The sequence below is a fragment of the Triticum urartu genome, chromosome 7A (genome assembly GCF_056163025.1).
Source record: "Triticum urartu cultivar PI428250 chromosome 7A, HENAU_Tu73, whole genome shotgun sequence".
Taxonomy (NCBI): Eukaryota; Viridiplantae; Streptophyta; class Magnoliopsida; order Poales; family Poaceae; genus Triticum; species Triticum urartu.
The window spans coordinates 201,881,028-202,025,206 of NC_141879.1; the positions used below are offsets into that span (position 1 = coordinate 201,881,028).

The 144,179-nt window shown below is 48.0% G+C and overlaps 4 protein-coding genes, 1 long non-coding RNA gene and 1 pseudogene across 7 annotated transcripts; 2 read left to right on the top strand and 4 right to left on the bottom strand.

The window, feature by feature from the left end:
- Positions 1-57,804: 57,804 nt before the first annotated feature.
- LOC147958992 (uncharacterized) lies at positions 57,805-59,232 on the bottom strand. The gene has a single exon (XM_087534757.1). The coding sequence runs from the start codon at positions 59,230-59,232 to the stop codon at positions 57,805-57,807; it is 1,428 nt and encodes a 475-aa protein (XP_087390883.1).
- A 19,332-nt stretch (positions 59,233-78,564) lies between these two features.
- On the bottom strand, positions 78,565-79,188 carry LOC147958993 (uncharacterized). The gene has a single exon (XM_087536400.1). The coding sequence runs from the start codon at positions 79,186-79,188 to the stop codon at positions 78,565-78,567; it is 624 nt and encodes a 207-aa protein (XP_087392526.1).
- A 308-nt stretch (positions 79,189-79,496) lies between these two features.
- Positions 79,497-82,226, top strand: LOC125553761 (uncharacterized). 3 transcript variants are annotated; one of them, XR_015611563.1, is made up of 7 exons: positions 79,497-79,879; positions 79,955-80,104; positions 80,198-80,289; positions 80,409-80,526; positions 81,012-81,087; positions 81,759-81,829; positions 81,948-82,226. It is a non-coding gene; the product is annotated as an uncharacterized LOC125553761 (long non-coding RNA). The 3 variants fall into 3 exon arrangements; XR_015611564.1 differs by having other exon boundaries at positions 79,498-79,879; positions 79,962-80,104; positions 80,424-80,526; XR_015611562.1 differs by having other exon boundaries at positions 79,499-79,879; positions 80,424-80,526.
- Positions 82,227-87,919: 5,693 nt separating this feature from the next.
- On the top strand, positions 87,920-89,595 carry LOC125529343 (UDP-glycosyltransferase CGT). Its single transcript, XM_048693756.2, has one exon. It carries the CDS (start codon positions 88,021-88,023, stop codon positions 89,443-89,445), a length of 1,425 nt encoding a protein of 474 aa, XP_048549713.2. The 5' UTR covers positions 87,920-88,020; the 3' UTR covers positions 89,446-89,595.
- A 2,926-nt stretch (positions 89,596-92,521) lies between these two features.
- On the bottom strand, positions 92,522-94,461 carry LOC147958994 (uncharacterized). Its single transcript, XM_087532404.1, has 3 exons — positions 93,695-94,461; positions 93,245-93,632; positions 92,522-93,193 (listed from the first exon to the last, which is right to left on the bottom strand). The coding sequence occupies exons 1-3, from the start codon at positions 94,459-94,461 to the stop codon at positions 92,522-92,524; spliced, it is 1,827 nt and encodes a 608-aa protein (XP_087388530.1).
- A 1,513-nt stretch (positions 94,462-95,974) lies between these two features.
- Positions 95,975-97,326, bottom strand: LOC147958995 (uncharacterized; annotated as a pseudogene).
- Between the last annotated feature and the right edge of the window lie 46,853 nt (positions 97,327-144,179).

Here is a 144,179-nt window from a genome sequence, read left to right on the forward strand (position 1 = left end):
GCAAATCTGCGAATGCTCCTGGAGAGCTCCGAATCCGGGTAAGTAATCGGTAATTTACTTTTACATGCTTGCTCTACATATAGAATGCCTTACCCGCCGTTATCTTCTTCATTGCGTCGATCTCCTGGAGGGCCTTTTGGGCTTCGGCCTTGGCACTTTTTGTGCCCTCGAGGGCCGCGGCAAGCTCAGACTCTCGCGTCTTCGAGTCAAGCTCCAATGCCTCGTGCTTCGTCACGAGAGACTGGAGCTCTTGCTGCACCTCGCCCACCTGAGCCTCTTGTTTTTCCCGCTCGGTGCGCTCCTTGGCCGCTTTATCTTTGGCCTTGGTTAGCGCTTGCTTCAGGGTCGCCACCTTGGTCGTGGCCCTGGCAAATATACGATGATCCCGTCATTTTGCAATCGCCTCTTCTTTTATATATACATATCTATAGACAGGGTATTACTTACCCTTGTTCTCCTCGAGCTGCCTCTTGGCAAGGCCGAGCTCTTTCTTGGACCCCTCGAGGTCCTGCTTCAGTACGGCAACCTCCGCAGTCAGTGCGGCGGACGCCAGCAGCGAGGCCTGCATACGCATATTGACATACTTATATTAGACTCCTGTGATATTATTTGATCCTCTGTTCGGCTTTTCCTTGTGAACACCGAACAAAGCATCAGGGGCTACTGTCTATGCGGTAATATTTTTCCTATATTTTAAAACACTTACCTCAAAGCCTGTTAGAAGGCTGGCACAGGCTTCAGTCAATCCGCTCTTGGTGGACTGAACCTTCTGGACTACCGCACTCATAATAGTACGGTGCTCCTCGTCGTTGGAAGCGCTGCGAAGCGCTTCCAGCAGATTGTCCGGCGCCTCTGGATGGACAGAGGTCACTGGCACAGGCGTCTTGCCCCTCTTAGAAGGAGGCCGCCTGCCTGAGCCCGGAACCACTGGAGGTTCCGGCGCGGTGTCCGGCTGAGGGCCGAACTCGGAGCTCTCAGGGGCCCCGTCCCCTCGGCTCCCGGAGTCCGGCCGGTCGCCTTGAGGCGCCTCCGGGACTGTCTCCCCTCGACTCGGTGCCTCTTGAGACAGCACCTCGGCGTCGTCAGCAGGATGAGGGGAGGTGGCAGTTGGAACTGGATCGCTATCCATGTCCGACGAGCCCAGGGAGCCGTCTGATGATACATCGATACTAGCTCGTGGCGGCCTGCATAATTATGTTCGGCGTTAGGGAAAGCAGTGCGACAAAGGAATGCTATGAGTTACTCTGGTATCCGAATACTTACGATCTCCCCAGGGGCTTGGCCCTGGGCAACCACTTGTCTTCGCCTTCATCGGCGGCGGTGGAATTGTCCGGAACGAGAGTCCTTCCCTTCTTGGACCCTTCAGCCCCCCCAGTTGGGGCGGCCTTCCTTTTCTTATCTCCCCCAGCTGGACGGGGAGCATCTTCTTCTTCTTCCTCCTCGTCTTCGGGGGAGGAGTGCGCCGCAGAGTCATCGGACGATGAGTCCGATGACGCCTGGCGTCGGGAACTCTTTCGGGTTCCATTGGCCTTCTTGGTCTTCTCCGGCACCGTATAAGGAGCCAGAGTCAGCATCTTCGCCAGAAGAGCGTCCGCTGGGCCTTCGGGCAAAGGAGCCGGACAGTCGATCTGTCTGGCCGTCACCTGCCAGTCCTGTCAAAGGTACGGGAGTTTAGATCCCGCATGGAGTCAATCTATAAAAAATAAGTATCCTGTGAAAGGTAAAGCAGCTTACCACACTGGCTTGGCGCTTCGCGCTGAATCCGCGATCCTCAGTAATGGGAGGGGGGACCTCGGCGCTTTTGAACAGCACCCTCCAGGCATCTTCATGAGTTGTGTCGAAGAGCCTGTTCAGAGTTCGGTGCTGCGCTGGGTCGAACTCCCACAAGTTGAAGTCCCGTAGTTGGCACGGGAGGATCCGGCGGCGGAGCATGACCTGGACCATGTTGACGAGTTTGAGCTTCTTGTTCACCATGTTTTGAATACATGTTTGGAGTCCGGTCAGCTCTCCCGAACTACCCCAGGACAGGCCCTTCTCTTTCCAGGAGGTGAGCCGCGTGGGGACGCCAGATCGGAACTCAGGGGCCGCTACCCATGCAGGGTCACGCGGCTCGGTGATGTAGAACCACCCCGATTGCCACCCCTTTATGGTTTCCACAAAGGAGCCCTCGAGCCATGTAACGTTGGGCATCTTGCCCACCATGGCGCCTTCGCACTCCGCCTGGCGGCCGCCCACAACCTTCGGCTTGACATTGAAGGTCTTCAACCATAAGCCGAAGTGGGGCTTGATGCGGAGGAAGGCCTCGCACACGACAATAAACGCCGAGATATTGAGGATGAAATTCGGGGCCAGATCATGGAAATCCAGGCCGTAGTAGAACATGAGCCCCTGGACGAATGGGTGGAGAGGGAATCCCAGTCCGCGGAGGAAATGGGTAAGGAACACTACCCTCTCATGGGGCCCGAGGGTGGGGATGAGCTGCCCCTCATCTCGGAGCCGGCGCGCGATGTCGTCGGGCAGGTATCCGGCTCTCCTCAGCTTCTTGATGTCTCCCTCCGTGACGGAGGAGACCATCCACCTGCCTCCCGCTCCGTACATGGTGGGGGAAGGTTGAGATGGGAAGTGCGGACTTGGGCGCTAGAGCTCGAGTGTGCGAAAATAGATGAGCAAAGGAGGAAGAAGGCGTGGATGAAAAGGTGAATCCTTATCCCTTTATATGGGCGGACGAAACTATGCGCCCCCACTAGCCTGGTAAAACTTGCTTATCCCCCAAGCGCTGTAATCGATGGCGCGGTTGGGTTACCCATGCCCGTATTGATGAGAATCCCGTAATAAGGGGACACGATCTCTGCTTTGACAAGACGTGTCAAAAAACTGCCTCGCATTATGTGTGGGGCTAGTTAAAGGAAACGGTTCGAATAATCACTGGGCCATGACATAACGTCATGCTGCCAGAACAAGTCAGCAAATTAGATTTGCGAAAATATTATTCTCTCTACGGTGGTATGTGGAACTTATTTTGCAGGGTCGGACACTATCCTTGTATTCAAATTCTTCTGTGGTGTATTCGGAGGAGGGACCCGCCTTGCAATGCCGAAGACAATACTGCGCGCTGGACTCATCGTCATTGAAGCCTAGTTCAGGGGCTACTGAGGGAGTCCTGGATTAGGGGGTCTCCGGACAGCCGGACTATATCCTTTGGCCGGACTGTTGGACTATGAAGATACAAGATTGAAGACTTCGTCTCGTGTCCGAATGGGACTCTACTTGGCGTGGAAGGCAAGCTAGGCAATACGGATATGTATATCTCCTCCTTTGTAACCAACCTTGTGTAACCCTAGCCCTTTCCGGTGTCTATATAAACCGGAGGGTTTTAGTCCGTAGAAAAACAACAATCATACCAAAGGCTAGCTTCTAGGGTTTAGCCTCTCTGATCTCGTTGTAGATCTACTCTTGTACTACCCATATCATCAATATTAATCAAGCAGGACGTAGGGTTTTACCTCCATCAAGAGGGCCCGAACCTGGGTAAAACATTGTGTCCCCTGCCTCCTGTTACCATCCGGCCTAGACGCACAGTTCGGGACCCCCTACCCGAGATCCGCCGGTTTTGACACCGACACCTAGCTTGCCTCCTACGCAAAGGAGAGTCCCATCCGGACATGAGAGGAAGTATTCTATCTTGTATCTTCATGGCCCAATAGTCCGGCCCATGTCACATAGGCCGGACGCCCAAGAACCCCTTAATCCAGGACTCCCTCATCCGCACGCTTAATGTTCAATGACGATCGGTATTATGAGTTTATGTTTTTTGATGTACCGAAGATAGTTCGGAGTCCCGGATGTGATCACCGACATGACGAGGAGTCTCGAAATGGTCGAGACATAAAGATTGATATATTGGAAGGCTATGTTTGGACACCGGAATGGTTCCGGATGAGTTCGGTCATTTTCCGGAGTACCGCGAGGTTACCGAAACCCTTCGGGGAGTCAATGGGCCTTAATGGGACCTACTGGAGAAAGAGGGCAGCAGGCAAGTGGTGGGGTGCGCCCCCTAGGCCCAAACCGAATTGGTTTAGGTTTTGGGGGCCGCCCCCCCCCCTTTCCTTCTCCTCTCCTCCTTCCTCTTTCTCCTAGTAGGAATAGGAAAGGGGGGGCAAACCTACTTGAAGTAGGATTGCCCCCCCTTAGGAACGCATCCTCCTAGGCCCACCCTATCCTCCTCCCCCTTTATATACGGGGGAGGGGGGCACCCCATAGACACACAAGTTGATTGTTTAGCCATGTCCGGTGCCCCCCTCCATAGATTTCCACCTCAGTCATATCGTTGTAGTGCTTAGGAGAAGCGCTGCGTCGGTAACTTCATCATCACCGTCATCACGCCATCGTGCTGACGAAACTCTCCCTCGGCCTCAAATGGATCAAGAGTACAAGGGATGTCATCGAGCTGAACGTGTGCAGATCGTGGAGGTGCCGTGAATTCGGTACTTGATCGGTTGGATCGCGAAGACGTTCGACTACATCAACCGTGTTTCAGAACGCTTCCACTTTCGGTCTACGAGGGTACGTAGACATACTCTTCCCCTCTTGTTTCTATGCATCACCTAGATGGATCTTGCGCGTGCGTAGGATTTTTTTGAAATTACTATGTTACCCAACAGTGGCATCCGAGCCAGGTCTATGCGTAGATGTTATATGCACGAGTAGAACACAAATGAGTTGTGGGCGTGGGTATATACATATTGCTTGCCGTCACTAGTTGATTCTTGATTCAACGGTATTGCTGGATGAAGCGGCTCAGACCGACATTACGCGTACGCTTATGCGAGTGATGACCACAAGTATAGGGGATCTATCGCAATCCTTTCGATAAGTAAGAGTGTCGAACCCAACAAGGAGCAGAAGGAAATGATAAGCGGTTTCCAGCAAGGTATTCTCTGCAAGTACTGAAATAAGTGGTAACAGATAGTTTTGTGATAAGATAATTTGTAACGAGCAACAAGTAACAAAAGTAAATAAGGTGCAGCAAGGTGGCCCAATCCTTTTTGTAGCAAAGGACAAGCCTGGACAAACTCTTATATGAAGTAAAGCGCTCCCGAGGACACATGGGAATATCGTCAAGCTAGTTTTCATCACGCTCATATGATTCGCGTTCGGTACTTTAATAATTTGGTATGTGGGTGGACCAGTGCTTGGGTGCTGCCCTTACTTAGACAAGCATCCCACTTATGATTAACCTCTATTGCAAGCATCCGCAAATACAACAAAAGTATTAAGGTAGACCTAACCATAGCATGAAACATATGGATCCAAATCAGCCCCTTACGAAGCAACGCATAAACTAGGGTTTAAGCTTCTGTCACTCTAGCAACCCATCATCTACTTATTACTTCCCAATGCCTTCCTCCAGGCCCAAATAATGGTGAAGTGTCATGTAGTCGACGTTCACATAACACCACTAGAGGAGAGACAACATACATCTCATCAAAATATCGAACGAATACCAAATTCACATGACTACTAATAGCAAGACTTCTCCCATGTCCTCAGGAACAAAAGTAACTACTCACAAAGCATAAACATGTTCATAATCAGAGGGGTATTAATGTGCATATAGGATCTGAACATATGATCTTCCACCAATTAAACCAACTAGCATCAACTAAAAGGAGTAATTAACACTACTAGCAACCTACTAGCACCAATCCCGGACTTCGAGAGAAGAATTGGATACAAGAGATGAACTAGGGTTTTGAGATGAGATGGTGCTGATGAAGATGTTGATGGAGATTGCCCTCTCCCGATGAGAGGAGAGTTGGTGATGACGATGGCGATGATTTCCCCCTCCGGGAGGGAAGTTTCCCAAGCAGAACAGCCCCGCCAGAACCCTAGATTGGCTCCGCCAAGGTTTCGCCTCGTGGCGGCGGAGTTTCGTCCGAGAAGATGGCTTATGATTTTTTTTCCCATCGAAAAAGTCCATATAGCAGAAGATGGTCACTGGAGGGCCACCAGGGGGCCCACGAGGTAGGGGGCGCACCCAGGGGGTAGGGCGCGCCCCCACCCTCGTGGGCAGGGTGTGGCCCCCCTGGTGAAGTTCTTGCCCTCAATGTTTTTTATATATTTGGAAAACATCATCCGTGAAGTTTCAGGACTTTTGGAGCTGTGCAGAATAGGTCTCTAATATTTGCTCCTTTTCCAGCCAAAATCCCAGCTGCCGACATTCTCCCTCTTTATGTAAACCTTGTAAAATAAGAGAGAATAGGCATAAGTATTGTGACATAATGTGTAATAACAGCCCATAATGCAATAAATATTGAGATAAAAGCATGATGCCAAATGGATGTATCAACTTCCCCAAGCTTAGACCTCGCTTGTCCTCAAGTGAAAAGCCGAAATCAAAAAATATGTCCACATGTTTAGAGATAAAGGTGTCGATAAAAATAAAATACGGACATGAGGGCATCATGATCATTCTTAGAGCAGCAACTTATATAATTCTTGTCATATGATATCTTATGCTAGAGTAATAATTCAATCACAATATCAAGTATGAATCGTAAACTTCATTGAAAACTAACAAACTATAATCTCAGTCATTGAGGCAATTGCAATTTATCATAACATAAGAAAGAGTCAATGTATAAGAGCTTTTCAGCAAGTCCACATACTCAACTATCATATAGTCTTTCACAATTGCTGACACTCACGCAATACTTATGGGTATGGAGTTTTAATCAGACACAGAGAAATATGGGGGCTTATAGTTTTGCCTCCCAACGTTTTACCTCAAGGGTAATGTCAACAGTAATAGTTCATGAAAACTCACATCCAATTACCATATATACCAGGACCTTTCCAACATATTATGCTTGCCAAAGGATAACATGTAAAAAGGAAGGGTGAGGATCACCATGACTCTTTTGCGGTGCAGGTGATAAAAGTAAAAGATAGGCCCTTCGCAGAGGGAAGCAGAGGTTGTCATGCGCTTTTATGGTTGGATGCACAAAATCCTAATGTGAAAGAACATCACTTTATATTGCCACTTGTGATATGGACCTTTATTATGCAGTCTGTCGCTTTTATTACTTCCATATCACACGATTGTATAAAGCTTATTTCTACCACACCAATCAATCATACATATATAGAGAGCAATATTTTTATTGCTTGCACAGATGATAACTTACTTGATGGATCTTACTCAATCCATAGGTAGGTATGGTGGACTCTCATGGCAAAACTGGTTTAAGGGTATTTGGAAGCACACGTAGTATCTCTACTTGGTGCAATGAATTTGGCTAGCATGAGGGAGAAAGGCAAGCTCAACATGTTGGAGGATCCAAGACAATATAATTTATCTCAGATGTAAGAAAACATAACCCATTATGCTGTCTTCCTTGTCCAATGTCAACTCTTTAGCATGTCATATTTTAATGAGTGCTCACAATCATAAAATATGTCCAAGATATTATATTTATATGTGAAGACCTCTCTTTCTTTATTACTTCCTATTAATTGCAACGATGACCAAAACTATGTTTATCAACCCTCAACAACTTTTATTTATCATACTCTTTCTATGTGAGCTCATTACTCTCCATAAGAGTCACATGATCTCTTTGTTTATTTTTATTTCTTTCTCTTTTCACTTAGGATCATGGCAAAATAATCAAGCCCTTGACTCAACACTAATCTTTATTATATAGCTCACGGTCTCGATTACATAGAAGGATAATAAAGCAAAACTCACGACTAGATCATACTAAGAACTTTTATTCTACTAGATCAAGATATTATCAAACGGACCGAACTAAGAAAAACGGTAAAGATAAAAGTGATGGTGATATGATACCGGGGCACTCCCCCAAGCTTGGCAGTTGCCAAGTGGAGTGCCCATACCTAGGTGATTATGTCTCTCTTGTTGGTGAAGAAGGTGGAGTTGTTGATGATGGATAGTCGCACATCGAGCGTGGGAGGTCTTCTAGCTTGCGGATAATGCCCTTGAGTGCGATGATATGCTCCTTCAACAAAATATTTTCACGTGTGAGATACTTATTTTGTATACGAGCCAACTCAATCATCTTGAAGGCTTTGACTTCTGTTGGGGTAAGAAGATTGTGATCCAGTCGAAGGGTGTCTTCTGTTGCTGGAACTTGGTCCTCCATGGCCCTCTTGATCCCTTCATCCTTGTTGATCTCCATAGGTTCTTCTCTCTTCAGCTCTATCTTCATTAGACAAGCATCGTTGCCCTCATGGTTGGAGGGGGAGGGAGACGACATAGTGCCTGGCCTTGACAACCCTGACAGAAAACAGCTCGAAACAAAATCAAGAGGATTTTGCGTGATACGGGAGTCAAAACCCCCGGGGGTTATATAATGAATTTTTACCGACCAAAATATGTGTCCTGTAAGAAAACAGAGTTCGGAGAGCACACGAGGTGCCCACGAGGTAGGGGGCGCGCCCAGGGGGGTAGGGCGCGCCCTCCACCCTTGTGGAGCCCTCGTGTCCTTTCGGGACTGCTGCTTATTCTTCTAAATATTCCAAAACGGAGAAATATTGCCTTAAAAACTGTTTTGGAGTCGGTTTACTTACCGTACCACATACATATTCCTTTTTGGAGACTGAAACGTTCCGAAAAGTGTCCCTTATTTATGGGATTACCTGAGATATAATGTTTGATTCTTTGACCATTTACCACCTTCGGATTTGTGCCTTCGAAGTTGTTGATTTTAATGGCACCGGAACGGTAGACCTCCTCGATAATGTAGGGACCTTCCCATTTAGAGAGAAGTTTTCCTGCAAAAAATCTTAAACGAGAGTTATATAGCAATACATAATCACCTACATTAAACTCACGCTTTTGCATCCTTTTATCGAGCCACCTTTTAACCTTTTCTTTAAACAACTTGGCATTTTCGTAGGCCTGGGTTCTCCATTCATCAAGTGAGTTAATATCAAATAACCTCTTCTCACCGGCAAGTTTAAAATCATAATTTAGTTCTTTAATAGCCCAATAAGCCTGGTGTTCTAGTTCGAGAGGTAAGTGACATGCTTTTCCATAGACCATTTTATACGGAGACATACCCATAGGATTTTTATATGCAGTTCTATAGGCCCATAATGCATCATCAAGTTTCTTGGACCAATTCTTACTGGACCTATTAACAGTCTTTTGCAAAATTAATTTGAGTTCTATATTACTCAATTCTACTTGACCACTAGACTGAGGGTGATAAGGGGATGCAATTCTATGATTAACATCATATTTAGCAAGCATTTTACGGAAAGCACCATGAATAAAATGTGAACCACCATCAGTCATTAAATATCTAGGGACTCCAAACCTTGGAAAAATAACTTCTTTAAGCATTTTAATAGAAGTGTTATGATCAGCACTACTAGTTGGAATAGCTTCTACCCACTTAGTAACGCAATCAACAACAACTAAAATATGTGTATAGCCATTAGAGGAAGGAAAAGGTCCCATATAGTCAAAGCCCCCAAACATCAAATGGTTCAATAACAAGTGAATAATTCATATGCATTTCTTGACGTCTACTAATATTAACAATTCTTTGACATTCATCATAAGATAAGACAAACTTACGGGCATCCTTGAAGAGAGTAGGCCAATAAAAACCAGATTGCGGTACCATATGTGCAGTTCTATCCCCAGCATGGTGCCCTCCATAAGCTTCGGAGTGACACTTGCGTAGGATTTGTTCCTGTTCATGCTCAGGTACACAAGTCTAATAACACCACCTACTCCTTCTTTATAAAGATGTGGGTCATCCCAAAAGTAATGCCTCAAATCATAGAAGAACTTTTTCTTTTGCTGGTATGTGAAACTAGGTGGTATAAACTTAGCAACAATGTAATTAGCATAATCAGCATACCATGGAGCAGTATGAGAAGCATTTATGACATTTAATTGCTCACCAGGAAAGCTATCATCAATAGGTAGTGGGTCATCAAGCACATTTTCTAACCTAGACAACTTGTCTGCAACGGGGTTCTCGGCTCCTTTTCTATCAACAATATGCAAATCAAATTCTTGAAGCAAGAGAACCCATCTAATAAGTCTAGGTTTAGCATCTTTCTTTTCCATAAGATATTTGATAGCAACATGATCAGTGTGAATAGTTACTTTAGAATCAACAATATAAGGTCTAAACTTATCACATGCAAATACAACTGCTAAGAATTCTTTTTCAGTAGTAGCATAATTTCTTTGAGCATTGTCTAGAGTTTTACTAGCATATTGAATAACATTTAATTTCTTATCAACTCTTTGTCCTAGAACAGCACCTACAACATAATCACTAGCATAACACATAATTTCAAAGGGTAAATTCCAATCAGGTGGTTGAACAATAGGTGCAGAGATCAATGCTTTCTTAAGTATTTCAAGTGCTTCTACACAATCATCATCAAAGACAAATGGTATATCCTTTTGTAATAAATTAGTCAGAGGCCGAGAGATTTTTGAGAAGTCCTTATTGAACCTCCTATAAAAACCGGCATGACCAAGGAAACTTCTTATACCTTTGATGTCCTTGGGACATGGCATCTTTTCAATAGCATCAACCTTGGCTTTATCAACTTCAATACCTCTTTCAAAAACTTTATGCCCCAAGACAATACCTTCATTAACCATAAAGTGGCACTTTTCCCAATTCAGGACAAGATTAGTTTCTTCACATCTCTGCAAAACTCGATCAAGGTTGCTCAAGCAATCATCAAAAGAAGATCCATAGACGGAAAAGTCATCCATGAAAACCTCACAAATCTTTTCACAAAAGTCAGAGAATATAGCCATCATGCATCTTTGAAAGGTAGCAGGTGCATTACATAAACCAAAAGGCATACGTCTATAAGCAATAGTACCAAAAGGGCATGTAAAAGTAGTCTTTGATTGATCTTTGGCTGACACAGGTATTTGAGAGAAACCATAATAACCATCTAGAAAGCAAAAATGTGTATGTTTGGATAATCTTTCTAGCATTTGATCAATAAAAGGTAAGGGGTAATGATCCTTTTTAGTAGCCTTATTTAATTTGCGGAAATCAATTACCATCCTATAACCAGTAATAATTCTTTGAGGAATTAATTCATCTTTGTCATTAGGAACAACAGTAATACCTCCCTTCTTAGGGACACAATGGACAGGGCTTACCACTGCCTATCAGCAACGGGGTAAATTATACCCGCCTCAAGGAGCTTTAGTATCTCCTTTCTTACCACTTTTTTCATTTTAGGATTCAGACGGTGTTGATGATAACAAACTGGTTTAGCATCTTCTTCCAAATTAATTTTATGTTGACATAGAGTGGGACTAATGCCCTTAAGATCATCAAGAGTATACCCAATAGAAGCATGGTGCTTCTTCAGAATTTTCAATAATCTCTCTTCTTCATGTTCTGAAAGGTTAGCACTAATAATAACATGATATATCTTTTTCTCATCAAAATAAGCATATTTAAGAGTATCCGGTAAAGGTTTAAGCTCAAACACGGGATCACACTTGGGTGGAGGAGGATCCCCTAGGATTTCAACAGGTAAATTGTGTTTTAGAATAGGTTCCTGTTTAAAGAATACTTCATCTAATTCCCTTCTTTCATTCATAAACATATCATTTTCATGGTCTAGCAAATATTGTTCTAAAGGATCACTAGGAGGTACGGCAATGGAAGCAAAACCAATAATTTCATCTTTACTAGGTAATTCTTCTTCACAGTGTTGTCTACTAAGTTTAGAAAAATTAAATTCATGAGTCATATCATCTAAACCGACAGTAACAACATCTCTTTTGCAATCTATGGTAGCATTAACAGTATTTAAGAAGGGTCTACCAAATATAATGGGACAGAAGCTATCTTGTGGGGAACCAAGAACAAGAAAATCAGCAGGATATTTAGTTTTCCCACACAAGACTTCAACATCTCTAACAATTCCCATTGGTGAAATAGTATCTCTATTAGCAAGTTTAATTGTGACATCAATATCTTCTAACTCAACAGGTGCAATGTCATGCATAATTTCTTTGTATAAGTCAATAGGTTATGCACTAGCACTAGCACCCATATCACATAAGCCATGATAACAATGATCTCCTATTTTAACAGAAATAACAGGCATACCCACCACAGGTCTAGGTTTATCTATATCACGGGGTTTAGCAATTCTAGCAGTTTCATCACAGAAATAAATAACATGCCCATCTATATTATCAGACAAGAGATCTTTAACAATAGCAATATTAGGTTCAACTTTAACTTGCTCGGGAGGTGTATATGTTTTAATATTGCTTTTACGAACCATAGTTGAAGCTTTAGCATGATCCTTTATCCTAACAGGGAAAGGTGGTTTCTCAACATAAGAAGTAGGAACAATAGGATCATTATAAGTAATGGTCTTTTCTTCAACTTTAATAGGTGCAGCTACTTTTACTTCTATGGGAGGATGATATTTAAACCACTTCTCCTTGGGGAGATCAACCTAAGCAGCAAAAGATTCACAGAAAGAAGCTACTATCTCAGAGTCAAGTCCATATTTAGTGCTAAATTTACGGAAAATATCGGTATCCATAAAAGATTTAACACAATCAAAACTAGGTGTAATACCTGACTTTTTACCATTGTCGAGGTCCCAATCTTCGGAGTTGCATTTAATTCTTTCCAATAAATCCCATTTGAATTCAATAGTCTTCATCATAAAAGAGCCAGCACAAGAAGTATCAAGCATGGTGTGATTGTTATCAGAAAGCCGAGCATAAAATTTTTGAATAATCATTTCTCTTGAGAGCTCATGATTGGGGCATGAATATAACATTGATTTAAGCCTCCCCCAAGCTTGAGCGATGCTTTCTCCTTCGCGAGGCCAAAAATTATATATATAATTGCGATCACGATGAACAAGGTGCATAGGATAAAACTTTTGATGAAATTCCAATTTAAATCGTTTGTAGTTCCAAGACTCCATATCATCACATAGCCTGTACCATGTCGATGCATCTCCCCTCAAAGATAAAGGGAAGATATTCTTCTTAACAACATCTCCGGGTACACCTGCAAGCTTAAATAATCCACAAACTTCATCCACATATATTAGATGCTCATCAGGATGTTTTGTTCCATCTCCTAAAAAACGATTAGCTAGCAGTTTTTCTACCATACCCAAAGGAATTTCAAAGCAAGCATTTTCATTTTCAGTAGGTTCAGTAGGTTGAGGAGCAACTCTTTGCTCTACTGGTCGGGGTGAAGATACCCCGAACATGGCCCTTAGAGGATTACTTTCCATAGTAACAAGTGACAGTAAATTTCAGCACACCATATAAAATTTTCCTTTCCAAATTCCACCTACCAAAGGCGTTTCACTCCCCGGCAATGGCACCAGAAAAGAGTCTTGATGACCCACAAGTATAGGGGGATCTATCGTAGTCCTTTCGATAGGTAAGAGTGTCGAACCCAACGAGGAGCAGAAGGAAATGATAAGTGGTTTCCAGCAAGGTATTCTCTGCAAGTACTGAAATAAGTGGTAACAGATAGTTTTGTGATAAGATAATTTGTAACGAGCAACAAGTAACGAAAGTAAATAAGGTGCAGCAAGGTGGCCCAATCCTTTTTGTAGCAAAGGACAATCCTGGACAAACTCTTATATGAAGTAAAGCGCTCCCGAGGACACATGGGAATATCGTCAAGCTAGTTTTCATCACGCTCATATGATTCGCGTTCGGTACTTTAATAATTTGGTATGTGGGTGGACCAGTGCTTGGGTGCTGCCCTTACTTGGACAAGCATCCCACTTATGATTAACCTCTATTGCAAGCATCCGCAAATACAACAAAAGTATTAAGGTAAACCTAACCATAGCATGAAACATATGGATCCAAATCAGCCCCTTACGAAGCAACGCATAAACTAGGGTTTAAGCTTCTGTCACTCTAGCAACCCATCATCTACTTATTACTTCCCAATGCCTTCCTCTAGGCCCAAATAATGGTGAAGTGTCATGTAGTCGACGTTCACATAACACCACTAGAGGAGAGACAACATACATCTCATCAAAATATCGAACGAATACCAAATTCACATGACTACTAATAGCAAGACTTCTCCCATGTCCTCAGGAACAAAAGTAACTACTCACAAAGCATAAACATGTTCATAATCAGAGGGGTATTAATGTGCATATAGGATCTGAACATATGATCTTCCACCAATTAAACCAACTAGCATCAACTACAAGGAGTAATTAACACTACTAGCAACCTACTAGCACCAATCCCGGACTTGGAGAGAAGAATTGGATACAAGAGATGAACTAGGGTTTTGAGATGAGATGGTGCTGATGAAGATGTTGATGGAGATTGCCCTCTCCTGATGAGAGGAGCGTTGGTGATAACGATGGCGATCATTTCCCCCTCCGGGAGGGAAGTTTCCCAGGCAGAACAGCCCCGCCAGAACCCTAGATTGGCTCCGCCAAGGTTCCGCCTTGTAGCGGCGGAGTTTCGTCCGAGAAGATGGCTTATGATTTTTTCCCATCGAAAGAGTCCATATAGCAGAAGATGGTCACCGGAGGGCCACCAGAGGGCCCACGAGGTAGGGGGCGCGCCCAGGGGGTAGGGCGTGCCCCCCACCCTCGTGGGCAGGGTGTGGCCCCCCTGGTGAAGTTCTTGCGCTCAATGTTTTTTATATATTTGGAAAACATCATCCGTGAAGTTTCAGGACTTTTGGAGCTGTGCAGAATAGGTCTATAATATTTGCTCCTTTTCCAGCCAGAATCCCAGCTGCCGGCATTCTCCCTCTTTATGTAAACCTTGTAAAATAAGAGAGAATAGGCATAAGTATTGTGACATAATGTGTAATAACAACCCATAATGCAATAAATATTGATATAAAAGCATGATGCAAAATGGACGTATCAGCGAGACTGGTTCCACCGAGTGCTTCGCACACAGGTGGCTAGTGGGTGTCTGTTTCTCCAACTTTAGTTGAATCGGATTCAATGAAAAGGGTTCTTTCTGAAGATCAAAAAGCAATCACTATACTACGTTCTGGTTTTTGATGCATAGGTAAGAACGGTTCTTGCTAAGCCCGTAGCAGCCACGTAAAACTTGCAACAACAAAGTAGAGGATGTCTAACTTGTTTTTGCAGGGCATGCTGTAATGTGATATGGTCAAGACGTGATGAGATACAAATTGTTGTATAAGATGATCATGTTCTGTTAAAGTTATCGGCAACTAGCGGGAGCCTTATGGTTGTCTCTTTATTGCATAAGATGCAAGTGCCATACAATTGCTTTACTTTATCGCTAAGCGATAGCAATAGTTGCAAAAGCAATAGTTGGCGAGACGACCATGTGACGACACATTGATAGAGATCAAGATGATGGAGATCATGGTGTCATGCCGGTGACGATGGAGATCATGACGGTACTTTGGAGATGGAGATCAAAGGCACAAGATGATGATGGCCATATCATGTCACATATTTTGATTACATGTGATGTTTATCTTTTATGCATCTTATTTTGCTTAGTATGGCGGTAGCATTATAAGATGACCCCTCAATAAATTTCAAGGTATAAGTGTTCTCCCTGAGTATGCACCATTGCGACAGTTCGTCGTGCCGAGACACCACGTGATGATCGGGTGTGATAAGCTCTACGTTCACATACAACGGGTGCAAGCCAATTTTGCACACGCGGAATACTTGGGTTAAACTTGACGAGCCTAGCATATGCAGATATGGCCTCGGAACATTGAGACCGAAAGGTCGAGCGTGAATCATATAGAAGATATGATCAACATAGTGATGTTCACCATTGAAAACTACTCCATCTCATGTGATGATCGGACATGGTTTAGTTGATATGGATCACGTGATCACTTAGATGAGTAGAGGGATGTCTATCTAAGTGGGAGTTCTTAAGTAATATGATTAATTGAACTTTAATTTATCATGAACTTAGTCCTGGTAGTTTTTGCATATCTATGTTGTAGATCAATAGCTCGCGTATAGCTCCCCTGTTTTATTTTTGATATGTTCCTAGAGAAAAATAAGTTGAAAGATGATAGTAGCAATGATGCGGACTGGGTCCGTGATGTAAGGATTATCCTCATTGCTACACAGGAGAATTATGTCCTTAATGCACCGCTAGGTGACGGACCTATTGCAGGAGCAGATGCAGACGTTATGAACGTTTGGCAAGCTCGGTATGATGACTACTTGATAGTTTAGTGCGCCATGCTTTACAGCTTAGAACCGGGACTTCAAAAACCGTTTTGAACACCACGTGGCATATAATATGTTCTAAGAGCTGAAATTGGTATTTCAGACTCATGCACGAGTCAAGAGGTATGAGACCTCTGACAAGTACTTTGCCTACAATATGAAGGATAATAGCTCAACCAGTGAGTATGTGCTCAGAATGTCTGAGTACTATAATCGCTTGAATCAAGTGGGAGTTAATCTTCCAGATAAGACAATGATTGACAGAGTTCTCTAGTCACTATCACCAAGTTATCGGAACTACGTGATGAACTATAATATGCATGGGATGACGAAAACAATTTCCGAGCTCTTCATGATGCTGAAATCAATGAAGGTAGAAATCAAGAAATGCATTAAATGTTGATGGTTGACAAGACCACTAGTTTCAAGTAAAAGGCCAAGGGAAAGAAAGGGAACTTCAAGAAGAATGGCAAGCAATTTGTCACTCCCATGAAGAAGCCCAAAGCTAGACCCAAGCCTGAAACTGAGTGCTTCTACTACAAAGGAAATGGTCACTAGAAGCGGAACTGCCCCAAATACTTGGCGGATAAGAAGGATGGCAAAGTGAACAAAGGTATATTTGATATACATGTTATTGATGTGTACTTTACTAGTGTTTATAGCAACCCCTCAGTATTTGATATTGGTTCAGTTGCTAAGAGTAGTAACTCGAAACGGGAGTTGCAAAATAAACAAAGACTAGTTAAGGGCGAGGTGATGATGTGAGTTGGAAATGATTCCAAGGTTGATAAGATCACCATCGCACACTCCCTTTACCTTCAGGAGTAGTGTTGAACCTAAAATAAATGTTATTCGGTGTTTGCGTTGAGCATAAATATGACTGGATCAAGTTCATTGCAATTCATTTAAGTCAAAGAATAATTGTTGTTCTATTTACATGAATAAAACCTTCTATGGTCATACGGTCAATATAAATGGTTTATTGAATCTCGATCGTAGTAATACACATATTCATAATATTGAAGCCAAAAGATGCAAAGTTAATAATGATAGTGCAACTTATATGTGGCACTGTCGTTTAGGTCATATTCGTGTAAACCGCATGAAGAAACTCCATGTTGTTGGACTTTTGGAATCACTTGATTATGAATCACTTGATGCTTGCAAACCATGCCTCATGGGCAAGATGACTAAGACTCCATTCTTCGGAACAATGGAGCGAGCAACTGACTTATTAGAAATAATACATACTGATGTATGCGATCTGATGAGTGTTGAGGCTCACGGTGGGTATCGTTATTTTCTTACCTTCACAGATGATTTGAGCAGATATGGGTATATCTACTTGATGAAACATAAGTCCGAAACATTTGAAAAGTTCAAAGAATTTCAGAGTGAAGTGGAAAATCATCGTAACAAGAAAATAAAGTTTCTACGATCTGATCGCGAAGACAAATATTTGAGTTACGAGTTTGGTCTTCATTTGAAACAATGTGGAATAGTTTCACAGCTCACACCACCTGGAAGACCACAGCATAATGGTGTGTCCCAACGTCATAAGCGTACTGTATTAGACATGGTGCGATCTATATGATGTCTCTTACCGATTTATCACTATCGTTTTTGGGTTTATGCATTAAAGAAAATTGCATTCACGTTAAATAGGGTACCATCTAAATCCGTTGAGATGACACCATATGAACTGTGGCTTGGCAAGAAACCTAAGTTGTCGTTTCTTAAAGTTTGGGGTTGCGATGCTTATGTGAAAAAGCTTCAACCTAATAAGCTCGAGCCCAAATCGGAGAAATGCGTCTTCATAGGAAACCCAAAGGAAACTGTTGGGTACACCTTCTATCACAGATCCAAAGGCAAGATATTCATTACTAAGAATGGATCCTTTCTAGAGAAGGAGTTTCTCTCGAAAGAAGTGAGTGGGAGGAAAGTAGAACTTGATGAGGTAATTGTACCTTCTCCCGAATTGGAAAGTAGTTCATCACAGAAATCAGTTCCAGTGATGCCTACACCAATTAGTGAAGAAGTTAATGATGATGATCATGAAACTTCAGATCAAGTTATTACCGAAACTCGTAGGTCAACCAGAGTACGTTCCGCACCAGAGTGGTACGGTAATCCTGTTCTGGAAGTCATGTTACTAGACCATGATGAACCTATGAACTATGAGGAAGCGATGATGAGCCCAGATTCTGCGAAATGGCTTGAGACCATGAAATCTGAGATGGGATCGATATATGAGAACAAAGTGTGGACTTTGGTTGACTTGCCCGATGATCGGCAAACCATAGAGAATAAATGGATCTTCAAGAGGAAGACGAACGCTAATAGTAGTGTTACTATCTACAAAGCTCGAATTGTCTCAAAAGGTTTTCGAAAAGTTCAAAGTGTTGACTTCGATGAGATTTTCTCACTCGTATCGATGCTTAAAAGTCTGTCCGAATCATGTTAGCAGTTGCCGTATTTTATGAAATCTGGCCAATGGATATAAAAACTACATTCCTTAATGGATTTATTAAAGAAGAGTTGTATATGATGCAACCAGAAGGATTTTGTCAATCCTAAAGATGCTGACAATGTGTGCAAGCTCCAGCGATCCATCTATGGACTGGTGCAAGCATCTCAGAGTTGGAATATACACTTTGATGAGTTGATCAAAGTATATAGTTTTATACAGACTTGCGGTGAAGCTTGTATTTACAGGAAAGTGAGTGGGAGCACTACAGCCTTTCTGATAAGTATATGTGAATGACATATTGTTGATAGTAAATGATGTAGAATTTTCTGGAAAGCATAAAGGAGTGTTTGAAAGGAGTTTTTCAAAGAAATACCTCGGTAAAGCTGCTTACATATTGAGCGTCAAGATCTATAGATATAGATCAAGACGCTTGATAAGTTTTTTCAATGAGTACATACCTTGACAAGATTTTGAAGGAGTTCAAAATGGATCAGTCAAAGTAAGAGTTCTTGCCTGTGTTGCAAGGTGTGAAGTTGAGTAAAGTCCCAAAACCCGACCATGGCAGAAAATAGAAAGAGAAGGAAAAGTCATTCCCTATGCCTTACTCATAGGTTCTATAAAGTATGATATGCTATGTACCATGCCTATTGTATACCTTAGCATGATTTTGGCACGGTAGTACAATAGTGATCTAGGAGTAGATCACTGGACAGCGGTCAAAATTATCCTTAGAGGACTACGAAATATTTCTCGGTTATGGAAGTGATAAAAGAGTTCGTCGTAAAGAGTTACGTCGATGCAAGCTTTTTACACTGATCTAGATGACTCTAAGTCTCGATCTAGATACATATTGAAAGTGGGAGCAATTAGCTAGAGTAGCTCCGTGCAGAGTATTGTAGACATAGAAATTTGCAAAATACATATGGATCTAAAACATGATCGCTCTTTGGGTGTTAATCACATAGCGATGTGAACTAGATTATTGACTCTAGTAAACCCTTTGGGTATTAGTCACATGAAGATGTGAACTAATCACATAAAGATGAGAACTATTGGTGTGAAACCACATGATGATGTGAACTAGATTATTGACTCTAGTGCAAGTGGGAGACTGAAGAAAATATGCCCTAGAGGCAATAATAAAGTTGTTATTTATATTTCCTTATATCATGATAAATGTTTATTATTCATGCTAGAATTGTATTAACCGGAAACTTAGTACATGTGTGAATACATAGACAAACAGAGTGTCCCTAGTATGCCTCTACTTGACTAGCTCGTTAATCAAAGATGATTAAGTTTCCTGACCATAGACATGTGTTGACATTTGATTAACGGGATCACATCATTAGAGAATGATGTGATGGACAATACCCATCCGTTAGCTTAGCACTATGATCGTTTAGTTTATACATGTTCCTATGAGTATGAGATTATGCAACTCCTGAATACCGGAGGAACACTTAGTGTGCTATCAAATGTCACAACGTAACTGGGTGACTATAAATATGATCTACAGGTGTCTTCGATGGTATTTTTTGAGTTGGCATAGATCAAGATTAGGATTTATCACTCCGTTTATCGGAGAGGTATCTCTGGGCCCTCTCGGTAATGCACATCACTATAAGCCTTGCAAGCAATGTATCTAATGAGTTAGTTGCGGGATGATGCATTACGGAACGAGTAAAGAGACTTGCCGGTAACGAGATTGAACTAGGTATTGAGATACCGACAATCGAATCTCGGGCAAGTAACAAACTGATGACAAAGGGAACAGCGTATGTTGTTATGCTGTTTGACCGATAAAGATCTTCATAGAATATGTAGGAACCAATATAAGCATCCAGGTTCCGCTATTCGTTATTGATCGGAGATGAGTCTCGGTCATGTCTACATAGTTCTCGAACCCGTAGGGTCCGCACGCTTAACGTTCGATGACGATCGGTATTATGAGTTTATGTGTTTTGATGTACCGAAGGTAGTTCAGAGTCCCGGATGTGATCACGGACATGACGAGGAGTCTCAAAATGGTTGATACATAAAGATTGATATATTGGAAGGCTATGTTTGGACACCAGAATGGTTCCGGATGAGTTCGGGCATTTACCGGAGTACCGGGAGGTTACCGGAACCCCCCGGGGAGTCAATGGGCCCTAGTGGAGAAAGAGGGCAGCAGGCAAGTGGTGGGGCGGGCCCCCTAGGCCCAAACCAAATTAGTTTAGGGTTCGGGGGTCCGCCCCTTTCCTTCTCCTCTCCTCCTCCTTCCTCCTTCTCCTAGTAGGAACAGGAAAGGGGGGGCAAACCTACTTGGAGAAGGATTGCCCCCCATTGGGCGCGCCTCCTCCTGGGCCGGCCCTCTCCTCCTCCCCCCTTTATATACGGGGGAGGGGGCACCCCATAGACACACAAGTTGATTGTTTAGCCATGTGCGGTGCCCCCCTCCACGTATTTCCACCTCGGTCATATCGTTGTAGTGCTTAGGCAAAGCCCTGCGTCAGTAACTTCATCATCACCGTCATCACGCCGTCGTGCTGACGAAACTCTCCCTCGGCCTCAACTGGATCAAGAGTATGAGGGACGTCACCGAGCTGAACATGTGCAGATCACGGAGGTGCCGTGCGTTCGGTACTTGATCAGTTGGATCGTGAAGACGTTCGACTACATCAACTGCGTTTCATAACGCTTCCACTTTCGGTCTATGAGGGTACGTAGACATACTCTTCCCCTCTCGTTGCTATGCATCACCTAGATGGATCTTGCGTGTTCGTAGGAACTTTTTTGAAATTATTGCGTTACCCAACAAGAACTCCTTCTTTGACTGATCCATTTTGAACTCCTTGAAAATATTATCAAGGTATGTACTCATCAAAAGTCTTATCAAGCATCTTGATCTATCTTTATATATCTTGATGCCCAATATGTAAGTAGCTTCACCGAGGTCTTTCTTTGAAAAACTCCTTTCACACACTCCTTTATGCTTTCCAGAAAATTCTACATCATTTTTGATCAACAATATGTCATTCACATATTCCTATCAGAAAGTCTGTAGTGCTCCCACTCACTTTCTTGTAAATACAGGCTTCACCGCAAGTCTGTATAAAACTATATGCTTTGATCAACTCATCAAAGCATATATTCCAACTCCGAGATGCTTGCACCAGTCCATAGATGGATCGCTGGAGCTTGCACACTTTGTGAACACCTTTAGGATTGAGAAAACCTTCTGGTTGCATCATATACAACTCTTCTTTAATAAATCCATTAAGGAATACAATTTTGACATCCATTTGCCAGATTTCATAAAATGTGGCAACTGCTAACATGATTCGGACAGACTTTTAAGCATCGATACGAGCGAGAAAATCACATCACAGTCAACACCTTAAACTTGTCGAAAACCTTTTGCGACAATTCGAGCTTTGTAGATAGTACCACTACTATTAGTGTCCGTCTTCCTCTTGAAATTCCATTTATTCTCAATCTCCTGCCGATCATCAGGCAAGTCAATCAAAGTCCATACTTTGTTCTTATACGTGGATCCCATCTCAGATTTCTTGGCCTCAAGCCATTTAACAGGATCTGGGCTCATCATCGCTTCCTCATAGTTCATAGGTTCATCATGGTCTAGTAACATGACTTCCAGAACAGGAGTACCGTACCACTCTGGTGCAGATCGTACTCTGGTTGACCTACGAGGTTCGGTAGTAACTTGATCTGAAGTTTCATCATCATCATCATTAGATTCCTCACTAATTGGTGCAGGAGTCTCTGGAACTAATTTCTGTGATGAACTACTTCCCAATTCCGGACAAGGTACAATTACCACATGAAGTTCTACTTTCCTCCCACTCACTTCTTTCGAGAGAAACTCCTTCTCTAGAAAGGATCCATTCTTAGCAACAAAGATCTTGCCTTCGGATCTGTGATAGAAGGTATACCCAACAATTTATTTTGGGTATCCTATGAAGACACACTTCTCTGATTTGGGTTCGAGCTTACACTACAAAAAAAGACACATCCATGACATTTTGGGCCGAACGAATTTTTTTTCTATCATACATATGACACTTCTATGACGATAATTGTCACAAACCCCGGTATCATCATAGATGTGGTGGGCTCCTACTTCTATGACAAAAAATCATGATAGAAAATGGGCTTTTCGTCGTGGGCAGGCCAGAGACGCAGCTGCATGACATTCTTTGGGACGTCCATGACGAAAAAAACCGTGGTAGAAGCGAGGGCGAGGAAAATTTTCGGGAGTTCCCTGTTACGGTGGGAGGTCGGGGGCCGAGCGATGCACGTTTCTCTCGTACACGTACGCGCGTGTGTGCGAGGCGTTGGCTCTAACTGAACCCGAGCGAGGCGTTGGGCTCTAACTGAACCCGAGCGATTGCACTGTAGGCTACGCATTACTGAACCCGAGCAATCGATCGATGGCTGTTAACTGAACCCGATCAAACGATTCCTTCACTACTGCTGCTAACTAAAGCAGATCGATGCTGCCTCTGGATGAACAGTGAGCGTTGCGGGGGGGTGGATGAACAGTTCCCGGTGGGGGTGGATGAACAGGACCCCGTGGTGTTGCCTCTGGATGAACAGGACCCCGATCGATCGAGCCGGTTGGGGTTGGATGAACAGGACCCCATGGAGGGCTGGATGAACAGGACCACCCCATGGAGGGCAGGATGAACAGTAGACGGTGGAGGGCAGGATGAACAGTAGCCTTTGGAGGGGTGGTTGAACAGGAGCCCGTGGAGAGGGCTAGTTGAACGGTAGCCGGTGGAGTAGCGCGCGGTGGAGGCTGGATGAACAGGAGCCCGTGGATGAACAGTCGCAGGTGGAGGCTGGAGGAGGTCGACGGTGGATGAACAGTAGCTCGTGGAGGCTGGAGGGGGTCGACGGTGGAGATGAACAGTATCCCGTGGAGTCCCGTTTTGCGGTACGCCACACCCCTCCCGATGAACAGGACCCCCGTTTCGATCGTAGTGCTCCAACACAAGTCTGTTTCCTCCGTTTTGCGGTACGCCACACCCCTCCCGATGAACAGGACCCCCGTTTCGACCGTAGGAGGTCTGTTTCCTCCGTTTTGCGGTACGCCACACCCCTCCCGATCAACAGGACCCCGTTCCGAACGTAGGAGGTCCGTTTCCTCCATTGTGCGGTACGCCAGGCCTCGTTTCCATTGCATGTTCTGTCCAAGCCCTCCCGATGAACACGACCACGCATTCCGTTCCGACCCAGCCGGTTGGCTCCCACGCGTTCCGTTGCCTCCCGATGAACACGACGCATTCCGTTGCCTCCCCATGAACACGACGCATTCTGTTGCCTCCCCATGAACACGACGCATTCCGTTGCCTCCCCATGAACACGACGACGACGTTGTTTCTCCGTTCTGACCCAGCCATGTACACGAGCCCTCGCTGTACGTATGCGCGAGTAGGCGTTCGAGTCCCCGCCCGTATGTACACATGCGTGGCCGTATTTTCTTTCTTGCACCCTGTCCGTTGTACGTACGTGTACATGCTACGTGCGCCCCTCTACTACGACACGTGCGCGCCTCTACTACGACACGTGCGCGCCTCTACATCGACCAGTATGTACGTACACGTTCGCGACCAGAATGACAACGCTACGTACGCTTCAACCAGGTGGGTCCCGGCTGTCAGGCACTTCCTTGCCTGCGAAGATGTAGCTGGTGGGTCCCAGCAGTCAGGGGCGAATCGTTTTTTTTTACCCGGACGCACTTCCTTGCGTGCGAAGATGTAGCTGGTGGGTCCCAGCAGTCAGGGGGAAACGTTTTTTCGCAAAATACAGTGGCCCATCCGGTGGGTCCCAGCTATCAGGTGGAGGAATCATTATTTTCCGCGTAATAAGGAGGCACTTCCTTGCTGCGGCCGTGGACCCAGCTGTCAGCCTCTCCATGTATAGTCCACGTCCGATGGAAGTCGTTCCTTGACCATGTTGACCATGCCGCGCTGAGAGCACCAGGGCGGTGGACGACGGCGAGGCCTAGGAAGGGGACGACACAGAGGAAGGGAAGACTCGGCAGTTGTTTCCCACACGTAGGGGAGTACGACCGTACGAGGGTTTACTGGTTCGTCGGCCGTCGCCGGAGAATAACAGCTGGTGTGGGTGAGTAGAGGGATGGCTAGGCCAGCGATGGGAGTACGGTCGGGCGGTGAGGCCTGTGCGGCAGCACAGCCAGCCATGAGGAGGAGGCAGCAGGCAGTCCCACCGGCGCTTGTTTGAGCGGCTGGAGCAGGAAGAGCAGAGATTGAAGAAGCACGACGGCCGTTGGATGGACATCCAACAGTCAGTGCTTGTGCGTCAACCTTTTTTTTAGGAAAGCCTCAAATCTGTGGAAAACAACATACAACCCATCTGCCATTATTTCTAATAATTTACAGCCCATTTGCTAATTCTTAAGGTTTTTTTGGAGCCCATATTCTTTTTGTTAGCATTACAGCCCATATTGTGGCAACGGTTAAAAAATTAAATGAAATTTTGCATATTTCGGTGCGGCCCGAACTGTTTTTAATCCCGAAATTTCGACTCACATTCAAACTGATTTTAAAAATAAATGTATATCAATATAAAATCCAACAAATTCTCCACGCATAAAAATTAATGTAATTTAAAATCTTGAAATGAAAAAAAAATATTTGAAACTAATTGCCGGTTTGATGTGTTTTAAAAATGTACAACCCATTTCTCATTACTGATGGGCCATTTTCTCGGCCAGCCGAATGAAAGCTCTCCTCGTCTTGAAAGATTTGCAGCCCAATAAGCCTGACAAAGCGACTTACTTGGCAAATCACGAAAAAACTGGACTGTGGCCGTGGACCCAGCTATCAGCCTCTCCACGTACAGTACTCTTCCAATGGAAGTCGTTCCTTGACCACGTAGACCACGCCGTGCGGAGAGCACCACGGCGGTGGACGACGGCGAGGCCTAGGAAGGGGACGACGCGGCAGTGGAAGCCCGCGTGGAGAGGACTACGAGGGTTCACTGGTTCGGCTGCGGTGTGAGGCTGCCGTCGCTGTAGGGCCTGGCCAGCGGTGGGGATAGTAGGGGCGGTGAGGCCTCTGCGGCAGCACAGCCGACCACGGGAGGCAGGAGCATGCGGCACGACCGGCGCTTCTTTGGGCGGCTGGAGTAAGAAGACCAGAGGTTGAAGAAGCACTACAGCCGTTGGATGGACATCGTACTGTCACTGGAGCTAGAATAGTTCATATTGACTAAGTTGACAAAACACTTCGTCCCCGTCAACTTAGTAGGCCCACAAGTCAGCCTCCCAGCAAGGTGGGTCCCAGCTAACCGGTGGAGTATTCATTTTTTTGTGTGTAATAAGGAGGAACTTCCGGTGGGTCCGAGCTGACAGCGGGGAGATGTTTTTTCATGAAATACGGTGGCCCGTCCGATGGGTCCCCGCTGTCAGGTGGAGGAATAATTATTTTGCACGTAATAAGGAGGCACTTCCTTGCTGCGGTCGTGGACCCAGCTGTCAGCCTCTCCACGTATAGTCCACGTCCGATGGAAGCCGTTCCTTGACCACGTTGACCACGCCGCGCCGAGAGCACCAGGGCGGTGGACGATGGCGAGGCCTAGGAAGGGGACAACACGGAGCCGGGGAAGACGCGGCAGTGGATGCCCACGCGTAGAGGAGTATGAGGGTTCACTGGTTCGCTGCGGTGTGAGGCCGCCATCGCCGCAGAATAACAGGGGGTGTGGGTGAGTAGAGGGATGGCCTGGTCAGCGGTGGGAGTAGTAGGGGCGGTGAGGCCTTCGCCGCATCGCAGCCGGCCACGGGAGGCAGGAGCACGAGGCACGACCGGCGCTGGTTTGGGCGGCTGGAGCAAGAAGACCAGAGGTTGAAGAAGCACTACGGCCGTTGGATGGACATCATACGGTCACTGGAGCTAGAATCATGCATATTGACTAAGTTGACAAAGCCCTCTGTCCCCGTCAACTTAGTAGGCCCACAAGTCAGCCTGCCACTAAGGTGGGTCCCAGCTAGCAGGGGGTATTCATTTTTTTGTGCGTAATAAGGAGGCACTTCCGGTGGGTTCGAGCTGACAGCAGGGGGAACGTTTTTTTCCCGAAATACGGTGGCCCGTCGGGTGGGTCCCAGCAATCAGGGGCAAACATTTTTTCGCGATATACTGGTGGGCGTCTGGTGGGTCCCTGCTGTGAGGTGGAGGAATAATTATTTTCCGCATAATAACGAGGCACTTCCTTGCGGCTGCCGTGGACCCTGATGTCAACGTCTCCACGTACAGTATTCTTCCGATGGAATTCTGTCGTTGACCACATTGACCACGCCGCATCGACAGCACCACGGCGGTGGACGACGGCGAGGCCTAGGAAGGGGACAACACGGAGCCGGGGAAGACGCGGCAGTGGATGCCCACGCGAAGAGGAGTATGAGGGTTCACTAGTTCAGCTGCGTTGCCGTGGCCGCAGAATAACTGGGGTGTGGATGAGTGGAGTGGAGGGATGGCCTGGCCAGTGGTGGGAGTAGTATGGGGGCGGTGAGGCCTCCACGGCAGCACAGCCGGCCACGGAAGGCAGGAGCAGGCGGCACGACCGGCGCTGCTTTGGGCAGCTAGAGCAAGAAGACCAGAGGTTGAAGGAGCAGTACGGCCGTTGGATGGACATCGTACGATCAGTCAAGCTAGAATCGTGCATATTGACTAAGTTGACAAAGCCCTTCGTCCCGTCAACTTAGTAGGCCCACTATACTGGGTCCCAGCTAGTAGGGGGAGTATTCATTTTTTTGTGCGTAATAAGGAGGCACTTCCTTGCGTGCGAAGATATAGCTGGTGGGTCCGAGCTGTCAGCGGCGGTAACGTTTTTTTCATGAAATACAGGGGCCGTTTTGGTGGGTCCCAGATGTCAGGTGGAGGAAATCATTATTTTGCGCGTAATAAGGAGGCATTTCCTTGCGTGCAGCCGTGGACCCAGCTGTCAGCCTGTCCACGTACAGTCCACTTCAGATGCATGTCGGTCGTTGACCACACTGACCACGCCACGCCGAGAGCACCAGGGCGGTGGACAACGGCGAGGCCTAGGAAGGGAACGGCACGGAGGCAGGGAAGACCCGGCCGTTGTTTTTGTTTCCCACGCGGAGGGGAGTACGACTGTACGAGGGTTTACTGGTTCGTCTGCCGTCGCCGGAGAATAACAGCAGGTGTGGGTGAGTAGAGGGATGGCTAGGCCAGCGATGGGAGTACAGTGGGGTGGTGAGGCCTACACGGCAGCACAGCTGGCCGCGGGGAGGAGGGAACAGGCAGTCCCGCCGGCGCTTGTTTGAGCGGCTGGAGCAGGAAGAGCAGAGATTGAAGAAGCACGACGGCCGTTGGATGGACATCCAACAGTATACAGGCCATCTGTGGAAAGCCTCAAATTTGTGGAAAACAACATACATCCCATCTGCCATTATTTCAAATAATTTACATCCCATTTGCTAATTCTTACGGGTTTTTTTGGAGCCCGTATTCTTTATGTTAGCATTACAGCCCATATTGTGGCCACGGTTAAAAAATTATACGAAATTTTTCATATGTCGGTGCGGTCTGAACTATTTTTAATCCCGAAATTTTGAGTCACATTCAGACTGATTTTTAAAATAAATGTATATCAATATAAAATCCAATAAATTGTCCACGCATAAAAATCAATGCAATTTAAAATCACGAAATGAAAAAAAGATATTTGAAAATAATTGCCGGTTTGATGTGTTTTAAAAATGTACAGCCCATTTCTCATTACTGATAGGCCATTTTCTCGGCCAGCCGAATGAAGCTCTCCTCGTCTTGAAAGATTTGCAACCCAGCAGGCCTGATAAAGCGACTTACTTGACAAATCACAAAAGAACTGGGCTAGCCATTTTCAGAAAGAAAAAACTACTGGGTTGGTCTGTGGTAAACATAAAAGAAAAGGCTATCTAGATAGGCCAGAGTGTCCCGCACAGCCCAGTTGACACCCTGCTTCCGTCTCAAAAACAAATTAGATAAATGCCACTCCAATTATGGTGATTCATAAAAATGCCACTGCAATTTCCAAACTTTGAAAAATGCCACTTCATTGGCATTTTTTGTAAACTTTGAAAAACGCCACTGCAGTTTGCAAACTTTGAAAAACGCCACTCCAGACTTCGAAAAATGCCACTAGAAATGGCATGAAATGGCATTTTTCAAAGTTTGGAAATTGCAGTGGCATTTCTCGGATACACCAGATTTGGAGTGGCATTTATCAAATTAACCCAAAACAAAAATAACTGGGCGAGCTGCTGGGTCCCTGGTGTCAGCCGCTCGTTGTGCAATTCTCTCGTTTATTGACTACGTTGACAATGGCATGGGACCCAGATGTCAGAAATCCACTAGGAGGAGCCATTTTTTTATTGGCTTGAAATAAGGAGGCACTTGCTTGTGTACTGCCATGACCTTGGCGGGTCCCTGCTGTCATCCTCTCGACGTACAGTACCAGTTAGTGGTGCTTCAAAACTGATCGGCACACCATTAAAAAAATAAAGGTCGATAACTAATGCGGCACCTCGGGCCAACGTGGCCAGATCGCATTTTGCACGAGAAATTACACACCATGTTTCGTTGACATGTGGTCCCGTTCCAACATATCAGTGAGACGATGGCGAGTAGTAGGAGTATTTTCGAACGGACGTGTAGGCCGGGGTGCCTCTTCGTGAACCGTGGCAAACTCGCAACCGTCCACCGACTCTTCGCCTTTCCCTCTTGATTTGGAACTGCTGTCGCACGCTCTTCCTGTCCCTCCTCCATTTTCCTTCAGCCCTTCACCCTTTCTTCTGCCATTGTTCGATCGTCTTCTCCATGGAGGGAACAGGCCGGAAACGACCCCGTTATTCTTGCCCCGATCTGAAAGATGATGTGGCGGAGGAACTCATTGATCGGTGCGACGTCATCACCTCGGCTAGCATGGCAGGTTCGTTCAAGCCCATTCTTGACTCAACTAATAACATCATTACAAAGAACCCAAGAGTTAAGGAGCGGTTTGATCTCCCCTATATTCTTCGCCGTGACCCTGATGACTGGCGCCGGCATGACGGAGGCCTCGCCCTGTGCAAGTTGATGCCGCTTGATAATGATACGTATGATGTTAAGATGCCATCGCTTGAGGGCAAGGTTTGGGCGGGCGCAAATGGAGATTGGGTTGTTTACATTGGGTCCAACTGCGAGTGGGAACTTGTGAATGTGTACACTCGTCACCGGGTTCCACTTCCAAAAATCTCAGCACACTGCCCAGAGGTTGAGCACACCGGTAATGTACGCGCGTTCAAATACGATCATGGTGACTGTCTTCTACGGAAGATAGCAATTTGTCGAGTTCCCAACCGCTCTTGGAATTACAACAACTATGAAGTTGTTGCTATCTTCGACAAGCTTGTTTCCATCCTTAGTGGTTTGACTCGATGGACATTGCTCAAAAATCAGTTTCTGTGCACGAATGAGTACTATGATGCAATTCAATACGAGGGCCTTGTGTTTGCTGCCACCACTCGTGGCACTCTTTTTGCATGGTATCCTCGTAGTTTCGGTACATTTGTCTTCCACCGTAATTATAATTGTTTCATCCACATGCATGCGGGTTAGCAAGTTTCCCTTTACTAATTAACCTTCTTGTGTGTTCCAAGGTCCTGTGAATATCCCACCACCTATACTTGAAAAATTTTATAACCAAGGGGGAGATGCCGATGGTGATGATCACGAGCAGTGCCGATATACTCTGTGGTGCCTGGCAACTAATTCCGATGGATAACCTCTTCTTGTGTGTATACAGCCCACTGATGATGTTACTGCTAAGGAAGCAGGTGTCTCCCATGGTCGCACTCTCCGGACCTATTCCAACACCCGTTGCATGGTATTCAGGATGGATACTAGTGTGCTAGCGCCAACTCCTTCTCCCTGGCACAGAATTGATAGTCTTGGAGAAAACTCGCTCTTCCTTGGACAAAACTATCCGATGATGGTGAAAGGTGATCCAACTGCTGTTGACACATTTATGAGAAGCAACTGTGTCTATACCTCGGACATTTGGGTGGTTCCCTACCCTGGTACTGATATAGTAGGCCGCTTCAGCCTGGATGATCAGTCCTGTGTTAGTCTCCAGATCGACAACGGATGGCCCATCCCAGAGAATCACTTGTGGTTCAAAGCAAGTGTTTCCAACGCCGCGGAATGGTTGAGTTGAAGTTCATTTCATGGCTTGTTATTTGTTGTGTGGTGAAAACTTTAGTATTTATAATGTATCCTCGTTGTCGATGTGGGTTGATGACCTGTTGTATGTAATAAAATGATATGCCTATGATAAACTTACTGTAGCCATATGTTAATGTGTTTGTTGTACGTAACCAGCACCTCGAATCCTCGATACTAGTATACTATATACTAGTAGGAGTAAGTAGTAGGAGTAGTAGGGTGGCATGGGCCAGAACAAGCATTCACGTCCAGGAGTATGGCACACGCCACCACCACGACATCCATCTGACACCATATTATTTCTTGGAGTCCGTGCTAGAGCAATCTCTTCAACCTCATCATTTCTCTAACTTCAGCCATCACGCGGCGGGTGAGGTGGGGGTTTGCCGATAGTCGGTTTCCTTAACTGCGGTCCCACTTGTAAGGCCAACTCCAACGCACGACCCCAAATGGACCTCCATTTTGCATGAACTCCAACGATAATTTTGACTAGAAAAGCAAGACCAAAGAAAACAAGAACCACAAGAATACATTTTACTACTCCTGTAAGTTGGATTAGTGCCTTCTCGATGCATTCATTGTTGATCTGCGGAGGCTCGATCTTGCGTGCTTCTTTCTTCTTCGAGTGTAAAGAAGTAGACGTTGCTTCCTCGCATCTAGTCTCATGTCTAGCCTCTATTCTAGTAGGAGTATCAACAAGTTCACTAATCTCATCGAGAGCAGAACCGAAGATTTGGTCGGGTTCTTCCTCCTTTTGCCGACACGTGGGAAATCCAGCATCCAGGTCGTGTCATGAAAGAAAATAGAGTTGTAGTTGAAGCCACAAGATGTGCATCTTGGGTTAAACTGTAAATAGAATCTTACTACTCTTGAGTAACTCCAAAAGCGGCCACCGAAGATCTTTATTGGATTTGTTTTTCATCACCAGCACGTCGAGGTGAAAGATGTGCAGTTTCAGTGGGTCCTCTTGCGTTTTCACTGACATGTGGGGCCGCATGTGAGCAAACAGATGATGGGCTCCGCGCGTCCGCTGGCTGGCTGAGAAGAGAGATAGAGGAGGGCTGAGCATGGACTGCGGGAAATTTGTTCTACGTACCTCGATATAGGCTCGATATAGTGGGGTGGCATGGGCCATAACTCAGTAGCATTCACGTCTAGTAGTACGGCACACGCCACCCACACGAGTCCCATCCGGCACAAATTTTCTTGGAGTCCATGCTACATCCATCTCTTCTCCCTCCTGTTTTCTCAGCCATCGCGTGGTGGGCGGGGTGGGGGTTTGCCGATAGTCGGTTTGCTCATCTGCGGTCCCACTTGTAAGTGAAAATGCAATACCGCACGCATTCCCGCTTGAGCGGCGTGTCGGACCAACCGTGTGGGGGTGCGACACGAACACGGCAGGCTTTTCCTTTTGAACTCGTAACTTGTAAAATTTGGTTCTGCTCCATGGCACGACTGATAGATAGAAAATAACAATTTTGCCTAGAGTAATGAGAAGTTTGGTTCTGGCGCCGTTCATGCATGGAGTACGTACATGCATGGAGTACGTACGAAAATTATGAAGTTGATGCGAAATGTAAGATAATTATTGTAGTATCATATACTACTACATGGATTTGATGGAAAGATAAAAATACATACGGATCCATCAACGTTCAATGACATCCTCATGCCCTAGTGCGCCGGGTCACCAACTGACGTGTGAGGAGCAGCGGCGTTGGCGGCGAGCTCAACGTGCTTCTGAACAGTGTTGTCCGAGGTTGCCCTGCGCTCCAAGAAGGCCAGCGTCCTATCGTCCTCCTCTTGCATGTAGTAGTCCTTGTGGACGATTTGCGCGTAGACGTGGGTGATTATGTCGATGGTGTCTTGTTGCGCCAGGCATTGCGCGGCGAGCGCGACCTCGAGGTGGACATTCTCCGGCGCGACGGCGGGCAGTCGCAGGGCCACCAGTGCGTCGAAGAGGTTGTTACCATAGTGGCCGTTGAGGGTGGCGGGCATCGTAGAGCCTGGGCGCGTCGGCTGGAGGCTTACGTCAAAGTCGTCCGCAAGCTTCTTGACGATGGTGAACTTGTCGAGGAAACCGACGAGGACCTCGTCGAACAAGGAGACGAAGCTGTCGTCCAAGCGGCCCCTCGCCCTAGCGGCCTCAAGCAATACTACCTGGAGACGTTCCTCAGTGCCAGTGGTAGTACTCCTAAATCCAGACGGTGGTGCTACTAGTACTAGTAGTAGTACTACCAATGTAGTAGTAGGAGTACTAGCACTGTACTACCCGTTGGTCAAATTATTACAAGGTGCTCCTCACAGTGAAGTGACAAGACCCTACGCCGGAGATGACACCTGAGTATAGGCGCCATGTTTGGCATACCATAGTCAGCCTCACTGTCTGCAGTCACTATCATCATGGCTGTAGAGCTAGCCTGCTTAGAACTAGCCCTGTTCGACATAATTTCCCATGCGTAGATGCCCGTGCATTGCACGGAACACCAAGATTGGGGGTGGACGGCTCCGGCAGCGGCCATCGCGCCAGATTTTTCCACGGCCTTCTACTCCTAGATTGTGAGAGACAAGGAGTTGTTTGTAAATATGGAACAAGTGCGGGCATCTTTTTGCAAAAATGGAGAAGCTTGGTTTGTATGCGTCAGATCTAGATCCGATGGCTATTGGTGAAAGATGGGAGGCACAACATCATCACCAACTCAGGACCTGTTTGATTCGCGGGATTTTGAAAACGCAGGAATAGGACACGGCAATATTACAAGTTTCAAACTGATATTACAAATGTTAGGAGTAATGCTGCACCTACGAAGAGGGAATTACTAGGAAGTTTACGTAAGAACTTTTGTTACTTTAGGTGGATGCAGCATTATCGTACAAACTAAAATCCACCGCCCTAACAAGTCACTAATGGGCAAATAAGTTTTCGAGTCTCTGGCCACTTGATGTTTCAAAAACAAATTCAGCTTCTGCGGAGAAATAAGCTCCACCGTGTACCCGCGCGGGTGTGGCTGGGCACGAAGCGTGAGTACGTGCACGGTGCACCTATTCTCTTCTTGTATACGTACACCACCTACGTGGGGTTGTGTGAGAGAGATACAAACCTAGAGAGATATAGTGTGTGGGTTCTTGAGAGTTTTTTTTGGGGGGGGGTCAATCAAAAAATTTAACATATGCAATGTGTGTGAAATAGAGTCCTGAATATAACATATATATATAGGGGGCGATCCACGAGAAGAGAGTGGAGGTATCATCGGCTTGAGGTGTCCATAGAATCGAAGAGAGGGATGATGTGTGTGTGTGTGCGTGCGCGCGCGCGATCGATAAAGAGTACCATCGAATTTGTGTGTGCCCACGTCAAAGACATAGAGTGGTTGGTCTACTGGAACGTGAGATGGGACATGTGCAGTTTGTCTCTGTGGCATGGATACCTACCTGCAGCGCTCGACTATCGGTGTGTGGTGGGGGAAGAGGGAGGCCCAATTAACTATAGAGGTACAATGGCTGGTATATGTGTGGAGGAGGAGAGAGGCCTGCCTCATGTATTAAGGAGATCGATCTGCCTCATGTATTAAGGGAGATCGATCGACATCCATGCATATGTGCAGGAGATGAATAAGGTTGGGAGAAAGACAAAGCTAGAGTGTTGGAGGGGGTGGTAGTGGAGTTGCTTCTAACAAATGGTGGGATAGGCTTGCTAGACAAACGGAGGGCACGCCCGCAATATCAATAAGAGAGGAGATGGATGCTTGTTGTCTGAGCACGTGCGTGTGAGAGACGGGTCAGGAGGCATGCACGAATGATGAGGGGGGACGATGTGGCTGTGGTAAGCAGACGTAACTACATAGAAAGATCAATCGCCCTTTGTAAGAGAAAGGAGAGACATAACTTGTGAGGTACGTCGATCGATGGGGGGTAGTTAAAGTCGATCTAGGTATATGTTGGGAGATCGATCGGTATACATGCATGTGTGTGTTAGAAGCAAATGAGACACGAGGAGAAGGATAGAGAGAGAGGGATGCATGTAGGAGGTGGTACGAGAGGCATACTATATCGAGGGGGAGGGGTGTGCGAGTACGAGAACGATGAAAAGAGTGGTGGGAGTGAGGCATGGACGGTGACAAGAGAAGAGGGGAAGCTTGTGTTTGTGCTAGGCACACCTGGCTAGAGAGGCATATCGATCCATGTGTGCCGTAAAGAAGGAGCTGGGGGCCTACACACACCGTGGGTGAACGACCTAAAGTGAAAAGACGAATTTGCGCGATGGAGCTAGAGAATGCTGAGGGAGGGTGAGAGGGATGCGGGCGTGTGCATGCACGAGAGAAAGTTAGCGCTAGCTACAAAGATAAGAGGGTTGTGTGGGTGTAAAAGACGAATAGAGATCATATATACTTCATTATAAAAAGCGAATTTGGATATTTGAAGAATTTATCATAGTGTTTCAAACCGACGGATGTGTGAATATATATAACGGTGATACACATGGTGTGGTTATGAACATGGTATACTACATTTAATATATTTTATCTCTACTCATATAAAAAACGGAGTTGTTGATGATGGTGTGCCTGCCATCCTGCATTATAGGCCGTCTGATTTATATCTGGCGGATAGCAAGGAAACTATGATGGTTGAAGTTGGCAACAATCATGATTGTAGATTCTTATTGAAATAGAGAAACGAATTCAAATTTAGTTCGAATTGCAGCGGTAGTATAGACATTTGGAATGCACTAAAATGTTGGTATGAGTAGGTTACATGCATTATACAGCAAACGAAAAAATTTAATCGGACATAACATGGATTCATACTCCCTCCTTCCATCTATATAGGGCGTAATGAGATTTTTAAGACCGCCTTTGACTATTGACAAGATTAATAGTACATGACATGCACAATCTGAAAAGTATATCACTGAAAGAACCTTTCACAGACGAATTTAACGGTGTGCTTTGTGTAAGTTGCATGTCATATATCATTGCTCTAATATTTGGTCAAAGTTAGCATCGAAAAACGCATTAGGCCCTATATAGATGGAAGGAGGGAGTAGCTTCGAATAGCATTTGTATAGTAAAACGGGGCAAGACTCTCTCTTTGTGTGGTGTGAATAGTTTTATTTTTTTCGTTTTCTTTTTGGTTGAGGGAAGTGCGAATTGATTTGGTACGTACAAGTACAATATTACTACACGTTAGGCTTATCCCTAAAATTCAACCCGCGTCTTGTTATATCCCGAAAATTCAGATATCGTGCTCCCAAAACTGGCGCCTTCACAACCCGCGCCTTGCTATCCCGAAATTACAACACGCGTGAAAACTCCCTCTAGCTGCCAAATCCCGACACACGAAATCCCCCTTCTATCCCTGAGCCAAAAGGGCCGCTAGTTCAAATCGGTGGGGGGTACTTTTTGTAACACACCCTACATTTTGGACAAGCGCATTCCTAAGTCATGCCTCACCCCCTCCCATCGCCCCCTTTTCGCCATTCGAAATCCCAGGCCGCCATAACCTCTCCGCTCCAGCCGCGAAACCCCACCCTCCTCCGTCCGCCACATCACCGCTGCCCAGCCAGAGCCTCTTCCCCGACGATGTCGTCCACCGCAACAGCTCGACGTCCCTCGTCCACCTCCCCGGATGAGGATCCTTGTCCATCTCGCCGTACCGCTGGTTCAGCCGCCCCGTCCTCTCCGACGATCGCCTCGTCTATCGCGGCTGCTCCATCCCCACAGCGCCGCCTTAACCTGCTCCACCGGAACCACAGCATCCTCACCGACTCCTCGGACGAAGCCGAGGCCTACTCGGCCTCCAAAGAGGTTGTACACTCATCGCATCGCACCTTATCCTTAACTCGACCTCCCGGCGCCGACAGTGCTCCATCCTGCACCCCCATGGAGCGGCTACCTTGAAGCCGGCGCCGCAGGCGACATCTCCATGGCGGCTCTCCCCCAGTGCGAGGCCCCTTCGGCGGCGGCGTCCATACCAGCCGGATCTGCTGCTGCTGCTCCGGCTCTCGCTCGATCGCTCGCTCGCCTAGCTGCTGCTACTCTCCCCCTCGCTCGTGCTGCTGCTCTGCTCCAATTAAGCCACACTTTAGTCGACTAAATCGACTTTTGGGTCAGTCGATTTTCACGGGTTGGGGGGGCTCACCGAAGTTATGGAAGAACCACCCACAGCGGGGACAGGGGCTCGCCGGAGATGTACCCCACTATCTATCTTAGGGTTCAGGGTGGGGCGGGGGGCCTAGAGGGCTGGCCGGGGCGGCGGTGGCGGGTTGTTTCGGGGCGGCAAGGCGGCGCTGGGGCCGGTGGTTCGACCAGTGGTGGCTGGCGGCTCAGGGGGGTGCAGGTTGAAGATGAACTGCAGGACCTCCCTAAACTACATGTCAAGTGCCTCTCTGCTACCATTGCGTTCAGTTTCGACAGTAGCATTCAGGTTCCACAGTAAATTTCAGTTTCGACAGTTAAGTTCAGAGTCAACAGTTTTTACCTCATCTGTTTTAGTCAGGTGGTTTTTGGTGATGTTAATTTTACATCCATTTTACATCATCTATTGGAGATGCTATTAGAATCCCACTTGAGATTTACGATGTCTGTCTTGTGCTGCTTCAGCCTTGACGTCTTACGGCTCACCGGAGCTGCTCCAACAACAGAACGATCTGTCACAACAGAGCAGTGCCCTGGACGCCATCTACAGATTCCTCAGATCTTCCTCCACACCTCCGACAGCCACCACTGCCTCAATTGCTTCAGCGACCAACCCAATGATGATGAGGTCGACACGGCTATGGCAAAGAGGTTGTACACTTGTTGCATCACTTATTACTATACATTCATGTTGATCCATTAGGGCTATTTTGGTTCAACGGAAAAACATCGATCCACTGTTTGTTACCATCACTCTAAATTTTTGCATGCTCTCCTTACTTAATCTCACCATATTTTTTCGTATGCATGTCAGATATTGTACACAGTCATGCTGAACATGTAGAGAAAAAGAGAAGAGTTTTGCGCGGCAATACAATGTCATGCAGACATCGCTCCATGGTGGGTTCAATGGCAAACCCTCCCCACCCCTCTCCAGATTGTAATACAGAGGAAGATATCTGTTCTGAGGCGGATTCGGACGCCGCTGACCACTCCTATTTACCCCCCAAGGTGTTTGCTCTACCTTGGCATGATGATGTTAGTCATATCATGCATATGTTGCCTTGTAGTGCCTACTTTTGACATCATATATGTCATCTGCTTAGTTTAGACATGTTCTGTAATGCCACCTGTTTAGTTTCTATATCATATATGGGAATTATGCAGTCTCATGTCTTTTAGCCAGCCATAATATATGTGAAATGTGCAATGCCATCCTGTTTAACCAGGCATCATATATTTGAATGATATCTTGCCCATCCTTTTCTTCATTAAATTTCCATTTGTCGAAAATGTTTGTACATTAAACTACTCTTCCTGTGAATCAGCCATTTGGGTGGTAGATGGAAAAATCTGGAGTGAAAACAAGGCCTTCAGAGCAGATAGTGCTACCTGTTGAAGCAGATCTCTTGTTGGGTCCCGATAGCTCCTCAGAGATGGATTCAGAGACAAATGACCAGTCCTATTCCCCCACTGAGGTGTATGCTCTAACTTGGCACGGTTATACTGCTCATATCATGTATACGGTGTCTTGCATTGCATAGTTTAGACATCATATACACAATATTCAACCCCATGTTCTTAGTTCAGACATCATATCGAATGCCCTCTGTTTAGCATATAAATCACATATGTGAATTAAATGATGCGATCCTGATTACTTAGATAACATGTAGGTGAATTACGTCATGCGATCATGTTTAGTTATTCATCATATCTTTGAATTATGTTATACTATGCTATCCAGTTTAGATAGACATCATATATGTGAAATTATGTCATGCTATCCGTTTTAGTTAAACAATATACATGTCAACTATTTCATGCCCTCTTTTTTCCACACTATCTATTGCATCTGTCTCTCATACAATGTCTGTACATTCAACTATGTTTCCTGTTTATCAGCCATTTGAATTGGAGCGGGTGATGCCAGTATCTAGCGGACTAAAAACACGGTCTTCAAATAAAACAATGCTACCTCTTGGTGGAGATAGCACCCCGGTTGTACATGCACAAGAACCAGCCCTACCACACATAACCCAAACTCTCGTAGATTGTACCCCTACTACGATGGACAGAGAACCAGCTTCACCCAATCTAACCCCAACCCCAGCCGATAGTAACCCAGTTCCTGTTGACACAGCACCATCTCCACCACAGAGCTCCCAAACAAGAGCAGTTAGTAAGGCAGCTCCAGTGCCCAAAGGGCCAGTACTATCACGGCGAACCCCAACTCCACCAGTTAGTACGCCTATTCCTGTGGAGGAAGCACAACCAGCTAGTCGTAGTTTAGCATCTATCGCATTTGATGTTGTTAAATCGTATGTGTGTATCTTCCCATCTTGGAAATATTATACTGAAGATGAAGGAAAATGCCAGTTGCAGGTGTTTGTCCGGGAGTTATGTGTAAGTAATGTTATTCATGGCAATTACTTTGCTTCGTCCCATACATCCTACCTCCATGATGGTTATAATACAGCAAATTTTCCCATTTTTCTCTATAGAGAAGGACCGATTTGGAAACTCAGGATGAGGTAACCTGTGCTAATACCTTTGCTATCTTCAAGAATGCTTGGTGGCAGTACCGGAATTACCTGAAGAAAACGTACTTCACCGGCAAAGAAACTCATCAAATTCCCTTACGTTCTCCTGCGACACATTTACTGGACGATGACTGGGAACGCCTTGTTCTGTACTGGTCCCGAACTAAGAATGTGGTAAGGTCTATGAGCTCATTTTCTATTTTTAAGTATTATATTCTTGCGTCTTATTGTACTCTGTTCATGTAGAACAAGTGCCTAAACCTGAAGAACAACTGTTCTAATTTAAGATTCCATTGCTACCATAGGACATAGATATATGTTTGTTTGATGCTTTTATTATATACTAGTACTTGGCAATAGAAGACTTGGTAGTTTAATCCTGTCCACCTTACTAATGAACTGGTTCACCGAAATGAGTTTCATATACTAGTACATGCTAAACTTGTTATGTGTCTGCTTGTTTCTTCTTTTAGAATGCTGACAGAATATTGGGGAAGAGTGCCTTATTAAGCAACGGTAAAGGAAGTAATGCAGATAAGGTTCAGGATAGTGACACATCCTATCTTGGTTTAGTGTTGGAGTTACTGGCCACTACCGCTTGCACAAGCTATTCAAACTCACTATCTGAATCAGTTCGGTTTCTTGAGTCTCAACTACAAGCTGAAAGACATCGATCAGCTATGCTGCGACAAGAAGCGGAAGGACTGCGGAAGTCCCTGGAGCATTCAGATGCATACTTTCTGGTGCAATAGCAAGCGTTGGAGGATTTTAGCGCCAAACAGGACAAAGCTAATCAGCTTGCTAAGCTTATTGCCAGCATGGTGGATACCCAGGATAACATTTCTTGAGCTCTTCTAAGTTGTTTCAGTTATTCTCTTGTTTTGCTGCCGCGTTTATTTGCACTAGTGGCCAATTTTGACGGCTAGTGTATATGATATGTTGCTTTGTTCCCTATATTTGCACTGGTGGCGAACTTTGATGCCCAGTGGATGTAATATGTGTACTAGCCGTGATAGCCTAGCGTTAGTTGCTTGCTTATTTATTTCCTTGTTGTCTTGTTTATTTGTTTGCTTGTAGTCATTGTAGTTCTTTTTCCGCGGTTAACTAGTGGCTGCAATAACCTATTTTCTAAAACTAGGCCACAATAACCATGGGCTAATATTTACTGTAGTGACACTGGGCCTCCTACGGGCCGTAGAAACAGTGGGCCTTCTACGGGCCGTAGAAACAGTAGGCCTTCTACGGGCCGTAGAAATAATGGGCCTTCTACGGGCCGTATCATCAATGGGCCTTCTACGGGCCGTAGAAACAGTAGGCCTTCTACGGGCCGTAGAAATAATGGGCCTTCTACGGGCCGTATCATCAATGGGCCTTATACGGGCCGTATGATCGATTGGCCAAACATGGGCCAATAACAGGCCGCATTATGGCCGTAAACGGGTTAGATTTGGAATCGTCCGTTCATGGGCCGACTGTAATGGGCCATCGTTAATAGGCCGTATTTGATGACGCTATGAAAACGGCCCAACATATTAACGGACCACAAACGGGCCGACTGTAACCACGGGCTGAATTTGGCCCACAAGCAGAAAATGACAGTAACGGGTCGTAAGTAAACGAATGCTGGAAATGAGCCCAAGAATAAATGGGCTCTGAGAAGGCCGAAAGATAACATGGGCTGGAAACGGCCCAACGGAATAACGGGCCGTTAATGGGTATAAAGTGATACACTGTTCATTACGGGCCAATTTCACCACGGGCCGTTAATGGGTGTAAAGTGATACACTATTCATTACGGGCCAGTTTCACCACGGGCCGTTAATAGGCCAAGAGTTACATAGGGTCTCATATGGGCCGAAAGACGTCATGGGCCATACATGGGCCAGAAGTGAAAATGGGCTGGAATCATATTGGATGGCCCGGATGACGCTACTGGGCATAATTCGGATAGGGCGTAACGGGCCTTGGGTTAGCGGGCTGTAAATGGGCTATATGCGAACAAGTCGTTAACAGGCTTTCCATGGGCCGGCCCGCCACCTTTTGACCAAGTCAAACGGGACGGCCTTTTCACAGGAATGGGCCTCTGTTGGTCCGTGCCACGTGTCGACGTATCATAGGCGCCTATCTGACCCACTGACGAGCTGACACGTGTTTTGTCCGGCCAATAAGAATTTTACATGTGGAAATTTCCCATTGGTCGGGGCTGTTAACGGGTTATCGGATCCAAAACCTGACCCGATAGCTTAACGGCGTTCCGTTACGGTGGATGCCACATGTCGGTCACCCTTGACGAAAGCACTTCTGTGACGCGCGATTTATCATCATGGAAGTGGACACTTCCGTGATGATAATTTTGGTAATGTCATGGAACACTTCTATGACAACACAGGTATGACTATCTTGATTTTGTCATAAATTTGTCATGGATGTACATGCATGACAAAAAAAGCGACCTACTGTGACAAACACGTATCATCACGGAAGTGTTTTTTTGTAGTGTTATCAGGCTGAAACTTTTTCACATAAGCATCGCAACCCCAAACTTTAAGAAACGACAGCTTTGGTTTCTTGCCAAACCATAGTTCATACTGTGTCGTCTCTACGGATTTAGATGGTGCCCTATTAAACGTGAATGTAGCTGTCTCTAATGCATAACCCCAAAACGATAGTGGTAAATCGGTGAGAGACATCATAGATCGCATCATATCTAATAAAGTACGGTTACGACGTTCGGACACACCTTTACGATGTGGTGTTCCAGGTGGCATGAGTTGCGAAATTATTCCACATTGTTTCAAATGAAGACCAAAACTCGTAACTCAAATAGCCGCCTCCACGATCAGATCATAGAAACTTTATTTTCTTGTTACGATGATTTTCCACTTCACTCTGAAATTCTTTGAACTTTTCAAATCTTTCAGACTTATGTTTCATTAAGTAGATATACCCATATTTGCTCAAATCATCTGTGAAGGTCAGAAAATAACGTTACCCGCCGCTAGCCTCAACACTCATCGGACTGCATACATCAGTATGTATTATTTCCAATAAGTCAGTGGCTCGCTCCATTGTTCCGTAGAACGGAGTTTTAGTCATATTGCCCATGAGGCATGGTTCGCAAGTATGAAATGATTCATAATCAAGCGATTCCAAAAGCCCATTAGCATGGAGTTTCTTCATGCGCTTTACACCAATATAATCTAAACGGCCGTGCCACAAATAAGTTGCACTATCATTATTAACTTTGCATCTTTTGGCTTCAATATTATGAATTTGTGTATCACTACGATCGAGATTCAACAAACCATTCACATTGGGTGTATGACCATTGAAGGTTTTATTCATGTAAACAGAACAATAATTATTCTCTGGCTTAAATGAATAACCGTATTGCAATAAACATGATCCAACCATATTCATGCTCAACGCAAACACCAAATAACATTTATTTAGGTTCAACACTAACCCCGAAGGTAGAGGGAGTATGCGATGGTGATCTTATCAACCTTGGAATCACTTCCAAAACACATCGTTGCTTCGCCCTCAACTAGTCTCTGTTCATTTTGTAACTCCTGTTCCGAGTTACTAATCTTAGCAACTGAACCGGTATCAAATACCCTGGGGTTACTATGAACACTAGTAAAGTACACATCAATAACATGTATATCAAATATACCTTTCACTTTGCCATCCTTCTTATCCGCCAAATACTTGGGGTAGTTCCTCTTCTAGTGACCATTCGCTTTGCAGTATAAGCACTCAGTTTCAGGCTTAGGTCTAGCTTTGGGTTTCTTCACGAGAGTGGCAACTTGCTTGCCATTCTTTCTTGAAGTTCCCTTTCTTTTCCTTTGCCCCTTTTCTTGAAACTAGTGGTCTTGTTAACCATCAACACTTGATGCTCTTTCTTGATTTCTACCTTCAGCGATTTTAGCATCACGAAGAGCTCGGGAATCGTTTTCGTCATCCCTTGCATATTATAGTTCATCACGAAGTTTTAGTAACATGGTGATAATGACTAGAGAACTCTATCAATCACTATCTTATCTGGAAGATTAACTCCCAATTGATTCAAGCGATTCTAATACTTAGACATTCTGAGCACATGCTCACTGGTTGAGCTATTCTCCTCCATCTTGTAGGCAAAGTACTTGTCAGAGGTCTCATACCTCTCGACTCGGGCATGAGTCCGAAATACCAATTTGAGCTCTTGGAACATCTTATATGCTCTGTGGCATTCAAAACTTTTTGAAGTCCCGGTTCTAAGCCGTAAAGCATGGCGCACTAAACTATCAAGTAGTCATCATACCGAGCTTGCCAAATGTTCATAATGTCTGCATCTGCTCCTGCAATAGGTCCGTCACCTAGCGGTGCATCAAGGACATAATTCTTCTGTTCAGCAATGAGGATAATCCTCAGATCACGGATCCAGTCCGCATCATTGCTACTATCATCTTTCACCTTATTTTTCTCTAGGAACATATCAAAAATAAACGGGGAGCTATAACGTGAGCTATTGATCTACAACATAATTTTCAAATACTATCAGTACTAAGTTCATGATAAATTAAAGTTTAATTAATCATATTACCTAAGAACTCCAACTTAGATAGACATCCCTCTAGTCATCTAAATGATCACGTGATCCATATCAACTAAACCATGTCTGATCATCACGTGAGATGGAGTAGTTTTCAATGGTGAACATCTCTATGTTGATCATATCTACTATATGATTCACATTCGACCTTTCGGTCTCAGTGTTCTGAGGCCATATCTGCATATGTTAGGCTCATCAAGTTTAACCCGAGTATTCTGCACGTGCAAAACTGGCTTGCACCCATTGTATGTGAACGTAGAGCTTATCACACCCGATCATCACGTGGTGTCTCGGCACGACGAACTGTCGCAACGGTGCATACTCAGGGAGAACACTTATATATTGAAATTTTAGTAAGGTATCATCTCATAATGCTACCGTCGTACTAAGCAAAATAAGATGCATAAAAGATAAACATCACATGCAATCAAAATATGTGACATGATATGGCCATTTATCATCTTGTGCCTTTGATCTCCATCTCCAAAGTACCGTCATGATCTCCATCATCTTGATCTCTATCAACGTGTCGTCACATGGTCGTGTCGCCAACTATTGCTTTTGCAACTATTGTTATTGCATAGCGATAAAGTAAAGCAATTATATGGCCCTTGCATCTTAGGCAATAAAGAGACAACCATAAGGCTCCTGCCAGTTGCCGATAACTTTAACGAAACATGATCATCTCATACAACAAATTATATCACATCATGTCTTGACCATATCACATCACAACATGCCCTACAAAAACAAGTTAGACGTCCTCTACTTTGTTGTTGCAAGTTTTACGTGGCTGCTACGGGCTTCTAGCAAGAACCGTTCTTACCTACGCATCAAAACCACAACGATTTTTTGTCGAGTGTGTTGTTTTAATCTTCAACAAGGACCGGGCGTAGTCAAACTCGATTCAACTAAAGTTGGAGAAACAGACACCCGCCAGCCACCTGTGTGCGAAGCACATCGGTAGAACCAGTCTCACGAATGCGGTCATGTAATGTCGGTCCGGGCCACTTCATCCAACAATACCGCCGAATCAAAGTATGACGTTGGTGGTAAGGAGTATGACTATTATCACCCACAACTCTTTGTGTTCTATTCATGCATATAATATCTACGCATAGACCTGGCTTGGATGCCACTGTTGGGGAACACAGTATTTCAAAAAAATTACCTATGATCACGCAAGATCTATCTAGGAGATGCATAGAAACGAGCGGGGAGAGTGTGTCCACGTACCCTCGTAGACCGAAAGCGGAAGCGTTTAGTAATGCGGTTGATGTAGTCGAACTTCTTCGCGATTCAACCGATCTAGCACCGAACGTACGGCACCTCCGTGTTCAGCACACATTCAGCTCGATGACGTCCCTTGAGCTCTTGATCTAGTTGAGGACGAGGGAGAGTTTTGTCAGCAAGACGGCGTGTTGACAGTGATGATGAAGTTACCAGCGCAGGGCTTCGCCTAAGCACTACAATGATATGACCGAGGTGTGTAACCGTGGAGGGGGGGCACCGCACACGGCTAAGAGAAGACTTGGTGTGCCTTTGGGGTGCCCCCTCCCATGAATATAAAGGAGGGAGGAGGAGGATGCCGGCCCAAGGGGGGTGCTCCAAGGGGGCGAGTCCTACTTGGACTCCTGGTCCAAGTAGGATTCGCCCCCCTTTCCTATTCCAACAAGGGGAAGGAGGGAAGGAGAGGGAGAGTGAAAGGAAGGGGGCTCCCCCTCCCCTAGTCCAATTCGGACTTCCCTGGGGGGGCGCCACCTTGTGGCCTTCCCTCTCCTACTCCCTTATGGCCCATTAGGGCTCATAACTTCCCGGGGGGGTCCGGTAACCCCTCGGTTCCCCGATAGATATCTGAAACGTCTCGAAACCTTTCCGGTGTCCGAATACCTTCGTCCAATATATCAATCTTTACCTCTTGACCATTTCGAGACTCCTAATCATGTCCGTGATCTCATCCTGGACTCCGAACAAACTTCGGCCATCAAATCACATAACTCATAATACAAATCGTCAGTGAATGTTAAGCGTGCGGACCCTACGGGTTCGAGAACTATGTAGACATGACCGAGACACATCTCCGGTTAATAAAAAATAGCGGAACCTGGATGCTTATATTGGCTCCTACATATTCTACGAAGATCTTTATCGGTCAAACCGCATAACAGCATACGTTGTTCCCTTTGTCATCGGTATGTTACTTGCCCGAGATTCGATCGTCGATATCATCATACCTAGTTCAATCTCGTTACCGGCAAGTCTCTTTACTCGTTCCATAATGCATCATACCGTAACTAACTCATTAGTCACATTGCTTGCAAGTCTCATAGTGATGTGCATTACCGAGAGGGCCCAGAGATACCTCTCCGATACACGAAGTGACAAATCCTAATCTCGATCTATGCCAACTCAACGAACACCATCGGGGACACCTGTAGAGCATCTTTATAATCACCCAGTTACGTTGTGACGTTTGATAGCACACAAGGTGTTCCTCCGGTATTCGGGAGTTGCATAATCTCATAGTCAGAGGAACATGTATAAGTCATGATGAAAGCAATAGCAATAAAACTAAACGATCATTATGTTAAGCTAACGGATGGGTCTTGTCCATCACATCATTCTCTAATGATGTGATCACGTTCATCAAATGACAACACATGTCTATGGTCAGGAAACATAACCATCTTTGATTAACGAGCTAGTCAAGTAGAGGCATACTAGGACACTTTGTTTTGTCTATGTATCCACACATGTATCAAGTTTCTGGTTAATACAATTCTAGCATGAATAATAAAAATTTATCATGATATAAGGAAATATAAATAACAACTTTATTATTGCCTCTAGGGAATATTTCCTTTAGGGAGGTGTCCCATGGCAATTCAAAACTTCTGCAGTGGTGATTGATGAGTACGATGGGTTTACAAGTATGGATGGGTACAAACTAGATCATATTGCAGTCTTGGCTCGCGTAATGGGTGTCCCAAAAAGGCTAATGAAGAAGAAGGAGCAGAAGGAAAATCTTGCAAAAAGGTTGGAAAACCTCCATTCAAGGTGATTGCTAACGAGGGACGCATAAATCGGACAAAGCATATCAGGGCCAAGATGTTCATTGAACTGGACACGCCACTTGTTCGGCTCGTTCCTATTACTCTTAAGGAGAGCAAAAAAAATGGACTGGAGTATGAACGACTATCAAATTTTTGTTATTTCTATGGGCTAGTTGGACACTTGGTCACTTAATGTGGAGATGTACTACATGAACGAGAAGATTGTGAGTGGAGGAATTGGCTCCTAGTCAATTTTGACAATGTTAATTATAACACACTAACTAGCAAAGGAAGCGGAAGGAGTTCTGACTTTGGTGGATGGGGTGGTAGATTCGGTAGAGTGCGAGGCCATAACCCAGGTGAAGTGAATAAGGAAAAAAGGCAATCTATGTACTTGGGTAACTCCAGGCCCCAATACTATTGTCCTTGTCAGAGAGGATGTTTGCAGGGAATTGAATATTGTCACAAAAGCTCTATCTGCCACATATTTGGGCCTCCCAAGCATGGTTGGAATTGATAGGACCAATTGTTTTCAGCATATTATTGACAGAATATGTCAGCGCTTGAAAGGATGGAAAGAGAAAAAAAATTCAACATGGGGAAAATAAATTATGGTGAAATCTGTGGCCCAAGCAATTCCTTCTTATACCATGCCAGTGTTTAAATTGCCTAAAGGAATCTGCAAATCAATTACAAATGAAATTTTTGGGTTTAGGCGAGGTGACAATTAGTAGAAAAAAAGAATGTGTTGGTTTGCATGGGGGAAGTTGTGTGTTCCGAAGAATAGAGGGGAATTGGGATTTAGAGACCTTCACGGTTTTAATCTTCTTATGTTAACAAAACAGTGTTGATGACTAATCCAAAACCCATAATTTTTGTGTGCACGTGTTCTGAGTGCAAAATATTATCCTGATGGAAATATATTAATGGCGGGGCCAAAAAATGGATCTTCATATACATGGAAAAGTATATATAGTTGTAGGCATTCAAACCTTCATGAAGGGGTGCATATGGAGGGTTGGAAGTGGGTCACGAATAAACATATGGCAGGACCCATGGATCCCGACAAGTGTATCTAGAAAAGTTATTACACCAAGGGGGCAACTATGTTGACGAAAATAGAAGAGGTGATTGACCCGCATATCGGGCAGTGGGATGAAGCTCTAATTCGAGATGTTTTCTCTCCAATAGATGTGCAAATAATTCTCCAGATACCGCTTAATATGCAATCCTTTGATGACTTTGTGGGATGGCATTATACTTGCTCCGGAACATTTTCTGTACGATCAGCGTATCACCGAGAATTGGAGCACTAGCATGGGGTTTAGGTAGTAAGGACGGATGGGAAATGAACTGTAAGAATTAACACGATGAGAAGTGTTGGCACTTGTGAGTACCTAGGAAACTGAAGCATTTATTCTGGAAGGTGATGCGTGGAGTTCTACCTTGTCTTGACTTGTTGGCAGGACACCATATACCATGCATCCCTCAGTTCCCAGTGTGTTCGGTTGGCTTGGAGGATGTTCAACACTCTCTGTTCAAATGTTGCCAAGAAGAGGAGATTTGGAGATAACTGGGTCGGCTTGGGGTTGGTCAGCGAGCCGTCACAGAGGATAGATCAGGGCCAGTCTCAATGGAGACTCTCACCAAATCATATACAGGAACTAAGGAGTTATCAAAACCGAAGCTTATTGGAATAGCATCCTTGTACATCTGGTGGCAATAGAGACAATTGGCCAAAGGAGAATCTATTCAAACGACCGACCGAACTGCATATTCCATCATGGCCTTGGCTACTAATTTTATTAGAGCTTCAACACCAAGGATCCAAGAGAGAAAGAGTGAACATGTGTGGAAGAAGCCGAATCGTAGAACTGTGAAACTTAATGTATACGCATCTTCTGCTGCAAAAAAATTACAAGGAGGTACTGGAGTTGTTGCCCAAGATGACCATGGGGCCATTAGCAGCAACCAATTGGTTCTTACCACATGTTTTAGACTTTGACTCTGCTGGGACAGTCACCACCAGGAATGGCCTATATTTGGGGGCTCATGTTGGGTGTAGTAAAGTAATCATAGAATCTGACCGCAGTTTTGCGGTTGAAGCGGTGCAGGACCTAGACACATACCTTGGACTAGAGATTGTAACCGTAATGGAGTGCAAATAGGCTGAGATGGATTTTGCGACACTCTCATATGGTGAGCTTGCCAAGTTCTCTTATAGAAATAGATCATCTAGCACTTGGGATTCTTCTTCCCCTGACATTATTTCTCTAAACGTTGTAAATGACATGGCCATTTTTTTAAGCGTTGCATGGCCATTATTTGAGAAATAAAGTCTTTATGATGTAAAAAAAACTGCTACATGCCAAGGCCGAGTGAAGACCTGAGATTTTTTGTTTGAAAAAAAGGAACAAGTCCCAACGTAGGTGCATGGCGTACAAGATCATTTGTGTGGATCATGGATTTGGATCTATTATGCAAAGGGTACACTGAAGGCTACCAGAAAAAACAACAAGTTTTGCAAAAGGGGTTCGTGCACATACATAGAGAGGTTACATACAAGCAAACCCAAAGAAATCCTCCAAGCTCGTTCCTGTTGGCTTATGTGTTTCGAATGGATCCGGTGGCGGCCATATATAGTCTGTGTGGTCGTTAGACTGTCATGTTACTACTTGGACAACAAATGTGAGACGTAAATAAGATTCATATTATTTGTGTGTTTTAACCCTCACTGATAAATTATTAGTGGCAACGAAATGAGATGCAAATGGTGGTGAGATTCTGTGACCCATGCTCCTCTCTGATTGTTATTTTTTCTCCTGGACCATCATTTGGCTTTAAGGGCATATCCAACGGCAACCCGCAAAAAAAACCCCGCATCCGTCCGAGGATAGGGGATTAGTCCGCGAACATGGGTGCGGGAGACAGCCATCCAACGTTAGCCGCATACATTTCAAACCGTATTTTAACTGACCGGATGAAATTCATTTAAACCGGTCGATATATCAAAGTTCGGATAGAAAATAGCATAAATCATCCACACGTAGCATGCAAATTAAGTCTAGTACAACAAGATCTCAAAATGAAGATATTCTAAGCTCGTTGGTGGCACTCCCACCAACAGATTTTCTCAGGTTTGGCGGGCCTGCATTCCCCCTAAAATAAAGATATTCCTCTGGCAATCTTTTAGAGGGTGTTTGCCTGCAGCGGACCAAATTCGTAAGAGGAACGGTCCTGGGTCAGAATTTTGTGCCCTTTGTGGTGCTCCGGAGGATACGAACCATATCTTTTTTCATTGTGTTTTGGCCAAGCTGGTTTGGAGTTGTGTTAGATCGTGGCTACAGGTCACATGGGATCCCTCGTCTTTCTCTGAGCTCCGGGTCCTTGCCCAGTCGTTGAATGGTGTTACTAAAAGGGTCTTTTGGGTAGGACTTGGAGCGATTTGTTGGGCCCTGTGGACGACTAGGAACAAGTTTACCATTGAACATGTTTTCCCTGCTAAGCCTGCTGACTGCTTATTTAAATCTTGTATTCTCTTGCAGCAGTGGAGATCATTGACTAAGCCGGAGGATCGTGATGCTCTTGATCTGATGATCTCTAAAGCGTGGGCCTCGGTGTCTTCCCTTTCCATACAGGAGCATGTTGCTTAGCTATTTTCTGCGTTGCTTCGACTAGTTGCTGGCTAGGTCATCTCTTTATTTCCGGCCTACGTGTCATGTACTGGCATGGGAGCCATGTACCTTAACTTTGGGTGATCCTTCGTTTGGGGCGTACTTTTGTTTACTTGTTTGGTTGGTTGGTTGTGGTGTTTGGAACTTGGCCTGGTGGCTTTATCTATAAAGTCGGGCGCATGCCTTTTCTCTAAAAAAAAGTACAACAAGATCTCAAATTCGACTAGATCCCGGATGTCCAACAAGTTTCCAGGAGCGGATCATGCCCTCCCACACATACTTCCCCTTCAGCTACATCCAACAATGTGTGCATGTAAATGGCAGCCCTGCTGAACTGTGGTACAACACGGCATCGCGTGCAGGCTACATATAATGTGTAGACCAACATTGAGTCAATGAATCAATCAACAAGTTGAGCAAGAGGAAGTAAAACTTACCATCTCCTCCATGCCCGTGTGAAATGGCCACCTTGCCTTGAGCTGACTGATCAAGTTGCAGTACTTGATGACGCTGACCTGGATAGTGTGCCAGCGATACGACAATGACCTCACGTTGCGTGGTCGCATGATGTACACATCGTAGGATCCAATATGCTTTCTTGCATGAAACTTTTCATGCGCTTGCTCCCAGAAGGGCGGCCCTCTGGTCCTGCGTATGAAATCCATGGATACGGCCAGCCACGCATCGCACAACAACTCATCCTCCATGGTCGAGTAGCTCACCATCCTCCGTACTCTAAAAAACGACATAGCATTTGAAAATAAGCTCAATGACATTTGACCGAACATCTATCGGGCGTGGCATCCGCCATGTAGGTCGTCGACAGGGGGCAGAGTGTACCTGGGTACAAATGGCTCCAGGGCTGAAAACTTCATCGAAACGGTGAGCAAGTGCGTTGGTGCTGGTTGCGGACCTCTGGCAATGCCTCTGTGGCGGTCGAAGACGAACAATAGGGACGGTGGAGGTGGAGGGTAAGGATGCAAAGCAAGGGGAGAAGGGGCGGAGTGCAAGTAAATGGGGCCAGGAGGGGGATTGGGTGGGCCAGGGGTGTCAGAGTCCTACGTTATGGGTGTCCGGACTCTGGCAAACCTTCCACACTTTTGTCTTCAATTTATGGGAGAAATCGCGTCCGGACCGCCCCATGGACCAATACAGGTCGACGTTGGATGGCTTCCGCGGTCCGGACGGTTATGAAAGGTTTACGAGTCCGTCTTGGAGATGCCCTTCATATACTATCTCTGAGCATTCATGGACCGCTAGAAGAAATTCTCCCAAAACCGATGTTGCCCAAGTTTTGTGCCATCATGTAGTAAAAAGTGTTGTTGTACTAACATGCTAGTGTGTCAACTGTAAAGGGAGCGCTTTTCGATTAGTTTGAATTACTTACCACATATGTCACATGGAGTCAAGGAAGCGCTAGACTCTGTGTTCACGTGATAATGGTAGTGCGTGCAGTGTGTGCGCGTAGATTTTTGTGTACCATGGCAGACAAGTGTTTTTTCTTATTCTTAAAACTAAACTTTTTTAAGCACAAAACTACATTTCTCTGGTGTTGATTGAGTATTTGTAATGCAACTGCTTCTGTGTTTGATGGTGGCTTTAGCTTGAAAATATTTTGTATTGACTTCTCCCGCTTTAATTTTCCTAATGGTAGCCCTCCGCTTCGAGTACAATCTCTGGTGTTTTAGAATGTTCACTAAATGTGCTTTCAAAATTTTCCTTCCATTAGCTTCCACAGTGGTGAGGTCTCTGGTCTCTTCAATAAATTCAAAATAATGAATCAGGAAGTTGGTGTTTTCAATAATCTTCTTAAGGTCTGAGATATTCCTAGCCCAATTCTTTAGTCCCTTTCTCTGTCTTTTGAACTTGGTAGAAATGATTTTAGCACTATCCCCTCCTGTCACATCTTGTGTCCAAAGATTCTTGACCACATCTTGGAAGTCATTGTGCTCTAACCAAAAGTTCTCAAATATGGAAATGTGAGATTTAAGAACGAATGTACCAATCTTGACCATTATAGGGACATGGTCAGAAGTAGTTTTAGTCAGTGGATAAGCAAATGTCAAGGGATAATTCAAACTCCAAGCTTCAGATGTGAAACACCCATCAAGTTTTTTTAGCAGAGCCAAATCTTGCATGTTGCTCCAGGTGAAATTTCTGCCTTTCAAAGGAATTTCAATAAGTGCCAGATTGCTAATGGCCTCATTAAATGCCATCATATCATTAATATTACCCCCTCAATATTCTATTATGTGGGTATCTGATGTGATTGAAATCCCCAAGAACCATCCAGTTAACATCATCAGGTATCTGAAAGTTTCTAAAGCACTCAAGGAAATTGAATCTTTCCTCATTCTGACATGGTCCATATATATTTGATAAAATCCAATTGTCCCCATTATGATTGGAAGAGAAGGAGATAGATATGGAGTAGTCATTGACATGAAATAAGTGCCCCTTTAAAATATGTTCATTCCAGGCTATCAGTAGTCCACTGAAAGCCCCCACTGATGGTAAAAATTCAAAATTGTTGAGTCTCCTTGGGCAAAAGTTGTGGAGATACCCACTGTCAATAGATTCTCTTTTAGTTTCCCGAATGCATAAAATGGCACACTGTGATTCTTCAATTTTGTTTCTGATGGCAGACCATTTCTTAGGATCATTTAAGCCTCTAATATTCCAGTTAAGGATTGCCCATTCTTTTTCCATGTTAAGATTGTTGTGTAGCCAGGTAACTGTGAGTGTTCTATCTCCTATCACTTTCCAGATTACTGCCAAAGACACATGCTAAGCAAGGTGACCAAAACACAAAATAGAGCCACAGAGCAGAAACTTTAGAGTGATAACATGTTACCAAACAGATACGAATAGCATCAAAGTTACAAAGTACTGATGAAAGAGGTGGGTTGGTCTCTCTTAGGAGTTCACTGGTGACTACAAAATATCTGTCACAAAAGATAGGGTAGAAGAGTGGTAGGACTCTGCTCATACAATCATTACAACACTTGAAAACATAATGACTCTTAAAATCCATAGAAAGACTAAAATCTAAGAACCCTAGATGCTTCCACAGCTTCCTTAGCTTGCAGAGCTGGCCTTTGGGAGTTCCTTCACTGCTGGAGTGCTTTTGATCTTCTTTGGCTTGCTGTCCAGCATCTCCTCAGTTCTGTCCTTGGAGGGTACCTTGCAAAAAGTAGTATTAAGACTTTTAACTACTTTTGCAGGGTAGGAGGTGGTAAGGCATGACAAGCAAGACAATTTCTGTCCATGCATATTTTCTTTTTATATCCCTTGGTGAGTTGTTGTAACTGACAACTTCTTACCTCTGTCTCAACAAGTGGAACCTTGTCCTTCCTTTTCTTGAGGTTGTGCATGGCTGAAGTGGAAGAGGTAACTTTAGCCAACCTTGGAGCAGATGCAAGTGGAGAATTGACTTCTTGATCATGTTCCCTCTGTTCTAAAATGTGAGAGGTAGATATGGGGTTATCAATATGAGGACAAGAGCTAGGGATAACAAATGTAAGTGTATTGTCATTGGCTCCTTGAGTGGTGATTTCCCAAACATTTGATGTGACAAACTTCTTGGCCCAGTAAAATTTATCAGGTGAGAGAAAAGTAATTAAAAGAAAATTTACCCAGTCCACTAGTACCTGGGTAAATTCCTGATCTTTGGTTGTGGCTGCAAAGTGTTGGTGCCAAATCTCAGCTCCTTCTTTCTCCCGTAGCTCTGTTTCTAGGGCTTTATCTATCATCTCTCCTTCCTCTCCAGTTACAACTGCTGTAGAAAGCTGATTCTCTGGTGCAGACAGGCCAGATGATGCCAAGGACTCATCAGCACCTCTAGAATCTTGGGCAATGGGGCCCACAGCCTCCACCATAGCTGCTTGTGGCTCCATAGTCTCCCTCTCCTCAATGTGCTATGAATTTTTGTCTCTTTGTACAGTTGCATTGGTCTGTATTTATGTTCTTGTGTGTGTCAGAGTTGACATCTGTTGTATCAGTTGGAGCAGAAGGTTCAAAATGTGAAGAGATCTTGTCATGTTTCACAACAAGGGTACTAGCAATTACTTCAAGGCTCATAGGATCTTCCATTCTAACAATGTCTAAGGAGTTGGGATGTTGAAACATCACATTCAGGCTCATATCTTCAATGGGCTGAATAAAACCCAAATGAGCCATAGCCATGTCAGGTGGGTGGGTGGTGTCCTAGTTCTTGCCCCATGGGCCCTGCTATCACATTGGGTTGTTCGTCCTGTATCAGTCCAATAGGATCCTCCACAAAGTTTAAATGGGGTAGAAGTGGCGCCATGGGGCCAGCAACAGATGCTCCTATGTTTCCACTTCTCTGACTGTCCCAGGGATAGAGTAATGCTGTTGTGATTCACTTGTTCCTCTACTGGCTGCTGGTCCTCCTCCATAGGAGCCATAATTAATATCATCCAACTCCAAAAATTCCCCTGGACGGAGTTCATTATCAATTGCTGGGTTGTCTTCTGGCATGGCCCAATGTCCCCAGCCAGACATCTCTTCTGGGTCTTCTTCCTCAACTTCCATATCTGCATTATCCTCATTGTGCAAAGCTAAGTTCAAATTCAGTTGGGGATTTGCTAGCAAATCAGCCTCATGTTGCTGGAGTGGACATATGAAATGATTGTGTTGATTGGGGTGATGGTTGGCTTGCGTTTGCAGAGGATGAGGGTTTCCATTAGGGGGAATAGGATCTTCATCATGTGGTTCCACCCCTAGGATCTGATGTTGAAGAATCACCACAGGAACAGTCAGTGAGTCAGAGTGTTCTTCATCCCCAAAGACAATGCTTGCTGGTATGTCTCTCAATTCATCCACTTTGGTCTTGACCATCTGATTTGCTTTGGTGCTTCTTACTCTGTCCCACATTACAAATTTGCCAAATTTGCTGACAGCATCATTAATCTCTCTGATGTTCCTTATATCAAAAGGATATCCACACAGCAAGATCCGGACATCTCTGTTTAGCACAAGCTTTCTCCAATTCATTCGTTTATCATGGTTTTGGAAGATAACATGAACATCAGTGAACTGATGCGGACTGTTTGCTACTAGTTCATCTCGATCGAAAACACTATTAAGCTGAACATAGGCTTGACCAAACAGACATGGAGTAATCTCAGAAAACCACAATCTCTTATCTGCTAGGAAATCAGATAGTACCTCACGAACAGTGTCGAACTCCACAGGTAGATTGGGCATCGGGACGATGGTGGCAATCGCCCAATCTTCATGTAATGGCGTCAGCGCAGCCGACAGCACACAGATCCTCGTTGGTCTTCCTTCCACAACAATGCTCTGGTGGTTGGGTGGGAGGAAAGGGGGGGGTCGAAGGGGAAGGTCGCCATGGGAGAGACACCAGTTGAACGAGCGGCAGCTGATGGGTGGTGTGGTGAATTAGCAGAGGTGGTGACTGCAACTTGGAGACGCCGGGAAGCAGAATGTGAGGGGACGGAGTTATGGTGGGTGCCAACTCGGGAAGGTGCAGAGGATGCAATACCGATATTACCTTAACTAGCCCTCTAATTGACCGCACCTACCGTCTCTACAACGGGAACAGTGGCATTTTTGCCTAGGAATGCCAAGCGTTATGATTGGGCCCTCGTTAGGATTAGTGGACCTGCCTGTGTTGAACTAGGCTGCAGAGAAACAATCTTTGGCGATGTGGCCCCATTTTTTGCAGCCTGGCATTTGATCTGATTCGTGCAAGTAGGCCTAGAGTGGCCCGAAAGGAGGCAGCAAACACAAAAGGCATGTTGGTTATTTTGAATCGCTGAGATCCCACTCTGGGATAAGTAATAGCCAATGAATGCATATTACGCTCATAATTGTCCTGATTGCCCACTGATGGTGCTCCGTATGAACACGAATTACGAACAGGAGTTGATCGATGATCGAGACGATCAGAATCAGCATAAATCCCAGGAGATTTAAGGGCTTGAAGATAGGATTTTCTGGGATGCCTAAGGAAAACATGGGTCCACTCATCTTCCTTTTCTTGGAGATATTTATCTAATTCCCAACTAGAATTGAGACCTCCATTGCCCCAAAGAAGAAAATTGACATTGAAAAGAGGTAGAGATATGTTGCCTCCTTTGATGAAAGAAAATCCAACTTCCTTAGATGAGACAGAGAACTTGAAAGACCAATTCTGAAGTAACTTAACTTTAAAAAGTGAAGGTATGTCTCCAAAACAAGCCAAGAGAATTGTGCTAACCGATTCTTGAGTGAGTCGGAGTCTTGATTTGATGAATTAAGCAACTAGAGAAAATTTCTCCAGGTCTCGTCCTTCATGGTTGATGGGAATACCCCACTTCCTCCAAATATCTGAGGCGAAATCTTGCCCCTTGTCGAAGTTTAGGTCTGCCAAGACCATGATCTTGGAATTAGGGAGAGCGGGATGCGACGATGTGGTGTGAGGTTGCCGGCGATTGTGTTGTGGACGCCGGGGCGGAGTGGCCACGGGCGTGGGAGGCTTTGCGTCTTTTTGGTTCCAAAGCTGATCAAGATGAGTGTGCGCGGTGTGTGTGTGGTGTGCAGTGTGTCTTCCTTGTCACAGCGGCACCTTTGCTTCTAATCGTTAAAACTTGATGCAGAAAGAATACAATCAAGATGCGTTTATTCAAATTCAATCACGTATCGATCAAAGCTATCACACAACTTTAGACTTCGCCTGAGATGTTCCAAACCTAATACGTAATAATCTTCTAATAATACCAATCTCCTAACAGTTTAACGTATGATGACTAATATAATGGTAATAACTCGATCGTAGCACATCATCAAGTTCTGTCAGGTACTCGATATCAAACTGCATGCTTGTCGTATCGATCACTGCTTGTCATCGACGGGGGGTTCCTCCTCCTCCTTCCCCTGATGCACAATGGTCACGCCGAAAATCCTCAGGCTGCCCGCCGGCACCTCGGGCGCCTGCCGGGGCTGCGCCGCCATCTCAGCCACCGGCGGCGCCAGAACGGGCGCTTCCATGGCAGACGGAGGCACGGGGATCGCGAGCCCGAGATCGGCTGGGAAGAGGAGGCGCGGCCGTTTCCTCGGCACGATGGGCTTGCCATTGTAGTGCTTCCTCATGTGACCTTCGAGCGAGACGCCGCTGGTGTACACTGCGCCGCAGACCTTGCAGGTATGGAGCCTCTCCGGCCCGGGGCCGCCCGCGTGGTCGATCGGGTTGACCCCCGCTGCTATGGCTGCGGCGGCCGCAGCCACGATCCGCCGGTTCTTGTGGCCGGCGACGTGTCCGCCCAGGCTCTGGTGCGTTGGGAACCACCGGTAGCACTCCTTGCACGAGAATCCATGCCGGTTGTCCCCTGTGGGCGCCCGCGGCCTGGTGGCCGGGTCCTGGTATGGGGCAATGTTCAGGTGCAGCAGCCCGTTGAAGGCATGCGGCGGTGCCACGGCCGGTGGTAAGGGGATGGCTACATGCTGCTCTACCAGTGCGGGAGCGGGCGGGTGAAGGTAGACGGCGGCTGGCTCTGATGCTGGTGCCACCGGAGGTGGGACAGGGACTTGCTGCGGTGCCGGAGGCGTCGGCGAGATGTCGACTTGCTCCGATATGGCGGCGGGCGGTGCTGTCGCTGCTACCACGATGGCCATGGACTGATCAGCAGAACTCTGAGTCGGCTCCACGCTGGCGCTGCTATTGCTGTTGCTGCCGCTGCCGGGGACGACCTGATCGCTGCTCGCCACCTCCACGGGCATCGGGTCATCGGAGATTTTGGGCTCCGCGACGAAAGTGGCCATGGACACGGACACGGTGTCGTCCACCTCGTCCACGGTGCTGACCGTAGCAGACACCTTCTCATCCTCCTTGGGCTGCGCCTGCGCGTGGACCCTCATGTGGCCGTGCATGGCCTTGGAGCTGTGGAACTGCCTGTGGCAGACGGGGCAGGCCAGGAACACGATGACGGCAGCAGCGTCCCCACCGGCGTCGACGTGGCTGATGGTCCCGTCGGAGCCGCGCGAGCACGTGGGTGACGTCGCCCGGGTAATCGATCTTGCCCCGGATTTTGATCCGCCGATGACGACGTCGTCCTTCTCCACGCCGGGGAGGTGCCGCGCGACCGTCATCATCCCCTGGCAGTCGTGGTCGTCGTGGCGGGGCTGGAGGTAGTAGCGCGCGTCCTCGTCGTCGGTGTCGGTGTCGGAGCCCGTGTGGTACCCGTTGCCGACCTCACCCTCCTCGATCTCGCCTCCGCTGCGGCGCCGGCAACGCGACTGGTGGCGATCAGCGGAACTCGCCATGGAAAGAAACCAGATCGATTGACAACAGAGAAAGAGAGACAGAGAAAAACAGCTAGGGCTTTGCTTGTGCTGTGGAGGGCTTGGCTTGGCTATGCTACGCTACGCTTTGCTTGTGGGGTGGAGAGGAGGAGGAGTGGGCTGCCTCATATGGAGAGGAGGTAGTAGATTGGATCAATCTGCGGCGACAAGGGGCAGTGGAGAGAGATCGGTAGCTAGGGTTTAAGCCAGCAGGGGCGCTCCGTGGCGCGCGCGGCTGCGAGTGGTGGATCGCGGCGGGAGTTCGCTTCGGATACGAGATGGCGGGTAAAGGAAGGGCAGGGATCGACGGAGTTTGTTGCGCGTACGGAGAGAGAGGAGACTCGTGCGCGGGTTAAACGCGCGGGATTCACTTGCTGTTTGATAGCGCGGGAGAGAGAGAGAGACTACGTACCGTACCGCGCGGTTTCAACGGGATTCACTTGCTGTTTGACAGCATGGCGGAGAGAGATATAGGTAGAGAGAGAGATTACCGTGCGGTTTAAATGGGATTCATTTCCATTTGACAGCACATCGGAGAGAGAGAGAGAGTACATGGAACAAATCTTCCTCCGATACGATCGTTCTTTCTTCGCCATCAAGATATGTAAGTGCATGGGAAGGAAAGTTAGGCGTAGAGAGAGGAGTCTTGTAGATATAATAGTGTCTTTGATAATCTCTTGGCCTCGCAAAAAAAAGAGAAGATAATCCCTTGGGAGAACTGAGCGTTTAAGCGTAGATTGGCAAGGCGGAGGCAGCCCCACATCGACCGCATCCACCACGTTGCATGCATGTAACTTTAACATGAAAAATCTGTAGTGCATACAGAAAACTGAGCGTTTAACACGTTTGCAATATATCAACCCAATATTCTCTGGCGATATGTCAGAATACATGCAAAAAACGTCGAAGCCTTTCAAACACATTGATGGAACATTTCTTGTGCGGCATAATCATCACAACATATGCAACATGAAATAATTTGCAGCGTGAACACAACATTTGCATCAGATCTCCAGAATCATCGCACCATGCCACCCGCGCGTTCACGGAAAAAAAATGTGAGTTTGTAACATATAGGATGAACATATGCAACATTGAAAATCTTCGTTGTGCGTCTGCTTCATCATCACCTCCCTGCGAGGCATGGGGTGATGCTACCTCTTGAGCATGTGTTGGTTTTCTCTTGAAGAGGAAAGGGTGATGCAGCAAAGAAGCGTAAGTATTTCCCTCAGATTTTGGGAACCAAGGTATCAATCCAGTAGGAGACCACGCGTGAGTCACCTCATACCTACACAAATAAATAAGAACCTCGCAACCAACGCGATAAAGGGGTTGTCAATCCCTTCGCGGCCACTTGCAAGAGTGAGATCTGATAAGTATTTTTATGATATAGATTGAAAGTAAAGATTGCAAAATAAAATAGATTGAAAACTTGTATGATGGAGAATAGACCCGGGGGCCATAGGTTTCACTAGTGGCTTCTCTCAAGATAGCATAAGTATTACGGTGGGTGAACAAATTACTGTCGAGCAATTGATAGAAAAGCGAATAATTATGAGAATATGTAGGTATGATCATGTATATAGGCATCACGTTCGTGACAAGTAGACCGACTCCTGCCTGCATCTACTACTATTACTCCACACATCGATCGCTATCCAGCTAGAGTATTAAGTTCATAAGAACAGAGTAACGCCTTAAGCAAGATGACATGATGTAAAGGGATAAACTCATGCAATATGATATAAACCCCATCTTTTTATCCTCGATGGCAACAATACAATACGTGTCGTTTCCCTTTCTGTCACTGGGATCGAGCACCGCAAGATTGAACCCAAAGCTAAACACTTCTCCCATTGCAAGAAAGATCAATCTAGTAGGCCAAACCAAACTGATAATTCGAAGAGACTTGCAAAGATAACCAATCATACATAAAAAAATTCAGAGAAGATTCAAATATTGTTCATAGATAATCTTGATCATAAACCCACAATTCATCGGATCTCGACAAACACACCGCAAAAAGAGTTATATCGAATAGATCTCCAAGAGAATCGAGGAGAACTTTGTATTGAGATCCAAAGAGAGAGAAGAAGCCATCTAGCTAGTAGCTATGGACCCGAATGTCTGAGGTAAACTACTCACACATCATCAAAGGGGCCATGGAGTTGATGTAGAGGCCCTCCGTGATCAATGCCCCCTCCGGCGGAGCTTCGGAAAAGGCCCCAAGATGGGATCTCTTGGGTATAGAAGGTTGCGACGGTGGAATTAGGTTTTGGTGGTGCTCTTGGATGTTTGTGGGGTACATATATATATGAGGAAGAAGTAGGTCGGTGGAGCCATGAGGGCCCACGAGGGTGGAGGGCGCGCCCAGGGGGTAGGCGCACCCCCTGCCTCGTGGCTGGCTCGTTGGTTGCTTGACGTCCACTCCAAGTCCTCTGGATCACGTGTGTTCCAAAAATCACGCTCACGAAGGTTTCATTCCGTTTGGACTCCGTTTGATATTCCTTTTCTATGAAACACTGAAATAGGCAAAAAAAACAGCAATTTGGGCTCGGGCTCCGGTTAATAGGTTAGTCCCAAAAATAATATAAAAGTGTAAAATAAAGCTCATTAACATCTAAAACAGATAATATAATAGCATGGAGCAATCAAAAATTATTGTTACGTTGGAGACGTATCAGGTGACAAAAGCGACATGGCCTGGTGATTGCATGTGTCCCCTATGTGTGGTGCCTGAATCCACGAACCATATCTTCTTCTCATCTCCCACCGCCCCATTCCTATGAAGCTATGTTCGTGAGGCTCTAGGGTCTGAGTGCTAGGCCTCATACATATGTGACTTCTTGAATGCCCAGGCATCACCGGCCAGGTAGGAGGAGCCGCCTCTTTCAGGTTGGTGTTCACGACGATGACCTGGACCATGTGGATGCTGCATAATAAGATGGCCGTTGAGCAGGTCTTCCAACGATGTCCTTCTGGCTATTTGTTTAAATTGTTAGCTTGCATGTAGCAGTGGCAGCCGCTCTGTAGGGGGGAGGGGGGCGGGACAAAGATCGGATAGGTAGCATGCTGGATGGTCTTCAGATGGTCGGCCATCAGGCTTCCATTTTCCTCGTGCTTTGATGACTTGTAGTATGGACTTAGTTGATGCTTTATCTATAAAGTGGGACGAAATTCTATTCCTAGAAAAAAATCCCCACATAACTAACCTTTCCCTAATCCGCCAACCTCGCTGCCTTGGGCTCATCGACCACTAATATATCTTGTTGAAGCATGTCAGAGCCAAATAGTGCGACACTATCCCTATCCAATACCAGACCCATTTTCCACTAAGTTAGGCAAGACAGAGGGCTTCTTTTGTGGGTCCAATTGGAGCTCCTCCATATGGCATAGGTCGGCAACCTTCGACCAATATGTTTCAGGGTGGGTCTATGGAGGTGGACTATTCCCCCATAGTCAATTGAAGCGATGGCATGTGTTTTAGGCCTTGACTTTGTTAGTGGATCCCAAAAATTCCAAATATTGTTGCCACCTTGAACTGGTTAGTGGCGTAGAATATATAAAGATAATGGTTCTCGCTACAAATATGGGCCACTCTTTTGATGAATTAGTTTTAATCGTAAAAAAGAATATGATTGTAAAGCTCATAATGTACCCAAGGCCGATCGCGTGAGGCACACGTCCACATGTCCCAACCCATGTGCAACTCTCATCCCCCCACGCGTCCTCCACCACACCATTTTCTCATCCCACCCCCTCAACCGCATATTCGCTCACATTGTCTTCCTCCCTAGCACGTTCTCTCTCGATGCGCGCCCAAATCACACCCCAGCAGTCAGGAGCGCACTGCCTTGAGCACGTCCCACTCACCAGTAGCCACCTCGTGGCCTCGTGGGATCCCCTTCAAACCCCAACAAATGCGGCTATTTTTTCTCCTACCCGAGCTAAACACACCGTCGCTGCATCGGATCTGTCGTGACTCCATGGTCCTAAATCAAGCACAACTACTCCAATCGAACCACCGGCGACATGCTGCAATAGTCATCGACGAATGGTGCAACCGCAACCAACTTGTGCTGGAACCAGCATCGGCGAATGCTGGAGACAATGGTCACACACATGTTGGAACCAACATCTACGAATGGTGCAATCACAGTCATCTTATTCTGCAGCCAACATCAGTGAAAGCTAGGACCATGGTCACCACATGCTGGAACCAGCGTCGGCAAAATGTTGCGACCGTGGTCAGCTCATGCTGGAACCAGTGTTGATGAATGCTGAGGCCATGGATGGGCATCGCTAGAACCAACCAATGATAATATTGGAACAGCGATGATGACAATGTTGGAACGGTGGGTGGTGTTGTTGGAACCAGCTTACGGGGGTGCTACACCCCCAACACAATAGTGATGGAACCGACCGACCAAAATGTTGGAATGATGTATGTTGTTCCTGTCGCCGGTAGGAGCTGCACCCTATGGTATGCACTACTGCATGCGGGGAGCCGGTGGGAGAGCGAGGGCCACGAGCACGACAACCTAGCGTTGGGACCGTGAGTACGCGGAGCTGCAATTGGGGGGCACACCGCTCTCCAGCCATCGATGATGAGGAGGGTAAGCAACATTGGTACTACCACATTGGATTATTTTTGTTTCTTTTATTGATTTTCTAGTTTCTTTTTTGTTTTCTCTTTCTTTTTATTTTTCGTTTCGCTGCTTCTTTTTCCTTCTGTCTTTGTATTTTTTTTGTTTCTCTTCCTTCTTCATTTTTTTGTTATTTGTTTCTTTTTACAAGTTTATTTTTTATTTTATTTTTTGAGATTTTATAACTGTTACATTTTTTAAATATGTAAATGTTTTTAAATTTTGTTCATAAATCCAAAAGATGTTTGCATTTTTCAAAAAGCAGTTGGGAATTTCAAAAAGTCTTTTATGTTTTCCAAAAATTGTTCAGAATGTTTTTGTTTAAAAAAATCAGGATTACAAACAGGTTTCCGTTTATTTGTTTCTTAAATTTCAAAAAATATTATCTTTTCAAATTTTTTGTGGGAGTTTAAAAAAATCCCGTTTTAAAAAATATCACAAACTTTTTTAAAAACATTTCATTTTTTGGGAGATTAGAAAAAATTGCAAAATTTTAAAAATATCCATGCTTTCAAATCTGGCTTAAGAGTTTTAAACAATGTTTGCTTTCCAAATTTTGTTTTGGAATTTCAAAAAATGTTATTATTTTGGAAAACATGTTACAATTTTGAATATTTTTGGGTGTTTCGAAAAATGTTCATGTCTCATAAAACATTCACATTTTTTAAATGTTTTGTTTTTGAAATTGAAAAAATATACAGATCTGTGTTGAGGTCGATTCTTAAAGTTTCATTGCTATATAAGCAAAAACGCTCACTAGCTCAACTCGTTTTAGCACGTCGTCTATAGCGGGAGATCCTCAGTTCAATTGTTCAGGAGTGCGACTCTTTTGGGTGCGCTACAGTACCCGTTTCGTTGCTGGTCGCTGGCTTCATGGGCCGACCCAGTTGGAGATCCGCCTATACGTGCGGCCTACAATCTGTCACAAAGAGTCGAAATCATTAATTAACGAGTACTCGTTACAAAGAACACTCTACTTTCCCAGATCGCGATAAAATTTAGGAGTTTTCTCTTTTTTCATAGATTCGTTTATTCAAAACATTTTATCTTTTAAACCGTGCTTTCAAATCTCGAACCGTTTTCACCATTGGATTCCTTCCGTCTAGATCTTCAAAACTAGATTCCATATTGATAGGTTTTGACGAACTTTTTTTTCACGAAAAAACTGGGCAAAAAAGTCGAACCGAAAGCATGGTTTTTCCCTTTCCGAAAGAGGCACACCCATGCCTCTCGCGAAATCATACCCGTGCCTCTCGTGGAAGCAAAACCGTGTCGTGGAAGGAAAAAAACAGAAAACGCATTTTTTTCATTTTCGAGAGGCACGGCCGTGACTCTCGTGAAAGCACAATCGTGCCTCTCGCGGAAACAAAAACGTGACTCTCGTGAAAGAAAAAAAAACAGAAAACGCGTATTTTTTCCCTTTCTGAGAGGCTCGGCCGTGACTCTCGCGAAAGCACAACCGTACCTCTCGTGGAAGCAAAACCGTGACTCTCGCGAAAGAAAAAAAAACAGAAAACGCGTTTTGTTTTTCCTTTCCCGAGAGGCACGGCCGTGACTATCGCGAAAGCACATCCATACCTCTCGCGGAAGCAAAACCGTGACTCTCGCAAAAGAAGAAAAAACAGAAAACGTGTTTTTCCCCGTTTCTGAAAGGCACCGCCATGACTCTCGCTAAAGCACAACCGTGCCTCTCACAGAAAAAACCGTGACTTACGCGAAAGGAATAAAGAAAAGAAAATACGTTTTTTTCGCGCAAAAAAAATTTCTTGATCGAAAAGCTAAGGAAGACCGAGGGAAAACCAAAACGTTGAAAAAACTCGGAAAAACCATTTAAAAGCCGAAAACGCGTGCGGAAAAATAAAAAAACAAAATCCGGAGGGAGCATCCAGAACGCGACACGTGGCGAATGGCTGGGAGCGCACCAAATGGCGCTGATCGTTGCGAAGCTCTCGAAAGAGCGTTCGTTAGCTAGTTGCTCCCACATAGAGTGGCATATAGGAGCTCCCAGTTCGATGAGGAGCGTCCATCCAATAGGGAAGGCAGAAAAGGAGGGTGCAAGAGAGGAGGTGCTCGTGGGCTTGACGCGGGAAGTAGGCCCAATTAAGCAGGGGTAATCGAATTTTCTGTGGTAATAGCGACCCTTCAGGACGTGTGGCCTACTTTTTTCGGAAAAACTTCCAATCTATTCATCTTCAATCATGGCAGTATAATGAACACCAGAAATAAAAATTACATCCAGATCTGTAGACCACCTAGCGACGACTAAAATCACTGAAGCGAGCCAAAGGCGCGCCGCCGTCATCACCCCTCTATCGCCGGAGTCGGGCACAACTTGTTGTAGTAGACAGTCGGGAACTCATCGTGCTATGGCCCCATAGGACCAGCGCACCAGAACAGCAACCGCCGCCGACAAAGAATAATGTAGGTTGGAAGGATTCAACCCGAAGACACACGAACGTAGACGAACAATGACGAGATCCGAGCAAATCCATCAAAGATAGATCCGCCGGAAACACACCTGCACACGCCCACCAACGATGCTAGATACATCGCCGAAACCGGGGCTAGGCGGGGAGACTTTTATTCCATCTTCAAAGAGCCGCCAACGTCTTGCCTTCCTGAGCAGGATACAAATCCTAACAAGACAAGGGAAAACGACTGAAAACGGAACCCTTCCGCCGGCCCTTGGCAGAATCCACCGCGCCCCCATGGCCCTAGGACCACCGGAGACGAAGACCTACGGCGGCGGCGGCGAGAGGCATAAACCTTAGCTTTCTTTTTTCGAATGAGGAGGAGCGGAGAGTAAAGCAAATAGGACGTGTGGCCTACTTAGCGAGAAGTGTTGCGTCAAATCAAAGGTCCAACGGGAAGAGGATGCAAATTCTTGATCGGATCGCCGAAACGCTAAGGCCTATTTGATTTTTGGTTTGTAGGATTTTTATTAGATGGAATTTTTATATGAATTTTTTTTAGAGCCCTTTGTTTGTAAGAATGGATTCTTGTTTTGATGTTGGATTGATTCTTATCTTTCACATTTCAAAGAAAAAAAATTAGCTCGGACTATTGAAAATTTCTTAACCCCTGAATTAAGGACCTGATATCTGGCTCGCACGAGCGTTTCGATCGACATGGACACGGAGACCAGCGAATACTGGGTTCCCAGCGCAACCTCATCTGGCCCAGATTTGCCTTAACGGGCCGCAGAAATAAAATTCTATCACGAGCCTCGATGTTTCTACATGACAAATTGTCGCACTTTTACTAAAAAAAGACAAATTGTCGTCCTCAACTGAAAAAATAAAATAACATAAAAATACATAATTCAAAACTGCTACCTCCCTAGATAGAAAATGCCATGAACAAAAAAATACACATAAATTTATGAAATAACATGCTCTCTGAAAAATGCCCACGCTCCCACGCGCTCCGCTGGCGGCCACTCCGGCCCCGGCTCCCACGCTCCCACGCTAGGTGCTCCCACGCTCCCACGCGTTCCGCCGGCGGCCACTCAGGCCCCGGCGTCCACCACCTCTGCGGCGCCGCCGCGCCTCGCTCTCGTCGTCATGGACTCCTCCCCCCCGCCGCCCTCGCCAGGCCGCCCCCGCGCTCTCCGCTGGTTGGAGTCGAGCCCTTCCTCGGCGGGATCTGACCGGGCCGGCTCCCCTCCCCCGTCCTACCGGCAGGTGCTCTGCAACGGTCGCTCGCCCGTCGCTCCGCCTCTGCGCCTCGCCCTGGCGACGGAGCCCTGCTCCCACCTGCCGTCCCCGCCCCCCCAGCCTGTGGCCCGGCATGGCCCGCGGTCCGAGATCCACCGGGTCGCCCCCGTGTCGCCGCTGGCTGAGCACCTCCCCGCTGATAGCTGGCAGGTCGTCGGGGGGCGACAGCGTCCTTCTCGCCCCCGGCGCCGGGCGCGGCCCCGTCCGCCGTCGCCGCCCTCCCCCCCCCCCCCCCCGCCTGCTGCTCCACCTGCTCGGGTCGTCTGCCCCCGCTGCCTGGACCCCGGCCACCCTCGCGTGGACTGTCGCAAGGACGTCCGCTGCAAAAGGTGCCGGTTTTTCGGTCACATCGCGCGAAACTGCTCGCTGCCGCGCCCGGCCTCGCCCGATGGCGCACCGGCCCCCGCCGCCAAGCGGCCTCGCATCTCCTCCCGGCGGCCACCCCGCTCCTCCTCTGCCAGCGTCGAGGGACCCTGCCGCCCCGCGTCCTCTGGGCCGGCTTCCCCCTCCTGCTCCGGGCCGCTGCAGCTTGTCTCTGAGCCTTCTACTCTGGTCGCGTCTTCCGGCCTCCCTGCCTCTTTCCCACGTCCTCCGGGCTCCCTGGCTCCTCGCCCGCGCTCTCCGGGCTCCCTGGCTCTTCTGTCTCGCGTTCCACTTCTTCGTCCGCTGCCGTCCCGTTGTCTGGTCACCCTTCCCTGCGGCCGTCCGGCGCCGTCTGCTACCTCCCCAGGTCCGGCGAGATCGCTGCGGCGGAGATGACGCTCCGCAAGGCTTTGGTGGCCACTGTGGCGGGGAACCGTTCCGGGGTCTCCTGCGACGAGGTCACCGCGCTCCTCCGCTGCCAATTCGACTTGCCAGCTTCGGCCTTCTCTGTCCACCCCCGTCACCCGGAGGGATTTCTCATCCGGTTTGCCGACCGCGAGACGCGTGCCCGGGTGGCGGCAGCTCGTGTCAGCTCGCCTTGGTTTCGTCTTCTGCTCCATCCCTGGAGCAGCATCGCCGGTGGTGAGCCCGTTCGTGTGGTCTTTCGTGTTGACATCGAGATCGTGGGCATCCCTGAGCATGGCTGGCATTGATCCTCGGCTGAGATCCTGCTCTCGCCGTTCTGCTTGATCGAGCACCTCGCTCCGGAGACCCGCGATGGTCGCGACATGTCGGTGTTCCGCCTTAGCGTCTGGACCGCTAACCCCGACGCCATTCCTCGAGACTCCGAGCTGCTATTGCCCGAGCCCGGTGCCCTCGCGCCTGATGATGACCCCGATCGCGTCTCCGCTTTCGCTGTCAGATTGATCCGGTTCCTTGTCTCCATCCATGTCGCCCGCACTCAGGATTGTCGACTTCCTGCTATCCCACTGCCTCCACCTCCGCGTTCTCCGGACGGGGATGATGGATCTGCGCCTGGGTCACCGCCCCTTCCCCCTCCTGGCCCCAGAAGCACGTCTTCCCCAGCCGTGGCAATGGCGCTGGGAGGTCTGACCGCCGTCGTGCCGGTGGCGGGTCCAGTGGGCAACGCCGTAGGCGTGCGTCGCCGCCGTTTCGGGGTTGGCATGGCGTTCTCGGGTCGCACCCCTCTGTCTGTGGGGGCCCGCCTGTCCTTCCTGTACGTCAGCGCATCTCAACAGTTCCCGACAGCTCGTCCCTGCCTCTGGATAAAGCTACTGCTACGGTACCTGTGGACCGCACCACCGACGACCAGCCGTTGGTTCCCAGCCATTTGACTGGGTCACCGGGCGCTGGAACCTCAGGCCTGGCTCTCGTGGACTCTGGAGCCTTCCACACGGACCCGGCCTCGGATCCTGCATCTCCTGTTCCTGTCCTGTCTGTTGTGGGGTCAGGCGAGCGCGGGGCGGTCACTTCGCAGGTCCTGCCCTCCCCTGTGGCCTCTCCAGAGGATAGACGTCTTCCCCTTGATGACGTCTCGACAGCTGTCCACCTCCCTGCAGATGGCCCATCTGGGACAGATCCCGAGGTGGCCCCGCTCTCACCGGTGGCGCCTTGTGATTCAGCTACTCCCCCGAACCCAGCCATTGCCTTGGCTGTTTCCCCCAACCCCACCGGCGCGGCACCCCAGGAAGACAGGGTGGCCCTGGCCCTGGTCGTGCACTCCCCCGCCGCTTCATGCGTGCCATCTGGTGGCGCGCAGTTGGCCCTGGCTGGCCAGGCCATGCAGGCGGCCCATGACCCTACACCGTCGTGCCTTGGACCTTTTGTAGATGCGTTGCAGGCCCCGGTGGCTCCTCTCCTACCCACCCCGACGACCCGAAGACGACGCAAATAGGTGCCGCCCAACTTCACCCCTAGACGTAGCGGTCGTATCGCCCTTGCTGACAGGGGGCTGGACTCGGAGATGAAGGCCAACCGCGTCCTTCTTCGGCGGCTGGGTCTACTCCAAGACGATGAGCCTCTCAATGATGTCATCCTGACTCGATACTCGGCGCTGTTCAAGCAGCCCCTTGCGGATGATGTGATCCAAGCCTTTGCGGATTTCTATGGATGGAGCCTACCGCACCGGCAGCCTGGGGGCCAGCAGCTCTCGGGCCCCTGCCCGGTCGAGGGTTGATACTTCCCTCGCCCCCCCGGATACCCCCACCTTTCTCATGGATCACAACCTTAGCTTTATTTTCTGGAATGTTCGCGGGCTCAATTCGAGGGCGAAACGTTGTGCTGTTCGTAGCGTGATCACGTCCGTTGCTCCTTGTATTGTCTGTCTTCAAGAAACTAAGCTCGATTCGGTCTCGTCCTCGCTTGTCCTTGAGACTCTCGGCGCTTCCTATGAGGACTTCTTCTTTCTCCCCGCGGTTGGCACCCGTGGTGGCATCCTTCTTGCTTGGTGTAGGACGAAGATCTTGCTTTCCCACCCCGATGTTGGCACCCATCATGTGTCCGCCCTGGTCTCATCCCCCTCTAGCGGTCCACACTGGTGGATTACAGGCGTCTATGGGCCACAGAATGATGACGAGAAGCTGGCCTTTCTCACCGAGCTGCAGCACTTCCGCAACACTTGCGCGGGGCCATGGCTTGTCGGTGGAGATTTTAACATGATCACATCCGCTGAGGATAAGAACAATAGTAGACTCAACCACCGGATCATGCACCGCTTCCGACGTTTCATTGCGGACATGGAATTACGGGATATCTACCTCCACGGTCGCCGTTACACTTGGTCCAATGAGCAAGACCAGCCCACCTTGGTGCGCATTGATCGAGTTATGTGCACGCCAACCTGGGAGTCTTCCCTACCTGGCTGCATGCTTCGCTGTCTCTCTTCGATAGTTTCCGACCACAGTCCACTTCTCTTGGATTGTGCGCCCACCTTGGAGGCCGCCAGACGCTTTCACTTTGAGCGTTTCTGGCCCAAGTTAGATGGTTACATCGATGTTGTGTCCCAGGCTTGGAACTCTGTTGAGCCGGACCCCGACCCGTTCCGCAGGGTCTATGACAGACTTAAAGTCACTGCGCGCAAGCTCCGCAGCTGGGGAGCTAGGACGTTGGGCGGCATCTCTCTTCAACTCCTGCTCTCCCGCGAGATCATTGCGCGCCTGGATGAGGCGCAGGACTTTCGACCCCTCTCTTCTGACGAGAAGTGGCTGTGGCGCAAGTTGAAACATACTTACCTTGGCTTGGCCTCGCTCGAGCGATCCCTTGGATGGCAATGATCGAGGTTCTCCTGGCTTCGGGTAGGCGCGACGAACACCGCCTTCCGACGCATCCATGCTTCCCAGCGGCGGCAGAAAAACTTGATCACCGAGCTTCGTGTTGGCGACCAGCTCGTTTCAGACAATGCGGAGATGGCTCGCGCCGCTTTTGATCACTTCTCCGGATCTCTTGGCTCCGCAGACCCACGGCCGTTCTCCCTTGACTTTGCCACCTTTGACCACCGCTCCTTTGACCTCTCCGACCTCGAGCTGCCGTTCTCTGAAGAAGAAATTTGGCGCGCGGTGAAGCTGTTGCCCGCAGGGAAGGCGCCTGGCCCGGACGGATTCACCTCGGAGTTTCTTTGCTCCACTTGGGAGATCGTCAAAGACGACATCTGTGAGGCCTTCCGGAAGCTTTATGCCATGAATGGGCATAGTTTCCAGCGCCTCAACGAGGCTCTCATTACCCTGATTCCCAAGAAACAAGATGCTGAGTCTCTGACGGATTATCGCCCCATTAGCCTTATTCACCTTCTTGCCAAGCTGTTTGCTAAAGTCATCTCGCTCCGGTTGGCGCCGAGGCTTGGAGAGATCGTGTCGGCCAACCAAAGCGCCTTCATCTCGGGCAGGTGCATCCACGACAATTTCTTGCTTGTCCAACAAACTGCCCGACACCTCCACAGCATCAAGGCGCCAAGAATTCTGCTCAAGCTCGACATTGCCAAAGCATTCGATTCGGTCTCCTGACCTTTCCTGCTCGAGGTCCTTCGCCACCTTGAATTTGGGCCACGGTGGAGAGAATGGATTTCCATCCTTCTTTCCACAGCCAGTACTCGAGTCTTGATCAACGGGCACCCAGGCCCCCCGATCCCTCACGCTAAAGGCTTGCGGCAAGGTGATCCCGTTTCCCCCATGCTTTTCACCATCGCCATTGACATGCTCAACTCCCTGGTCCAACATGCCATTCGCTGCAACATCCTCCAGCGCCTCTCTCCTCGACATATGACGTCAAGCATCTCCCTTTATGCGGACGACGTTGTGATCTTCTGCCACCCCGACCCCGCTGACCTCTCGGCGGTGCGCGAGATCCTGCACATTTTTGGATTGGCATCAGGTCTCAAGACCAACTTTGCCAAGTGCTCCATCTCCCCCATCCGGTGTACGGACGCGCAAGCCACTGACGTGAGTGCCTTCCTTGGCTGCCCGGTGGCCCACTTTCCGATGACCTACCTCGGTCTGCCCCTCGCCATTCGGAGACTTCACTCCTCCGTTCTTGACCCCCTCATCGATCGGCTACGCAAGAGGCTCTCCACCGGCGGGCCTCCCTTCTTTCTCATGGGGAGAGGCTTGCCCTTGTGCGGCACGTCCTCTCTGCCATGCCGCTCCACATTCTCTCGGCCATTGCTCTTAATGCCACCATCCTTCGTCGGGCCAACCGGGTGATCCGCGATTTTCTCTGGCATGGGAGGAAGGACGCGGCTGCTGGCAACTGTCCCATGGCTTGGCGGAAGGTATGCATGCCGACGCAGCTTGGCGGCCTCGGTGTGCGCGACCTGCAAAGAGTTGGCATCGCCCTTCGAGTCCATTGGCTATGGCTTCAATCTACAGACCCTTCCCTCCCTTGGGGCCATCTACAGCTGCATCATGATGCCGAGGTCCGGGCCATCTTCCGCGCCTCTACTAGCTGGGTACTCGGGGATGGGCACTCCTGCCGCTTCTGGACCGACCATTGGATCAAGGGCCAATGCGTCGCTGAGTTCACGCCCGCTGTCTTTGCACTGGTCTCCAAGCGGAGGCGTAGGTCCCGTTCGGTCTTGGACGGCCTGCTGCACCGTGCTTGGGTGCAAGACATCCAAGGGGCATTAGGGCCTCTTGCGACCCTCCAGTACATTGAGCTATGGCGTCGTGTTCGACACATTGAGCTCTCTCCCTCCACTCCTGACTCCATTCGTTGGCGCTGGACCTCCAATGGGCAATTTTCGGCGAGCTCTTGCTACTCCGCTCTATTCCACGGATCCATCCCTTTGGCCCATGCCACCCTGACGTGGAAGACATGGGCGCCCCTGTGCGCTAAGATCTTTATCTGGTTGGTGGCGCAAGACCGCTGCTGGACTGCTGCGCGACGTGCGCGCCATGGGCTTTCCCACAACCCCACCTGCATCTTCTGTGACCAGACCTTGGAGACCATCGATCACCTCCTCGCTGGATGCCCCTTCTCCCGCGTTGTCTGGCATAGCACACTTGCTGCATGCAGACTCACGGTTGACATCCCGACCCCTACGTCCCGGTTCATCGAATGGTGGAGTTCGGCTGTGGCATCCTCCCCTCCGTCTCTGCGCAAAGGTGTTGCCTCCCTGGGTATTCTGGTGGCTTGGAGCATCTGGAAGCATCACAATGCTGTCATCTTCGACGCTGCTGCACCTTCCTCTGACCGCCTCACTCGGTCCATCCTCGATGAGGCACGCACGTGGGCTCTGGCGAAAGCTAGAGGATTGGCAGCGTTTTCTATTTTTGAGCCACCTTAGACGTTTCTTGTTACTTGCGACTGAGCATCCTCGCTCTCTCGATGCTTGTGTGGGTGTAGTCTTGCCCTCCTTGGTGTACGAGTACTGTACCTGCAACCCTGTATGCTCTTTGCTCTCTACCTATCAATGAAATGATACGCAGCTTGCGTATTCGCGATGAAAATGTGAAAATTGCCATGCTATTTTATAGAATTGTCATCCTCTAGATAAAAGAAGTTTATGGTAAGCCCCAATAAAAATTTCATGCCATAAAAAGAAAAATGACATCCTCTCAATTACAAAACGGCATCCCCTCAATAATAAGAAAGCCACCCTATTATTAATAAAAATGTCATGCGCTTAGAAATGAAAACTTTCATGCCATTAAAAATAAAAAAAGACATCCTCTCAACATTAAAAATGCCACCTATTATTAACAAAAATTTCATGCACTTAGCAATAAAAATTGTCATGCCATTAAAAACAAAATGGCATCCTCTCAAGATTAAAAATGTCATCCTATTATTAATTAAAATAACATGCATTTAGTGATAAAACTGACATTCCATTGAAAAATGTCATCCTCTCAATAATAAACGGTCGTCCCTATTATTAGTAAAATGCCATGTTATTAATAAATAATAACAAAACTGTCACATACAAAAACAATCTTGACTTGTGATCATTAGAAAAATAATGTTTAAATTTTCCATGTGACATAGTTTCAAAAAATTGGCATTTTAAATTCTTTTTGAAAAAATTCCATGTAACATAATGTTGATCCCATGAAGACCAAGGTCGCCTGGACCCGTCGAGCGAGGGCCTCGACAACCTTGCTTTACGGGATGGCGCCAAGACATCTATCTGCAAAACAAACAAACATGCCTTCTTGAGGTGGCTTGCAAATCTACATCAAGATCCAAGGAAGAAGAAACCTACCTCACAGTGGGGAGCAAGCACCTCGCCGCGGACACGCAGCTTGAGAATGGTCGCACGCTTGCTGACTACCACATCCAGAAGGAGTCCACACCTTCACAGTTGCTTCCCGACAACATGGTAGTACGAAGATCTTCGTGAAGACATCATTGACAATGTCACAATGTCAAGGCAAGATCTCCTTTGGAGGACTCTGCTTCCTCGCAACGACTCTCTTGGCGCTGGGTCACGTCAACAACCTTTGCCCAACAATGGTAGGTCAAAAGTTGTCACATGCAGGACAAAAAGTGATGGGACTTGGCATAGGTTGGCGATCGCTTACACATGTGCATGGCGAGTTGTCACAAGGAAGGCACCCCCAGCCGACATGGGTGGCATGCATGGTGAGTCATCGCCTCATTCATCCCAGGCACGACACCTCGCAAGCTATGTGTTGCTGTGAGAGGGCTGTGTTTGTAAAAGCTGGATTCGACAAGACATTCGTTCATGCCCCAACAACGGAGACGAGGACGCATACACCTTCATTTAATGTGGTAGACATGCCATTGTACATATATTGACTATTTACAGTTGTAGCCACTGCGGTGACCCCTTGCAACTATAAAAGGAGGCTCAGGCTACATAGATAAGGACTGGACTCTCAGAGAGTTTGATACAGACTGCACTTTCCTCAGAACCAGCAAACACCGGCAAGGATAAGTACACCGTTTTAATCAACCAATTCTTCACATCCGGTGAATATAATCCAGCAGGACGTAGGGTATTACGCTTCCGGGCGGCCTGAACTTGGGTAAAACTAGTATGTCACATATAGGGAATTTGAGCGTGTCAGTGCCCGTTAACCGCCCTCAAAATGGAACTGGATCATCTAACATTGAGAAGGGAAATTAGAGAAGTTACAATACCCTAACTTCTCTTCTTTCTATTCATATGATTAAGGCTAAAATGACTCAAATTAATTTGCAAATTGATGATCTATTGTATACATTTATAGTAATTACGCACAAATAAGTTGATGATGAAATAAAATTAATTTTAAATTATTTATATCTACAGTAAATATCAACAGTAAACAAGCCGCTAACTATCTACTAACCTTCTCTAACTTTTCTTCTTCTTTTTACACTAGGCCAGCACTGTAGCACCGTGACTTTCCTTCTCTATGTTAGAGGTTCCGGTTCCCCTCAAAATGAGGTGCTCTAGACCCCGGTCTCATGTTTGCACACGTGCACACCTAAATAATAAAGAACATAATTTGACATCTTGTAAAAAAAGGAGTAAAAAACGAGGGACCAGAATTCGAACTATGGTCTCCCAGGTAGGCTCATGTACCTACCCAATATAGTGTGCGGGTAGCATTTTGATTATAGTGTTGGCCAACTTTTCTTTTTTTGAACATCAGTACAGACGCAAGCGCTCATACATACGTGCATACACTCATCTCTATGAACGCACACACGCACACCCTATCCTTATGAGTACCTCCGAGAGACTAAGCCGGCAAGTCATCTTGAAATTTACGAAGTCACCGAACGAGCTAATAAATCTCACGTGTCTCCTGTCTCCGTGCCAAGATTCGTGCAACGAATCCAACGAGGTAGAGCGCGTTCGCCAATACTGCGCTAGGCAAATGATTGCCACTTTGTCAGTTAATTTTTTCCCATAAATTAAATAATGTTTCTTTTTTATGAAACTGAGATATATATAACCTCATTTCTACGACTTTCCTATCTGTATGATCTTCTTATCCTATTAGACCTGCAGCGCACCTTGGCGCGCGTTGCCGGATCCTAGCATTTGTGACTAAGCGTGTGCGTTGTCGAGTCCTAACATTTGTGACTAAGCGTGTGTGCCAGCTTAGCATGTTTATAGCCAGCACAATAACTTGATTGATATACTCATGTCAAAGTAGAAGTATTTAGTCTGTTCAAAAGCAACAGGGCACAAGTTCAGCACTACAAAGTAATGTCAGAAGATAACAAATCTAACCAAGGTACATTGTGTTCAATACTAAGAGCAGGGACATATAGCAGAAGCAGCTACAGTGGCAGTGAGATCAATATTGAGCAAGCAGTGCAATTAGCAAATCATACGGTCAACACAGAATGCTTTAAGAACATTATTTTCATACAAAGACATCACAAGGTTTGAGAGGGTATCCAGCAGTTTTGATGCTACACAATTCTCAGAGCAAGACATTCTTACAAAAAGTGAATGGTCGAACAGAAGACCATTAAAATGGCTTGGTAGCTACTGGTATAATAGACAGTTGGACAGTCATTAGCGCCGAAGCGAGCTGTTCCTGGCATTGAGGGCATCTCCAGCCGCGCCCCCAACAGGCCTTTTCCAGGCGATTTTGCCGCGCCGGCGCCAAAAAAAAGGCTCAGTCGCGTCCCTAGAAGCCCGTTTTTCGCTGGCTCGGGCCAAAACTGGTGCTGGCGGACTCAGCCCGAACCTGGCGCCCTGGGGGCGCTTGGGGAGCCGGCACAAGCGAAAAAGGCGCGTGGGCCCGTCCTGACGGTGACCCGAGGGTCTTTTCCCACCGCTTCTTGACGCTTTTCCCTCGCATCTCTTCTGCTCGCTCGCCTTCCTCCCGCTATTCCCACCCTTTCTCCCGCCAAACCCCCTCCAGCTCGCCTTCCAGTCGCCGCCATGCCGCCGAAGAAGTACGCCATGCCGCGCGCGGCGGCAACCACGACTGGCATCGTGGCCCAGCCGAAGCAGAGGAAGCCGAGGGCGCCGCCATCGAAGCCACCGGGCATGTCGAACGCCGAGTGGAGGGTGGAAGTTCAGCGACGCGACGCAGTCACCATCGACCGGCGGAACAGGGCCATTGCCAAGAAGGCCCGCGACAACGCGGCGCGTGCGGCGGCGTCTTCCTCATCGGTCGACCACGCGGGGATGATGAATCCACCCGTCGTCAGCCACGCCCAGTACGCGCCCTGGGGACAGCAAGGCGTCGGATCTCCATGGGGATCGTCGTCGCCCGGCTACGTCGCCGACGACGCGCACGGGGGGTTCAACCCAAACGTGACCTTCCCCCATGGCCACCCCGCGACGCGCACACCCTCGCCCGCCTTCGTCGGCGTGCAGTACCCTCCATACAACCTACTCGCCGCCCGCCGCCTACGCGTCGACACCGACGCCCCATCTCCGTCGTGGACCGCTGCCCTTCTCGCACCTCGGCGACACGGACGACACAGGAGCCGATATGGACGACATCATCGCGACAGGATCGACCGCGGCCGCCGCGTCTCCCGGGTTCGCCACCCAGGACGAGGTAGTGGATCTCAGTGGCGACATGGAGGCCGAGCTCGGCTACGTCTACGGCGAGGATGCGCACGAAGCGCAAGAACCCGAGGAGGAGGAGGAGGAGGAGCCGGCTCCTGTTCCGACGAAGGGGCGCCATAAAAAGAAGAAGCGAGCGGCTAGGTCAGGCGAACCGCGCATCAAGTGGACGTCCAAGGAGGAGGAATGCCTTGCCGAAGCATGGAAAGTCGTCTGCCTCGACCCGACCACCGGCGCGAACCAGAGCTTGGAGACGTACTGGGACCGCATCAAGGCCGAGTTCGACGAGCGGAAGCTCGTCGACCCGTACTTCAAAGGCGTCTACATGCAGCGCGGCTCCAAGGCGATGGCGAACCATTGGGGCGTATCCAGTTGGCGTGCAACAAATGGCATGGAATCGTCGAGGAGGTCGCGGCTCGCCCGGAGAGCGGCGCCAGCGTTGAGGATCAGGTACGCACGCCGTTCGCCCGCATCTCTTCGTCGTCAACGCCCGCCGCCCGCCAACTGTTTGTTCCTCCGCGCAGCTGCTGCGTATGTTCACCATGTATCGGCGCGACAACCAAGACGCCGACTTCAAGCACCTCCATGTCTACAAGCGCATTGACAAGTGCGAGAAGTGAGCGGAAGTCCGACGTACCCTCGACAAGGCCAAGGAGACATACAAGCCGGACGCGACGACTCCGGGCGCGTCAGAGGGGCGGCTGGACGGCCACAAATTGGCAAAGAAGGGGAAAAACGCCGACGCGGCAACCGCGCGAGTGCAGGAGTCCATCGAGCATTGCCTCGCCGACGCCCAGGCCCGGGCCGTCCTTCGTGAAGAGAAGACCGAGGCGCGGTGGTCGTCGCTGATGAAGAACAACGCCATCAAGCTCGACCTGCTCCGGACGAACGTCGCCGCGAAGAAGAGGAACACCGAATTGGCTTTTCTGATGGGCGGGGCGGACATGCTCCAGAGCAACGACGAGCAGCTCAGGGCGTGGTACATGGCGGAGCGCGACCTCATCCTGAACCAGATGCAGACGGCAACGCCGACGACGCAAGCTCCCGCGCCCACGACCACACGGACGCCAAGCCCAAACGACGCCTCTACATCGCCGCCCAACAATGCCGAAGCCGCGCCGACACAGCCCAGCACCGAAGCAGCTCCGACACCGCCGAGCCCGCGCACGCCGACTCCGCCAACGCCTGGAGCCGACCCCGCCGAGTGAATCATTGCGCACGCGAACTTGCGGCGTGCGGCGCTCTGTCTTTTATAACGTCAGACTACGTCCGATCGCCTGATTTGTGACGTCTTTTGAGAGCGGGAACGACCAAGTTTAAATTTCCCGCATCCTGGAGCCGGCGCTTAGGGGCGTGACTGGAAGCTAGGTCGTCCCCAGAAGCCGAACTAGCGCCGGCACGCTCCCAGGCCGCTTTATTTAGGCGCCCTGGGGGGCTGAACGGCTGGAGATGCCCTGACTGACCATCATTGACGAATCACCTGTGTAAGAAAGGCATCATCATAACCATATATCCCCCTCTCTCGCTCTCTCTCCCGGTTGTTGAAGGATGAGCTAGTGCGCCCAACTAGCGGCACCAGCCACGTCTCCTTTTATTCGCCACTGTAGCAACGCGGAGAGAGCTCGTCCCCTCCACTTCTCCCCTCCTCTGCCCCCCTCCACTTCTCTCCTCCTCTGCCCCCGCGTCCGTCCCGGCGGCAGCGACTTGCAGGCAAAGGGCGACGGCGGTCAAGGCGGGGGTTGGCGGCCGACGGGCGTGGCGGCAGCTGGAAGGGCCGCAGCGGCCTGTGGGGCGTCGACCAAACCGGCAGTGACCCCGATGGAGGGGAAGGGCCCGGCAGGCGCCACGGCAGCGCACGCGAGGGGCGGAGGCGAGCGACCCTCTGGAGCCGCGCACGTTGATAGGTACGAGCCGTTCCCCTCCCCACCTTTGATTCTCCCCTCCTCCCGTTCGCTCCTCACTCCTCCTCTTCAATGAAGATTCCAGATCGGGCGCGGGTCGAGCAGGAGCGGCTGCTGCAGAGAGGGCAGCAGAGGAACACATCATGGTGAGCTCCTGCCCCTGTGGCTACCCGCAGAGGAGGAGAGGTTGAATATGGCTCCCAGTTCATGGCAGAGAGGCCGACACAAGTGAGCTCTTTCTTGCTCGTTTTCTAATCTTCCCCTGGTGAATTGAGCTCATCCTTCTAATTGATGGCTTCCTAATATTTTTTTCTTATGCAGATATTGTTTGGGTGACGGTTGATTCCTACACCGAGTCGTCTTGCTATACAAATAGCTCTCTTATTTGGTGGTGCCATGGTGTCCCTCTCCAGGTTAGCTGAAACCTTCTTCCCCCATCATTCCTCATATTTGCTTTCAGAATTTACACACAGAGTTGTAGGTTGGTCAGAACTGTTGCATGAGGCAGAACAAGAATAAGATCATTTGTCAGCCTTTTCTTGCGCAGGTTCTGCAGCGGGCAATGCTCGAGTTAAGAGTTGGGTGCATAGCATATATATACGTATGTTGCCACGTCTGAATAAACGGAGAGGAGCAGCAGCGGAGAGGAGGTATCTATCCGACTGTCATCCTTCCCTGACTTGGTTTTGTCATTTCCGTCAGCGTCTGCTTCCTTCGTTGGTCGTCGCTTGTTTGTACACAGCTGTAGTTTAGAGATCATAATATATTTTCCATGATTTCAATTGAATACGCCACCCAGTTTGCTAATATAATTGTCCAGTTCTCTCTCATAGTGATTCTTACAAAATTATCATGCATACAGGTCCCAGTTTAGGTAGAATGTAACCACTGGATTATTCTTTTGTAAATATGGTAGTCATATGTTTAGATACTGAGGGAGTAAATCTGTGAGAAAATATTCAAAGTTCATCAGGTGTATTTGCTTCTAATCTGATTATTGTTCTATTGCATTTGCAAAGTCCAGTTCACATACACAGTTTTCTCCTTATTCTCACTAAAGCAGCTTTTTGGTTCATTGTTACTTTGTTCCTGCTTGCTTATTAGCTTAACCCCAAGTCTGCATAATCTATGGCAGATCTTGCTGAGTAACCATAATTGTTTGAAGATTAGCAGATTTCTCTGAATGTGCAAGCAGCCATTGCTACCAAAAGGTAATTGTTCATCCTTGCCGTAATCCCCTCCCACGCACATGTTCTCCATAGTTCAATGTCAGCAGTCAGACTCCGTTAGTAGTTTCTACTATCACTTAATAAATATAAATATATAATTGAACAAGGTTACGGTAGACCTGTTTGTTTTTTAGTATGTTAGTATTCAGTTCAAGATTTCTTATGAAGTTTTGGATAGGTTACCTATTGTAGATTCTGAATGTTCATGTGGTTAGCTTTCTTATTCGATTTATATATCCAAATGACAAGAAATTTCACTACTCACTCCTTTGGTTAATCTCTGTATGTGTTCATTTTTAAATGCCTATGCTTCTATGATTGGTCATTCAGTTAGCATTAGATGCCTCAACCAGTGTACCTTAATTCAATCCTTCGACTGGGCACCCGTCTGATTTCTGTCGACCCATATCTTATTGCTTATCTAAGGTATCTAAAAGATTAATCTGCCAATGAATGGTTGTTTACTCAATAGAGTACTTAGTTGGGTCATTTTTTTGCCAAATTATGAAAAATGGATTTATAGAGTTATATAACAGAAAAGAATATGGTATTTACCTTTCTTCTTGTCATTTGGATATATAAATCGAATAGGAAAGGGCCATGGGCCAGTCCCTGTATTTTGAGCTAAATCTTGGATTCGCCATTCTTTTCAGAGAATGAAAGTAGTGCAAAGGGCCAATGTTGCATAGCCTTTACCCACTCTGCACTGTCGTAACATCTCAAGGTGAGAGATCTCTGCTGCTAGATTCTTCTCCTTGGGTGGTTCTAACTCCATCGGCTAGCATTGTTGGAGTTATTAGAGGTGTTTTATAGTTGATTGATTCTTAATGTTGATGTGGCAGTAGCGACTACTCCCGGTACATCTTCTGTTGATCACGAGCAACACCAAGAGATATCTTTGCTATTTGCAGTGGCTTGTTGGGTTTGAAGGATGAAGCAAATCCCAAGGAAGGAACAGGTTAACCTATCTTGATGCGTACTGCTGCTCTTGATACGCATCAAGATTTGATTTAGATGAAGCTAATAATGAAAAGTGTCATCAGTGTGCCGTTATATGTATTATCGACCAATACATGTCTAGCATTACTCGGATAACATATCAATAATAGAAAATTGTTTAATGTGGATTTCCCTTTTTTGGCCTATAAACCTGCCATGGAATGGTCTCTAAATATTCTTACTTTCATGCTTTCAATGCTTGGTTCCCTCTCGCCCTTTGCGCCAATGGCGCAACGAGTCATCTAGTTTGATTAAAAGGGACTTGGGACTCTTCAGAGTTAATGGATCACTCTATGATAACTTAAAACAGCTAAGAGCAACTCCAATGGGGGGACCCAAACAGATGGCGCATTTGTCTGCTTTCTATCCGTTTGGGTCGGCCGCTCGTCCGGCGTCCGTCCAGTTTTGCATTTGGGTCGGCAATGCGTCCAACGTGCTGACCCATTTCATGTCTGCATTCAACTTTTAAATAAAAAGGCCCACGGCCGATCATGTCAGCGGCTATGTATCATGCCAACATCATGCCAGCGCCGGCATACAATGCCGACTTCAGAAAATACCACAGTTCATGCTGGCACACTCACTAGCCGGCCGGCACACATGCCAGCACACAAAAAAGGTGGGACTTGAGTTCGATCACGCCATCGCGGCTCGTGTGGTCATGCCGGCACACCTGTCGGCATACAAAAAAGATAGCCCTCGACGCCATAGATCACTCGTTGTCAAACTTGAGCATGTCGGCCTGCATCTTCTCAAACCACGGCCTCTTCCTTGGCGACAAGGCGTTGAGATCCACCTTCATGATCTCCACCCCGGTCATCATGCTTGCAAGAACCACTTCTTTCGCCTTTGAACCTTGAATGCCTCCAAAGCTTGAAATGCCTACAAAATGTTCCCATGCAAGCATATGGGCTAGTGATAGTAAATGAAAACGTAAAATGATGATCTTGATGGCACAAAAGAGGGCGACTTGCTTGCTATCATACCATGTCTTGCACGCCGATGCCGCTCACGGGGCGGGCCTTGACGCTCTCAAGGGTGGCGCAAAACTTGTTGCACTCTTGTTGGATCACCCTCCACCGCTTGGAAATGGAGACCCACCCGCGCGTGCTCACAAATTGGTAAGGTGGAAACTTTTTGCGCTCATGAAACTCGCGGTGCACACGAGTCCAAAAGGTCGAATGCTTTTGCTCGGCGCCCGTCTTTGGGTCATGTCCAATGTCTCGCCAACACTCGCAAAGAAGCTTGTCCTCGACAGCTGTGTACGCCTTCGTGCGCTTGCTCTTGCGCTTTGGCTTAGGACCGGCGGTTTGGTTGGCGAGCTCGTCCTCGAACAAAGGCTCCACTTCGATGTCGCACTCGTCCTCTTCCTTTAGCCCATAGTTCTCTGGGAACTCGTGGTCGAGGGGGAAGCCGTCCAAGTCGATGCCGACCTGATCACGCATGAAGGCCGCCTGAGGCGGAGCCAGGATTTTGGTATAGGGGGCCAAGTCAAGTTCCTAAACTTTTCTAGACCAAAAAATAACAATCATCATACTGTAATATATGCTACGCGCTACAAAACATTGATACAGTTGTATGAGTTCAAATTTGCCTTTACAATTGCCAATAAGATGACAAAAAATTAATAATTTCACTGAAAGAGAACTTACGCTTTGTAAAAAAATCAACGTTTATGAACATGCATAACCCAAATAAGCCTCCAGTTTCATGATGTCCGGCATATCCTGATCATGAGTGTCAATTGGACCGGATTTGTGACTTGCACATCAGCCTCATTAACAATTTTAATAGAGAACTTGAAGCGACTGGCTTAAAAATGAATTAATGTTAAGAGTGTTGGACAACGCTTTTCTCTTCATAGCTGCTTTGCACTATAACAATTAGCTATATTGGATAAATTTGACATGGGGAAAGTTTGCATCACAAATAATTACTCATGCAAATTATGATAATTTGCATCACGGTCACACTAATTTTTAGGACATGTACAGGATAGGAATTCTTCATAGAATAATAGCATTACAAATCAGACTACCAAAACATGTAAACTAGTAAAATCTAATGTATATGTTCAACAAAGATACAAGATGAGAATTGAGAATTGTAGATGAATGGTCTGATGTGCTGATGTGCTAAACCTTGGGTCCTTTGCTAGTTTCCGTTGGTTGGAATCAAGCCTGCGTCGCGCCGTCACAGTTATGCCGTATGAATAGAGTTGGGAGCAGTAGGGCAGGGAAAACAGGTGGCCGGGTGGGCGAGGGCACGGAACGGCGGCGACGAAGCCACGTACAGGTTTTTCTTATAAGCCTAATCCACGTACAGGCTTATCATGCGAGAACGTAAAGCCCAGAGAGACTATGGGACTAGAGCGAAACCTGGCCGCTAGTGTGGGCTTCACATGAGCCTTTTTTTCTTTTTTTATAAATTCACGCTGTGACATAGGGGGGGCCAGAAACGTATAAGCCTAAGGAATACGAGCGTTCGTATTGCTAATTACATAGCATCGTTCGACCATTAGGGGGGGGGGGAGGGGCAGGCCCCTGCTCGCCCCCCCTTGGCTCCACCACTGCTGATCGGGATCATAGCCAGCGGCCGGCGTGAACGCCCCGCGGCCGTTCTGGCTTTGTCTCTCGTCGGGATCGTAGCCAGTGCCCGGCGCACCATCCTTGAAGATGAGGTTTTGCATGTAGTCCTCGTCGACGGCGGACGGCATTTCCTCGAATAGGTTACGTGCGTCCGGGAGCCCGCCGGCCGGCGTCTGTCGTGCGCATTTCCTCGTGCCACCGGACGACGAGCCACCGACCATCGGGGTGGCGTTGAGGTCGATGGGGGCGGGCGTGGAAGGCGCGACCACGCTCATGTCGGGTGAGCACTTCCCGGAGAGGCGGGAGGCCTGCGGGTAGACGTGGAAGCCGGGGACCGGGTTGCAAGTCGACGCGCGGGGTGAGTCGAGCAGCACCATCCAAGGAAACACCGACGAGCCGGTGCTGGCCGCGGCGACGGCGGCTTGGAGCACGCTGTGCTGGCTAGGGTTTACCCCTAGCATGTAGAGCGCCTCCCTTGTTGCCGCGGCGACGTGGGCGTTGGTGAACTCCTGCGGCGCGGCGGCGGCCTGCGCGGCGGCCTCATCCCTCGCGTCCGCGGCGTGCCTCCGACCCTTCCTCTTGGCCGACTCCCTTGCCCGTTGTTCGGGAGTCAGCGCCTTCTTCGGCTTGGTCGTGGCGGCGGTCTTGCACGGGGCACGATGCTTGCCTTTCCCGGAGGGGGCGACGGCGCCGGACGAGGCGAGGGAGGCGAGGCCGGCAGCGGCGTCGAGGTCGAGGTCGATGGCGTCCTCCATGGCTGGTTGGGGGGCGTGGGCGCGCGCGGGCGGAAGCGTTTTTAGGGAAAATGGGGGGAATGTTGATGGCTGCCACCGACCGGCGGGCCCGGGGAGAGGAGTAGGCGCGCGCGCATCCGTCTTATGTCCGCGCCGACGCAAATCCGGCTCAAATCTGGCCTGGAAAGGGTCGCCCGCGGACGAAAAACGGACGAGCGTCCGTTTGGGTCGGCGCGTAACGCGTCGACCCAAACGGACACGGGCGGACGAAATAGTCGCCCCATTGGAGTTGCTCTAAAGTTAGCTTGTACTAAAATAAATCTCTTTGCACCCTCATATATTCTTCATTGTATAAAATCAGAAGTTGCTAGACTGATGAAAAGTGCATAATAAGGGGAATGGATATGTGTGTGTGAGAGAGAGATGACCTAGGACGCTGAAACATAGCACAAGTGCAGCGCGAGGACGACGGCTGGGGGTGGTTCCTTAATGGGAGAACAAAAACGAAGCTATCATCAACCTGAGCACACTTAAGCAGACCCATCCCACACTTAAGAACACACTTAAGCAGACCCGTCCCATACTTAAGAACACACTTAAGCAGACCCATCCCACACTACTACGCTTGAGCAATCTGAACTTGTTTACTCCACTAAATAGATAGTACGGTCACCTTCAGGCATTCATTTTTTCAGTTTTATCACGACTCTCCAATGATTAATGGACCCTAATACGGCATTCACCAGCTCTTGCACCCATTGCTATTTACATATTGCCTTTCCCATCAGTTCGAAAGAGACCAAGTACAAGGTGGCTGACAACTTGAGGAGGAGAGCACGAGGTGGAGGATCTGCACGAGAAGGAGCAGCACTCCAAGCAGTACCAACGACAAAACCTAGAGGAGCAGCAACTATAGATCGTAGCCAAAATTAACAAACCATAACCACATCCCAGTGAACCTCTTCCATCTTCGCCAGGTGGCCAAGGTGACAGCAATTGATGCGCATAGTGAACGTGTCACCGCTTGCCGATCCAGCTGTGAGATGATGAATGCATGAACATGTACACAACTCACAACAGATGGCTAGGAGGCAGAGGGCGAGAGCAAGCGGAAGAGCACCTGAATGACAACGACAACATCGACGTGGACGACCGTCTCGGCGGCCGTCGCTCCTCCCGCTGATGGCGGCGCACGGCCGTTGCCTTTGGCCCTGCGTCTGTGGTGACAGCGGCGACACGCAGGTCGTCCCACGCGCAGAGGTAGCCACCGGACAAGAAACCGAACCAGAGGCCGTCGTGCTTCGGGCCGTGCTCGGCATGACCCTCGTATGGCAGTGCCTAGTTGCCAGCCTTACTCCTCGAGCTCGCCGTGTAAAGGGGAGGAGTCGGTGGGTGGCCGCGCGAGATGGACGGGAGAGAGCAGCGGCGGAGGCGAGCTCGGCAATGGGGGAGGAGAACTGGACGGGAGAGCGGCGACGACTGCGAAGGAGAGGGGCGCGATGGGGATGGCGGCTAGGGTTTTCACCCAATCGGGTGCCTCCTCTCCTTTTCTTCTTTACACTGGAAAATGACCCATACACATCACGCCACGCAAGGGCGATGAAGCGAATTCCCTCTAATGCCCTCAGCGGGATCCGAAAATTACAGGCGGTGGCACACATATTTGACCGCGAGCCACCCACACCGGGTGTCTGCGCACCCAAGCCGCTGACAGGCCCGGCCCATGAGTGTCGGACCCCAGTAGTCAGTCACAAACGATTAAAATTCTAAAGTGGAAAAACAAACTTACTATGCATTGTTGTGAACTTGAATTATATCCAACGGCCCAGCTCACCTCAGGGGCAGATCCGATGGTTCAAATTGCATCTAGGGAGAGATCCAACGGCCAGAAATTTGAAATCGCTGAGAGAGCCCATGTTCAGACGTGAATCTAACTATGGGATGGGATGAACTGAGGCCTAAGTGCAGCAGAGGGCAGAAAGTGTGCCCAGTTTTGCTGGCCTAAAAATATGTTGGTTATTTCCAACAAGGATTACCAGCTATGCCATGTGTATTTTGTTCGGTGGGATTTTATTTTGCACGGGGAGCGTGAGCGGGTGCTCTGTCGTGCACTCTTGTATAGCTGCTGCCCTGCTTACGTGGCTGAATAATGAAGTCTCAGTCAAGTTATATAATATGTAAAATATATATTTTTTGGCACAGATCTTAATGTAAGATCTAATGATTATAGCATCGAACCGAGACTTCAAGACCGATAATGAAAATACAGGTGATATTTCCCGCGGATGCAATGGTGCTTCAGCCCTATCGTGCAATTGGTCATCTGTTGTGTTCTCGTGGAGATCTTCTTCGTTTTCGCAATAAAGTTCACGCTTTCACACCCACGATGTGCTGGTATATCTGTCCGGACGTTGCACCTACTGCGCCGCTGAACTGGTTGTTGAGTCGTGTGGTGCAGAGCACCGCTACATCTCCCAAAACAACGAGGCCCTCTGGTATTAAACCACCTGGAATTGCAGAGCTTTTATCCCTCCTGCCCTGCACGAGCCAGCCAAAAAGAGAAAAGAGAAAACATCTCCACGGTTTCGCCGGCAATGCCGACCTCCGGCGACGCCTCGGGCGCCCTGCCCCACCCCCACGTCGTGCTCCTCCCGAGCGCCGGGATGGGCCACCTCGTCCCGTTCAGCCGCCTCGCGGTGTCCCTCTCCTCCTCAGACCACGGCTGCGGCGTCTCCGTCGCGACCGTGCTCCCCACCGTGTCGTCCGCCGAGTCCGCGCACCTCGAGGCCCTGTTCAGCGCGTGCCCGGCCGTGCGCCGCCTCGACTTCCACCTCGCGCGGTTCGACGCGTCCGAGTTCCCCGGCGCCGACCCCTTCTTCCTCCGCTTCGAGGCCATGCGCCGCTCCGCGCCCCTCCTCGGCCCGCTCCTCGCCGGCGCCGGCGCGTCGGCGCTCGTGACGGACATCGCGCTGGCCTCCGTCGTCATACCCGTCGCCAAGGAGCTCGGCCTCCCCTGCTACGTCCTGTTCACCGCCTCCACCGCGATGCTCTCCCTGTGCGTCCACTTCCCCGCCTACCTCGACGCGAATGCCGGCGGTCCCGTCGGCGACGTCGACGTCCCCGGCGTGTACCGCATCTCCAAGGCTTCCATCCCGCAGGCGCTGCACCACCCCGAGCACCTCTTCACGCGGCAGTTCGTCGCCAACGGCCGCGAGCTCGCGAAAGCCGACGGCCTCCTGGTCAATTCCTTCGACGAGTTCGAGCCAGAAGCCATAGCTGCACTCCGGGATGGCTCCGTCGTTGCCGGGTTCCCAAATGTTTTCTCGGTTGGGCCACTCGCTCCGGTGAGCTTTTCGGCAGGTGAACCGGCGGAGAATCAAGCCGATTATATGCAGTGGCTCGCGGCGCAGCCGGCGAGGTCGGTGGTGTACGTCAGCTTCGGCAGCCGCAAGGCCATATCCAAGGACCAGCTCAGGGAGCTCGCCGTCGGGCTCGAGGCGAGCGGCCACCGGTTCCTGTGGGTGGTGAAAAGCACCGTCGTCGACAGAGACGACGAGGCCGAGCTCAGCGAGCTGCTCGGCGAAGGCTTCTTGGAGCGTGTGCAGGGGCGGGGCATGGTGACCAAGGGTTGGGTGGAGCAAGAGGAGGTCCTGAAGCAAGAATCCATCGGTCTGTTCATCAGCCACTGCGGCTGGAACTCGGTCACGGAGGCGGCGGCGAACGGATTGCCGGTTCTGGCATGGCCGAGGTTCGGGGACCAGAGGGTGAACGCCGGCGTAGTGGCGCGCAGCGGGCTCGGCGTCCGGGAGGAGCGGTGGAGCTGGGAGGGGGAGGAGGGAATGGTGAGCGGGGAGAGTATCGCGGAGAAGGTGAAGGCTGTAATGGCGGACGAGACAGTGAGGAACAAGGCGGTAAGCGTCCAGGATGCGGCGGCGAAGGCAGTCGCCGACGGCGGCACGAGCTACCGGAGCTTGGCCCAATTCGTGCAACGTTGCCGGGATCTGAGCGTCAGCAAGTAATACGACATGGCTACATTTAGAAGAAGCGTGAACACGGAATAATTGCTGCATACCTCGACTGTTGTTAAACAAACGATCTGTCATTTATCGGAAACTGAACAAATGTAAGGAGAGAATGTCAGAATGAATACGCTGTTACAAAAACCAAAATATACTCCCTCTCTAAACAAATATAAGAGCATTTAGATAGCCACATTGAGAGATGACGGCGGTGCCACGATCCAGATCTAGTAGGAGATCCGGTGGCACCTGCCGGCGCAGAGAACCAGGAGCTTGGCATCGTCGCGGAGAAGGGAGGATAGTCAACCATGGTGAGCAAAGTGGCGTGGATTGGAGATGTCGTGTTGACGCTGCCGGAGTCACGCTTAAATAGTTGTTCCCAGGCGAATGGGCGGGCAACCAACTTCAATGTGGCCATCGGCTGGAGTAGACTTCTCGGTACTCATGTCACTATTGAAGCGGCACCGCCCGCTCATCCATCTGCATTGCTCTGAATGGCATCAACGTCATTGAGTCACGTCCGCTCTGAAGCAACTTGACCGGCAAGAATGTGCGACAGCGTGGAGAGTGTTTTGGGTGGGTTCGACCGGCCAGGTGCGTATGTGGCAGATGTCCAGACTCTAGTAAACCTCCCCTTGGTCTGCGTCCGATTTGCGGGAATTGAGACAAGCGGACACGTCTGTGCACAAATGCAACATCACATTGGATGGCTTACATCGCTTGGACACCTCGATTCGAATGTTTGTGTGCGTTTTGAGGGTCCGCTTCGAATGTTTGTGTGCGTTTTGAGGGTCCGCGTTCGAAATGCCCTCGGAGCATCTATAGCCGGGCTCCTCAATCACACCCATATATGTCTGAGCGGCCGGTCAAGGATCAGGCACAAAATCATGACCCATCCGACCTCCTCAAACCGGCCCTATTCATCCGACTCACTGACACCCTTCATATCTAGCCCATATCAGGACAGATTAAGGATTTGCATGAATTTGAGGTTTTTTATATCAAGAGTGTCGTTGTCCTACAGAACTTTGAGGGGTTGCCCGACGCTGTCCGGGGACGGCCCCGGCGCGTCGGCGGACTTTTAGGGGATAGATTTGTCTAGTCTAGTTGTAGATGCTCTTAGGCTTCTTCAGTCGGAAGAATTTTGTAAGAATTCTATACAACAGAATTTCTAAAGAAAAAATAGCCCTTTGATTTGAGGAAACATAATCTTCTGCTTGATGTGGCGACGAATTTGGACTCATGGATCTAACTTGAATTCTGGCCCCACAATAGAAGACTGAAGAGGTACACATGCTGTGTTTTTCCTAGCAGCACCGATATTACTCTGCCAGGCCCAACTTTAATTCTTCCTGAAATGAGTGTGAGAATGATTGATTTTTTTGAAAGACCCAGCATTTCACTGGCTTTTCATTGATTTAGCAGAGGAGAGTTGCAAGAATTTGGTCAAGTGACCAGGAAGAAAACCGAGGAGGAAACAGATCCTCCCCTTGTACATCTATGGAACTATCTCACGACCAAATCCCCAAACGGGGTCTCGAGACATGCCGCTCCGGCCAAACGCCATTGCTCCAAATCGCTCCTAATCTCGCTAGTTACATCTGAAACTCACGGCGTGGCGCCTCTGAAAGTGCATGCGTTGAGTTTAAGCCAAATTCGCCAGAGAGTCATTCCCATCAGGGATTGCACCCCTTGCCGAGCGGCCGGAGGAGACCGAAGCACCAGGGAGGTGACGATCTCAGTGGTGGATCTCTCGCTCATCTCCACGTCTGGCCTTAGAGCCTCGCAACTTCTCCAGGACGCCGCCTGCGTCCAAACCCTCAGCGCGACCGGGCATTCCCAGAATAAGTGCACCAATGATTCTAGGCTTCTGGAGCACAGGGCGCAGAAGTATCCGTTCTCCCATCCTCGACGTTGAAGCCGGTCGTTGCACCACAACTTATCATGGTGGAGAAGCCAGCAGAACATCTTGACATGCCCCGGCGCCCATGTCTTCTAGATCAGTGGCTTGAAAGAGGTCGTGGGGCGGTCGGAGAACTGGATGGCGTAGGCGGAGCTAGCAGAGTATTCAGAGCTACCGCCGCCCCCCGTCCAAGCGATCTCGTCGGTGATGTCCGGCTGCAGCGTGATTTCTGCCTCTCTAATCGCCCTAGCCAGATGGATGCACTGCAGCATGATTGTGTCGTTGATTTCACCAAGCTGAAGGTCGAGTATCCATCTATCCCCCAGAAGCGCGTCGGCAACACTCCGGTTCTTGCGGATGGAGCGCCTGAATATGTCCGGGAATTGGAGCTTGAGCGGGCGAACGCCGAGCCAATTGCAGTGCCAGAAGGTGGCCTGTTGCCTGCTGCGCATGGCCACGGTAGTTGCCGACGCGAAGAGCGCCCGATCCTTGTCGTCGCACGGCGATCCTAGCCCCGCCCAAGGCCGGTCTGGGTGTGTCCATGCCATCCACAACCAGCGGAGGCGCAGGGCTCTAGCGAAGCGTTGCAGGTCCGGTACGCCCAGCCCCCCGCGATCCGTCGGGGATGCGACCACCTGCCACTGGACCTTGCACTTGCCTCCGGCGAGCTCATCGTCCTGCGCCCATAGGAACCGCCTGCGGGCCTTGTCGACTTCCTTGAAGAATTTTGCCGGAGCCCGAAGAACTGCAAGCGCGAATGCCGGGAGCACGGAGAGCACGCACCGGACCAGCACAGGCGCCCCGAGAGTGGCATCAGGCGACCCTTCCATCCCGCTAGTCTGGCTCTAATCCTGTCTAGGAGGTATTGCAGATAGACTAGTCTAATCCTGCCTAGACACACCGGGATGCCGAGATATCTAATGGGAAGCCCGCGATCTGCCCGCCAAAATTCTACAAAACGTGTTGCAGGTCGATGCCAGAGCACCTGATGGGTGCCACGGTCGATTTCGCCTGGTTCAGGTTCAGCCCCGTCGCTTTGCCAAAACCCTGCAACAGCTCCATGAGCCCATCCACATCTTGTCTACTTGGGTTGACGAAAAAGATAGCGTCATCCGCATATAAGCTGACCCGCAGCCCCACCACACCCGTTGGGAGCGGGGCGAGGGCGCCGGCTCACGTGGCCGCGGCGATCAGGCGGTGAAGAGGATCTATCGCGAGGATAAAGAGGAGAGGGGACAGCGGGTCGCCTTGCCTTAAGCCACGCTGGTGCTGGATGATGGCTCCCTCCGCGCTGTTGAGGAGACAGGTTGAGGAAGCCGAGGAGAGGAGCAGCGCCACCCAATCTCTCCACCGCAGCGGGAAACCGAGTCGTTGCATTAACTCCATAAGATACTCCCAGGAGACGCTGTCAAACGCTTTTGCTATGTCCAGCTTCAGAAGAAGTGTCGGCTTGTGCTTGCGATGGAGCATCCTCACCATGTTCTGAATGAAGAGGTAGCTGTCATGGATTCCCTTCTTCTTTTGGAAGGCACTTTGGGCAGGGGAGATGAGCTGATCGATGACTTTTGACAGGCGCAGGGAGAGGACTTTGGCAATCAGCTTCGCCACAGAATGTATTAAGCTAATTAGCCGGAAGTCTCCCACTATGACTGCCCCATCCTTCTTTGGGAGCAAAGCAATCAACGCTCTGTTCAGCGACGCAAAATCCCAAGCAGCCAGGCGGTGGAACTTGTTGAAAACAGCCACAAGATCGTCCTTGATCGTCAGCCAACAAGCTTTGTAGAAGGAGCTAGAGAACCCATCTGGCCCCGGGGCCTTCTCCGCCGGCGACGAGCACACATCCGCCTAGATTTCAGCCTCGGTGAAAGGATTGTCAAGGCCACTGCTGTCCAGCACCGGCAGGTTGATCGCGTCCCAGTTGATCGTGCATTCTCTGTTTTTCCTTGTCCCCAAGAGCTTCTGGAAGTGCTCCTGAATCATCTTCGCCTTGTCTTCGTGAGTTGTGGTCATCAGGCCGTCCCCCTGCAGCTGCTGAATGAAATTTTTCCGTCTTCGCGAGCTGATTTTGGCCTGAAAGAAAGCAGTTTTGGCATCGCCGGCCTTCAACCATGTAACACGGGAGGCCTGTCTTTTCGTGGCACGCTCCAGTGCCGCGAGGCCAACGATCTTCAACTTGAGCAGCTTCCTGAGGTGAAATTCAGATTGGGTCAGAACTCTTCTCTCCTGGGCCACGTCGAAATGGAGCACCACCTCGGATGCCAAGTGGAACTGAAGTTTTGCGTCGCTGAACAGAGTCTTTCCCAGATCTTCAGGTCAGAAGCGGTTCTCTGAAGCTTGGTCTTAAACCTCACAAACGGGCAGTCATGGTTGACAGGCCTCTCCCAGGCCCGAGCCACCGTTTCCTGGAAACGGGGGAAGCGAGGCCAGAAGCTCTCAAATCTGAATCTGGCTTTGCGACGAGGCGAGGCGGCGTTTGCAAGCAGGAGCGGGCAGTGATCCGAGCAAGCCGTGGATGCCGCAGTCAAAGTGTGGTTTGGGAATAGGGCCTCCCAGTCCATGTTGTAGAAAAATTTGTCGATGCTCACTAACGTAGGGTTTTGGCGCTCATTGCTCCACGTAAATCTCCTGCTTTTGCACTTTATCTCCTTTAGGCCGGCCTGATCTATCACTGCTCTAAACTTTCCCATGAGCCACCTATTGAGGTTAGAGTTGTTCTTATCTCTGGCTTCATATATGATGTTAAAATCACCGTTGACCACCCATGGATGGCCGGGGGGAGGAGCAGCTGCAGCAAGCTCGAGCAGGAAGACATCTTTTCTTGCTTCATCAGCCGGTCCGTAGACCGTTGTTAGCCAAAACGATGTGCCAGAGCGCAGCAGCGTGACGATCGCCGTGATGGAGAAGAGCCCAATGCTATGCGTGGCAATGCTAGCGATGGTGGAATCCCAGAAGATGGCCGCACCACTGCGGGTGTCGATCGCCGGTAGGACAGTGCAGCCGTCCAGAGCGCGCCCACCAATGTCACACACCAAGCTGGGGGACCAAGTGTCGATCTTTGTCTCCTGCAGGCAGAGGATCGCCGGGAGCATGGCACTAACTAGCTCAATAACCATGGCTCTCCTCGCCGGCGAGTTGAGCCCTCTCACGTTCCAACTCATGAAACCGCATGTGTCGTCAGTCATTTAGGAACAGGTGAATTCTCCGGGAACCAAAGCTACTAATGATGAAAGTGACCAAACGATTACACACATTCCGCCGGACCGGGGCGCGTCGGCAACCACCAGTAGCACCCAAAACATGCCGACGACGAGCAGACCTACTGATCCTAACAGACAACATTTGAAAGAAACCTAACTCAATCTGGCTTAAGGCCAGACGGCACCAGATACCGGTCCTAAAACTACAGAGCATCTCTAACATGATCACACTTGAACTCCGATCGCGCCATCAGGGCCAGCGAGGCCGGCCATGGCGCGCAGGGCATCCAAGTTGAGCTTGGTAAGCTTAGCAATGCAGGTGATGTCGTCCTCCAAGAGCGGTTCCTCGAAATGCCGCACGAGCGCCTCGGCCGCCTCCATGGTCATCCTCTCCTTGGGCCCGAGTCCACCCAGCTCCTGCACCAGCCGCAGAGAGGTGCGTTGCGCCACGGGGACGGGGCTATTTATGGCCGCCTGCCGCGTACTCTTCCTGGTTGGCGCTGAGGGCACCCTCGTCTTTGGTGGCGCAGAGGAGCGGCGGGAGGCCGGCGGGGGCGGTGGCACCGGGGCAGGGAGAAGGGGGAGCGACGTTGCGGAAGAGCTGTCGGGGCGTCGCCGGTCCCCCCCCTCCAGCTGAAGCTCGAGGACCTGCTGCGTGACGGCGCCAAGTTGCACCGCGGTGTTCACGGCCGGTGTAGGGGCGCGGCAGGCCACGCTGACAAGGTCGGGGCGCATGTGAGAGGGCAGGGCCCCGCCAGACGGTGACTCGGGGGTGGGCCGCGGGTGGGCCCCAAATTGACCGTCGCCTTGACCGTCTTGAAACTCTAGAGGGGCGGCCAATGCGCCCTCGACCACCTCCTCGAGCTCCATCAGCATGCAGTCAGCGCGCTGCGGAGGAGCCAGCTCGCCTGCGCCATCGTTGAAGAAGTCTGTGACCGGGTCGGGGGAGGTGCGGGCCGACGGAGGGGCTTGGGGAGGCAGGGCAAGCGGTGGAGGAGGCGGGCGATGGAGCGGCTGAGGAGGAGTGGCCCGGAGCACGACGTCGTCCTTGCGGCAGCCCGCCCCGTGCCGGCGGCTCATCGGCGTGCGGCTCCTATACCTAGGCGGTGCCTTCTTGCTTGCGGCGGCCTCGCGGCTGAGACTCCGGCCCAGCAGGGTGTCTTTCCAGGAACGCCTGCCGCCGCGGCTGTCGTCGCGGTCGTGCCTTCCGTTCCCGAACTGCAGGCCCTGGCAGCCAGAGGGGGCCACCATCTCCGGCCTACGGCGCCCTCAGCCGTCCTCAACATGCCTGGTCCAAGTCCCCTGGTAGATCGCCGGGAAGGGGGCATCGTCGTCGGACTCTGAGGAGGGAAGGCCGCTTTGACGAGAACGGGACGAGCGCGGGGATCGCGGGGTCCAGTCCTCGATTCGGTCCACGTGCACTAGCAGATCACGGCGCTTGACGCCGGGGGGTGGCGCGACCTGGCGGCTCGGCGGCGAGAAACCAAGCATGGCCTCCACCCGGCCCGCGCCCCGCGCCGCGCGCCAGATGGTACGCTTGGTGGGGATGTGCGCGACGTCGGAGACCCACACCCAGCAGGTGAACGACCTGGTGTGCCCGCGCTCATGGGTGCGGCTGTCGAGGCGGTCCACGATGCAGAGGTCGCCCAGCACTTCGACGGCGCCCTCCAGCGACTAGAGCTACATGGGCATCCTCTCGATGACCACGCGGACGTGGAGCTTGCTGTCATCTGGCACGTCGTGGTCGTCCTCGTGCCAGCCCTTGATCGCGAATACGACGCCGTCCACCTTGACATGCCCGCGGCGGACTGCGTTCTCCTTGTGCGCCGGGAGCTCGAAGTGGACGAAGAAGTCCTCCGGGTCATGGCTGGTGACGTGCAGCAGGCGGGGAGGTGTGTGCAGCTGCTCTTCGATGGCCCGGCCCACCGCCATGGGGTTGGCGGCGTGCTGGGATAGTGCCGCCGTGAGAACCACCGCATGCTTGCGGAGGAGGAACTCCTGGTGCTCAATGGCCGGTGTGGCGATGATGACCTTGTGGCTGGAGCGGGGGTGACGAGACGGGTCGGTGTGGTAGGCTTGGCGATCCATGGCGGCCGGTAGTGGGGCCGGCGGTGGGGTGGGGAAGCGGAGCCTATCTCTGACCGGGCCGCGAGCAGGGAGCTGTGCCAGAACTCTACTTTTGAACCTTGGATTCTGCGGGCATTCGCGGCCGAAGTGCCCCGGCTACTTGCAAATGATGCAATGTAGGGGATCTCTGCAGTCTACACTACGGTGGCGGGTGCTGAGACAGCGGAAGCACAGCCCATCGAAGCGGCTTAAGAAGGCAGCGCGACCGCTCGAGGCATTAATGGCGGGGCGCCGGCCGGACCGCCCCGACCTGGAGCGCCTAGGAGCGCCTACAGGGTTCTTGGTGGCGCGGCGCTGCTTCTTGGATTTGACCGCCGTCCACCCGTCTCCATCGACGGAAGAGGAAGGAGAGGGCGGAGGAGATGGCACAACCACAATGGACTTGAGCCTGCCTTTCCCAGAACGGGGGCGCTTCGCACGGACCGCAGGAGGAGAGGGTGGCGCGTCCTTGGAGCACTCGCCCCGCAGTAGGAAACACGGCGGAGGAGCGGGGCACACCGTTGACGCGAGACGAGGCCGCGGAGAGACCAGCCCATCCGACGGACCGACGGATCTAACAGGAGTGGCCACGGACGCAGGGATGCCCCAGCCAGATCCAGCGCTGCCGTGGGAGTGCGAGGAGCGCGTCGACCCGACGGGGGAGGCGGAGTGCATGGCGCGAGGAGGGTGGGTCAGAACGATTGATTCAAAGGGTGTTTTCAATCTGTGTTGAGTTCTTCTCGTCCACCTGCATTTCTGAACGTTGAGCCGTAAGCAAAGCATCAAACTTGGTCCGCGGGTCACGGCGTCTCAAATCGCCCGCAAATGTTTACATTATAATGTCCGTGTAGAGGGACAAGATGTGGGCTGTGCAATCGTAATATATTGATCGGTGCACCAGACACGTATATATAAGTACAGAGGGGGGGTCGCAACCTCAACTATACAGAGGAAACAGGAGGTGGGCCCTATACACAAATATATACGTACACAATATACTCAACACCCCTCGGCAGTCGAAGCGGCGCCAGTGACGCAAAGACTGGAACGAAACTCCTCGAAGGTGGAAGTCGGCAGTCCCTTCGTCATCACATCGGCGAACTGTTGTGCAGTCGGAACGTGGAGAACCCGAATATGTCCAAGGGCCACCTGCTCGCGCACAAAGTGAATGTCCAACTCAATGTTTTTAGTCCGGCGATGATGAACGGGGTTGGCGGAGAGGTACACCGCAGAAACATTGTCGCAGTAGACAACCATAGCTTGGGAGACGTCGTGATGCAGTTCCTGAAGCAACTGTCGTAGCCAGGTGCACTCAGCAACAGCGTTAGCCATAGCTTGGTACTCAGCCTCCGCGCTGGAGCGCGAAACCGTGGGTTGTCGCTTGGACGACCACGAGACGAGTGAAGGCCCGAGGTAGACGCAGTAGCCGGAGGTAGACCGACGAGTGTCTGGGCAGCCAGCCCAGTCCGCATCGGAGTAGGCCATCATCTCCAGAGAAGTGGACGCCGTGAGGGTGAGCCCGAGGGTCATCGTGCCGCGAATGTAACAGAGGATCCACTTCACGAGAGTCCAATGGGAGTCACGAGGGGCGTGCATGTGGAGACATACCTGCTGAACAGCATACTGAAGATCCGGTCTGGTGAGAGTCAGATACTGATGAGCATCTAAGATGGACCATAGAAAGGAGCATCCGACGCTGGCGAGCCCTCAAGAGTAGAAACCTTGGCCTTCGTGTCAACAGGAGTAGCAACAGGGTGACAATTGAGCATGCCATCACGCTCAAGAAGCTCGTGCACATACTTCTGTTGATGAAGAAAGAAGCCGTCCGGTCGCTGAACAACCTCAATGCCAAGGAAATAATGTAGAGCACCCAAGTCCTTGATGGCAAACTCGTCACGCAGTCGAAGAGTAATCTGCTGAAGTAGAGCTGCGGAGGAGGCCGTCAGGATGATGTCGTCGACGTAGAGGAGCAAATATGCAGTCGTGTCACCGTGGCGATAGACAAACATCGAGGCATCCGAGCGAGTGACGCTGAAACCCAGTGTCTGAAGAAACCCGGGGATCCACTGGTACCAGGCGCGGGGTGCTTGCTTGAGCCCACAGAGAGACCGGGACAATAAACACACATGGCCAGGAAGAGATGCGTCGACGAAACCAGTGGGCTGCTCACAATAAACCTGCTCCTCAAGATGGCCTTGGAGGAAGGCGTTGGAGACATCCATCTGATGAACTGGCCAGCCTCGGGACACCGCAAGCTGGAGGACAATGCGGATCGTGTCCGGTTTAACAACCAGGGCAAACGTCTCAGTGAAGTCAATTCCAGCCTCTGTTGCAAAAGGCAGTGCCTAGGAGGCGCCTAGGCATGCCTAGGCACTAGGCAATGGCCAAACGCCTTGTCTAGGGCATAAGCAGAAGTCTAGGCAAAGCAAGTAAGAAATTGTCTACCCAGGTGAGAAATCATGCCATATTGCACTGATATGCCAAAAGGGCCATATTCCAATGATAGTAGCTGGTAGTCAACATACTTATATGCCCTGAATTAATAAAATACACATATAATAACCACATATACACCTTGATAGTAAAAATATATAACCGCCTAGGCTGTGCCTAGGGCGCTTAAGCACCGCCTAGGCACTAGGCGAAGGCCAACCGCCTCGCTTACGCCTGCTGCTTTTTCCAACCTTATCCAGCGCACTGTCGGAAACCACAAACCACCCAGTGAGCCCTGTAGCGCTCAAGGGTACCATCCGAGCGGGTCTTGTGGCGAAAGACCCACTTGCCGGTGATGACATTGGCGCGAGGAGGCCGGGGAACCAGTATCTAGGTACGGTTCCGTTGAAGAGCGTCAAACTCTTCATGCATCACCGCAAGCCAGTGAGGATCACGGAGGGCGACGCGAGCGGACGTGGGAAGAGGAGACGGCTCCATGGTGGAGGCGGCGATGAGGTACTCATCGCCCAAGTACCGCAGGCTCGGACGGTGAACGCCGGTCCTAGACCGTGTAACAGGGCCAGACGGCAACACCGGAGCAGCCGGCGAGGCGGCCGACGACGGGGCCGGTGAGGTGGCCGGCGACTGGGCCGGCAAGGCGGCGTACGGTGAAGTGGCGGCTGAAGAGGCTGCCGAAGGGGCGACCGAGCCGGCGGCGCCCGAGCCCGCGACCCCCGAGTCGTGGGCGGTGGGTGAAGGGGGGCGCCAGCCGAGGAGGCCGAGAGGGCAGGTGCGGGCGTGGGGGCGCGATGCAGCTTGTCTCACGACGCGAGGACCGCCAAAGCCTAGAGGCGGTCCGAGAGCCGGGCGGGGCCGTCCACCTGACGGAGTCGCCGAAGAGCCACCGGTGGCCGGCGGAGACGAGGCGACAAGGGGTACCTGCTACTGAAACGGAAACACCATCTCATCAAAGTAAACGTGTCGGGAGGTGAAAACATGATGGGAGACATGATCATAGAGGCGGTAGCCCTTAGTGTTAGGTGGGTAGCCGAGAAAGATGCAGGCGACGGAGCGGGGTGCAAGCTTATGAGGCGCAGTAGCGACGATGCTAGGGTAGCAGAGACAACCGAAGATGCGAAGCTCATCATAAGAGGGTGGTGCACCGAAGAGGAGGTGATGAGGTGCAAAGTTCCCGCGAGTGCGACATGGACGGATGTTAATGAGGAGTGAAGCGATAGCGAGAGCGTCATGCCAAAAGCGCGGAGGCACATTGGCGTGGAAGAGAAGAGTCCGAACGCAGTCATTAAGAGTGCGAAGGATACGCTCAGCGCGACCGTTCTGCTGCGAGGTTTATGGGCAAGTGAGACGAAAAGTTGTGCCATGTGTGGTGAGGAGAGTATGAACAACGAGGTTGTCGAACTCCTTCCCGTTATCTCTCTGCTACGCGAGAATGGGACGACAAAACTGCATGAGAACATAGGAGTAGAAGGCGGCGAGAGTGAATATAGCATCCGACTTGCGGCGCAACGGGAAGGTCCACACATAATGTGAGAAATCATCAGGTATGACAAGATAATAAAGATAGCCCATATTACTGGCAACATGAGAGGTCCAAACATCACCATGAATTAACTCAAACGGGTACAATGTAACATGAGAAGAAGCCCTAAACGGGAGATGAGCATGTTTGCTGAGGAGACATGCATGACACAAGTGATCCTTGTTCTTATTACCCGTGAAAGAAAAACTCCGAAGTATATGACGAAGGGTGGTGGGATTGGGATGACCCAAGCGAGCGTGCCAAAGATCCACTCTGGTAGCGAGAGCGACAGGGGCGGCGGAAGTGGTGGAGGTGGCGGAGTGAATTGGGTAGAGCTCGCCGGGGCTGTCACATCCGTGGAGTACCATCCGGGTGCGAGCTTTGTTAACAGAAAAACCACATTCGTCAAATTCAACGGTAATAGGATTTTCACGTGCAAGAGAACGAACAGAAACAAGATTTTTAATAAGCCCAGGAGAAACTAAGACATTAGACATGGATATGGGAGTGGAGTTAGACGGAAAATATGCATGACCAATGTGAGTGATAGGAAGAGAGGAGCCGTCACCTACGGTGATGCGGTTGGAAGTGTGGACGGGATAGGAGGTGTGGAGGTTACCGAGATAAGCGGCCATACGCGTGGTAGCTCCGGTGTCCATGTACCAGTCGCTGCCACCGGTGTAACAGGATGGTGAAGGGGCAGTGTGAAGAGCCGCTAGGAGGGCCGGGTCCCATGGCTCCGGCGGGAGAGGCTGCGGCGGGGCCATCAAGGGCAGTGGTGGCAGCCCACCTGGCTCCGGCTGCTGGCCGTAGGGCGCCGCATAGGGCTGTGGCGTGGCGTAGAATGCCTGGTGCGACGGTGGTTGGGCGCCGAGAATACCCGAGACAGGGGCACGGGGAACCGGCATGGAGTAGGCGTGCACGACGCCGGTCCATGCGTTCTGGCCGGTGTACCATGGGGCCGGCTGATAGGCCTGCTGCGGTGGGCGGGGTGCTCCTCACTGAGCGCCCACGCCCCTTCCTTGCGGCCACCGCGATGACCTCCCCCATTGGCCACCGGCTGGGGCGGCGGGAAGGGAGCAGCCAGGGCAGGCGGAAAGCCGGGCGGGAAAGCGGGCGTCGCCGGCTAGGACGGTGTCGGGCATGGAGGTGGCGGGGCTGGACCCCCGCGGGTGCCAGCGCCGATGGCGGTGTGGGTCGCCCGACTCCGTGCCATCCTCATCCGGCGCTCCTCCAGCTTGAGGTACGCCACCACCTTAGCGAAAGTAGGCTTCGGGATGAGGATGAGGTTGGACGCGGCGTTCCCAAAATCCTCGATGAGACCGGCGGTGAGGGTACTGATGAGTGAGGGAGTCCTGGACTAAGGGGTCCTCGGGCGTCCGGCCTATTATCCTTTGGGTCGGACTGATGGGCTGTGAAGACATGAAGGCCGAAGACTGCATCATGTCCGGATTGGACTGTACTTAGCGTGGAAGGCAAGCTTAGTGATCGAAGATTCCTTCTTATGTAACCGACTCCATGTAAACCCTAGATCCCCCCGGTGTCTATATAAACCGAAGGGGCTAGTCTGGAAAGGACATCACATATACTCATTACCATAGGCTAGACTTCTAGGGTTTAGTCATTACGATCTCGTGGTAGATCAACTCTTGTAATACTCATATTCATCAAGATCAATCAAGCAGGAAGTAGGGTATTACCTCCATTGAGAGGGCCCGAACCTGGGTAAACATCGTGTCCCCTGTCTCCTGTTACGACCGTCCTAGACGCACAGTTCGGGACCCCCTACCCGAGATCCGCCGGTTTTGACACCGACATTGGTGCTTTCATTGAGAGTTCTACTGTGCCGCCAGCAAAGGGCTCGATGGCCCCTTCGATCGTCAGTAATGGCGTTGTCCAGGGAGAAACCTTCCTCCCCGGACAAATCTTCGTATTCGGTGGCTTTGTACTGCGGGCCAACTCGCTTGGCCATCTGGAGCAGATCGACAGCTACGCCCCTGGCCATCAGGTCAGATTCGGGAGCTTGAATTACGTTGCGGACATCCATGGAGACTTGATCTTTGACGGATTCGAGACCGTGACAACCACTCCCCATCGCCCCGATGAACATGGCTTAAACCTGTCATCATGCCGCATCCAGGAGATAGCTCCTGTAGCAGCTCCGGCCTCAAATCTGGAGCAGTTCAAGTCGTCCGAAGATGGGAAGCTCAACCCCACCACGGGGACCACCGATTCCGCAGTGCTGGAGCCACACGCTGATTCCACTTCGTGCGGTATCTGCGTCAACGGAACCCCAGACTTGCCTCCGATGTCGAGCTCCGAACCCTGCGAGCCTGCGTACACCGAGCTCGATCGGTTATCAATCTTCCAGTTCAGCACCGCAGATGTCTTCCAACACTCGCCCATGGGCGACATACTAAATTCACTAAAAAAACCTATCCCTAGCGGGCGACCCATCTCTGAACGATGTTCGGTTCGAACTTGCGGCGGACAACGGAGAATTTTGCTTCCCACCCGCCACCCACTTCATAGCCACTGTTAAAGATGTAACCAACACACCCTATCCCTGCGCCGGAGACATCGACGGTATAGACGACGATGAGGGGCAAGGCCAGAACTTACTACCCGCTAAACACAGGACATGCACTTCCTGGTGTGATGTGTGTATGATAGACACACCTTACGACGCTCTCGACGATGAGAAGGAGAATCCGGTCGAGGATAAACCACCTGGTACACAGCCCGAACATCGGCGCCCTGGGCCTCATCGCCCAAGAAAAGACACTGCCAGCACCAGAGAAGACGATACTCTGAACAACGAAGACCCTATTGAAGTAGAATCCGAGCAGGAGGAACAGGAAGACGGGCAGGACAACTCTGATGAACATACCACATATGGGGACTCGAAGGACAACAATTATCTCCCACCCTCCGAGGAAGAGGAGATCCTCGGAAACGAAGACTTTATCATGCCCAAGGAACCTCTCGAGCAGGAGTGCTTTAAACGCCAGCTTATAGCCCATGCAAGTAGCCTAAGAAAGAAGCAGCTGCAGCTTCAAGCAAGCCAAGATTTGCTCAATGATAGATGGACCAAGGTCTTGGCTGCCGAAGAATACGGCCTTAGCAGCCCAGTCAAAATCCACCCCAAGAATAGGCAGCTCCCTCAATTCGATGGCAGGGCGATGGAGCCCATACCACCATCGAATAATGTGGCAGGCCGACCATAGTTCGGCCCAGTCAAAGCAGCAGCCCAAGCAGAGCACCATGCCAACCCATCCGGCCATCAAAACAAAACAGCTCGCAGGAATACCCGCGATATCAACCAATACACTAAGGGTAGAGCAGGACATACACGAGCGATGTACAGATCACGAAGATATACCCCGACCGACGATGATGGTCGCATATTCGGACGCTACAAAGCCGACCATGCCCGGGCCGAACACCGTAAACGGAACCCGCCGGAGGTGCTTCATACTGTGGCCCAACATAGAGGAGCCGCACACCCTCTCTGCTTCGCTAACAAAGTAATGGAGCACAAATTTCCAGATGGGTTTAAACCCATCAACATTGAATCAGATGATGGAACAACAGATCCATGCGGTATGGATCGAGGATTACCTCCTTCATATTCACATGGCCCATGGAGACGACCTCCACGCCCTTAAATACCTACCTCTCAAGCTAAAAGGGCCATCTCGGTACTGGCTAAACAGTTTGCGAGAAAATTCCATTGGCAACTGGGAAGATTTGGAAGACGCCTTTCGAGGCAATTTCCAGGGAACATATGTCCGGCCATTATACGACAATGACTTAAGTCACATTGTCTAGGAGCCCGGCGAGTCAGCCAGGGAGCTCTGGACCAGGTTCTTAGTCAAAAAGAACCAAATTTTCGACTGTCCGGACGCAGAAGCCCTTGTGGCCTTCAGACACAGCGTCCAGGACGAATGGCTGGCGCGTCACCTTGGCCAGGAAGGACCCAAATCCATGGCAGCCCTTACCGCTCTAATGACCCGCTTCTGCTTGGGAGAAGACAACTGGCTTGCTCGTAAAAGCAATGACGCCAGCAGCCCGGGCACTTCCGAAATCTGAGATGGCAACGACAAACCATGACGAACCGAACACAACAGTCGCAGTAATATACGCGACACAATGGTGAACGCCGGATTTCACAATCCGAAGCCCGGTCAACGGAAGAAGCCACTAAAGGCAAACAAGGATGGACCATCCACCCTTAACAGGATATTGGACCGACCTTGTCAGATTCACGATCACCCTGATATGCCACCTAATCATGCCAACCGAAACTGTTGGGTCTTTAAGCAGGCAGGCAAGCTTAACGCTGATCATAAGGGGAGGAGGCCACCAGGCGATAAAGACGATGGATCGGCTCGCCAGTAGAACGCCAGGGGCCAGAAACAATTTCCCTCCGACGTTTGACTACTTCGGGAACATGAATAGCAATCCGTCTTCCGCCACCCACGTACCGCGCTGGCAAAATTTACACCTCGCGCACATCACTACACACTCAAGATACCATGGGCATCGGCGGAAGCATAATACGGACAACCCTGCAAGCATTCTCGTAACGTTTTCTATCTGCTTACTTTATTTTTCTGTATCGTTCCTAAATAATAGGTGACCAGCGGGACAACTTCCACAATGGACTCTACCGGAGTTCGGATCCGTATGCTCACCTAAGGGGCTACTTCCGTTAAGGATTCCCCTCCCCAAGGACGGGTGATGCAGACGTGCAACAGGAGGTCCAAAATAACATTTTGTGGACCATAATCTTTATTCCGAGCCTGTAATATACCCTTTTTTCCTCTGATCCCGACCCCGAGCATGTCAAATAGCCGGGTTCACGGTCCTTCCTTTTTTTATTATTATCATATATTTATATATACATAAACTTATCATTGGCACATGTCTCCGTTCTAAGTAAGTCTCATCCGAACCGATCTTTCATACTCTTTCAACAATAAGTACGGCCTTAACGGCTGCTCTGCAGATACACCTCGGCATACCCTACCAGGGGCTCGACATGGGAATGAATGAGCTGCCAGTAAAAGTCCGAACAGCTCTATAGCTGTAACGCCCTGAGACCGACGCTTCAGTTGCCCTTCCTTTTATTTTAGTTGTTGATGTGTGTTTGCTTGTTTGTTGCATTATCATAATTTTTTTTGCATATTTCATTCCTATATGTCTATGCCATGACCATGTCGAATGCCGTTGTCATATTTTGCATCGCATCATGATCACATTGCTTGTTGTTGCATGTGCATTTTATTTGTGTATGTCTTGGTGTGATCTCTTTCTCTTCATCTCCATTGCTGTTGGCATCTTCACCCTTCAAGTTAGTCCATCTCCAGGCAAACCCCATCTCCTTCTTCCTTTCTTATAAATTATAGCCATTTACTCGAGTGACATTTTTTCCTGCCTAAATAATGTTCACTCTTTCCCTGTAAATCCAACACATTTCATTTAACTTTTCTGTCAAGTTTCAGCTCTTTTGAAGATGTTTTGGTTCGGTTCAGAAATGACTCAAGTTTGAAGTTAATTCAAATATGGTTTATTTTTCTACCTCTAAAAATGGCCAAAGCAATTTATTCAAATAGTGCATATCTCCAGGAGCTCATTTTAATTCTCATCCTTGCTTCTACCTTCTCCATGCTCTCTGTTCTTTTCTGTAATTATTTCCTGTCTGAAGGAATTCAGAAAAAGGGCAGCAGCAGCTCAGCGCAGCCGAGAGCAGGCCCAGCAGCACGCAGCCCAGCAGCCATCCATCCCTCTAATCCTAGCTTCATAGCCCGATCCCTGCACCCCTTCCTCTCATTCCTCCTCCCGCCACCTCGCGCACCTTCACGCATCACTAGGGAGAGAGCAGCAGCGCCGCTCTTCCCGATCCCCACCTCCCTCCGCGGTCAAGCACTAGCTCCAGGAGCCAACAGATGCGCCACCGCCGTCCAGGACCCATGGCGCCACCTTGCTGCTCCCTCTAGCGCCGCCTTGCGCCGCCCCTCCCCCTTGTGTCCTTGCCATGGACCTGCGGCAGCGCCCGACGACCCTGCTACTGCTGGTGAGCCGTGCCCCACCGCCGAAACTCGCGAGGCCGCATCCTCCTCCTCGTCCACTGACGCCGCCCAATGCGCGAGCTCCGCCTCGCCGTTCATCTCTTCCACTGGCGGATCCCGGTCCCGTGTTGGCCTCGCTGTTGGGAATATAACTTTTGGATATGACCCGCCCAGGAGGGGCCGGGTCAACCCTAATGGTGGAGTATCAATACCACTCCTAACAGGTCTACAGGTTATACACCTTTCTTCATGGTTTATGGAGCAGAAGCAGTCCTGCCTAGTGACATCCGTCATGACTCGCCCCGTGTGGCGGCTTACGTTGAAGCTAATAATGAACAAGCCCGACAGGATGCACTTGACTTGTTAGATGAGGAACGAGATTTGGCAGCAGCCCGATCAGCAATTTACCAACAAGACATGCGCCGTTATCACAGCCGGCGGGTTAAAACTAGAACCTTTCAAGAAGGCGACTTGGTGCTCCGGCCCATCCAGGATCAGTTCGACGCACACAAGCTATCCCCACCTTGGGAAGGGCCCTTTGTGGTCAGTAAGAACTTAAACAACGGGTCATATTACCTTATTGACGTTCGAGAGCACAAAGACTCATGTAAGTCGGAGGAGGAGACCCGCCGGCCGTGGAATATTGCCCAGCTTCGGCCATACTACACCTGAGCCACCGACTCTCGTCATGTACATACTTTGACGTTGTATATATTATGATAGGTAATAAAGAAGGACCTCTGTCCTTTTCCCTTTCAATGATCATATATCTTTATTATTTTCATTATTTAAAATGACCAAAAGGGGGCTGATCGTATCCGAATCTAGCTTAACCCTTTTGGTCCAGCTCGTGATCGTATCCGAATCTAGCTGTAAACCTCATGGTCACTTGGGGGCTTCCTATTCAAACATAGGTCGTATTCGAACCAAAGAGAACATAACTGTCGTAACCCTCTTGATCGGCTCAAAGCCAAACTCACTAGGGGGCTTCTTGATCGTATCCGAATCATAGCTTAACCCCTTTTGGGTCCAACTTGGATCGTATTCGAATCAGGGTCGTTAAAAACCTCTCAAGGTCATTCGGGGGCTTCCTGTTCAAACATACATCGTATTCGAACCAAAGAGAACATAGCTGGGTACCCTCTTGATCGGCGCAACGCCAAAGCCACTGTGGGCTATATGATCGTATTCGAATCTTAGCTTAACCCCTTTTGTCCGGTTTACTGATCGTATTCGAATCAGAAGCCTCCAGTTTTTATTTAAATGCTTTGATTTACATTGTCTGAGGCCTAGTGTTTTGTCTTACTATTTTTATCATCTCAAATCTAACTGTCAGTATGGTTTCAAATCAAACCGGCTCGGTTATTTGACAATGAGTTGCCAAGGCATAACAGTCATCAGACATATGGAAGTATTGATTTCTACAAAAGACTGGGTTATCAACCTCATCATCCGGGTCGTGTAAACCGGTAGTCCAGATTCAAAGAACACAGGTATGACAGTGTCATTCATGAACAAGTTTCTCTGTGTTTTTTCGTTAATCAAAGGTTTTTTCAGCCTTGTTTATCTTACATCTGGTTCTGTTTTTTCCACCATGATAATTTCATAGTCATATATCGGGTGTTTTTGACCCGTCCGGTGCTAAACCGCCAGGACAGTTTTTTCATCTTTTACATGAACAGAGTTAAAACATTACAGATGTAACCACGGATGTATATTGACATCATGGGCAAAGAGTCATATGCAACATCTTATGCACGATGGCATAGATAAAATATGCAGTTTTCAAACTAACCTATCACAAGGCATTGAGAGCCCAAAAGGTTAGACTATTTTTTCTCTCTTAAGCATGTCTTAAGCTAAAAGCTGGATTTTTCAGATGGTTATGACTCCCCCCTGGCCGGCTCACCTCCCTCCACTAGTTGGAAGCTGGGATTGGACCAATCAAAGCCGTTCAGAGCAATGAACTCAGCCTCATCGTCAATTAGACCGACCGGGTCAATTTCCGGGGCAAAAGTGTGTTGACGAACCGGCGGGATAAGATTCGTCACTTTATAAGAGGGAGTCACCATCTTCTTATTCTCCATATCAAAACCCGACTGATATTTATCGATGTTGGTCTCCTCTCCAAGAATGGTAGCTTGAGGGCGAACTCCCCTCACACAGGCAATAAAGTCATCTTGGTCAAATGGAGTCCCGTCTTCCTTCACGGTAGGGTACTGAAGGAAATATGCCCTGGAGGCAATAATAAAGTTATTATTTATTTCCTAATATCATGATAAATGTTTATTATTCATGCTAGAATTGTATTAACAGGAAACAAAATACATGTGTGAATACATAGACAAATAGTATGTCACTAGTATGCCTCTACTTGACTAGCTCATTGATCAGAGATGGTTAAGTTTCCTAACCATAGACAAAGTGTTGTCATTTGATTAATGAGATCACATCATTAGGAGAATGATGTGATTGACTTGACCCATTCCGTTAGCTTAGCACACGATCGTTTAGTATTCTCATATCATCAAGAACAATCAAGCAGGACGTAGGGTATTACCTCCATCAAGAGGGCCCGAACCTGGGTAAACATCGTGTCCCCTGTCTCCTGTTACCACCAATCCTAGACGCACAGTTCGGGACCCCCTACCCGAGATCCGCCGGTTTTGACACCGACATCGGTGATTTCATTGAGAGTTCCACTGTGCCGCCAGCAAAGGGCTCGATGGCCCCTTCGATCGTCAGTAATGGCGTTGTCCAGGGAGAAACCTTCCTCCCCGGACAGATCTTAGTATTCGGCGGCTTTGTACTGCGGGCCAACTCGCTTGGCCATCTGGAGCAGATCGACAGCTACGCCCCTGGCCATCAGGTCAGATTCGGGAGCTTGAATTACGTTGCGTACATCCATGGAGACTTGATCTTTGACGGATTCGAGACCGCGACAACCACTCCCCATCGCCCCGATGAACATGGCTTAAACCTGTCATCATGCCGCATCTAGGAGATTGCTCCTGTAGCAGCTCCGGCCTCAAATCTGGAGCAGTTCAAGTCGTCCAAAGATGGGAAGCTCAACCCCACCACGGGGACCACCAATTTCGCGGTGCTGGAGCCACACGCGGATTCCACTTCATGTGGTATCTGCATCAACGGAACCCCGGACTTGCCTCCGATGTCGAGCTCCGAACCCTGCGAGCCTGCGTACACCGAACTCGATCGGTTATCAATCTTCTAGTTCAGCACCGTAGATGTCTTCCAACACTCGCCCATGGGCGACATACTAAATTCACTAAAACACCTATCCCTGGCGGGCGACCCATCGCTGAACGATGTTCGGTTCGAACTTGCGGCGGACAACGGAGAATTTTGCTTCCCATCCGCCACCCACTTCATAGCCACTGTTAAAGATGTAACCAACACACCCTATCCCCGCGCCGGAGACATCGACGGTATAGACGACGATGAGGGGCAAGGCCAGAACTTACTACCCGCTAAACACGGGACATGCACTTCCTGGTGTGACGTGTGTATGATAGACACACCTTACGGCGCTCTCGACGATGAGAAGGAGAATCCGGTCGAGGATAACCCACCTGGTACACAGCCCGGACATCGGCGCCCTGGGCCTCATCGCCCAAGAAAAGACACTGCCAGCACCAGAGAAGACGATACTCTGAACAACGAAGACCCTATTGAAGTAGAATCCGAGCAGGAGGAACAGGAAGACGGGCAGGACAGCTCTTATGAACATACCACATATGGGGACTTGGAGGACAACAATTATCTCCCACCCTCCGAGGAAGAGGAGATCCTTGGCAACGAAGACTTTATCATGCCCAAGGAACCTCTCGAGCAGGAGCGCTTTAAACGCCAGCTTATAGCCCATGCAAGTAGCCTAAGAAAGAAGCAGCTGCAGCTTCAAGCAAGCCAAGATTTGCTCAATGATAGATGGACCAAGGTCTTGGCCGCCGAAGAATACGGCCTTAGCAGCCCAGTCAAAAGCCACCCCAAGAATAGCCAGCTCCCTCAATTCGATGGCTGGGCAATGGAGCCCATACCACCATCGAATAATGCGGCAGGCCGACCATAGTTCGGCCCAGTCAAAGCAGCAGCCCAAGCAGAGCACCATGCCAACCCATCCGGCCATCAAAACAAAACAGCTCGCAGGAATACCCGCGATATCAACCAATACACTAAGGGTAGAGCAGGACGTACACGAGCGATGTACAGATCACGAAGATATACCCCGACCGACGATGATGGTCGCATATTCGGACGCTACAAAGCCGACCATGCCCGGGCCGAACACCGTAAACGGAACCCATTGGAGGTGCTTCATAGTGTGGCCCAACATAGAGGAGCCCCACACCCTCTCTGCTTCGCTAACAAAGTAATGGAGCACAAATTTCCAGACGGGTTTAAACCCATCTACATCGAATCATACGATGGAACAACAGATCCCGCGGTATGGATCGAGGATTACCTCCTTCATATTCACATGGCCCGTGGAGACGACCTCCACGCCCTTAAATACCTACCTCTCAAGCTAAAAGGGCCATCTCGGTACTGGCTAAACAGTTTGCGAGAAAATTCCATTGGCAACTGGGAAGATTTGGAAGACGCCTTTCGAGGCAATTTCCAGGGAACATATGTCCGGCCATTATACGACAATGACTTAAGTCACATTGTCCAGGAGCCCGGCGAGTCAGCCAGGGAGCTCTGGACCAGGTTCTTAGTCAAAAAGAACCAAATTTTTGACTGTCCGGACGCAAAAGCCCTTGCGGCCTTCAGACACAGGGTCCAGGATGAATGGCTAGCCCGTCACCTTGGCCAGGAAGGACCCAAATCCATGGAAGCCCTTACCGCTCTAATGACCCGCTTCTGCTTGGGAGAAGACAACTGGCTTGCTCGTAAAAGCAATGACGCCAGCAGCCCGGGCACTTCCGAAATCCGAGATGGCAACGACAAACCACGATGAACCGAACACAACAGTCGCAGTAATATATGCGACATAGCGGTGAACGCCGGATTTCACAATCCGAAGCCCGGTCAACGGAAGAAGCCACTAAAGGCAAACAAGGATGGACCATCCACCCTTGACAGGATATTGGACCGACCTTGTCAGATTCACGGTCACCCTGATATGCCACCTAATCATGCCAACCGAAACTGTTGGGTCTTTAAGCAGGTAGGCAAGCTTAACGCTGATCATAAGGGGAGGAGGCCACCAGGCGATAAAGACGACAGATCGGCTCGCCAGTAGAACGCCAGGGGCCAGAAATAGTTTCCCTCCGACGTTTGACTACTCCGGGAACGTGAATAGCAGTCCGTTTTCCGCCACCCACGTACCGCGCTGGCAAAATTTACACCTCGCGCACATCACTACGCACTCAAGATACCATGGGCATCGGCGAAAGCATAATACGGACAACCCTGCAAGCATTCCCGTAACGTTTTCTATCTGCTTACTTTATTTTTCTATATCATCCCTAAATAACAGGTGACCAGCGGGACAGCTTCCACAACGGACTCTACCGGAGTTCGGATCCGTATGCTCACCTAAGGGGCTACTTCCGTTAAGGATTCCCCTCCCCGAGGATGGGCGACGCAGACATGCAATAGGAGGTCCAAAATAACATTTTGTGGACCATAATCTTTATATTCCGAGCCTGTAATATACCCTTTTTCCTCTGATCCCGACCCCGAGCATGTCAAATAGCCGGGTTCAAGGTCCTTCCTTTTTTATTATTATCATATATTTATATATAAATAAACTTATCATTGGCACATCTCTCCGTTCTGAGTAAGTCTCATCCGAACCGATCTTTCATACTCTTTCAACAATAAGTACGGCCTTAACGGCTGCTCTGCAGATACACCTCGGCATACCCTACCAGGGGCTCGACATGGGAACGAATGAGCTGCCAGTAAAAGTCCGAACAACTCTATAGATGTAACACCCTGAGACCGACGCTTCAGTTGCCCTTCCTTTTATTTTAGTTGTTGATGTGTGTTTGCTTGTTTGTTGCGTTATCATAATTTTTTTTTGCATATTTTATTCCTATATGTCTATGCCATGACCATGTCGAATGCCGTTGTCATATTTTGCATCGCATCATGATCACATTGCTTGTTGTTGCATGTGTATTTTATTTGTGTATGTCTTGGTGTGATCTCTTTCTCTTCATCTCCATTGCTGTTGGCATCTTCACCCTTCAAGTTAGTCCATCTCCAGGCAAACCCCATCTCCTTCTTCCTTTCTTCTAAATTATAGCCATTTACTCGAGTGACATTTTTTCCTGCCTCAAATAATGTTCACTCTTTCCCTGTAAATCCAACACATTTCATTTAACTTTTTTGTCAAGTTTCAGCTCTTTTGAAGATGTTTTGGGAAGTTAATTCAAACTTGGTTTATTTTTCTACCTCTAAAAATGGCCAAAGCAATTTATTCAAATAGTGCATATCTCCAGGAGCTCATTTTAATTCTCATCCTTGCTTCTACCTTCTCCATGCTCTCTGTTCTTTTCTGTAATTATTTCCTGTCTGAAGGAATTCAGAAAAAGGGCAGCAGCAGCTCAGCGCAGCAGAGAGCAGGCCCAGCAGCACGCAGCCCAGCAGCCATCCATCCCTCTAATCCTAGCTTCATAGCCCGATCCCTGCACCCCTTCCTCTCATTCCTCCTCCCGCCGCCTCGCGCACCTTCACGCATCACCAGGGAGAGAGCAGCAGCGCCGCTCTTCCCGATCCCCACCTCCCTCCGCGGTCAAGCACTAGCTCCTGGAGCCAACAGATGCGCCACCGCCGTCCAGGACCCATGGCGCCACCTTGCTGCTCCCTCCAGCGCCGCCTTGCGCCGCCCCTCCCCCTCGTGTCCTTGCCATGGACCCGCGGCAGCGCCCGACGACCCTGCTACTGCTGGTGAGCCGTGCCCCGCCATCGGAACTCGCGAGGCCGCATCCTCATCCTTGTCCACTGACGCCGCCCAATGCGCGAGCTTCGCCTCGCCGTTCATCTCTTCCACTGGCGGATCCCGGTCCCGTGTTGGCCTCGCTGTTGGGAATATAACTTTCGGATATGACCTGCCCAGGAGGGGCCGGGTCAACCCTAATGGTGGAGTATCAATACCACTCCAACAGGTCTACAGGTTATACACCTTTCTTCATGGTTTATGGAGCAGAAGCAGTCCTGCCTAGTGACATCCGTCATGACTCGCCCCGTGTGGCGGCTTACGTTGAAGCTAATAATGAACAAGCCCGACAGGATGCACTTGACTTGTTAGATGAGGAACGAGATTTGGCAGCAGCCCGATCAGCAATTTACCAACAAGACATGCGCCGTTATCACATCCGGCGGGTTAAAACTAGAACCTTTCAAGAAGGCGACTTGGTGCTCCGGCTCATCCAGGATCAGTCCGACGCACACAAGCTATCCCCACCTTGGGAAGGGCCCTTTGTGGTAAGTAAGAACTTAAACAACGGGTCATATTACCTTATTGACGTTCGAGAGCACAAAGACTCACGTAAGTCGGAGGAGGAGACCCGCCGGCCATGGAATATTGCCCAGCTTCGGCCATACTACACCTGAGCCACCGGCTCTCGTCATGTACATACTTTGACGTTGTATATATTATGATAGGTAATAAAGCAGGACCTCTGTCCTTTTCCCTTTCAATGATCATATATCTTTATTATTTTCATTATTTAAAATGACCAGAAGGGGGCTGATCGTATCCGAATCTAGCTTAACCCTTTTGGTCCAGCTCGTGATCATATCCGAATCTAGCTGTAAACCTCATGGTCACATGGGGGCTTCCTGTTCAAACATAGGTCGTATTCGAACCAAAGAGAACATAGCTGTCGTAACCCTCTTGATCGGCTCAAAGCCAAACTCACTAGGGGGCTTCTTGATCGTATCCGAATCATAGCTTAACCCCTTTTGGGTCCAACTTGGATCGTATTCGAATCAGGGTCGTTAAAAACCTCTCAAGGTCATTCGGGGGCTTCTTGTTCAAACATACATCGTATTCGAACCAAAGAGAACATAGCTGTCGGTACCCTCTTGATCGGCGCAAAGCCAAAGCCACTGTGGGCTATATGATCGTATTCGAATCTTAGCTTAACCCCTTTTGTCCGGTTTACTAATCGTATTCGAATCAGAAGCCTCCAGTTTTTATTTAAATGCTTTGATTTACATTGTCTGGGGCCTAGTGTTTTGTCTTACTATTTTTATCATCTCAAATCTAACTGTCAGTATGGTTTCAAATCAAACCGGCTCGGTTATTTGACAATGAGTTGCCAAGGCATAACAGTCATCAGACATATGTAAGTATTGATTTCTACAAAAGATTGGGTTATCAACCTCATCATCCGGGTCGTGTAAACCGGCAGTCCAGATTCAAAGAACACAGGTATGACAGTGTCATTCATGAACAAGTTTCTCTGTGTCTTTCGTTAATCAAAGGTTTTTTCAGCCTTGTTTATCTTACATCTGGTTCTGTTTTTCCCACCATGATAATTTCATAGTCATATATCGGGTGTTTTTGACCCGTCCGGTGCGAAACCGCCAGGACAGTTTTTTCATCTTTTACATGAACAGAGTTAAAACATTACAGATGTAACCACAGATGTATATTGACATCATGGGCAAAGAGTCATATGCAACATCTTATGCATGATGGCATAGATAAAATATGCAGTTTTCAAACTAACCTATTACAAGGCATTGAGAGCCCAAAAGGTTAGACTGTTTTTTCTCTCTTAAGCATGTCTTAAGCTAAAAGCTGGATTTTTCAGATGGTTATGACTCCCCCCCCCTAGCCGGCTCACCTCCCTCCACTGGTTGGAAGCTGGGATTGGACCAATCTAAGCCGTTCAGAGAAATGAACTCAGCCTCATCGTCAATTAGACCGGCCGGGTCAATTTCCGGGGCAAAAGTGTGTTGACGAACCGGCGGGATAAGATTCGTCACTTTATAAGAGGGAGTCACCATCTTCTTATTCTCCATATCAAAACCCGACTGATATTTATCGATGTTGGTCTCCTCTCCAAGAATGGTAGCTTGAGGGCAAACTCCCCTCACACAGGCAGTAAAGTCATCTTGCTCAAATGGAGTCCCGTCTTCCTTCACGGTAGGGTACTAAGGAAATATGCCCTGGAGGCAATAATAAAGTTATTATTTATTTCCTAACATCATGATAAATGTTTATTATTCATGCTAGAATTGTATTAACAGGAAACAAAATACATGTGTGAATACATAGACAAACAGTATGTCACTAGTATGCCTCTACTTGACTAGCTCATTGATCAGAGATGGTTAAGTTTCCTAACCATGGACAAAGTGTTGTCATTTGATTAATGAGATCACATCATTAGGAGAATGATGTGATTGACTTGACCCATTCCGTTAGCTTAGCACACGATCATTTAGTATTCTGCTATTGCTTTCTTCATGACTTATACATGTTCCTATGACTATGAGATTATGCAACTCCGTTTTATAGGAGGAACACTTTGTGTGCTACCAAATGTCACAACGTAACTAGGTGATTATAAAGGTGCTCTACAGGTGTCTCCGAAGGTACTTGTTGGGTTGGCGTATTTCGAGATCAGGATTTGTCACTCCGATTGTCGGAGAGGTATCTCTGGGCCCTCTTGGTAATGCACATCACTTAAGCCTTGCAAGCATTGCAACTAATGAGTTAGTTGTGGGATGATGTATTACAGAACGAGTAAAGAGACTTTCCGGTAATGAGATTGAACTAGGTATATAGATATCGACGATCGAATCTCGGGCAAGTAACATACCGATGACAAAGGGAACAACATATGTTGTTATGCGGTTTAACCGATAAAGATCTTCATAGAATATGTGGGAGCCAATATGAACATCTAGGTTCCGCTATTGGTTATTGACCGGAGACATGTCTCGGTCATGTCTACATAGTTCTCGAACCCGTAGGGTCCGCACGCTTAACGTTTCGATGACGGTTATATTATGAGTTCATATGTTTTGATGTACCGAAGGTTGTTCAAAGTCCCGGATGTGATCCCGGACATGACGAGGAGTCTCAAAATGGTCGAGACATGAAGATTGACATATTGGAAGCCTATGTTTGGATATCGGAAGTGTTCCGGGTGAAATCGGGATTTTACCGGAGTACCGGGAGGTTACCGGAACCCCCCGGGGGCTTAATGGGCCTTAGTGGAATTAGAGGACAGCAAGGGGAGTGTGGGGTGCGCCCCCCAAGGCCCAAACCGAATTGGTTTAGGGCAAGGGGGGTGGCCCCCTCTTTCCTTCTCCCCCTCTCCCTTTCCTTCCCCCTCTCCTACTCCTACTAGGAATAGGAGGAGTCCTACTCCTAGTGGGAGTAGGACTCCCCCTTGGCGCGTCTCTCCCTGGCCGGCCGCCTCCTCCTCTTGCTCCTTTATATACAGGGGCAGGGGGCACCCCATAGACACAATAATTGATCGTTTGATCTTTTAGCCGTGTGCGGTGCCCCCCTCCACCATAGTCCACCTTGATAATACTCTAGCGGTGCTTAGGCGAAGCCCTGCGTCGGTAGAACATCATCATCGTCACCACGCCGTCGTGCTGACGAAACTCTCCCTCAATACTCGGCTGGATCGGAGTTTGAGGGACGTCATCAGGCTGAACATGTGCTGAACTCGGAGGTGCCGTACGTTCGGTACATGATCGGTCGAATCGTGAAGACGTACGACTACATCAACCGCATTGTGCTAACGCTTCCGCTTTCGGTCTACGAGGGTACGTGGACAACACTCTCCCCTCTCATTGCTATGCATCACCATGATCTTTCGTGTGCATAGGATTTTTTTTGAAATTACTACGTTCCCCAACAGTGGCATCCGAGCCTGGTTTTATGCGTAGATGTCATATGCACGAGTAGAACACAAGTGAGTTGTGGGCGATATAAGTCATACTGCTTACCAGCATGTCATATTTTGGTTCGGCGGTATTGTTGGATGAAGCGGCCTGGACCGACATTACGCGTACGCTTACGCGAGACTGGTTCTACCGACGTGCTTTGCACACAGGTGGCTGGCGGGTGTCAGTTTCTCCAAATTTAGTTGAACCGAGTGTGGCTATGCCCGGTCCTTGAGAAGGTTAAAATAGCACCAACTTGACAAACTATTGTTGTGGTTTTGTTGCGTAGGTAAGAACAGTTCTTACTAAGCCCGTAGCAGCCACGTAAAATTTGCAACAACAAAGTAGAGGACGTCTAACTTGTTTTTGCAGGGCATGCTGTGATGTGATATGGTCAAGACATGATGCTAAATTTTATTGTATGAGATGATCATGTTTTCTAACCGAGTTATCGGCAACTGGCAGGAGCCATATGGTTGTCACTTTATTGTATGCAATGCAATCGCCCTGTAATGCTTTACTTTATCACTAAGCGGTAGCGATAGTCGTGGAAGCATAACATTGGCGAGACGGCAACGATGCTACGATGGAGATCAAGGTGTCGCACCGGTGACAATGGTGATCATGACGGTGCTTCGGAGATGGAGATCACAAGCACAAGATGATGATGGCCATATCATATCACTTATATTGATTGCATGTGATGTTTATCTTTTATGCATCTTATCTTGCTTTGTTTGACGGTAGCATTATAAGATGATCCCTCACTAAATTATCAAAGTATAAGTGTTCTCCCTGAGTATGCACCATTGCGAAAGTTCTTCGTGCTGAGACACCACGTGATGATCGGGTGTGATAGGCTCTACGTTCAAATACAACGGGTGCAAAATAGTTGCACACGCGGAATACTCAGGTTAAACTTGACGAGCCTAGCATATAACAGATATGGCCTCGGAACACGGAGACCGAAAGGTCGAGCGTGAATCATATAGTAGATATGATCAACATAGTGATGTTCACCATTGAAACTACTCCATCTCACGTGATGATCGGACATGGTTTAGTTGATATGGATCACGTGATCACTTAGAGGATTAGAGGGATGTCTATCTAAGTGGGAGTTCTTAAATAATATGATTAATTGAACTTAAATTTATCATGAACTTAGTACCTGATAGTATCTTGCTTGTCTATGTTGATTATAGATAGATGGCCCGTGCTGTTGTTCCGTTGAATTTTAATGTGTTCCTTGAGAAAGCAAAGTTGAAAGATGATGGTAGCAATTACACGGACTGGGTCTGTAACTTGAGGATTATCCTCATTGCTGCTCAGAAGAATTACGTCCTGGAAGCACCGCTAGGTGTACCACCTGCACCAGCAACTGCAGACATTGTGAATGCCTGGCAGACACGTGTTGATGACTACTCGATAGTTCAACGTGCCATGCTTTACGGCTTAGAACTGGGACTTCAACGACGCTTTGAACGTCATGGAGCATATGAGATGTTCCATGAGTTGAAGTTAATATTTCAAAAGAATGCCCGGATTGAGAGATATGAAGTCTCCAATAAGTTCTACAGCTGCAAGATGGAGGAGAATAGTTCTGTCAGTGAGCATATACTCAAGATGTCTAGGTACTACAATCACTTGATTCAACTGGGAGTTAATCTTCCGGATGATAGCGTCATTGACAGAATTCTCCAATCATTGCCACCAAGCTGCAAGAGCTTCGTGATGAACTATAATATGCAAGGGATGGATAAGACAATTCCCAAGCGCTTCGCAATGCTAAAGGTAGCGGAGGTAGAAATCAAGAAGGAGCATCAAGTGTTGATGGTCAATAAGACCACCAGTTTCAAGAAAAAGGGCAAAGGGAAGAAGAAGGGGAACTTCAAGAAGAACAACAAGCAAGTTGCTGATCAGGAGAAGAAACCCAAGTCTGGACCTAAGCCTGAGACTAAGTGCTTCTACTACAAGCAGACTGGTCACTGGAAGCGGAACTGCCCCAAGTATTTGGCGGATAAGAAGGATGGCAAAGTGAACAAAGGTATATGTGATATACATGTTATTGATGTGTACCTTACTAATGCTCGCAGTAGCACCTGGGTATTTGATATTGGTTCTATTGCTAATATTTGCAACTCGAAACATGGGCTATGGATTAAGCGAAGATTGGCTAAGGACGAGGTGACGATGCGCGTGGGAAATGGTTCCAAAGTCGATGTGATCGCGGTCGGCACACTACCTCTACATCTACCTTCCGGATTACTATTAGACCTAAATAATTGTTATTTGGTGCCAGCATTGAGCATGAACATTATATCTGGATCTTGTTGGATGCGAGACGGTTATTCATTTAAATCAGAGAATAATGGTTGTTCTATTTATATGAGTAATATCTTTTATGGTCATGCACCCTTGAAGGGTGGTCTATTCTTATTAAATCTCGATAGTAGTGACACACATATTCATAATGTTGAAGCCAAAAGATGCAGAGTTGATAATGATAGTGCAACTTATTTGTGGCACTGCCGTTTAGGTCATATCAGAGTAAAGCGCATGAAGAAACTCCATACTGATGGACTTTTGGAACCACTTGATTATGAATCACTTGGTACTTGCGAACCGTGCCTCATGGGCAAGATGACTAAAACACCGTTCTCCGGAACTAGGGAGAGAGCAACATATTTGTTGGAGATCATACATACAGATGTATGTGGTCCGATGAATGTTGAGGCTCGTGGCGGATATCGTTATTTTCTCACCTTCACAGATGATTTAAGCAGATATGGGTATATCTACTTAATGAAACATAAGTGTGAAACAGTTGAAAAGTTCAAAGAATTTCAGAGTGAAGTTGAAAATCATCGTAACAAGAAAATAAAGTTTCTACGATCTGATCGTGGAGGAGAATATTTGAGTTATGAGTTTGGTCTTCATTTGAAACAATGCGGAATAGTTTCGCAACTCACGCCACCCGGAACACCACAGCGTAATGGTGTGTCCGAACATCGTAATCGTACTTTAGTAGATATGGTGCGATCTATGATGTCTCTTACTGATTTACCGCTATCATTTTGGGGTTATGCTTTAGAGACGGCCGCATTCACCTTAAATAGGGCACCATCGAAATCCGTTGAGACGACGCCTTATGAACTATGGTTTGGTAAGAAACCAAAGTTGTCATTTTTGAAAGTTTGGGGATGCGATGCTTATGTGAAAAAGCTTCAACCTGATAAGCTTGAACCCAAATCAGAGAAATGTGTCTTCATAGGATACCCAAAGGAGACTGTTGGGTACACCTTCTATCACAGATCCGAAGGCTAGAATTTTGTTGCTAAATTCGGAGTTTTTCTAGAGAAGGAGTTTCTCTCGAAAGAAGTGAGTGGGCGGAAAATAGAACTTGATGAGGTAACTGTACCTGCTCCCTTATTTGAAAGTAGTTCATCACAGAAACCGGTTTCTGCGACACCTACACCAATTAGTGAGGAAGTTAATGATGATGATCATGAAACTTTAGATCAAGTTGTTACTGAACCTCGTAGGTCAACCAAAGTAAGATCCGCACCAGAGTGGTACGGTAATCCTGTTCTGGAAGTTATGTTACTAGACCATGACGAACCTACGAACTATGAAGAAGCGATGGTGAGCCCAGATTCCGCAAAATGGCTTGAGGCCATGAAATCTGAGATGGGATCCATGTATGAGAACAGAGTGTGGACTTTGGTTGACTTGCCCGTTGATCGGCAAGCAATTGATAGTAAATGGATCTTCTAGAAGAAGACTAATGCTGACAGTAATGTTACTGTCTATAAAGCTCGACTTGTTGCAAAAGGTTTTCGACAAGTTCAAGGGATTGACTACGATGAGACCTTCTCACCCGTAGCGATGCTCAAGTCTATCCGAATCATGTTAGCAATTGGTGCATTTTATGATTATGAAATTTGGCAAATCGATGTCAAAACTGCATTCCTGAATGGATTTCTGGAAGAAGAGTTGTGTATGATGCAACCAGAAGGTTTTGTCGATCCAAAGGGAGCTAACAAAGTGTGCAAGCTCCAGCGATCCATTTATGGACTGGTGCAAGCCTCTCGGAGTTGGAATAAACGCTTTGATAGTGTGATCAAAGCATTTGGTCTTCTACAGACTTTTGGAGAAGCCTGTATTTACAAGAAAGTGAGTGGGAGCTCTGTAGCATTTCTAATATTATATGTGGATGACATATTGTTGATTGGAAATGATATAGAATTTCTGGATAGCATAAAGGGATACTTGAATAAGAGTTTTTCAATGAAAGACCTCAGTGAAGTTGCTTATATATTGGGCATCAAGATCTATAGAGATAGATCAAGACGCTTAATTGGACTTTCACAAAGCACATACCTTGACAAAGTTTTGAAGAAGTTCAAAATGGATCAAGCAAAGAAAGGGTTCTTGCCTGTGTTACAAGGTGTGAAGTTGAGTAAGACTCAATGCCGGACCACTGCAGAAGATAGAGAGAAAATGAAAGATGTTCCCTATGCTTCAACCATAGGCTCTATCATGTATGCAATGCTGTGTACCAGACCTGATGTGTGCCTTTCTATTAGTTTAGCAGGGGGGTACCAAAGTAATCCAGGAGTGGATCACTGGACAACGGTCAAGAACATCCTGAAATACCTGAAAAGGATGAAGGATATGTTTCTCGTTTATGGAGGTGACAAAGAGCTCGTCGTAAATGGTTACGTTGATGCAAGCTTTGACACTGATCTGGACGATTCTAAATCGCAAACCGGATACGTGTTTTTATTAAACGGTGGAGCTGTCAGTAGTTCTAAACAAAGCGTTGTGGCGGGATCTACGTGTGAAGTGGAGTACATAGCTGCTTTGGAAGCAGCAAATGAAGGATTCTGGATGAAGGAGTTCATATCCGATCTAGGTGTCATACCTAGTGCATTGGGTCCAATGAAAATCTTTTGTGACAATACTGGTGCAATTGCCTTGGCAAAGGAATCCAGATTTCACAAGAGAACCAAGCACATCAAGAGACGCTTCAATTCCATCCGGGATTTAGTCCAGGTGGGAGACATAGAAATTTGCAAGATACATACGGATCTGAATGTTGCAGACCCATTGACTAAGCCTCTTCCGTGAGCAAAACATGATTAGCACCAAGGCTCCATGGGTGTTAGAATCATTACTGTGTAATCTAGATTATTGGCTCTAGTGCAAGTGGGAGACTAAAGGAAATATGCCCTAGAGGCAATAATAAAGTTATTATTTATTTCCATATATCATGATAAATGTTTATTATTCATGCTAGAATTGTATTAACAAGAAACATAATACATGTGTGAATACATAGACAAACAGTATGTCACTAGTATGCCTCTACTTGACTAGCTCATTGATCAGAGATGGTTAAGTTTCCTAACCATAGAAAAAGTGTTGTCATTTGATTAATGAGATCACATGATTAGGAGAATGATGTGATTGACTTGACCCATTCCGTTAGCTTAGCACACGATCGTTTAGTATTCTGATATTACTTTCTTCCTGACTTATACATGTTCCTATGACTATGAGATTATGCAACTCCCATTTACCGGAGGAACACTTTGTGTGCTACCAAATGTCACAACGTAACTGGGTGATTATAAAGGTGCTCTACAGGTGTCTCCGAAGGTACTTGTTGGGTTGGCGTATTTCGAGATTAGGATTTGTCACTCCGATTGTCGGAGAGGTATCTCTGGGCCCTCTCGGTAATGCACATCACTTAAGCCTTGCAAGCATTGCAACTAATGAGTTAGTTACGGGATGATGTATTACAGAACGAGTAAAGAGACTTGCCAGTAACGAGATTGAACTAGGTATTGAGATACCGGCGATCGAATCTCGAGCAAGTAACATACCGATGACAAAGGGAACATCGCATGTTGTTATGCGGTTTGACCGATAAAGATCTTCGTAGAATATGTGGGATCCAATATGAACATCCAGGTTCCGCTATTGGTTATTGACCGAAGACATGTCTCCGTCATGTCTACATAGTTCTCGAACCCGTAGGGTCCGCACGCTTAACCTTTCGATGACGGTTATATTATGAGTTTATATGTTTTGATGTACCGAAGGTTGTTTGGAGTCCCGGATGTGATCCCGGACATGACGAGGAGTCTCGAAATGGTCGAGACATGAAGATTGATATATTGGAAGCCTATGTTTGGATATCGGAAGTGTTCCGGGTGAAATCGGGATTTTATCGGAGTACCGGGAGGTTACCGGACCCCCCGAGGGCTTAATGGGCCTACATGGGCCTTAGTGGAAATAGAGGACAACAAGGGGAGTGTGGGGCACGCCCCCAAGGCCCAAACCGAATTGGTTTAGGGCAAGGGGGGCCGGCCCCCTCTTTCCTTCTCCCCCTCTCCCTTTCCTTCCCCCTCTCCTACTCCTACTAGGAATAGGAGGAGTCCTACTCCTAGTGGGAGTAGGACTCCCCCTTGGCGCGCCTCTCCCTGGCTGGCTGCCTTCTCCCCTTGCTCCTTTATATACAGGGGCAGGGGGGCACCCCATAGACACAACAATTGATCATTTGATCTTTCAGCCGTGTGCGGTGCCCCCCTCCACCATAGTCCACCTCGATAATACTGTAGCGGTGCTTAGGCGAAGCCCTGCGTCAGTAGAACATCATCATCGTCACCACGCCGTCGTGCTGACGCAACTCTCCCTCAACACTCGGCTGGATCGGAGTTCGAGGGACGTCATCGGGCTGAACGTGTGCTGAACTCGGAGGTGCCGTACGTTCGGTACTTGATTGGTCGGATCGTGAAGACGTACGACTACATCCACTACAAAAAAATACCCTTCCACGATGATACGTGTTTGTTACAGTAGGTCGCTTTTTTTGTCATGCATGTACATCCATGACAAATTTATGACAGAATCAAGATAGTCATACCTGTGCTGTCGTAGAAGTGTTCCATGACATTACCAAAATTATCATCACGGTAGTGTCCACTTCCATGACGATAAATCGCGCGTCACAGAAGTGCTTTCGTCAAGGGTGACCGACACGTGGCATCCACCATAACGGAACGCCGTTAAGCTATCGGGTCGGGTTTTGGATCCGATAACCCGTTAACAGGCCCGACCAATGGGGATTTTCCACGTGTAAAATCATCATTGGCTGGAGGAAACACGTGTCAGCTCATCGTTGGGATAGATGTCAACCACTCATTGGACGGAAGGCGCCTATGATACGTCGACATGTGGCACGGCCCAACAGAGGCCCATTCCTGTGAAAAGGCCGGCCCGTTTGACTTGGTCAAAAGGTGGTGGGCCGGCCCATGGAAAGCCTGTTAACGGCCTGTTCGCATATAGCCCATTTATAGCCCGCTAACCCAAGGCCCGTTACGCCCTATTCGAATTAGGCCCAGTATCATCATCCGGGCCATCCAATATGATTCTAGCCCGTTTTCACTTCTGGCCCATGTATGGCCCATGACGTCTTTCGGCCCATATGAGGCCCTATGTAACTCTTGGCCTATTAACGGCCCATGGTGAAACTGGCCCGTAATGAACAGTGTATCACTTTACACCCATTAACGGCCCGTGGTGAAACTGGCCCGTAATGAACAGTGTATCACTTTATACCCATTAACGGCCCGTTATTCCGTTGGGCCGTTTCCAGCCCATGTTATCTTTCGGCCTTCTCAGAGCCCATTTATTCTTGGGCTCATTTCCAGCATTCGTTTACTTACAAACCGTTACTGTCATTTTCTGCTTGTGGGCCAAATTCAGCCCGTGGTTACAGTCGGCCCGTTTGTGGTCCGTTAATACATTGGGCCGTTTTCATAGCGTCATCAAATACGGCCTATTAACGATGGCCCGTTACGGTCGGCCCATGAACGAACAATTCCAACTCTAGCCCGTTTACGGCCATAATGCGGCCTGTTATTGGCCCATGTTTGGCCAATCGATCATACGGCCCGTATAAGGCCCATTGATGATACGGCCCGTAGAAGGCCTACTGTTTCTACGGCCCGTAGAAGGCCCACTGTTTCTATGGCCTGTAGGAGGCCCAGGGTCACTACAGTAAATATTAGCTCATGATTATTGTGGCCTAGTTTTAAAAAAATAGGTTATTGCAGCCACTAGTTAACCGCGGAAAAAGAACTGCAATGACTACAAGCAAACAAATAAACAAGACAACAAGGAAATAAATAAGCAAGCAACTAACGCTAGGCTATCATGGCTATTACACATATTACATCCACTAGGCATCAAAGTTCGCCACCAGTGAAAATATAGGGAACAAAGCAGCATACCATATACACTGGCTGTCAAAATTGGCCACCAGTGCAAATAAACGCAGCAGCAAAACAAGAGCATAACTGAAACAACTTCAGAAGAGCTCAAGAAACGTTATCCTGGGTATCCACCATGCTGGCAATAAGCTTAGCAAGCTGATTAGCTTTGTCCTGTTTGGCGCTAAAATCCTCCAACGCTTGTTGTTGCACCAGAAAGTATGCATCTGAATGCTCCAGGGACTTCCGCAGTCCTTCCACTTCTTGTCGTAGCACAGCTGATCGATGTCTTTCAGCTTGTAGTTGAGACTCAAGAAACCGAACTGATTCAGACAATGAGTTTGAATAGCTTGTGGAAGCGGTAGTGGCCAGTAACTCCAACACTAAACCAAGACAGGATGTGTCACTATCCTGAACCTTATCTGCATTACTTCCTTTACTGTTGCTTAATAAGGCACTCTTCCCCAATATTCTGTCAGCATTCTAAAAGAAGAAACAAGCAGACACATAACAAGTTTAGCATGTACTAGTATATGAAACTCATTTCGGTGAACCAGTTCATTAGTAAGGTGGACAGGATTAAACTACCAAGTATTCTATTGCCAAGTACTAGTACATAATAAAAGCATCAAACAAACATATATCTATGTCCTATGGTAGCAATGGAATCTTAAATTAGAACAGTTGTTCTTCAGGTTTAGGCACTTGTTCTACATGAACAGAGTACAGTAAGACGCAAGAATATAATACTTAAAAATAGAAAATGAGCTCATAGACCTTACCACATTCTTGGTTCGGGACCAGTAAAGAACAAGGTGTTCCCAGTCATCGTCCAGTAAATGTGTCTCAGGAGAATGTAAGGGAATTTGATGAGTTTCTTTGCCGGTGAAGTACGTTTTCTTCAGGTAATTCCGATACTGCCACCAAGCATTCTTGAAGATAGCAGAGGTATTAGCACAGGTTACCTCATCCTGAGTTTCCAAATCGGTCCTTCTCTATAGAGAAAAATGGGAAAATTTGCTGTATTATAACCATCATGGAGGTAGGATGTATGGGACAAAGCAAAGTAATTTCCATGAATAACATTACTTACAGATAACTCCTGGACAAACACCTACAACTGGCATTTTCCTTCATCTTCAGTATAATATTTCCAAGATGGGAAGATACGCATATACGATTTAACAACATCAAATGCGATAGATGCTAAACTACGACTAGCTGGTTGTGCTTCCTCCACAGGAATAAGCATACTAACTAGTGGAGTTGGGGTTCACCGTGATAGTACTGGCCCTACGGGCACTGGAGCTGCCTTACTAACTGCTCTTGTTTGGGAGCTCTGTGGTGGAGATGGTGCTGTGTCAACATGAACTGGGTTACTATCGGCTGGGGTTGGGGTTAGATTGGGTGAAGCTGGTTCTCTGTCCATCGTAGTAGGGGTACAATCTGCGAGAGTTTGGGTTATGTGTGGTAGGGATGGTTCTTGTGCATGTACAACCGGGGTGCTATCTCCACCAAGAGGTAGCACTGTTTTATTTTAAGACCGTGTTTTTAGTCCGCTAGATACTGGCATTACCCGCTCCAATTCAAATGGCTGATAAACAGGAAACATAGTTGAATTTACAGACATTGTATGAGAGACAGATGCAATAGATAGTGTGGAAAAAAGAGGGTATGAAATGGTTGACATGTATATTGTTTAACTAAAACGGATAGCATGACATAATTTCACATATATGATGTCTATCTAAACTAGATAGCATAGCATAACATAATTCAAAGATATGATGAATAACTAAACATGATCGCATGACATAATTCACCTACATGTTACCTAAGTAATCAGGATCGCATCATTTAATTCACATATGTGATTTATATGCTAAACAGAGGGCATTCGATATGATGTCTGAACTAAGAACATGGTGTTGAATATTGTGTATATGATGTCTAAACTATGCAATGCAAGACACCGTATGCATGATATGAGCAGTATAACCGTGCCAAGTTAGAGCATACACCTCAGTGGGGGAATAGGACTGGTCATCTATCTCTAAATCCATCTCTGAGGAGCTATCGGGACCCAACAAGAGATCTGCTTCGACAGGTAGCACTGTCTGCTCTGAAGGCTTTGTTTTCACTCCAGATTTTTCCATCTCCCACCCAAATGGCTGATTCACAGGAATAGTAGTTTAATGTACAAACATTGTCGACAAATGGAAATTTAATGAAGAAAAGGATGGGCAGGATATCATTCAAATATATGATGCCTGGTTAAATAGGATGGCATTGCACATTTCACATATATTATGGCTGGCTAAAAGACATGAGACTGCATAATTCCTATATATGATATAGAAACTAAACAGGTGGCATTACAGAACATGTCTAAACTAAGCAGATGACATATATGATGTTAAAAGTAGGCACTGCAAGGCAACATATGCATGATATGACTAACATCATCATGCCAAGGTAGAGCAAACACCTTGGGGGGTAAATAGGAGTGGACAGCGGCGTCCGAATCCGCCTCAGAACAGATATCTTCCTCTGGATTACAATCTAGAGAGGGGTGGGGAGGGTTTGCCATTGAACCCACCATGGAGCGATGTCTGCATGACATTGTATTGCCGCGCAAAACTCTTCTCTTTTTCTCTACATGTTCAGCATGACTGTGTACAATATCTGACATGCATATGAAAAAAATATGGTGAGATTATGTAAGGAGAGCATGCAGAAATTTAGAGTGATGGTAACAACCAGTGGATCGATGTTTTTCCATTGAACAAAAATTGCCCTAATGGATCGACGTGAATGTATAGTAATAAGTGATGCAACAAGTGTACAACCTCTTTACCATAGCCGTGTCGACCTCAGCATCATTGGGTTGGTCGCTGAAGCAGTTGAGACAGAGGTGGCTGTCGGAGGTGTGGAGGAAGATCTGAGGAATCTGTAGACGGCGTCCAGGGCACTGCTCTATTGTGACGGATCATTCTATCGTTGGAGCAGCTCCGGTGAGCCGTAAGACATCAAGGTTGAAGCAGCACAAGACAGACATCGTGAATCTCAAGTGGGATTCTAACAGCATCTCCAATAGATGATGTAAAATGGATGTAAAATTAACATCACCAAAAACCACCTGACTACAACAGATGAGGTAAAAACTGTTGACTCTGAACTTAACTGTCGAAACTAAAATTTACTGTGGAATCTGAATGCTACTGTCGAAATTGAACGCAATGGTAGCAGAGAGGCACTTGACATGTAGTTTTGGGAGGGCATGCAGTTCATCTTCAACCTGCACCCCCCTGAGCCGCTAGCCACCACCGGCCGAACCGCCGGCCCCAGCGCCGCCCCGCCGCCCCGAAACAACTCGCCACCGCCGCCCCGGCCAGCCCTCTAGGCCCCCCGCCACCACCCTGAACCCTAAGATAGATAGTGAGGTACCCCTCCGGCGAGCCCCCGTCCCCGCTGCGGGTGGTTCTTCCTTAACTCCGGCGAACCCCCCAACCCCTGAAAATCGACTGACCCAAAAGTCGATTCAGTCGACTAAAGTGTGGCTTAATTGGAGCAGAGCAGCAGCACGAGCGAGGGGGAGAGCAGCAGCAGCAGCTGGGTGAGCGAGCGATCGAGCGAGAGCCGGAGCAGCAGCAGCAGATTTGGCTGGTATGGACGCCGCCGCCAAAGGGGCCTCGCACTGGGGGAGAGCCGCCGTGGAGATGTCGCCCGCGGCGCCGGCTTCAAGGTAGCCGCTCCATGGGGGTGCGGGATGGAGCACCGTCGGCGCCGGGAGGTCGAGTTAAGGATAAGATGCGATGCGATGAATGTACAACCTCTTTGGTGGCGCCGAGTAGGCCTCGGCTTCGTCCGAGGAGTCGGTGAGGATGCTGCGGTTCCGGTGGAGCAGGTTAAGGCGGCACTGTGGGGATGGAGCAGCCGCGATAGACGAGGCGATCGTCGGAGCAGCTCCTTGGAGGTGGAGGACGGGGCGGCTGAACCGGCGGGACGGTGAGGTGGACGACGGATCCTCATCCGGGGAGGTGGACGAGGGACGCCGAGCTGTTGCGCCGGACGACGTCGTCGGGGAAGAGGCTCCGGCTGGGCAGCGGTGACGTGGCGGACGGAGGAGGGTGATGTTTCACGGCTGGAGCGGAGAGGTTATGGCGGCCTGGGATTTTGAATGGCAAAAAGTGGGCGATGGGAGGGGGTGAAGCATGACTTAGGAACGTGCTTGTCCAAAATGTAGGGTGTGTTACAAAAGTACCCCCCACCGATTTGAACTAGCGGCCCTTTCGGCTCAGGGTTAGAAGGGGGATTTCGCGTGTCGGGATTTGGCAGCTGGAGGGAGTTGTCGCGCGCATTGTAATTTGGGGATAGCAAGGCGCGGGTTGTGAAGGCGCCAGTTTTGGGAGCACGATATCTGAATTTTCGGGATATAACAAAACGCGGGTTGAATTTTAGGGACAAGCCTAACATGTAGTAATATTGTACTTGTATGTACGAAATCAATTCGCACTTCCCTCAACCAAAAAGAAAATGAAAAAATATAACTATTCACACCACACAAAGAGAGAGTCTTGCCCCGTTTTACTATACAAATGTTATTCAAAGCTACTCCCTCCTTCCATCTATATAGGGCCTAATGCGTTTTTCGATGCTAACTTTGACCAAATATTAGAGCAATGATATATGACATGCAACTTACACAAAGCACACCATTAAATTCGTCTGTGAAAGTTTCTTTCAATGATATAATTTTCACATTGTGCATGTCATGTACTATTAATCTTGTCAATAGTCAAAGGCGGTCTTAAAAATCTCATTACGCCCTATATAGATGGAAGGAGGGAGTATGAATCCATGTTATGTCCGATTAAATTTTTTTGCTTGCTGTATAATGCATGTGACCTACTCATACCAACATTTTAGTGCATTCCAAATGTCTATACTACCGCTGCAATTCGAACTAAATTTGAATTCGTTTCTCTATTTCAATAAGAATCTACAATCATGATTGTTGCCAACTTCAACCATCATAGTTTCCTTGCTATCCGCCAGATATAAATCAGGCGGCCTATAATGCAGGATGGCAGGCACACCATCATCAACAACTCCGTTTTTATAAGAGTAGAGATAAAACATATTAAATGTAGTATACCATGTTTATAACCACACCATGTGTATCACCGTTATACATATTCACACATCCGTCGGTTTGAAACACTATGATAAATTCTTCAAATATCCGAATTCGCTTTTTATAATGAAGTATATATGATCTCTATTCGTCTTTTACACCCACACAACCCTCTTATCTTTGTAGCTAGCGCTAACTTTCTCTTGTGCATGCACACGCCGACATCCCTCTCACCCTCCCTCAGCATTCTCTAGCTCCATCGCGCAAATTCCTCTTTTCACTTTAGGTCGTTCACCCACGGTGTGTGTAGGCCCCCCAGCTCCTTCTTTACGGCACACATCGATCGATATGCCTCTCTAGCCAGGTGTGCCTAGCACAAACACAAGCTTCCCCTCTTCTCTTGTCACCGTCCATGCCTCACTCCCACCACTCTTTTCATCGTTCTCGTACTCGCACACTCCTCCCCCTCGATATAGTATGCCTCTCGTACCACCTCCTACATGCATCCCTCTCTCTCTCTATCCTTCTCCTTGTGCCTCATTTGCTTCTAACACACAGATGCATGTATACCGATCGATCTCCCAACATATACCTAGATCGACTTTAACTACCCCCCCCATCGATCGACGTACCTCAAAAGTTGTGTCTCTCCTTTATCTTACAAAGGGCGATTGATCTTCCTATGTAGTTACGTCTGCTTACCACAGCCACATCGTCCCCCCTCATCATTCGTGCGTGCCTCCTGACCCGTCTCTCACACGCACGTGCACAGACAACAAGCAGCCATCTCCTCTCTTATTGATATTGCGGGCGTGCCCTCCGTTTGTCTAGCAAGCCTATCCCACCATTTGTTAGAAGCAACTCCACTACCACCCCCTCCAACACTCTAGCTCTGTCTCTCTCCCAACCTTATTCATCTCCTGCACATATGCATGGATGTCGATCGATCTCCCTTAATACATGAGGCAGATCGATCTCCTTAATACATGAGGTAGGCCTCTCTCCTCCTCCACACATATACCAGCCATTGTACCTCTATAGTTAATTGGGCCTCCCTCTTCCCCCACCACACACCGATAGTCGAGCGCTGCAGGTAGGTATCCATGCCACAGAGACAAACTGCACATGTCCCATCTCACGTTCCAGTAGGCCAACCACTCTATGTCTTTGACGTGGGCACACACAAATTCAATGGCACTCTTTATCGATCGCGCGCGCGCACACACACACACACAATCACCCCTCTCTTCGATTCTATGGACCCCTCAAGCCGATGATACCTCCACTCTCTTCTCGTGGATCGCCCCCTCTATATATATGTTATATCCAGGACTCTATTTCACACACATTGCATATGTTAAATTTTTTGATTGACCCCCCCAAAAAACTCTCAAGAACCCACACACTATATCTCTCTAGGTTTCTATCTCTCTCACACAACCCCACGCAGGTGGTGTACGTATACAAGAAGAGAATAGGTGCGCCGTGCACGTACTCACGCTTCTTGCCCAGCCACACCCGCGCGGGTACACGGTGGAGCTCATTTCTTTACGAAATGGCAGCCCACGTGCTAATTTGAACGCATGTAGTGGTTGTTTACCTAGGGAGGTTGTATACCGCGCGTGCACGAAACAAAGTTCGACTTGACGCGTTGCCGCGTTATTTTTAAATAAAGTTATAGCGCTCAATGGCGCGTACACAGAATATAAAATGATTTTTATGGAGGAAAAGGTAGTCCGCTCTTCAGAGTATCTCACACAAGGCTCCGGTGGTCTCTCTCTCTCTCTCACCGTTGGTCACTCATCCGGCCACATCCCGCCCGCCGGGGGAAAGGGAGTGCGGTGGCCTCTCTCTCTCTCTCTCACCGTTGGTCACTAGTCCGGCCGCACCCCGTCCGCCGGGGGAAAGGGAGGAAGTGCATCGTTTCTCCGTTCGACGGCGCCGAGGAAGCACGTCCCGATCTGCGGTACACGCCATTCTCTCTGACCAAGCTTCAGCGTGGCAGGGCCTACGCCACCTGCTCGCAGATTCCGCCCGCCGCCGCTCACCTAGTTACATCCCGACGACCTCCAGGTATCCCCTCCATCCTTGCTCCATTGCCCGTTTTCCCATGTCGCTACATGTGGATCTTCCATAGTTCTTTGCCCAAAACGTCGCTCGTCCGACGTACTTTCCATATTGCATTCTCGTCCTCACACCGTTTTAGACAAACACAACCGTGTTGTTATCTTCCCTTAGGACAAGGAATATGCTTATTTTTTGTCGTCGCATGTGTCATCAACTGTTATTGGCCAGTAATTGTTTCCTTTCTACCTCTTTTTTGCAAACAGGGCTATCCATTTCACGTCGTTGCTATTGCGACCTTTTGGTGAAATGCACAAATCACTTTTTTCTTAAGAGTGTTTTGTGCAGTTGTACTAAAATGTCACACGGGTAACGTCTCTACATTTCAGTGCGACTGCACAAAGGGAGATTGGTTTTGCTCTATCCTCCTCATCCAACTCCGAGCCTAATCTTCTCCAACTAGTTAGTCTTAAGAGAGACTGCAAAGGTGACCGACTTCTATTTGTGTGTTTATTGTTTCATCAGCAGTCCTCTATTATCATAATCACACTTGATATCTTTGGAACAGGGACGCTCAGCTCTATTTAGTGGAACTGCACAAAATGATCGGAATGTTGCATGCTCTAGACAGCTACTTTTTTTTTCCCAACATGCCTTGTTGATTTAGACAGAGCTGGGGGGATGTTGCTTCCAATGAAAGAATGGATCAATTTTAATTTAACACCTTCTCACAACTTTGTCTTCAGTTGTGATGTAATTATTAGCTCTGATCTGCTAATAATTGACATGCATTAGCAAGGAAGTTAGTTTTTTATTGTTTCCGAAAGAGCATCGATGGCAAGACACGCGAAACAAAAGCTAAAAGCTCACACCATTGTACAATTTCATGTCGCTGGAAAATTATTTGTATAGTACGTCAATTATGTAAACAAATGATGGAAGCTTGATAGCATTGCTAGAAGCCTCTTCATCATCCGGGTCCATGTGCCATGCACAAAATTATACTCCTTCATTCCTAAATATTTGTCTTTTTACAAATTTCAAACGGGCATATTTTAGAGTGTAGATTCACTCATTTTCCTTCGTATGTGTACTCCCTCCGTTCCTAAATATTCTATTCGTCTTAACAGAGATTTCAACAAGTGACTACATACGGAGCAAAATGAGTGAGTCTACACTCTAAAATATGTCTATATACATCCGTATGTGCCAGTCCATTTGAAATCTCTAAAAAGATAAATATTTGAGAGAGAGTAGTAGTCACTCGTTGAAATCTCTAGAAAGACAAATACTCCGGAGTATATTTAAGAACCGAGGGGGTAGTGCACAACTGCATGGGAGACTCAGCCCGGTCGTTGTGCCGCATTAATAGTGAGTAATGAGCAGTCAAATCATAAGCCCCACCTTTCCCACTGTAAGTTGCTCTGAAGAAGCAACCATCAATACGCTCTTCTTTGAATCCGCTCATACTACTCCATCCGTCACTATTTATACAGCGCGCTTCAGAAAAAAGAAAATAAACTGTGGGACCAAGGCGACTAGTGATTGGCCTAAAAAATAGCATTGGTTGTTATAACACAGTGTCTATTACAAGAGGGAATAATGCGTACACACATGCATGCAGTGCTTCCACCCCGGGTACACACTTGCATGCACTCCGTAGTAGTACAGTACATGGAGAGAAAATTGTGGACTTGATTACGGTTACCACGCCCTAATTAATTGAGCATTATACCAAACGCGTCTGAAGTCTCTCTGGTGGTGGAAATGCATTGAGAGAAATGCATCATAATGAAGCGCGCCCTGTAAACTATGACGGAGGGTGGAGTAGTATGAAGGTGCAAAACCAAGTACGCGTACTACTCCGCTTGGCTCTTTGCCCCTTCGTGAAGTCGAACAATGATGGTACTCCGCATGTTGGGTACTACTGTGTATGCCTTTGACAATCTCACACTGAATGGACTGATGCATGTCCACCGAGGGTAGGTTGCATTAGTCAAAAGGCGTAAGCGAGCTTCACCTTGTCCTGCAAGCTTCTCCTTGTTCTGCGAGTTGACGGGACTGAAAGCACAAGTGCTCCCTGGGTGGTTTTGGTAATTAATGTCAGCATATCTCTTGTTGGACTAACACTTTTACCTAGTATGTTTCAGATAAGTTCAACAATGGAGTGGCATGGACTAGAGGATGTGGAACACCTTCAAGATGCTAAGGACAAAGGATTGGCTCAAGCTTCAAGATCAAGACTCTACATTTTCTATTTTAGTGATCCAAGATCACATTGAGTCTATAGGAAAAGCCAATACTATCAAGAGGGGACGAGGTGTTGCTTAATGGCTTGCTTGCTCAAAGTGCTTAGTGATATGCTCCAAAACCCTCAACTACCTTCCCACATCCACATATGACCTAAACCAAAAGTCAAACTCGGCCCCACCGATTCTTTCTATCTGGAGCCACCGAGTTCAGTTAACATAGCCACTGCCAGAAACCCTAATCATTTCGGTCTCACCGATGGGATCTCGGTCTCACCGAGATGGGCTTGCAAACTCTCTGTTACCTGTTGCAATATTTTCGGTCCCACCGAGATATGCAATTGGCCCCACCGAGTTTGCTTGGCCAACTCTCTGTTTCGCTTATTACCCAAATCGGTCCCACCGAGTTTGAGTAATCGGTCAAACCGAGTTTTGGTTTTACCCTAACCCTAGCACATCGGTTCCACCGAGTTGAACCAGTCGGTCCCATCGAAAACCCTAATAGTCACTAGGTTTACTAAATCGGTTCGACCGAGTTTTTCCCTTCGGTCTCACCGAGATTGGTAAATTGAGTGTAACGGTTAGATTTTGTGTGGAGGCTATATATACCCCTCCACCCACTCTATATTCGTGGAGAGAGCCATCAGAACATACCTACACTTCCAATACACATTTTCTGAGAGAGAACCACCTACACTTGTGTTGAGTTCAAGATATTCCATTCCAACCATATGAATCTTGATCTCTAGCCTTCCCAAGTTGCTTTCCACTCAAATCTTCTTTCCACCAAATCCAAATCCTGTGAGAGAGAGTTGAGTGTTGGGGAGACTATCATTTGAAGCACAAGAGCAAGGAGTTCATCATCAACACACCATTTGTTATTTCTTGGAGAGTGGTGTCTCCTAGATTGGCTAGGTGTCACTTGGGAGCCTCCGACAAGATTGTGGAGTTGAACCAAGGAGTTTGTAAGGGCAAGGAGATCGCCTACTTCATGAAGATCTACCGCTAGTGAGGCAAGTCCTTCGTGGGCGACGACCGTGATGGAATAGACAAGGTTGCTTCTTCGTGGACCCTTCGTGGGTGGAGCCCTCCGTGGACTCGCGCAACCATTACCCTCCGTGGATTGAAGTCTCCATCAACGTGGATGTAAGATAGCACCACCTATCGGTACCATGACAAAAACATCCGTGTCTCCAATTGCGTTTGAATACTCCAAACCCTTCTTCTTACACTCTTGCAAGTTGCATGCTTTACTTTCCGCTGCTCATATACTCATTGCATGCTTGCTTGATATGTATTGTGTTTGTTAAACTTGTTCTTAAACTCCACTTAAACTTAAGAATATTAAAAACTGCAACTTTTGGCACTTGGTGTCTAATCACCCCCCTCTAGACACCTCTTCTCGATCCTTTCAATTGGTATCAGAGCCTTGGTCTCCATTGCCTTGGTTTAAACACCATTGGAGGAAGATGGATGTGTCTACTTTGGGGAGTCTTAGACATAGAGTGCCTATTCTTGATGGAGAGTATTTTCATGAGTGGAAAAATGAAATGCTTGAGATTTTCAATGAATATCATTTGAACAAGTACATTACTAGCCCTTGTGCACCTCATGTTGATCCTTTGCACCCTACCCTAGATGAAGATATTGACATGATTCGCAATCTTAGAACTGTTAATCTTATCACTAGAGGCTTGCCTAGAAACTTGATTGGATGTTTGCCGACTCTTAAGTGTGCCTACACCATATGGAAATTCCTTGAGGAACTCTTTCCTAATTACTCCTTGAAAGATCTAGATGAAATCCTCCATAAGTCTATTGCTTTGATTAAGATGAGTTCCAATGATCCCAAATTTGGTGACTGTTTATTTGATCTTACTAATCTTACGAGTGCCAAAGGAGGTGTAGGAATCATTAGCAATATCATTTCCAGAGCTATTAGAATTCATAAAGATAACTATAGAAATGATCATTTATCTAATGAATTGCCCTCTCTAGGAATTGATCAATCACAAGATGATGTTGAACATGAATACTCGGATGAGGATGATGATGATGATAGTGACTATGATCTCGATGATGCGATGAGACACTTTGGTCTTATGGCAAATCTTCGCGGCTACATGGCTGGAGGAAAGGAATGGGTCCTTGATAGTGGATGTACTGATCATATGACCGGAGATAAAGACATGTTCTGTGAGCTTGCTGAAAATGACGGCCCTCGAAAGTATGTTACTTTTGGTGATAATTCAAAGGGTAAGGTGATTGGCCTTGGTAAGGTGGCCATCTCACATGATAGCTCCATACAAAATGTCATGCTCGTTGAATCTCTTGGCTACAACTTACTTTCAGTATCTAGACTTGCTGATTTCTGTTTCAATGTCCTATTTACTGAAGTAGACTGCCAAGTGTTTCGTAGAGATAATCATAAAATGGTCTTTACCGATATACGTAGAGGAGATCTTTACATTGTTGATTTCACTAAAAAGGCTCAACCTAAAACTTGCTTAATTGCTAAATCTTCTAAAGGCTGGTTGTGGCATAGAAGACTAGGTCACGTTGGTATGCGAAATCTTGATAAGCTTATTAAAGGTTATCATATCCTTGGAATAAAAGATGTCATATTTGACAAGGATAGACTTTGTAGTGCTTGTCAAGCAGGGAAACAAGTTGGAGGAAGTCACGGTGCGAAGAACATCATGACCACAAGAAGACCACTCGAGCTACTTCACATGGATCTCTTTGGTCCAAATGCCTACAAGAGTCTTGGTGGTAACTCGTTTGGTCTAGTCATAGTTGATGATTTTTCAAGATTTATGTGGGTGTTCTTTCTTGATGACAAATCGCAGGTCCAAAAGATCTTCAAAAACTTCGCTAGGAAGGCCCAAAATCAGTTTGACGTGAAGATCAAGAAGGTTCGGAGCGACAACGGAACGGAGTTCAAGAACGCAAATGTGGACACCTTTCTTGACGAAGAAGGGATTTCACACGAGTTCTTGTCTACGTACACACCTCAAAAAAATGGAGTTGTTGAAAGGAAGAACCGGACTCTTATAGAGATGGCAAGAATGATGCTTGATGAGTACAAAACGCCAAAGCACTTTTGGGCGGAAGCGGTTGAGACAGCTTGTCATGCAACAAATCGCTTGTATGTTCACAAGCTACTCGGCAAGACGGCATACGAGCTCCTCACCGGTAACAAACCCCATGTTGGATACTTTCGAGTATTCGGCTCAAAGTGCTACATTCTTGATAAGCATCGTTGTTCTAAATTTGCTCCTAAATCTCATGAAGGTTTCCTACTTGGTTATGGCTCAAACTCTCACACTTACTGTGTCTACAACAATTTCACCCGAAAGGTTGAAGAGACGGTAGATGTGAAGTTTGATGAATATAACGGCTCGCAAATAGAGCAATTGCCAATTGATGTAGGAGACAAAGACCCTTCAGAAGTAATTCAAGACTTGTCCATTGGCAAGATTCATCCAACGGAAGTTAAGGAGAGTACCTTGTCCGTCCAAGTGGAAGCTTCTACCTCACGACAAGGTGAACCAAGAGTTGATACGGAAGCATCCACAAGTGAGGCACGCCAAGATGAAGAAAACGAGGAAGTGCACCAAGATGAACATCAACAACCTCCTTCTCCACCACGACAAGAGAATGACAATGTCAACAATGAAGAAGGCCAAGAAGAAGAACAAGATGAAGAGGATGTTCCACCCCGACCCAAGCAAAAGATTTCACGAGTTCGAGCAAGAATTGCCAAAGATCATCCCGTCGAGCAAATCTACAATGATATCCAAACCGGGAGAATCACTCGCTCTAAAACTCGTTTAGCTAACTTTTGTGAACATTACTCATTCATCTCTAGCATTGAACATATGAAGGTTGAAGAAGCATTGGAAGATCCGGATTGGATAAATGCTATGCATGAAGAGCTACACAACTTTGAGAGAAATCAAGTGTGGACTTTGGTCGAGAAGCCCGACAACAACCACAACATCATTGGTACCAAATGGGTGTTTCGCAACAAGCAATATGAAGATGGACAAGTGGTTCGCAACAAAGCACATCTCGTCGCCCAAGGCTACACACAAGTTGAAGGTATGGACTATGGTGAGACATATGCTCCCGTTGCTAGACTTGAGTCCATTCGCATCTTACTTGCTTATGCTAATCACCATGATATCACCTTGTACCAAATGGACATTAAAAGTGCTTTTCTAAATGGCAAAATTGAGGAAGAAGTTTATGTTAAGCAACCTCCCAGCTTCATCAATCCTAAGAAACCTAATCATGTTTACAAACTTCACAAAGCCCTTTATGGTCTTAAACAAGCTCCTAGAGCATGGTATAAATGCTTGACCAAGTTCCTTGTTGAAAAAGGCTTTGAAATTGGTAAAATTGATTCTACTCTTTTTACTAAAAGGGTTAATGGGGAATTATTTGTGTGCCAAATTTATGTTGATGATATCATATTTGGTTCAACTAACCCTCATTTTAGTGAGAAATTTGGAAAGCTACTGTCGGAGAAGTTTGAGATGTCTATGATGAGTGAACTCAAATTCTTTCTCGGTTTGCAAATCAAGCAAACTAAGGAAGGTACCTTTGTCTCTCAAACGAAGTACACCAATGACATATTCAAGATGTTCAATATGCAAGAATGCAAAGGTATGACTACACCCATGCCTACTAATGGACATCTTGATTTGACCAAAGATGGTGAACCGGTTGATCAAAAGGTTTATCGCTCTATGATTGGTTCATTGTTATATCTATGTGCCTCTCGTCCCGATATTATGCTAAGTGTGTGCATGTGTGCACGATATCAAGCTGCTCCTAAAGAATGTCATCTTAAGGCTGTGAAACGGATAGTGAGATACCTAATCCATACACCAAATTTTGGCATTTGGTATCCTAAGAGGTCCTCTTTTGATCTTGTTGGCTACTCCGATTCAGACTATGCCGGAGACAAGGTTGATAGAAAATCCACTTCGGGTACTTGTCAATTCCTTGGTAGATCTCTTGTGTCTTGGCCTTCCAAGAAACAAAACTCGGTATCCTTATCCACCGCCGAAGCGGAATACATTGCCACTGGTTCATGTTGCGCTCAATTACTTTGGATGACCCAAACTCTTAAAGATTATGGGATATATGTGAAACATGTTCCATTGCTATGTGACAATGAAAGTGCTATTAAGATTGCTCACAATCCCGTGCAACATTCTCGAACTAAGCATATTGAAGTTCGTCATCATTTCATTCGAGATCATGTTGCAAAAGGGGACATTAACCTTAAGCATGTTCGCACCGATAAGCAATTGGCGGATATATTCACTAAACCACTTGATGAGAAAGTGTTTTGCAGGTTGAGAGGTGAATTGAACATCATTGATGCTTCAAACTTGGAGTAGGAACTCCATTTGATACATGCGGGGCATGAGCCTATGACTAATCCTCGATATTTCTCTTATGATGCTATTCATATGTCTTGGATATATTTGTACCTTGCATGTTATCTAACCCATGTAGGTGCTTGGTTGAATCTAAATCTATGAGATTGCAACTCACTCACATCTTGAGCAATCTCTACATCACCAAGTCTCTACACAATGGTGGTTGAAGACAAGGAAGCACGAAACCATTCAAACATATCGTTTAGCAAATTCCATGTTAAGTCTCATGATTGTCATTTTGGACACACAAGTGCTCTTCCTTGCAAAGCTAACCCATGTAGGTAGATGAACTCAAACTCCAAGTGGTGCTCCCAACCCTTGATGAACTACATCAACCTTGAGCAACCCACACAAGTTCAACTACATGAACAAGATCAACACCACCACCCAAGGTATTTTATTCCATCTTAGAGAAGCTTCACTCCAAGTCATGAGTCAAAGCAACTCGACAAGATGTGAATACATCAAAAGGCTTAAACGAAAAATGGTAACCCCATTTTGAGCTTAAACGATGAGTATGACCTATGATCAAGTGCTCTCACTTGACTCCTAAGTCAATATATTCTAACATAGGTGACTTTGTCACCGACCATTTCTAGATGAAGTTCTCTAGTGTTTCTCCGTGCTTTTGCATTTGCATATTTGTTTCCCCTTTCAAAAAAAACTTCATCTAGAACTTTTAGTTTCTTTTCTTTCCTTTTTGTTCTGCATTTTCTGCATCCAATTCATTGCAAATCTTTCAGTTAATTCCTTGCATATCCTTGTGAGATCTTACTTGTCTAGTGAGCTGAGGTGACAAGTGGTTTCACTCTGATGAACTTGGTCACACCGGTTTGTTCTCTTCAGCCCAACCGAAGCACACAACTCGGAGTCACCGATTTCATCACAGGAAAACCAACTTGCCACTTATTCCTGATTTCTATTTGCTCCAGCTCCACTCAATGATTCTTGTCCTCTGCCAGCATCATATTAGACATGCTGCTTTGCTCTGTGACTCAAGGACCAACCCATTTGTATCACATGTCCAGAAGAGCCCTTCTTGGAAATTGATGTCAAAGGGGGAGAGAGAGAGATCACATCAAAGCTTAATCCTTCCTATAGGGGGAGAAAGAGAGAGTACTCAGGGGGAGAGAGTTTCTCAACTAGGAGAAAGTAATATCATCAAAGACCCCAGAGGCTTGGTGTTCAAGAGGAGAGATGTCACATGTCTTTAAGAGGGGAAAGACATGTTTGGTTGCTTGCTTTAGCTCAAGCTCTGTTGTTTCTTTTTGTTGCTCTGACTTTCTGTTCCCTATCTTCTCCCAATATCCCATGCAGATTCATGGGGAGCAAGACATCTAAGGGAAGGAAATCTCTGATTTTATTGCATATCTTTACCTTTGGGGGCATGTCTATATCCAATGTGGTACTTAGTACTCACTCTACATGTCATCCCAGTCTTGGTTCTCTTGTGGTTTCTCTTGTTTGCTCTGGTCAGTAGGTGTATCTGTGTTATTTAACCTTGTTTATGCAGGTTCATCCCATCCTAAGCCAACTTAAGACCACAAGGTAAGTATATGCATCACAGTCATGTGAATGAGAAGTTCTTGCTGATGTACATACTGTTTGCAAGAAGGACTCATGAGCATGAAGGTACATTTCTCACATTCACATCATTTGCTCTGATGCATATAGCCAAGATACATGTAACACATTGCTTACTCTGTCATGTTTACGCATTCACATGCTCCTATATTCAATATTCACATGATTGCATACATGTAGGGGGAGCCTATGCATGTTACATGTCTTTCCAAAGCTTTACTTGCTATTCTCTATATATTTATCTAAAGCTTTGATGTATGTTGTCATCAATTACCAAAAAGGGGGAGATTGAAAGCACAAGTCCTCCCTGGGTGGTTTTGGTAATTAATGTCAACATATCTCTTGTTGGACTAACACTTTTACCTAGTATGTTTCAGATAAGTTCAACAATGGAGTGGCATGGACTAGAGGATGTGGAACCCCTTCAAGATGCTAAGGACAAAGGATTGGCTCAAGCTTCAAGATCAAGACTCTACATTTTCTATTTTAGTGATCCAAGATCACATTGAGTCTATAGGAAAAGCCAATACTATCAAGAGGGGATGAGGTGTTGCTTAATGGCTTCCTTGCTCAAAGTGCTTAGTGATATGCTGCAAAACCCTCAACTACCTTCCCACATCCACATATACCTAAACCAAAAGTCAAACTCGGCCCCACCGATTCTTTCTATCCGGAGCCACCGAGTTCAGTTAACATAGCCACTGCCAGAAACCCTAATCAGTTCGGTCTCACCGATGGGATCTCGGTCTCACCGAGATGGGCTTGCAAACTCTCTGTTACCTGTTGCAATATTTTTGGTCCCGCCGAGATATGAAATCGGCCCCACCGAGTTTGCTTGGCCAACTCTCTGTTTCGCTTATTACCCAAATCGGTCCCACCGAGTTTGAGTAATCGGTCAAACCGAGTTTTGGTTTTACCCGAACCCTAGCACATCGGTTCCACCGAGTTGAACCAGTCGGTCCCACCGAAAACCCTAACGGTCACTAGGTTTACTAAATCGGTCCGATCGAGTTTTTCCCTTCGGTCTCACCGAGATTGGTAAATTGAGTGTAACGGTTAGATTTTGTGTGGAGGCTATATATACCCCTCCACCCACTCTTCATTCGTGGAGAGAGCCATCAGAACATACCTACACTTCCAATACACATTTTCTGAGAGAGAACCACCTACACTTGTGTTGAGGTCAAGATATTCCATTCCAACCATATGAATCTTGATCTCTAGCCTTCCCAAGTTGCTTTCCACTCAAATCTTCTTTCCACCAAATCCAAATCCTGTGAGAGAGAGTTGAGTGTTGGGGAGACTATCATTTGAAGCACAAGAGCAAGGAGTTCATCATCAACACACCATTTGTTACTTCTTGGAGAGTGGTGTCTCCTAGATTGGCTAGGTGTCACTTGGGAGCCTCCGACAAGATTGTGGAGTTGAACCAAGGAGTTTGTAAGGGCAAGGAGATCGCCTACTTCGTGAAGATCTACCACTACTGAGGCAAGTCCTTCGTGGGCGATGGCCGTGATGGAATAGACAAGGTTGCTTCTTCGTGGACCCTTCGTGGGTGGAGCCCTCCGTGGACTTGCGCAACCGTTACCCTCCGTGGGTTGAAGTCTCCATCAACGTGGATGTACGATAGCACCACCTATCGGAACCATGACAAAAATATCCGTGTCTCCAATTGCGTTTCAATAATCCAAACCCTTCTCCTTACACTCTTGCAAGTTGCATGCTTTACTTTCTGCTGCTCATATACTCATTGCATGCTTGCTTGATATGTATTGTGTTTGTTAAACTTGTTCTTAAACTCCACTTAAACTTGAGAATATTAAAA

Coding starts and splice junctions, on each gene's coding strand:
- LOC125529343 (XM_048693756.2), top strand. CDS start 88,021: ATGCCGACCTCCGGCGACGCCTCGGGCGCCCTGCCCCACCCCCACGTC.
- LOC147958994 (XM_087532404.1), bottom strand. CDS start 94,461: ATGGTTATTGAGCTAGTTAGTGCCATGCTCCCGGCGATCCTCTGCCTG. Junction 93,633..93,694: donor CATGACTGCCCGTTTGTGAG/GTTTAAGACCAA, acceptor GACTCTGTTCAG/CGACGCAAAACTTCAGTTCC. Junction 93,194..93,244: donor GGGACGCGATCAACCTGCCG/GTGCTGGACAGC, acceptor GCTGAAATCTAG/GCGGATGTGTGCTCGTCGCC.
- LOC147958992 (XM_087534757.1), bottom strand. CDS start 59,232: ATGGCGAGTTCCGCTGATCGCCACCAGTCGCGTTGCCGGCGCCGCAGC.
- LOC147958993 (XM_087536400.1), bottom strand. CDS start 79,188: ATGATTCACTCGGCGGGGTCGGCTCCAGGCGTTGGCGGAGTCGGCGTG.